Consider the following 144,179-nt stretch of genomic DNA (forward strand, 5'->3'; position numbering starts at 1 on the left):
CTATTGATTTAAGAAAAAAATGTAAACTATTGTTACTTTTTAAGAATCAGCTATAATGCAAGAATACCTGTCGACGCCTGCGGAGCTCGTCATTCATAACACTGTCTGTAATTAGTTCCATCCTTCCCTGGTAGGCTAGTAATCTCTGGCTTCACCATCGCAGGAGCCGATGCCTCCATTCCCGGACTTGGCGAATAAGACTTACTTTTCCATGATATACTTCAGTCCAAAGTTGAGGGTGTGAATGTGAATTTTATCATTGAAGAAGTTGCATATAACGAAGCCCAAGATCTACGGAGACCTTGGAATAACGGCCTTTCTGAGCCCAACATCTTATTTTATTCCTCCCGCAGCTACAGGGCGATACGGTACGAGAATTAAATGCGGGAGGAAACGTTAATAAAAGCCGTCCAATGTAGCTAACGCGCTTTCTGCTTGCGGACAGATACCAGTCCGGGCTCGGGAGGGATTTGTTCTTAATCTTTTAATGCACATGATTGTAGCCATTAACCCTTCCGATATAAAGAGAAGCATTTGGTGGCTCGTGTCCAGCGACTAAATGTGGATCGCGGAGAGATCAGATTAGAGCCGAGCATCTCGGTGACTCTTCTGCGCGATATATTTAAACTTTTCCAACTCTTGTCGGGGGGCTGCACTTGCTGGAAAGAAAGTTAATTATACAACGTGCATATAAATACATGGTGGTGTGATAATGCTGAGCACAGGAATAGATGTATCCGAGGGTCCCCTGCTAAGACAGTAATCTTCTGCATAGTGCTGGAGGTCAATAGGATGTAACTAGTTTCCACTATGTCCTTCGTATGAACTTATATTAAAGGGGCAAGTTGTCGCGAGTCCAGAAGTAATAACTCGCTGATCACTGGGTGTCCGACCATTGGGACCCATCTCAAGAACTGAGCTCTAAAAGGCCCCGTTGGAATGGAGTGGTGGTGACGCATTGCACACCACCACCCCATTCATATATGTGATCATCTCCAGCAGTTTCATAGACCATGAATGGAGTGGTGGCAAGGCATGCTGACCAAAGTCCCATTCATGTACTTATCCATCTCCATCAGTCTCATAGACATTGACTAGAGTGGCAGCTGTAGCGCCCCCACCGCCGCAGGGCCGAGGGGTACCCGGTACCGGGCCTCTGAGTCTCTGCTCTGGGGTTGTCACGGTAGTTAGGCCCGGTCCGTGACCCTGCTGAGGGGCGTACAGTGAATAATAGATATGGATGGTGGTGGTGGTGCGGTGCAGTAAATAACGAGGACACCAGGTTGCAGTCTCTTTACCTCTTTACTGAAGATCTCTGGGTCCTCAGTCCGGAATACGGTTCACCAGGCTGCGCAAGTCCGGCCGGTCCAATGGCACCTCCAGAGTTCTCTTCACAGGTGGAAATCTGTGCCTTCCCTCTAGCGCTATGTGTTGTGGTCCTTCCCTGCTGTGCTTACGGAAAGTACCCCACAACTGTTGTGTCTGTTTCTTAAGTTCCCTCACAACTCGATTAGATGATGTTCTGCTAATCCTCCGTCCCTCCCTGATGTTACGGTTAGGACGGCACCCGTTTGACGGGCAGGCTCGGAGCTCTTCCGGGACCCTAGAGTCGCCCCTCTCCACAAGTTGCCCCCCAAGACTGCATAGGTGATTTAAGTGAGACAGCCCGCCTTAGACTGACTGTCCTGCCGCTGTTTAGAGTATTGCTTGAAGCTGAATATTGTAATACTCCCTCGGCGTTCCGGCCACCGGTTTTGCGCCTCAGTAGGATGTTGCCTCGGTCTTACAGCACGACTCCTACTGGCATTCTCCTTATTGCTTGATCTCGTTTCTCACTCAGCACAATCTATCTCACTTCTGATCCTTCCTTGGGCACCGCCGCTATCCTGAGCAGGCACGGTCCCTGTCATGATCTCAATGGCAAGAGAACATAGCATAAGCATATATAGGAACTAGCTCTTGGAAGATGGGAACTGAGCTGACCATGAACTAAACCTAACGCACAACTAGCAGTGGCCGGGTAGCATGCCTACGTTGATTCTAGATGCCCAACACCAGCCGGAGGACTAAATAATGCTAGCAGAGGAAAATATCAGTCCTAGCTCACCTCTAGAGAAATACCCCGAAAGGAGACAGAGGCCCCCCACATGTATTGGCGGTGAATAAAGATGAAATAACAAACGTAGTATGAAAATAGGTTTAGCAAATTTGAGGTCCACTTACTACATAGCAGAAGACAGAAAGGACACTTTCATGGTCAGCTGAAAACCCTATCAAAACACCATCCAGAAATTACTTTAAAACTCTGGCATTAACTCATAACACCAGAGTGGCAATTCCTGTTCACAAGAGCTTTCCAGACACAGTAACGAAACTACAGCTGTGAACTGGAACAAAAAATGCAAAAACAAACATGGACAAGAGTCCAACTTATCTAGTAGTTGTCTAGGAGCAGGAACAAGCACAGAGAGGCTTCTGATAACATTGTTGACCGGCAAGCAACTAACAGAGCAGCAAGGTTATATAGCGACTCCCACATCTTGATGGGAACAGGTGAACAGAGAAGATGAAGACACCAGTTCAATTCCACCAGTAGCCACCGGGGGAGCCCAGAATCCAAATTCACAACAGTACCCCCCCCTCAAGGAGGGGGCACCGAACCCTCACCAGAACCACCAGGGCGATCAGGATGGGCCCTATGAAAGGCACGAACCAGATCAGAGGCATGAACATCAGATGCATTCACCCAAGAATTATCCTCCTGGCCGTATCCCTTCCACTTGACCAGATACTGGAGTCTCCGTCTGGAAACACGAGAGTCCAAGATTTTCTCCACAACGTACTCCAACTCACCCTCAACCAACACCGGAGCAGGAGGCTCAACGGAAGGCACAACCGGTACCTCATACCTGCGCAATAATGACCGATGAAAAACGTTATGAATAGAAAAGGATGCAGGGAGGTCCAAACGGAAGGAAACAGGGTTAAGAATCTCCAATATCTTATACGGGCCGATGAACCGAGGCTTAAACTTAGGAGAAGAGACCCTCATAGGGACAAAACGAGAAGACAACCACACCAAATCCCCAACACAAAGCCGAGGACCAACACGACGGTGGCGGTTGGCAAAAAGCTGAGTCTTCTCCTGGGACAACCTCAAATTGTCCACCACCTGCCCCCAGATCTGATGCAATCTCTCCACCACAGCATCCACTCCAGGACAATCCGAAGATTCCACCTGACCAGAGGAAAATCGAGGATGAAACCCCGAATTACAGAAAAACGGGGACACCAAAGTGGCAGAGCTGGCCCGATTATTGAGAGCGAACTCCGCCAATGGCAAAAAAGCAACCCAATCATCCTGGTCAGCAGACACAAAACACCTCAGATATGTCTCCAGGGTCTGATTAATCCGCTCGGTCTGGCCATTCGTCTGAGGATGGAAAGCGGACGAAAAAGATAAATCTATGCCCATCCTAGCACAGAATGCCCGCCAAAATCTAGACACGAATTGGGTCCCTCTGTCAGAAACGATATTCTCAGGAATACCATGCAAACGAACAACATTTTGAAAAAACAGAGGAACCAACTCGGAAGAAGAAGGCAACTTGGGCAGAGGAACCAAATGGACCATCTTAGAGAAACGGTCACACACCACCCAGATGACAGACATCTTCTGAGAAACAGGCAGATCTGAAATAAAATCCATCGAGATGTGCGTCCAAGGCCTCTTAGGAATAGGCAAGGGCAACAATAATCCACTAGCCCGAGAACAACAAGGCTTGGCCCGAGCACAAACGTCACAAGACTGCACAAAGCCTCGCACATCTCGTGACAGGGAAGGCCACCAGAAGGACCTTGCCACCAAATCCCTGGTACCAAAAATGCCAGGATGACCTGCCAACGCAGAAGAATGAACCTCAGAGATGACTCTACTGGTCCAATCATCAGGAACAAACAGTTTATCAGGTGGGCAACGATCAGGTCTATCCGCCTGAAACTCCTGCAAGGCCCGCCGCAGGTCTGGAGAAACGGCTGACAATACCACTCCATCCTTAAGGATACCTGTGGGCTCAGAGTTACCAGGCGAGTCAGGCTCAAAACTCCTAGAAAGGGCATCCGCCTTAACATTCTTAGAACCCGGTAGGTATGACACCACAAAATTAAACCGAGAGAAAAATAATGACCAGCGCGCCTGTCTAGGATTCAGGCGCCTGGCGGTCTCAAGATAAATCAAATTTTTGTGGTCAGTCAATACCACCACCTGATGTCTGGCCCCCTCAAGCCAATGGCGCCACTCCTCAAAAGCCCACTTCATGGCCAAAAGCTCCCGATTCCCAACATCATAATTCCGCTCAGCGGGCGAAAATTTACGGGAAAAGAAGGCACAAGGCCTCATCACGGAGCAGTCAGAACTTTTCTGCGACAACACTGCCCCAGCTCCGATCTCAGAAGCGTCGACCTCAACCTGAAAAGGTAGAGCAACATCAGGCTGACGCAACACAGGGGCAGAGGAAAAACGGCGCTTAAGCTCCCGAAAGGCCTCCACAGCATCAGGGGACCAATCAGCAACATCAGCACCCTTCTTAGTCAAATCGGTCAATGGCTTAGCAATATCCGAAAAACCAGCAATAAATCGACGATAAAAGTTAGCAAAGCCCAAAAATTTCTGAAGACTCTTAAGAGAAGAGGGCTGCGTCCAATCACAAATAGCTTGAACCTTGACAGGATCCATTTCAATGGAAGAGGGGGAAAAAATATATCCAAAAAAGGAAATCCTCTGTACCCCAAAAACACACTTAGAACCCTTCACACACAAAGAATTAGACCGCAAAACCTGAAAAACCCTCCTGACTTGCTGGACATGAGAGTCCCAGTCATCCGAAAAAATCAGAATATCATCCAGATACACAATCATAAATTTATCCAAATAATCACGAAAAATATCATGCATAAAGGACTGGAAAACTGACGGAGCATTTGAAAGACCAAAAGGCATCACTAAGTACTCAAAGTGGCCCTCGGGCGTATTAAATGCGGTTTTCCACTCATCCCCCTGCCTGATTCGCACCAAATTATACGCCCCACGAAGGTCAATCTTAGAGAACCACTTGGCCCCCTTTATGCGAGCAAACAAATCAGTCAGCAACGGCAATGGGTATTGGTATTTAACAGTGATTTTATTCAAAAGCCGATAATCAATACATGGTCTCAAAGAGCCGTCTTTTTTTGACACAAAGAAAAAACCGGCTCCTAAGGGAGATGACGATGGACGAATATGTCCCTTTTCCAAGGACTCCTTTATATATTCTCGCATAGCAGCATGTTCAGGCACAGACAGATTAAATAAACGACCCTTTGGGTATTTACTACCCGGTGTAACAGGCCAAAGTAACCCCGTCCCAGATTAACCCCGGGTATAATTTGGCCTAGGCCAGAGTATACCCCGGGGTATAAACTGGCCTAGGCCAAACTATACCCAGGCATAAAATGGCCTAGGCCAAACTATACCCCGGGGTGTAAAATAGCCTAGGCCAAACTATACCCCTCCAGGCCACATTATACCCCCCAGGGTTAAAGTGGCCTAGGCTACATTTAACCCTGGGTATATTTTGGCCTAGGCCAAACTATACCTAAGGATGTAAAACAGCCTAGGCCAAACTATAACAGGCCACACTATACCCTCAGGCCAGACTATAGCCTTTTACTGGTTGCTATGGGATTTTACATGGCCACTTTATCCTAGCAACGCCCTGGATACGGTTGGAAAAGGGGTTTATCTACCTTGGGGGGCACCCTCACAGCACTGCGGGGAAGCCGGGGAACCCTTTTACTGGTTGCTATGGGATTTTACATGACCAATTTATCCTAGCAACGCCTTGTATACGCTTGGAAAAGCGTATCCAAGGTGTTGCTAGGATAGAGTGATCATGCTATATCCCATAGCAACCAGTAAAGGGGTTCCCCACCCACCCCTCAGTGCTCGTCAGTGCCCCCTAGGTATACAAAGCCCTTTTCCAAGCATATCCAAGGCGCCAAGACAACGAGCTGGCACGAGCAGGGCTGAAGATTTCATGTCACATGTGACTATAGGGAGGGGGTGGGGCTTAGAAAGGGAGATCCCTGGCGTCACCAGAGGTGGAGGAGCTTGAAAAGGAGCAGTGCCCGATGGGAGGGGGAGCTGTGACCTAGAAGAATGAGCAGCTTTCCCTCAGCTTACCCTGGGGGGTATAATCTGGCCTGGAGGGGTATACTTTGGCCTAGGCTATTTTATACCCCGGGGTATAGTTTGGCCTAGGCCAAAGTATACCCGGGGTATAATCTAGCCTAGGCCACTTTAACCCCGGGTATAGTCTGGCCTGGGGGTATAATCTGGCCTGTTACACCGGGATTAAATCTATGGCACAATCGCACTCTCGGTGCGGAGGTAACGAACCAAGCTTGGATTCTTCAAAGACGTCACGATAGTCAGACAGGAACTCAGGAATTTCAGAGGGAATGGATGATGAAATGGAAACCACAGGTACATCCCCATGAGCCCCCTTACATCCCCAGCTCAACACAGACATAGCTCTCCAGTCGAGGACTGGGTTGTGAGATTGCAGCCAAGGCAATCCTAGCACTAAATCATCATGTAGATTATGCAGCACCAGAAAGCGAATAATCTCCTGGTGATCCGGATTAATACGCATAGTTACTTGTGTCCAGTATTGTGGTTTATTATTAGCCAATGGGGTGGAGTCAATCCCCTTCAGAGGAATAGGAGTCTCCAAAGGCTCTAAATCATACCCACAGCGTTTGGCAAAGGACCAATCCATAAGACTCAAAGCGGCGCCAGAGTCGACATAGGCGTCCGTGGTAATAGATGACAAAGAGCAAATCAGGGTCACAGATAGAATAAACTTAGACGGTAAGGTGCAAATGGAAACAGATTTACCAAGCTTTTTAGTGCGCTTAGAGCATGCTGATATAACATGAGTAGAATCACCACAATAGAAACACAACCCATTTTTCCGTCTAAAATTCTGCCGCTCGCTTCGGGACAGAATTCTATCACACTGCATACTCTCTGGCGACTTCTCAGTGGACACCGCCAGATGGTGCACTGGTTTGCGCTCCCGCAAACGCCTATCGATCTGAATAGCCATTGTCATGGACTCATTCAGACCCGCAGGCACAGGGAACCCCACCATAACATCCTTAATGGCATCAGAGAGACCCTCTCTGAAAGTCGCCGCCAGGGCGCACTCATTCCACTGAGTAAGCACAGACCATTTACGGAATCTTTGGCAGTAAATTTCCGCTTCATCTTGCCCCTGAGACAGGGACATCAAAGTTTTTTCTGCCTGAAGCTCCAAATGAGGTTCGTCATAAAGCAACCCCAAGGCCAGAAAAAACGCATCCACATTGAGCAACGCAGGATCCCCTGGTGTCAATGAAAAAGCCCAGTCTTGAGGGTCGCCCCGGAGCAAGGAAATCACAATCCTGACCTGCTGTGCAGGGTCTCCGGCAGAGCGAGATTTCAGGGACAAAAATAATTTGCAATTATTTCGAAAATTCTGAAACCCAGATCTATTCCCCGAGAAAAATTCCGGCAAAGGAATTCTCGGCTCAGATACAGGTGCATGACAAACAAAATCTTGCAAATTTTGTACCTTCGTGGCGAGATTATTCAAACCTGCAGTTACACTCTGAAGATCCATTACAAACAGGTGGACACAGAGCCATTCAAAGATTAGAAGGAGAGAAAAAAAAAATAAATTTCAGCAGACTACTTATTTCTCTCCTTTCTCAGCCAAGGATTTTAACCCTTTAGTGGGCCGGTCAAACTGTCATGATCTCAATGGCAAGAGAACATAGCATAAGCATATATAGGAACTAGCTCTTGGAAGATGGGAACTGAGCTGACCATGAACTAAACCTAACGCACAACTAGCAGTGGCCGGGTAGCATGCCTACGTTGATTCTAGATGCCCAGCACCAGCCGGAGGACTAAATAATGCTAGCAGAGGAAAATATCAGTCCTAGCTCACCTCTAGAGAAATACCCCGAAAGGAGACAGAGGCCCCCCACATGTATTGGCGGTGAATAAAGATGAAATAACAAACGTAGTATGAAAATAGGTTTAGCAAATTTGAGGTCCACTTACTACATAGCAGAAGACAGAAAGGACACTTTCATGGTCAGCTGAAAACCCTATCAAAACACCATCCAGAAATTACTTTAAAACTCTGGCATTAACTCATAACACCAGAGTGGCAATTCCTGTTCACAAGAGCTTTCCAGACACAGTAACGAAACTACAGCTGTGAACTGGAACAAAAAATGCAAAAACAAACATGGACAAGAGTCCAACTTATCTAGTAGTTGTCTAGGAGCAGGAACAAGCACAGAGAGGCTTCTGATAACATTGTTGACCGGCAAGCAACTAACAGAGCAGCAAGGTTATATAGCGACTCCCACATCTTGATGGGAACAGGTGAACAGAGAAGATGAAGACACCAGTTCAATTCCACCAGTAGCCACCGGGGGAGCCCAGAATCCAAATTCACAACAGGTCCCGTTACGTTCGCTCTAGTTGCCAAGCCTCTGTCAGGATCCCACCCCTGACAGAGACCCTACTGTATCTTCCCCCACAACACCCTCTGCCACAAGGTGTTGCCTGGTTCCAACCCAGTCAGCTTTCTGATCTAACTTCCTGCCTGACCCCCAGTTTACCCACTATGGTGGGGAGTGGCCTAGTGAATAGAACCCTTAGCTCCCCCCGGAGGCCCGACTGTGAAATTTATTGGTGTCTGTGATACCTGATCAGATGAACTCCTTCAGTGCCATCAGACGTTCCATAGCTCCCCTTAGTGGCGGAGCCACGGTACTGCAACGACCAGGACTCTGAGGCGCTGCACAGCCATGCATGCGCATCACTTCCCCATCCATGCACTTGACCATCTCCGGAAGTCCCATAGACAGTGAATGGAGTGGTGGCCCCACATGTGCATTACCACCCCATTCTTGCACTTATCTATCTCTGGCAGTCCCATAGACAAGGAATGAAGTGGTGGCCATGCATATGCCCCACTGCCCCACTACTGCAACTGTCCATCTCCGGCAGTACTATAGACAATGAATAGAGTGGTGGACACACATGTGCACCACTAAGCCGCTCATGTATTTGTCCATCTTTGGAAGTCCCATAGACAATTAATGGAGTGGAGGCCATGCATGCACACTACAGCCCATTCATATACTCGTCCATCTCCTGCAGTCCCTTAGATAATGAATGAAGTGGTGGCCACACATGTGCACCACTGTTCCATTCATGCACTCATCTATCTCCTGCAGTGCTATAGACAATAAATAGAGTAGTAGCCACACATGTGCACCACAGCCTCATTCATGTACTTGTCCATCTTCGGCAGTCCTATAAACAATGAGTGGAGCGGTGGTAACACATGTGCACCACTACCCCCATTCATGTACTTGCCTGTCTCTAGAATTCTCATAGACAATGAATTTCATGGTGGCCATGCATGCATACTACAGCCCATTCAAGTACTCTTCCATCTCCAGTAGTCCCATAGCCAGTGAATAGAGTGGTGGCCCCACATGTGCATTGCCACCTCATGCATGCGCTTATCTATCTCTAGCAGTCCCATAGACAATGAGTGAAGTGGTGGCCATGCATGTGCACCACCACCCCATTAATGTTATCGTCCATCTCCAGCAGTCATATAGACAATGAATGGAGTGGCGGCCACACATGTGCACCACCAAAACATTCATGTATTGTCCATCTTCGGAAGTCCCATAGACAATGAATGGAGTGGTGGCCACGCATGCACACCACAGCCCTTTCATGTACTCATCCATCTCCGGTAGTCCCATAGACAATGAATGGAGTGGTAGCCATGCATGCATACCATAGTTCAATGATGTACTTGTCCATCTCCAGTAGTCTCATAGACAATGAATAGAGTGGTGGCCATGCATGCACGCCACAGACCAATCATGTACTCGTCCATCTCCGGCAGTCTCATAGACAATGAATAGAGTGGTGGCCATGCATGCACGCTACAGACCAATCATGTACTCATCCATCTCTGGCAGTCCCATAGACAAAGAGTAGAGTGGTGGCCTTGCATGTGCACCCCCACCCCATTCATGTACTCATCCATCTACGGCAGTCACATAGACAATGAGCAGACCGGTGGCCTTGCATGTGCACCACCACCCCATTTGTGTACTCTTCTGTCTCTAGCAGTCTCATACACAATGAATGAATTAGTAGTCACACATGCGCACCACAGCCCCATTCATGTACTCGTCCATCTCCAACAGTGCCATAGACAATGAATGAGTGATGTGTGCATGGCTAGCTGCCATTCTATTTCTCATGGACATTTCAGAGCCCTGTTTTTGAATTGGGACAACTCCTTTAATACATCTATTGCCCTTAGCAAGTTGTAATCAGACATTTACAGCGCAGCGGGTGTAGTGAGTATTTTTCAAGGCTGCTGAAGTTTTTGGACTCTTGAAAATCAAACGTTATTGTGAGCCCCCTGTCCACGTCACTTTTGGCTTGACTGGCAGGAATATTTGTACCCCAAGTATGATGCGTTCTGGCATCTGTATACCCCGAGGGCAGTATGATGACACCCATCAGATACAGGTTATTATTCTCTGACACTGAATGGGCACCTGAGACAGACAATATAATGGGGGCACCTGGCTACAGATGAGATGCAGAATAGTCCGGCTTTTCAGCACAGACTTATTTGCAAATTCATTGCATCCCTAAAATATGCACAAAACGGAAGAAATGGGAGCAATAAAACATAGAAACTCCCCGGAAAATGAGTGTAAGCCACAATTACATCATGAGATCCACAAGAGGGCGCAAAAGAGAGATAGACAGCACATAACAGCAGAATGCAATGTGCAAAATCCCCCTGGCCTGGCCTGCTGTGATGATGGGTAACCGACACTGCTTCCATGATTCATAAATTACTGCGGAGATTTGGGGGGTGATTTATTGTGGGTGGGAATCAAAGGGACTTTTTAAATTAACGTCAAGACATTAAAAAATCAAATGCCAAAAACTGAATTTTCATTTACTGATATTGCACATGGCCCAGTATCATCCTGAAACATGTTGCGCTGACCTGCTACTGACAGGTAATTTCTGCCCTAAATCCTGCTCCTTCTCTGTGGGGGTGTCATGGTGATAGGAGAGATGCTGAGACAAGTGTAGTGGAGCTAATTAGATTTCTAAATTTGTATTTTAGTGATAGGTATCCATACCATGCATCAAGGGCATATATATCATTGCGGCAGTCCATTTTACCGCTATAGGGTCTTAAAAAAAGACCCTGATTTGTACAATCCCTTTTAAAGACTATGGACACCTTTGACATTGAAAAATAATTTTTACGTGTGCTAGTGGTTAGTTACCTTTAGTTAATAAAATTACACAATCTTCATTTCTTTCATTTTCATACCCTGTAATAAACAGATTGCAGTCTGGTCTATGTTTCAGGTTTTTTTTTTTTGCAGTAGTATCTCTCCCAGTAATATAGGCTGGATGTGAGCTTGGTGACTTACTCTCAGTTATACTTGATAGATGTGAGGTCTGTGTGTCCCTCCCAGTAATACAGGTTGGTTATGAGTTCTGAGTGTTCCTCCTAGTAATATAGGCTGGATGAAAGCTCTATATGTCTCTTCCAGTAATATGGGCTGCTTTGAGATGTGTGTGTCCCTTCCAAAAATATAGGCTGAATGTGAGCTTTGTGTGTTCCTGCAGCGCCCCAGAGTCCTGGTCGTTGCAGTACTATGGCTCCGCCACTACGGGGAGCTATGGTGCGTCTGATGGCACTGAAGGAGTTCATCTGATCAGGTATCACAGACACCAATACATTTCACAGTCGGGCCTCCGGGGGGAGCTAAGGGTTCTATTCATTAGGCCACTCCCCACCATAGTGGGTAAACTGGGGGTCAGGCAGGAAGTTAGATCAGAAAGCTGACTGGGTTGGAACCAAGCAACACCTTGTGGCAGAGGGTGTTGCAGGGGAAGATACAGTAGGGTCTCTGTCAGGGGTGGGATCCTGACGGAGGCTTGGCAACTAGAACGAACGTAACGGGACCGTGCCTGCTCAGGATAGCGGCGGTGCCCAAGGAAGGACGAGAAGAGAGATAGATTGTGCTGAGTGAGAAACGAGATCAAGCAAAAGGGAGAAATACCAGTAGGGGTCGTGCTGTAAGACCGGAGCAACACCCTACTGAGGCGCACTACCGGTGGCCGGAACGCCGAGGGAGTATAATAACGTTCAGCTTCAAGCAATACTCCAAACAGCGGCAGGATAGTCAGTCTAAGGCGGGCTGTCTAACCTAAATCACCTATGCAGTCTTGGGGGGCAACTTGTGGAGAGGGGCGACTCTAGGGTCCCGGAAGAGCTCCGAGCCTACCCGTCAAACGGGTGCCGTCCCAACCAGAACATCAGGGAGGGACGGAGGATTAGCAGAACATCATCTAGTCGAGTTGTGAGGGAACTTAAGAAACAGACACAACGGTTGTGGGGGACTTTCCGTAAGCACAGCAGGGAAGGACCACAACACATAGCGCTAGTAGGAAGGCACCGATTTCCACCTGTGAGGAGAACTCTGGAGGTGCCATTGGACCGGCCGGACTTGCGCAGCCTGGTGAACCGTGTTCCGGACTGAGGACTCAGAGATCTTCAGTAAAGAGGTAAAGAGACTGCAACCTGGTGTCCTCGTTATTTACTGCACCGCACCACTACAGCCTCACCCCCCATCTACATCATCCACACCTAGTAATCCCCTGTGCGCCCCACGGCAGGGTCACGGGCCGGGGCCTAGCCGCCGTGACAACCCCAGAGTAGAGACTCAGAGGCCCGGTACCGGGTACCCCTCGGCCCTGCGGCGGTGGGGGCGCTCCAACTTGGCGTCACGAACAGGATCTACTTAAGCCTGAAGAATCAGGTCATGTGTGCCTTGGAACTGTGATTTGTTGTGCTTGGATTGTACTTTATTACAAAGACTGTGCTGCGCCATTTACCGCCAAAATCCGCCGCCATTACAGCGCTGAGGAGAGCGCAGGAAGAGAAGAGGGGCGTGGAGTGGGCGTGGACAAGCTGGTGAGCGCGAAGGATAATGGCCGCCCAGTCTAAATATTTCTGCACCGTGAGGACGTGTCCGTCAGCAGCAGAGATCCGCCTCCTAATCCTCAATGGAGGGCGGAGACCGAGAAAACGACACCGCCCACGAAGGAGTGAGCGGGAAAAAGACCAGGAAGTGACCCACGTGGAGGACGCTATGGCCAGCAGCTCCGAACCCGACAGTGGGGTTGAAGTGGAAGTCTCCCCCAACTACCCGGATGAGCCCAGCAGCCCGTTCTCCATGGACAGCACTGAACTTCTGCGGGTCGAGATGGAGAGCCTGATCGGCCAACTCCTCTAACTGAACATGAAGGCCCAGGCTCCGCACCAGTCAGCGCCGGAAGAAGGCCCTCAAGCGTCGGATCCTGCACCGTTACCGGAGCAACCGCTGGGATCCTCGCCGACACCGCCGGAAGAACCCGCCGCGGAGGAGGAACCTGCATCGGCTGGTGAGTCCGCCGACCCCGTCCCGCTGACCGAGGGTTTGCTGGTGGGTCCCGTAGCAGCACCACCTCTCCCGGGAACCCATAGACTCCAGCGCCTGCTACCATGGGAGGAAGCCACGGGCATGGAACATCGTATGCGAGCCCCAATCACCCCTACTCCCTTGCTGTGTGAGGTCCACGCGGAGCGCACAGTGTGCCGCTGGGTGAACCCCGGACCCAATCTTATGGGGTTCCCCGGGGTGGAGACCCAGGAGGGGGAGATGGTACAGGCCCTAAGCTGGGAGGAATATCGGGTCCAGCTAGAACAACAGTGGAAAGAGGAGGAGAAAACACACCAGGCCGGGCGGGAGGCCCACCATCAAAAAGACTTGGCGGTCAAGGACCGGGCCCGCAAGGACCCCACCACTCACCAGGCCCCGCGCAGGCAGGGCATTGTAGTTGACTTTAAGCTCCGTGGAGGCTGGGGCTTCATTAAAGAGCCGGGATTATACGCAGAGATCTTTGTCAACCGCCGGGATGTCGAGTCTCATCTTAGAGAGGGCCACCCGGACCGGGACCTCTACCCGGGGGACAGCGTTACCTACACCAGGCACCTTGGTGAGAAGGGGTGGTTTGCTTTAAACGTTTAGAAGAGGAAGCCGACGGAATCCCCGACCAAGGTGCCAGCAAAACCGTCCCCTGTGGCCAAGGTGCTGCCTTGTGGTTGGCCCACGCCCACCACCCAGACCACCGTGGTCACTCCCGCTGGTACACTTGTGAAGACCACGACCTGCAGTATTACTACCACCACCGCTGTGGTGGCTAAGGAGGCACTTCCCCAGGTGACCAGTGTTCCTGCTGTGCCAGAGCGGAAGACGGTGGGTACGCAGACCCCCAGATGGGACAATACTCCCCCTTATGTAGTACCAGGTGGTGCGCAGTATCCTGCGGGGTTGCCTCCACCGGTGCTGCCGCCTGCGTGGTTCCAGTAAGCATGATTGCTTTATTAATATGTAAATAGTTATTGTTTCCTGATTTTTGCTGCTGAACCCGTCCAGGGTTAACTCTTAAGGGGATCCTTCTGTGGACCTGGGATCCCTATTGTTTGTTTTGTTTATTTTTCTGAAGTTTTGTTGCACAAGTTTCCAGAACTGCTGAAATCATGAACAGTGCATGATCCGAACTTCTTGTACATAGTTTGCACCTTATTAAAGGCGCTCCATACTGGTTTTACTTAAAGAAGGACTCTTTGTGAAGATACCACACTGGAACCTTTGCTGAGTATGGACTGGTAGCTTGAGAAGGCGTGCTACCTCATAGAGACTTGGTCCCCTCTTAAAGGGGATGTTCATTTGTTGCGCTTAAACCGTGGTATTGCTTTAAGATTGGAAGCAATAATGTCTTGACCAAAGAAAGTGATGATAATGTTTACATGAGCAAGTTATATGTATTTGACTAGTTAATTGTGAAGAAATACTGATGATGTTCTCTGAGAAGAAAAAGGTGAAAGATAGAAGAAGGATGCAGTGGGCCCGTAGGGATAGACGTGGTGTCCAGCATGCATGATAAAAAGAAACATAATGAGAAGGCTTAATGTTCAATAGAAAATGTTTTGATAATGATGATAGATAGTTAGGATAGAAGGTAAACCCTGAGTCCTTATAGGAGTCATGAAGAGATGGCTCAGTGCTCTTAACCCGAAAATAATGTTATGTTCTATACTGTGTATAGTAGTCGAAAAGGCAGTAGGCCCTGGCTGTACGGGGCGGTCCTGTAACTGAAAGGAGAGGCAGTAGGTCTGGTGCCGATAGGACAGGCGGTCCTGCAGATTTAAAGAAGGAGAATGAAAAAGTTAAATTACCTTATAATGTGATTATAGGAAGGTCTTTAGTGGATTTAGAGTGTATGTCCTTAAAGGCAATGTTAAAGTTAAATTGTTGCCCAATAATTTTGCACTTAGTAGAATACCCGGTTGGGTAACAGGAGTTATTTATAGCCTGTAATTTATAATGTTAACCATGTTTGTAACGTTCAAGTGTCCTCACCTCCCATAAAGGGAAGCCTGTTCAAGTATACTTATTGTTATTACACTCAACAAAATTGTATGTCTTTTTGCTGACTTGTATTGTTGTTTTCTTCCCAGTCCCGGAGTACTGTGTTTAACCAGGGGGGAGTGCAGCGCCCCAGAGTCCTGGTCGTTGCAGTACTATGGCTCCGCCACTACGGGGAGCTATGGTGCGTCTGATGGCACTGAAGGAGTTCATCTGATCAGGTATCACAGACACCAATACATTTCACAGTCGGGCCTCCGGGGGGAGCTAAGGGTTCTATTCATTAGGCCACTCCCCACCATAGTGGGTAAACTGGGGGTCAGGCAGGAAGTTAGATCAGAAAGCTGACTGGGTTGGAACCAAGCAACACCTTGTGGCAGAGGGTGTTGCAGGGGAAGATACAGTAGGGTCTCTGTCAGGGGTGGGATCCTGACGGAGGCTTGGCAACTTGAACGAACGTAACGGGACCGTGCCTGCTCAGGATAGCGGCGGTGCCCAAGGAAGGACGAGAAGAGAGATAGATTGTGCTGAGTGAGAAACGAGATCAAGCAAAAGGAGAAATACCAGTAGGGGTCGTGCTGTAAGACCGGAGCAACACCCTACTGAGGCGCACTACCGGTGGCCGGAACGCCGAGGGAGTATAATAACATTCAGCTTCAAGCAATACTCCAAACAGCGGCAGGACAGTCAGTCTAAGGCGGGCTGTCTAACCTAAATCACCTATGCAGTCTTGGGGGGCAACTTGTGGAGAGGGGCGACTCTAGGGTCCCGGAAGAGCTCCGAGCCTACCCGTCAAACGGGTGCCGTCCCAACCAGAACATCAGGGAGGGACGGAGGATTAGCAGAACATCATCTAGTCGAGTTGTGAGGGAACTTAAGAAACAGACACAACGGTTGTGGGGGACTTTCCGTAAGCACAGCAGGGAAGGACCACAACACATAGCGCTAGTAGGAAGGCACCGATTTCCACCTGTGAAGAGAACTCTGGAGGTGCCATTGGACCCGCCGGACTTGCGCAGCCTGGTGAATCGTGTTCCGGACTGAGGACTCAGAGATCTTCAGTAAAGAGGTAAAAGAGACTGCAACCTGGTGTCCTCGTTATTTACTGCACCGCACCACTGCAGCCTCACCCCCATCTACATCATCCACACCTAGTAATCCCCTGTGCGCCCCACGGCAGGGTCACGGACCGGGGCCTAGCCGGCATGACAACCCCAGAGTAGAGACTCAGAGGCCCGGTACCGGGTACCCCTCGGCCCTGCGGCGGTGGGGGCGCTCCATTCCCTCCCAGTAATATAGGCTGAATGTGAGCTTTGTGTGTTCCCTCCCAGTAATATAGGCTGGATGTGTGCTCTGTGTGTCCCTCCCAGTAATATAGGCTGGATGTGTGCTCTGTGTGTGTCTCCCAATAATATAGGCTAGATGTCAGGTATGTGTGTTCCCTCTCAGTAATATAGGCTGGATGTAAGTTCTGTGTGTGTCTCCCAATAATATAGGTTGGATGTGAGCTCTGTGTGTCCCTCCCAGTAATATAGGCTGGATGTGAAGTACGTGTGTCCCTCCCAGTAATATAGGCTGGATGTAAGTTCTGTGTGTGTCTCCCAATAATATAGGCTGGATGTGTGCTCTGTGTGTCCCTCCCAGTAATATAGGCTGGATGTGAGCTCTGTGTGTCCCTCCCAGTAATATAGGCTGGATGTGTGCTCTGTGTGTCCCTCCCAGTAATATAGGCTGGTTGTGAGGTCTATGTGTCCCTCTCAGTAATATAGGTTGGATGTGAGCTCTGTGTGTCCCTCCCAGTAATATAGGCTGGATGTGAAGTATGTGTGTCCCTCCCAGTAATTTATGCAAGATGAGAGCTCTGTGTGTCCCTCCCAGTGGTTTATGCTAAATAAGAGCTCTGTGTGTCCCTCTCAGATGCATAGGGTGAATGTGAGCTTTGGTGTGTTCACTCCCAGTAATATAGGCTGGATGTAAGGTCTGTGCATCACTGCCAATAATATAGGATGGATGTGAGCTCTTTGTGTCTCTCCCAGTAATATAGGCTAGATGTGAGGCTGGAGGTTTGTGTGCCCCTCCCAGTAATACAGGTTGTTTGTGAGATCAGTGTGTTGTCATTCCTAGTAATATAGGTCTGTTTGTCCCTACCTGTAATATATGCTGTCTGTACTTTCAGTGTGCCCCTCCCAGTTCTACAGGCTAAATATGTAATATATGCTGGACGTGAGCTCAATGTGACCTCCTCAGTAAAATAGGCTTGTTGTGAGATATGTGTGTCCCTTTCAATAATATCTTCTGGATGTGAGCTCAATGTGTCCCTCCCAGTAATATATGCTGGTTGTGAACACGGTACTTTACTCCCAGTAATCTAGACTGGATAAGAGTTTATGTGTTCTTTCCACTAATATAGGCTGGATGTGAGAATAGTGTGACCTTCCCAGTAATATAAGCTGGATGTAAGCTCGGTGTGTTCCTATAAGTAAGATAGGCTGGATGTACGTTCAGTGTGTTCCTACAAGTATTATAGGCTGGATGTAAGCTCAGTGTGTTCCTACAAGTAATATAGGCTGGATTTAAGCTCAGTGTGTTACTACAAGTAATATAGGCTGGATGTAAGCTCAGTGTGTTCCTACAAGTAATATAGGCTGGATGTAAGCTCAGTGTGTTCCTGCAAGTAATATAGGCTGGATTTAAGATCAGTGTGTTCCTACAAGTAATATAGGCTGGATGTAAGCTCAATGTGTTCTTATAAGTAATGTAGGCTGGATGTAAGCTCAGTGTGTTCCTACAAGTAATATAGGCTGGATGTAAGCTCAATGTGTTACTACAGGTAATATAGGCTGGATGTAAGCTCAATGTGTTCCTATAAGTAATATAGGCTGGATGTAAGCTCAGTGTGTTCTTACAAGTTATATAGGCTGGATGTAAGCTCAGTGTGTTCCTACAAGTAATATAGGCTGGATGTAAGCTCAAGGCGTTCCTATAAGTAACATAGGCTGGATGTAAGCTCAATGTGTTACTACAAGTAATATAGGCTGGATGTAAGCACAATGTGTTCCTACAGGTAATATAGGCTGGATGTAAGCTCAGTGTGTTCCTACAAGTAATATAGATTGGATGAAAGCTCAGTGTGTTCCTACAAGTAATGTAGGCTGGATGTAAGCTCAATGTGTTCCTATAAGTAACATAGGCTGGATGTAAGCTCAATGTGTTCTTACAAGTAATATAGGCTGGATGTAAGCTCAGTGTGTTCCTACAAGTACTATAGGCTGGATGTAAGCTCAGTGTGTTCCTACAAGTAATATAGGCTGTATGTAAGTGAGTCGCTCACCAGGGCCGTGGGGTACCCGGTACCAGGTCCGGTGTTCACAGGGGGATATCACGGTGGCGACCCGATCCTTGGCCCTGGGCGCCCATGTGAAAGGGGAAAATGAATAAAGTTTATGTTCGTGACGCCACCTGTGGTATTCAGTCAGTGGGAACTGACGCTGCTTTAAGCGGTCCTCTGGGGTGATGTTATGGCACCTAGATTGTATAACTTCCCACAGGTGAAGTATATCCCCAGGGCTCCCGGTGTGTAGATGGAAGATGGTGAATGGTGCAGCGGGTCTGAGTGCAGCTGCACATGGTTATCAGTTCAGTTTGCGTAGCCTGGGTAGGTGTAATGGCTGGTGAGGCTGCCACTGCTGTCTCAGTGGTGGTTATGGTGCACACTGTCGTCTTGGTGGTGCGAGTTGGGGTCACAGTAGAAGTAGTAGTGGTGGTGGCTACTTTGGCATTAGGTGGCGCTACTGGTGCCTTTGGTTTAGCCAGCTTTGGGGCAGTGTCTCTGTGCTTTCTCCCATTTAAAGCATACCACCCTTTTTCACCAAGATGTCTGGTGTACGCGACACAATCACCGGGGTAAAGGTCCCTGTCCGGATGTCCTTCCCAGAGGTGGGACTCCACGTCTCTCCTATTGACAAAGACCTCCGCGTACAGGCCTGGCTCTTTAATGAAACCCCAGCCTTTCTTTAGTTTGAAGGCTACCACTGTGCCCTGCTTCGGCGGGGCCTGGTTTGTCTGGCGGTCTGTCATGGTTCCCAATGGCAAGGGAACGTAAGAAACATATAAGTAACGAACGAGCTCTCGGGTGATGGAAACTCGAGTTGACCGTGAGCTAAATCTACCACACAACTAACAGTAGCCAGGGAGCATACCTACGGCTTCCTATATGCCACGCGCCAGCCGGAGGACTAACTACGCCTGGTAGAGGAAGAAACAGACCTGGCTTACCTCTAGGGAAATACCCCAAAAGATGATAGCAGCCCCCCACATGTAATAACGGTGAATTAAGAGGAAAAGACATACACAGTATGAAAGTAGATTTAGCAAAGAGAGGTCCACTTACTAGATAGCAGAAGGATACAAAAGAGGACTTCACGGTCAACTGAAAACCCTTTCAAAAACCATCCTGAAATTACTTTAAGACTCCTGTGTCAACTCATGACACAGGAGTGGCAATTTCAGCCCGCAAGAGCTTCCAGCTACAGAGAATTACAAAAACTGCAAACTGGACAAAAGGTACAAAACAAAAGGACAAAGTCCACTTAGCTGATCAGCAGACTAGTAGCAGGAACATGCAACCGAAGGCTCTGGTTACAATGATGACCGGCAAGGAAATGACTGGAGAGCAAGGCTAAATAGGAAACTCCCAAACACTGATGGAAGCAGGTGAACAGAAGCAGCAAAGTGCAAACAAGTCACCAGTACCACCAGCAACCACCAGGGGAGCCCAAAAAGCGGATACACAACAGTACCCTCCCCTTAAGGAGGGGGCACCGAACCCTCACAAGAACCGCCAGGGCGATCTGGATGAGCCCTATGAAAGGCACGAACCAAATCCGAGGCATGAACATCAGAGGCAGTTACCCAAGAATTATCTTCCTGACCATAGCCTTTCCATTTAACCAGATATTGAAGTCTCCCTCTGGAAATACGGGAGTCCAAGATCTTCTCTACGACGTACTCCAATTCACCCTCCACCAGCACAGGAGCAGGAGGTTCAGTAGAAGGAACCACCGGTACCTCATATCTCCGCAACAACGACCGATGGAACACATTATGGATAGCGAAAGATGCCGGGAGGTCCAAACGAAAGGAAACAGGGTTAAGAATCTCCAAAATCCTATAAGGACCGATGAACCGAGGCTTAAATTTGGGAGAAGAAACCCTCATAGGGACAAAACGGGAAGACAACCACACCAAGTCCCCAACGCGAAGGTGGGGACCAACACGACAATGACGGTTAGCAAACTGCTGAGTCCTCTCCTGGGACAATTCCAAATTATCCACCACTTGTCCCCAAATCCGATGCAACCGATCCACCACCGCATCCACTCCAGGACAATCCGAAGATTCAACCTGACCAGATGAAAAACGCGGATGAAACCCTGAATTGCAAAAGAAAGGAGAAACCAAAGTGGCAGAACTAGCCCGATTATTAAGAGCAAACTCCGCCAACGGCAGAAAGGCAACCCAATCATCCTGATCCGCAGACACAAAACACCTCAAATAAGTCTCCAAAGTTTGATTAGTTCGCTCCGTCTGGCCATTGGTCTGAGGATGGAATGCAGACGAAAAGGACAAATCAATGCCCAACCTGGCACAGACTGCCCGCCAAAATCTAGACACGAACTGGGTACCCCTGTCAGAAACGATGTTTTCCGGAATACCATGCAAGCGAACCACATTTTGAAAAAACAGAGGGACCAACTCAGATGAGGAAGGCAACTTAGGCAATGGCACCAAATGAACCATTTTAGAAAAACGGTCACACACCACCCAGATGACAGACATCTTCTGAGAAACAGGGAGATCCGAGATAAAGTCCATAGAGATGTGCGTCCAAGGCCTCTTCGGAATAGGCAAGGGCAACAACAACCCACTAGCCCTAGAACAACAAGGCTTGGCCCGAGCACACACATCGCAAGACTGCACAAAAACACGCACATCTCGAGACAGGGAAGGCCACCAGAAGGATCTAGCCACCAAATCTCTGGTGCCAAAAATTCCCGGATGACCTGCCAGAGTAGAAGAATGAACTTCCGAGATGACTCTAGTGGTCCACTCGTCAGGAACAAACAGTCTACCAGACGGACAACGATCAGGTCTATCCGCCTGAAATTCTTGCAAAGCACGTCGCAAATCTGGAGAGACAGCAGACAAAACCACTCCATCCTTAAGGACACCAGCAGGTTCAGAATTCCCAGGAGAGTCAGGCTCAAAACTCCTAGAAAGAGCATCTGCTTTCACATTCCTAAAACCCGGTAAGTACGAGACCACAAAATTAAACCGGGAAAAGAACAACGACCAACGAGCCTGTCTAGGATTCAGGCGCCTGGCAGACTCCAAATAAATTAAATTCTTGTGATCAGTCAAAACTACCACCTGATGTCTGGCACCCTCAAGCCAATGACGCCACTCCTCAAATGCCCACTTCATGGCCAAAAGCTCCCAATTACCAACATCATAGTTTCGCTCGGCGGCCAAAAATTTTCGCGAAAAGAACGCACAAGGTCTCATCACTGAGCAGTCGGAACTTTTCTGCGACAAAACCGCCCCCGCTCCGATCTCGGAAGCATCGACCTCAACCTGAAAGGGAAGAGAAACATCAGGCTGGCGCAACACAGGGGCAGACAAAAAGCGGCGCTTAAGCTCCCGAAAGGCCTCCACGGCAGCAGGGGACCAATTGGCAACATCAGCACCCTTTTTAGTCAAATCCGTCAGAGGTTTAGCAACGCCAGAAAAACCAGCTATAAATCGACGATAAAAATTAGCAAAGCCCAAGAATTTCTGGAGACTCTTCAGAGAAGTAGGCTGCGTCCAGTCGTAAATAGCCCGAACCTTGACAGGGTCCATCTCAATAGAAGAAGGGGAAAAAATATACCCCAAAAATGAAATTTTTTGAACCCCAAAAATACACTTTGAACCCTTTACACACAAAGAATTCTCCCGCAAAACCTGAAAAACCCTCCTGACCTGCTGAACATGAGACTCCCAGTCATCAGAAAAAATCAAAATATCATCCAAGTACACAATCATAAATTTATCCAAATATTCACGGAAAATATCATGCATTAAGGACTGAAAGACAGAAGGTGCATTAGAAAGGCCGAAAGGCATTACCAAATACTCAAAATGGCCCTCAGGCGTATTAAATGCGGTCTTCCACTCATCCCCCTGCTTAATTCGCACCAAATTATACGCCCCACGAAGATAAATCTTAGAGAACCACTTAGCCCCCCTTATGCGAGCAAACAAATCAGTCAGCAAAGGCAACGGATACTGATATTTGACTGTAATTTTATTCAGGAGACGATAGTCAATACAAGGCCTCAGAGAGCCATCCTTTTTAGAGACAAAGAAAAAACCGGCTCCTAAAGGTGATGAAGAAGGACGAATATGTCCCTTTTCCAGGGACTCCTTAATATACTCGCGCATAGCAGCATGTTCAGGTACAGATAGGTTAAACAAACGACCCTTTGGAAATTTACTGCCAGGAATCAGATCTATGGCGCAATCACAATCCCTGTGAGGAGGGAGTGAACCAATCTTAGGCTCTTCAAAAATATCACGATAATCAGACAAAAATGCCGGAATCTCAGATGGAATAGATGACGAAATGGACACCATAGGAGTGTCCCCATGAGCCCCCCGACATCCCCAGCTTAACACAGACATAGCCTTCCAGTCAAGGACTGGGTTATGAGACTGTAACCATGGTAATCCAAGCACCAAAACATCATGTAAATTGTACAACACAAGGAAGCGAATCACCTCCTGATGGTCTGGAGTCATACGCATAGTCACTTGCGTCCAGAACTGTGGTTTATTACAAGCCAAAGGTGTAGAATCAATACCCTTCAGAGGTATAGGGACTTCCAGAGGCTCTAAATCAAACCCACAGCACCTGGCAAAGGACCAGTCCATAAGACTCAGAGCGGCGCCAGAGTCCACATAGGCATCCACGGTAATAACTGATAATGAACAAATCAAGGTTACAGACAAAATAAATTTGGACTGTAAAGTGCCAATTGAAATGGACTTGTCAACCTTCCTAGTACGCTTAGAGCATGCCGATATAACATGAGCAGAATCACCACAATAGAAGCATAACCCATTTTTACGCCTATAATTCTGCCGCTCGCTTCTGGACATAACTCTGTCACATTGCATTTTCTCTGTCGTCTCTTCAGAAGATACCGCCAAATGGTGCACGGGTTTGCGCTCCCGCAAACGCCGATCAATCTGAATTGCCATTGTCATGGACTCATTCAGACCTGTAGGCGCAGGGAACCCGACCATAACATCTTTAACGGCATCAGAAAGGCCCTCTCTGAAATTTGCCGCTAAGGCGCACTCATTCCACTGAGTAAGCACAGACCACCTACGAAATTTTTGGCAGTATATCTCCGCTTCATCTTGCCCTTGAGATAGGGCTATCAAAGCTTTTTCAGCTTGAATCTCCAAATTAGGTTCCTCATAAAGCAACCCTAAAGCCAGGAAAAACGCATCCACATTGAGCAACGCAGGATCCCCTGGTGCCAATGAAAATGCCCAATTTTGAGGGTCACCTCGCAGCAAAGAGATTACAATCTTAACCTGCTGGACAGGATCTCCTGAGGAGTGAAGTCTGAGAGAAAGGAATAATTTACAATTATATTTGAAATTCAAAAACCGAGATCTATCTCCGGAAAACACCTCTGGTGTAGGGATTTTAGGTTCAGAAATAGGAGCATGTATAACAAAATCTTGTAAATTTTGAACCTTCGTAGCAAGATTATTTAAACCTGCAGCCAAACTCTGAGGATCCATCTTTAAACAGGTGAGCTCAGAGCCATTCAAGGATTATAAGGAGAGAAAGGCAAAGGCTGTAATTAAAGCTGAAATACAACTGATCCAACTATGGAGCAAGCATAGAGGAAAAAGGGCAAAAAAAAAAAAAAATTTACAGACTTCTTTTTTCTCTCCTTTCTTCTGCCAATAAGTTTAACACAGGCCGGTCATACTGTCATGGTTCCCAATGGCAAGGGAACGTAAGAAACATATAAGTAACGAACGAGCTCTCGGGTGATGGAAACTCGAGTTGACCGTGAGCTAAATCTACCACACAACTAACAGTAGCCAGGGAGCATACCTACGGCTTCCTATATGCCACGCGCCAGCCGGAGGACTAACTACGCCTGGTAGAGGAAGAAACAGACCTGGCTTACCTCTAGGGAAATACCCCAAAAGATGATAGCAGCCCCCCACATGTAATAACGGTGAATTAAGAGGAAAAGACATACACAGTATGAAAGTAGATTTAGCAAAGAGAGGTCCACTTACTAGATAGCAGAAGGATACAAAAGAGGACTTCACGGTCAACTGAAAACCCTTTCAAAAACCATCCTGAAATTACTTTAAGACTCCTGTGTCAACTCATGACACAGGAGTGGCAATTTCAGCCCGCAAGAGCTTCCAGCTACAGAGAATTACAAAAACTGCAAACTGGACAAAAGGTACAAAACAAAAGGACAAAGTCCACTTAGCTGATCAGCAGACTAGTAGCAGGAACATGCAACCGAAGGCTCTGGTTACAATGATGACCGGCAAGGAAATGACTGGAGAGCAAGGCTAAATAGGAAACTCCCAAACACTGATGGAAGCAGGTGAACAGAAGCAGCAAAGTGCAAACAAGTCACCAGTACCACCAGCAACCACCAGGGGAGCCCAAAAAGCGGATACACAACAGCGGTCCTTGTGGGCCTGGGCCTTAGCACATAGGTCCCTCTCGTCAAAGGCTTTGCGCTGAGCCTGGTACTCCTCCTCCTTAGCCTCCCATTTATGTGCAAGTTGTTGTTGGTATTCCTCCCAGCTCAGACCCTCTAGGACCTCTCCATCCTTCTTCTCTGCCCCGGGGAACCCATAAGATCGGTCCCAGGGTTCACCCAGTGGTATACAGTCTTTTCCACATAGATTTCACCCGGCAGGCTGGTGGGCTGGATCGGGGCCTTCGTAAAACTTTCCATCCCCGTGGCCTGGTCCCATTCCCCAGGATCTGAAACCACCCGGATCCTTAATGGGGTCGTGCAGCTAGCGGGCTCACTAGGAATTCCTCAGCTACCGGGGCAGGGTCAGCGTCCTCACCTGCCACTGTGGTGTCTCAGGTGCCGGTCTCCTATGCTGGTATCGGGGTCCGTTGGATAGGACACAGTTCCTGCAACTGTCCTCTCAGCACCACCTTCCGCGTGGTCTCGGCACTCAGCTGCATCCACAGGAGCTGGTCGGTGAGCTCTTCCACCTCCGCTATCAGGAACTCCAAGAACTCTGGTGATGGCTCGCTGCGACTTCCATCCTGGTGGCTGGAGGAGTCCTCAGCTTTCACCCCACGCTCCAGATCCGGGCTGCTCGCCATGTCGTCCTCCACGTTCCTCTCCACTTCCCGTTCCCGCTCTCTCCTGCGGGGCCGGAGCTTCTTCTTTCTCCCGCCATTTAGGATTAGGAGGCGGATCTCTGTTGCTGATGGGCATGTCCGCATGGTACAGTAATATTTGGAGTGGGAAGCCATTATTTTCATGCCCCACAGCTAGTTCCCTCCCACCATTGCACACTTGTCTTTTCCAGCGCTCCTCGTGGTGCTATAATGGCGGCAGTTTTGGTGGCAATTCACAATGCACAGTCTCTCAATAAATCACAGTCAGGCACAGTCTCTTAGGCGCACATGACCCGATTTACTGGGTCAGTCCAACCTGTTCGTGACGCCAAGATGAGTCACCCGCCAGTGCCGTGGGGTACCCGGTACCGAGTCCGGTGTTCACAGGGGGATGTCACGGTGGCGACGCAGTCCGTGACCCTGGGTGCCCATGTAAAAGGGGAAATTGAATAAAGTTTATGTCCATGACGCCACCTTTGGTATTCGGTCAGTGGGGACCAACGCTGCTTTAAGGGGTCCTCTGGGGTGATGGTATGGCAGGTAGATGGTATAACTTCCCACAGGTGAAGTACAGTATATCCCCAGAGCTCCCGGTGTGTAGATGGAAGATGGTGAATGGTGCAATAAAGAACGAGGACACAGGGTTGCAGTCTCTTTACCTGGTTTACTGAAGACTAGGGTTGAGCGAAACGGGTCGGCCATTTTCAGAAGTCGCCGACTTTTGGCAAAGTCGGGTTTCATGAAACCCGACCCGACCCCTGTGTGGGGTCGGCCATGAGGTCGGCGATCTTCTGAATCTGGTATCGGAATTCCGATACCGAGTTCCGATATGTTTGCGATATCGGAAATCGGTATCGGAATCCACATTTAAGTGTAAAATAAAGAATTAAAATAAAAAATATTGATATACTCACCTCTCCGGAGGCCCCTGGACATCGCCGCTGGTAACCGGCAGCCTTCTTTGCTTAAAATGAGCGCGTTCAGGGCCTTCCATGACGTCACGGCTTCTGATTGGTCACGGCCGCCCATGTGACCGCCACGCGACCAATCACAAGCCGTGACGTAATTCTCAGGTCCTAAATTCCTAGAATTTACCGCGTGGCGGTCACATGGGCGGCCGCGACCAATCAGAAGCCGTGACGTCATGGAAGGCCCTGAACGCGCTCATTTTAAGCAAGGAAGGCTGCCGGTTACCAGCGGTAAGGTCCAGGCTGCGTCGGAGAGGTGAGTATATCAATATTTTTTATTTTAATTCTTTATTTTACACATTAATATGGATCCCAGGGCCTGAAGGAGAGTTTCCTCTCCTTCAGACCCTGGGAACCATAGTATCCCATTGCACTGCATTGGGTTTCGTGTTTCGGCCGACCCCGACTTTTTTATAGGATCGGCCGATTTCACTCGACCCGACTTTTGAGAAAGTCGGGTTTCGTGAAACCCGACCCGATCCTATAAAAATAAAAGTCACTCAACCCTACTGAAGACTTCAGGCAGCCACAGTCCAGGGCCCCAGATCACAGGGTAGGCAGGGTCTGGCCGGCATGCAAGCGAATCCAGAGTCCCCCTTACCAGGTGGAGTTAAAAGCCTTCCTTAAAGCGTGGTGGTGTTGTAGTCCCTTACTGCCTATGGCTTCAGATAAGGTCCTCACAGTTCTTCTGTTCCCCATATAGGATAGGACAATACCTGCATGACAGGTAACTTGGGCTTTTTTACAGGGACTCTATCATGCCCAGGGCTCTATGTGTTACTGTTTCTCAGGTGTGTGTTGCAGACAGGTAACTTGCAGTTCAGTTGTCCTGCCGGTCTCTGCTGTAAGTCATAGCATCCCTTAAAACCTCAGTGGTCCGGCTACCGATTATCTGCGCTTCAGAGGGAGGCAGCCTGCTCGTAGCTGGTCTCCCCCTGATATCACTCTCCTGTGCTTTGCTCTCCTGCACGCTTCCCGAACAATGTCTTTTCCTTCTGTATGTCTCTTTCTTTAGGAGCTGTAGTACTTCAGACTACACGGCCCCTTCAGACCCTCTGATACTCTATGTCGGTCCGCACTCTCCTCTGTCCTCTGACAGAATCTGCCTCAAACTAAGACTCTCTTTCCCTTCAAACCACAATATATATAGGGAAGTTCACCCTAAACTAGGCTTACAGCTCCCCCTTCTGTCCTGGAGTGTGAACATGTTGTATGCATTGTGATTACCTGATAAAAGATATCCTTCATAGCTTCCAAACGTAACATCACTCTCCCCGTGAGGAAAGCAATGCTACTGTGATGACCAGGACCCTGGGGCACCACAAAAGCTCAGTGTGTTCCTATAAGTAATATAGGCTGGATGTAAGCTCAGTGTGTTCCTACAAGTTATATAGGCTGGATGTAAGCTCAGTGTGTTCCTACAAGTAATATAGGCTGGATGTAAGCTCAGTGTGTTCCTACAAGTAATATAGGTTGGATGTAAGCTCAGTGTGTTCCTACAAGTAATATAGGTTGGATGTAAGCTCAATGTGTTTCTACAAGTAATATAGGCTGGATGTAAGCTCAGTGTATTCCTACAAGTAATATAGGCTGGATGTAAGCTCAGTGCGTTCCTACAAGTAATATAGGTTGGATGTAAGCTCAGTGCGTTCCTACAAGTAATATAGGTTGGATGTAAGCTCAATGTGTTCCTACAAGTAATATAGGCTGGATGTAAGCTCAGTGTGTTCCTACAAGTAATATAGGCTGGATGTAAGCTCAGTGTGTTCCTACTAGTAATATAGGTTGGATGTAAGCTCAGTGTGTTCCTACAAGTAATATACGTTGGATGTAAGCTCAGTGTGTTTCTACAAGTAATATTGGCTGGATGTAAGCTCAGTGTATTCCTACAAGTAATATAGGCTGGATGTAAGCTCAGTGCGTTCCTACAAGTAATATGGGTTGGATGTAAACTCAGTGCGTTCCTACAAGTAATATAGGTTGGATGTAAGTTCAATGTGTTCCTACAAGTAATATAGGCTGGATGTAAGCTCAGTGTGTTCCTACAAGTAATATAGGCTGGATGTAAGCTCAGTGTGTTCCTATAAGTAATATAGGCTGGATGTAAGCTCAGTGTGTTCCTACAAGTAATATAGGCTGGATGTAAGCTCAGTGTGTTCCTACAAGTAATATAGGCTGGATGTAAGCTCAGTGTGTTCCTACAAGTAATATAGGCTGGATGTAAGCTCAGTGTGTTCCTACAAGTAATATAGGTTGGATGTAAGCTCAGTGTGTTCCTACAAGTAATATAGGTTGGATGTAAGCTCAATGTGTTTCTACAAGTAATATAGGCTGGATGTAAGCTCAGTGTGTTCCTACAAGTAATATAGGCTGGATGTAAGCTCAGTGTGTTCCTACTAGTAATATAGGTTGGATGTAAGCTCAGTGTGTTCCTACAAGTAATATACGTTGGATGTAAGCTCAGTGTGTTTCTACAAGTAATATAGGCTGGATGTAAGCTCAGTGTATTCCTACAAGTAATATAGGCTGGATGTAAGCTCAGTGCGTTCCTACAAGTAATATAGGTTGGATGTAAGCTCAGTGCGTTCCTACAAGTAATATAGGTTGGATGTAAGTTCAGTGTGTTCCTACAAGTAATATAGGTTGGATGTAAGCTCAGTGTGTTCCTACAAGTAATATAGGCTGGATGTAAGCTCAGTGTGTTCCTATAAGTAATATAGGCTGGATGTAAGCTCAGTGTGTTCCTACAAGTAATATAGGCTGGATGTAAGCTCAGTGTGTTCCTACAAGTAATATAGGCTGGATTTTAATGCCATTTTTCCTCACCGTCAACCTTTTAGATATGAGGTCTGTGAATTCAAGATACAGTTGTCTTTACTTGCTTCCATGTATCAGCACAGTTATATTGCATTTACTGTATTTCCTCTTTGTCTATATCCTGTTTTCTCTGCTCTCCGGAAGATTTCTCCCTATCCACTACAGATTGGTGTACAACACATCCCCCTCTCTGAGGCTATCTCTAAGGGTATGTTCATGGGCAAGCATGTAAAAAAATCATAGTTTTATCCTGAAAAGTAGAATGACCAAAAATACAGTTGTGTGAATGAGGCCTAACACTGAGAATAGGAAGGTTAAATAATGGACTAAATGACACTTCAGCAGCAAAGTGGTAGACATTTTTTAATTAAAGCTATTCAGAAAGTTCCTTAACTTTGCACTTAGAAAGCAAATTATTAAAAAAAATATTTATTATTGGATAACATGGCTCTATAAAGGTACCCACTCAGCAAAACAAAGCCTGCAATATTAGCAAAATGGCCAATGGGTTAGGCTCAGTTGGCCATCCTGACACCATAATAGGTTGCTTAATTAGCCACTGGTGCACAGAGACAGTAGTTGTTTTATCGTTAGTATACTTTAGCGGTGCATTTCACATATTGTTTGCAACACCAGCCCTGGAAGCAAGATTGACATCATTTCTCTGTTTCTGGAAAATGATAAGGGGCAATGCCAGCTTGACATTCCTCAAAGAGAAACTTTACCCCCTAAACTTGTGGAAAATCTGAAAAGTGTGTATGATGTTGAGACGATGAGTGTAAGGCTAGGTTCACATTGCGTTAGGGCAATCCGTTTAGCGCTAGCGCTAGCGGATTGCGCTAACGCAATGTTTATTTAGGGGCCGCGCTAGGGGTCGCGTTAACGTCCCCGCTCTCGCAGATCCCCGATCTGCGAGAGCGGGGAACGGACCTCGGGCACGCCGCGGACGCTGCAAGCAGCGTCCGAGGCGCGCCACAGAAGAACGGTACATCGCTAGCGCGAGCCGAAAAAGGCACGCGCTTGCAATGCGCTAGAGGGAAACTTCACATTGCTGTCAATGGGTGCGCTAACGGACCCGTTGCACGGCGTTAATTGCGACATTTTCACCGTGCAACGCTGTCCGTTAGCGTGCACACATTAACGCAATGTGAACCTAGCCTAAGGCACATCAGCACTGGATTTGAAGAAATTCAATTGACCATCTAGAAGTCTGATAGAAAAAATCCGGCAGATACTGGAAGAACATTTCTTGCCCAAACTTGGAAGAAGATTAAGGATCTAGGACTATCTTTCATGTTTTCGGTCCCATAGTTATCATTTTACAGAACTGTGAGCAGTTGAAGGATGATACTTTTCTGCTCTTGTGTGCAAGAAAATCTTGGCTGACTTGCTCAAAACTCAAATTCAGCTCCATTCAATGTTTAGGGATGAATGAGAACCTCCCTAAGGCAAAAGTCACATGGCTGTATAACTCAGACAAGTACCGCAGCGCACTTATGTTTCTCCAGTACAGGGGGAAAAAAAGCATTAAACCTCTGCAGAAATGGAGAGTCTCCAATAAAATACTTCTACATTACATGACCAAAACTCTGTGGACATACGAACGTCACCTCTGTAGGTGGAAATGGATCACCTCATTCAAAAACCAAGGACATCATTATAGATTTGGAAGAGTTTCTGTCATGATCCAGGTCGGGGTTTGCTTCTTGCTTTTCTTTCCCCGGCCTGGTTATGATGGGGTTCACCTTTCTTTCCTGCCTCTCTTTGGTTCGAGGGTGGCTATTTATTGGTGCCATTTCTGGTAGCATTTGTCAGTGATAGTTCCAGTCTCTGGCTTGAGCAGCTGACCCGTATGCTCTAGTGATCCTTCTACCTCTGACTACCCGTATTTGTGCCTGATCCGTTCCCTATCCCTGACTTTGTATGTGTTTGGTGGTTCCCTACAGTGTATGACTTGGCTTGAATTATGAACCCCGCCTCCTGCTTTCCTTCTCTGTTACTACTAATGATGAGCAAGTATACTCGCTGCTCGGGTGATCTCCGAGTATTTGTTAGTGTTCGGAGATATAGTTTTCATCGTCTCAGCCAGGGCCGGACTGGGACTAAAATTCAGCCCTGGCATTTGAAGTTACACAGGCCCACTTGTCACATGGTGACTGTATAATATCTTTGTACACTTGTAGGCAGGGCCGGTTTTAGGCAAAGTGGGGCCCTAGGCAAAGTTTAAAATGGGTCCCCAAATGCTAACATATTGCACATCACACAGAAGCCTTTCTGTTGTATTTACGTGCGCTGAGTTCAGGCCGCTAAACGAGTTTAATCGACAATACTGAAGTTGTTCAACGCTTGTTTCCCGGCCTCTTTCCACCAGCTGAGGAATAATGATGAGACAGAACGATCACTAATAGATCACCATACAGTATCATGTTTTCAGCAGCACATCTACAGTTTACACTGGCAATGTGCTGCTGACAACAAGGCTTTTTGTTCCAGCAAAAACAATCCGAATATGCAGCATTTTACTTGTTTAGTAAAATACACCCCATAGTCCTCCATATATTATAATGTGCTCCATAGTCCTCCATATAGTATAATACACTCCCTATAGTCCTCCATATATTAAAATACACTGCTCAGTCCTCCACATAGTATAATACACTCCTCATAGTCCTCCATATAGCATAATACAATCCTCATAGTCCTCCATATAGCATAATACAATCCTCATAGTGCTCCATATAGTATAATGCACCGCCACAGTCATCCATGTAGTACAATTCACTTCCCATAGTATAATGCACCCCATAGTTCTTCATATAGTATAACGTATTCCCCATAGTCCTCGATACAGTATAATGCAGCCCACATATAGTATAATGCAGCCACCCCAGAGTATAATGCAGCCACCCCAGAGTATAATGCAGCCACCCCAGAGTATAATGCAGCCACCCCAGAGTATAATGCAGCCACCCCACAGAGTATAATGCAGCCACCCCAGAGTATGTAACCCCCATAGAATATAATACAGCCCACCTCCCCATAATATATAATGTAGCCCCCCATAGAATATAATGCAGCCCCCCATAGTATATAACGCAGCCTCCCCCATAGAATATAATATACCCCCACAATAGTATATAACACAGCCACATAGTACATAACATGGCCTCCCCCATAGAATATAATATACTCCCCATAGTATATAGCAAAGCCCGCATATTATATAGCACAAACCGCATAGTATACAGCACAGCCTGCATACTATAGCACAGCTCGCGTAGTAGATAACACAGCCCACACAGCAGTATTCAGCACAGACCACACAGTAGTATACAGCACAGACCACACAGTAGTATACAGCACAGCCCACGTAGAAGTATACAGCACAGTCCACACAGTAGTATACAGCACAGCCCACAGAGTAATATATACAGCACAGCCCACAAAGTAATATATACAGCACAGCCCACAAAGTAATATATACAGCACAGCCCACAGAGAACTATATACAGCACAGCCCAGAGAACTATATACAGCACAGCCCACAGAGAACTATATAAAGCACAGCCCAGAGTACTATATACAGCACAGCCCAGAGTACTATATAAAGCACAGCCCAGAGAGTACTATATACAGCACAGCCCAGAGAGTACTATATACAGCACAGCCCAGAGAGTACTATATACAGCACAGCCCACAGAGTACTATATACAGCACAGCCCACAGAGTACTATATACAGCACAGCCCACAGAGTACTATACACAGCACAGCCCACAGAGCACTATATACAGCACAGCCCACAGAGTACTATATACAGCACAGCCCACAGAGTACTATATACAGCACAGCCCACAGAGTACTATATACAGCACAGCCCACAGAGAACTATATACAGCACACAGTAGTATACAGCACAGAGCACAGCCCACAGAGAACTATATACAGCCCACAGTAGTATACAGCACAGAGCACAGCCCACAGAGAACTATATACAGCACAGAGCACAGCCCACAGAGAACTATATACAGCCCACAGTAGCATACAGCACAGCCCACAGATAACTATATACAGCCCACAGTAGTATACAGCACAGAGCACAGCCCACAGAGAGCTATATACAGCCCACAGTAGTATATAGCACAGAGCACAGCCCACAGAGAACTATATACAGCCCACAGCAGTATACAGCACAGAGCACAGCCCACAGAGAACTATATACAGCCCACAGCAGTATACAGCACAGAGCACAGCCCACAGAGAACTATATACAGCCCACAGCAGTATACAGCACAGAGCACAGCCCACAGAGAACTATATATAGCATAGAGCACACAGTAGTATACAGCACAGAGCACAGCCCACAGAGAGCTATATACAGCCCACAGTAGTATACAGCACAGAGCACAGCCCACAGAGAACTATATACAGCCCACAGCAGTATACAGCACAGAGCACAGCCCACAGAGAACTATATACAGCCCACAGCAGTATACAGCACAGAGCACAGCCCACAGAGAACTATATATAGCACAGAGCACACAGTAGTATACAGCACAGAGCACAGCCCACAGAGAGCTATATACAGCCCACAGCAGTATACAGCACAGAGCACAGCCCACAGAGAACTATATACAGCCCACAGTAGTATACAGCACAGAGCACAGCCCACAGAGAACTATATACAGCCCACAGCAGTATACAGCACAGAGCACAGCCCACAGAGAACTATATACAGCCCACAGCAGTATACAGCACAGCGCACAGCCCACAGAGAACTATATATAGCACAGAGCACACAGTAGTATACAGCACAGAGCACAGCCCACAGAGAGCTATATACAGCCCACAGCAGTATACAGCACAGAGCACAGCCCACAGAGAACTATATACAGCCCACAGTAGTATACAGCACAGAGCACAGCCCACAGAGAACTATATACAGCCCACAGCAGTATACAGCACAGAGCACAGCCCACAGAGAACTATATACAGCCCACAGCAGTATACAGCACAGAGCACAGCCCACAGAGAACTATATATAGCACAGAGCACACAGTAGTATACAGCACAGAGCACAGCCCACAGAGAGCTATATACAGCCCACAGCAGTATACAGCACAGAGCACAGCCCACAGAGAACTATATACAGCCCACAGTAGTATACAGCACAGAGCACAGCCCACAGAGAACTATATACAGCCCACAGCAGTATACAGCACAGAGCACAGCCCACAGAGAACTATATACAGCCCACAGCAGTATACAGCACAGAGCACAGCCCACAGAGAACTATATATAGCAGAGCACACAGTAGTATACAGCACAGAGCACAGCCCACAGAGAGCTATATACAGCCCACAGCAGTATACAGCACAGAGCACAGCCCACAGAGAACTATATACAGCCCACAGTAGTATACAGCACAGAGCACAGCCCACAGAGAACTATATACAGCCCACAGCAGTATACAGCACAGAGCACAGCCCACAGAGAACTATATACAGCCCACAGCAGTATACAGCACAGAGCACAGCCCACAGAGAACTATATACAGCCCACAGCAGTATACAGCACAGAGCACAGCCCACAGAGAACTATATACAGCCCACAGCAGTATACAGCACAGAGCACAGCCCACAGAGAACTATATATAGCACAGAGCACACAGTAGTATACAGCACAGAGCACAGCCCACAGAGAGCTATATACAGCCCACAGCAGTATAAAGCACAGAGCACAGCCCACAGAGAACTATATACAGCCCACAGTAGTATACAGCACAGAGCACAGCCCACAGAGAGCTATATACAGCCCACAGCAGTATACAGCACAGAGCACAGCCCACAGAGAACTATATACAGCCCACAGTAGTATACAGCACAGAGCACAGCCCACAGAGAACTATATACAGCCCACAGCAGTATACAGCACAGAGCACAGCCCACAGAGAACTATATACAGCCCACAGCAGTATACAGCACAGAGCACAGCCCACAGAGAACTATATACAGCCCACAGCAGTATACAGCACAGAGCACAGCCCACAGAGAACTATATACAGCCCACAGCAGTATACAGCACAGAGCACAGCCCACAGAGAACTATATACAGCCCACAGTAGTATACAGCACAGAGCACAGCCCACAGAGAGCTATATACAGCCCACAGCAGTATACAGCACAGAGCACAGCCCACAGAGAACTATATACAGCCCACAGTAGTATACAGCACAGAGCACAGCCCACAGAGAACTATATACAGCCCACAGCAGTATACAGCACAGAGCACAGCCCACAGAGAACTATATACAGCCCACAGCAGTATACAGCACAGAGCACAGCCCACAGAGAACTATATACAGCCCACAGCAGTATACAGCACAGAGCACAGCCCACAGAGAACTATATACAGCCCACAGCAGTATACAGCACAGAGCACAGCCCACAGAGAACTATATACAGCCCACAGCAGTATACAGCACAGAGCACAGCCCACAGAGAGCTATATACAGCCCACAGCAGTATACAGCACAGAGCACAGCCCACAGAGAACTATATATAGCACAGAGCACACAGTAGTATACAGCACAGAGCACAGCCCACAGAGAGCTATATACAGCCCACAGCAGTATACAGCACAGAGCACAGCCCACAGAGAACTATATACAGCCCACAGCAGTATACAGCACAGAGCACAGCCCACAGAGAACTATATACAGCCCACAGCAGTATACAGCACATAGCACAGCCCACAGAGAACTATATACAGCCCACATCTCTTCTCTTCCTCCCCTCACCTCCTCCGAGAATGGCCCCGCAGTCCAGAAAAAAAAAAAACTCTCCTCACCTCTCCTCGTGCCCAGCGTTGCTTCCTGGTTCCTGCTCCTGTCTCAGCAGCTGCAGTCTGCCCGGGACACAGCAGGTGCGCGATGATATGACATCATCGCGCACCCGCAGTGTCAGAGGCAGAGCGGGGAATGATGGGAGAGGAGCGTCTGTAGACGCTCTCTCCTCCATCATTGCATTCAACTGTACCGGCGTCTATACGCCGGTATAGTTGAATGCGACGGCGGGGGCGGCGGATTGAGCGGCCCACTACTGGCACCGGCCCTTCTGGCATTTGCCAGAAGTGCCCTATGGCCAGTCCGGCCCTGGTCTCAGCTGAATGATTTACAGCTACTAGCCTGTCTGAGTACATGTGGGGGTTGCCTGGTTGCTAGGGAATCCCCATATGTAATCAAGCTGGCTAATAGCTGTAAATCATTCAGCTGAGATGATGAAAACTATATCTCCAAACACTAACAAATACCCGGAGATTACCCGAGCGTGCTGGGGAAAACCTGAGCAACGAGTATATTCGCTCATCACTAGTTACTATGTTTCGGTTTGGCTTTGACTCTTTGGCTCGTTCCCCGACTATGTCTTCTGTCTCAAGTTTTGGATCCCGCTCTCCCATCTGGTTCTGATTTCTGGCTTGTCTCTGACCACGTGCATTGCTGTGACCTCTGGTGCTTCGTCTTCCTGTTTGTTACTGACCGGCCTGTCTGACTACTCTGCCGCCTCCAAGTGGCGATCCGTGCTTTGCACTGTGGTGCTGCACAGTGAGTGCTACCTTTTTCCCCTTACATGCGCCCCTGGTAGAGGTTGCGTGCAGCTGCCTTGCAGTTGCATTACAGTTTCATGGTCGTATAACTCGGACTGACCGTCATCTCTCCCAGACAGAGTGTGAAATACATGCTTTCACGCTCAGGTCAGGATAGTTACTGGCCAGTCCAAGAATTGCGTTGCAATCCTCTTCCCTAATAGTCCTCCTCCGAAGAGTCTAAAGTCCTTGCAGACCCCTCCTAAAGTCTAGCAGAAGAGTCGAAGGTGTAGGAGCAGCAATAGGTTGATCAAGTCTATAATGTTTTTAGTTTTTGAATGAGATGGTACACCACCTCCTAGAGAGGTGACATTTGTATGTCCACATACTTTTGGGCACATAATGTAGAACTATTTTATTGGAGAGTCTACGTTTCTGCAGGGAGTTACTGTAAGACTTTTTTTCTTGCACTTGGGAAACATAAGTGCAAAGCCCTTGTGGATATCTCCTGAACATATCTCGTGCACAGACTGTTCAAGTCAAGTCATCGTCAGTCATTGAGTGTCTTTCAGAGCTAAATCCGGAGCAGATGCCGTCTTCACCTTCATACCTTCCAATCTCACCTTTCACACTCGCAAACATGCATTATTTTCACTGTAGAGACAATCAAAGTTTTCTTCTATATTTGATTGCCAGAAAGTTAATGGAGTCCTACCAAACTAGTTTTTTCCAGAATGAGTATCAAGTTGGCAAGATCCTCAAGAAATGAACTAGAAGAAAATGACGTTGTCTGAACATGGAGTCATATCTAGACCGAATTATAACCTTTTATATCCAATACTCCTCTTTAATTTGTCGGTCTTCTAATATTCAACGGTAAAGTTACTCAACTAGTTTTAGTGAAGGGTCACTCACCTGGATATTCGATCAGGTAAAGGTATTTTCTGGCTTGTTAACATTTCACAAATCAAGGTTGATTATTTATTGATGGGGGAACCTCATACCCCTAACACAGCCCCTTTTTAACAAACTCAGACCCCAGACCAGAACCTTAAACCCATTCAGACACCAGATCTAAAGAATCATTCAGAGCTTAGACTCTACAAAATCATTAAAGAGTAACCCTCATTTTAATTTTTATCTCATAAATCAATAGTAAATATGAAAGTACACTATATATAAATTATAAATTAAAGGAGGCATCATTAATCTGAGACATGTAATGACTAACTGTCGGCTCTTTCACTATACATGTCTCACATTGGTGACACCCCTTTCATTTAAAATAACCCCTGGAGGCAAATTCTCAGGGAGATCTATGTCCTGCCCATAGATCTTAACGGCTCATTTACATATTTAAAAAATGTGGATTTCTCAGGAATAAGACATTGGATTGCAGATATCAGGGTATCATTTAATTCAGCTTCCTATAACCTACATACACATATGGACGGCTGGGGAAAGTTGATTCTACTGACTCATTCCTTTTAAGGACACCAGACCTCTAAACTTTTTCAGACCCTCTAATTAATCCCTATTATGAATTAAACTCCACACCAGACTGCTAAAATTAATAAAGACCCCAGACCCTACTCACTTAAAAATACAGATGATGGTAAACCCTCCCATGAATCTCCCAGCAGCGGGCAAAGTGTTTGTGCTGATGCTAATACTAGCAAAGCCAGTGGTGTGTCTAAAGGTCACCAATGCAAAATTAGAATATGCCCCCCCCCACTGTAAGCTGGTCAGATGTATGAGCACTTGTAACATTCTAGAACTTAAAAAGACATATGTGTTCACCCTCATGTGATAATGTCCGCCATCCTGGTGCCATCCTATAATAAAGTCTACCATCTTGGCCCCCTTCCTGGTATAATGTTCTCCATCTACTATATAATTGTCTAAGGGTCACTTCCGTCTGTCCTTCTGTCTGTCTGTCACGGATATTCATTGGTCACGGGCCACGGCCTCTGTCTGTCATGGAATCCAAGTCGCTGATTGGTCGTGGCAAAACAGCCACGACCAATCAGCGACGGCCACAGTCCAGCGGAAAAATGGCCGCTCCTTCCTCCCCGCAGTCAGTGCCCGCTCCGTACTCCCCTCCAGTCTGCCCTCACACAGGGTTAATGGCAGCGGTAACAGACCGCGTTATGCCGCGGTGTAATGCACTCCGTTACCGCTGCTATTAACCCTGTGTGACCAACTTTTTACTATTCATGCTGCCTATGCAGCATGAATAGTAAAACGATCTAATGTTAAAAATAATAAAAAATAAATAAATCGTTATATACTCACTGTCTGTCGGCCCCCGGATTGACAACAGGCCTTTCCCGCTCCTCGCGACGCTCCGGTAACCGGTCCATGCTGCGATCTTGCGAGATGATGACGTAGTGGTCTCACGAGACCGCTACGTCATCATCTCGCGAGACCGCAATGCACTCTTGGGACCGGCGCGCACGAGCAGCGTCAGTAACCGCTTCGCTTGGATCCGGAAGGTGAGTATATAACTATTTTTTATTTTATTTCTTTTTTTAACAGGGATATGATGCCCACATTGCTGTATACTACGTAGCTGGGCAATATACTACATGGGCTGGGCAATATACTACGTGGCTGGGCAATATACTATGTAGACTGCGCAATATACTACGTGGGCTGCGCAATATACTACGTGGGCTGCGCAATGTACAACGTGGGCTGCGCACTGTACTACGTGGGGTGTGCAATGTACTACGTGGGCTGTGCAATATGCAACGTGGGCTGCGCAATGTACTGCGTGGGCTGCGCAATGTACTGCGTGGGCTGCGCAATGTACTGCGTGGGCTGCGCAATGCACTGCGTGGGCTGCGCAATATACTACGTGGGCTGTGCTATACACTACGCATACATATTCTAGAATACCCGATGCGTTAGAATCAGTCCACCATCTAGTCATGTAATAACGTCCTCTGTCCTGGGCCTTCTGTTGAATTATGTCCCTAATCCTGGGCACATCTGAGGACGCTCATCCAGGTGAAATTGATGGTGGCGTCAGCGAGTTCTTCTCTCAAACCCTGTGTGCCCGCAATCATTGCACCCCTTAGCAGAGTACTAGTGACTTTTCTGCCCCCTGCTCCTCAGCACTTAGTGACTATGTAACGTTACGCAGTCTCCACTTCATGGCTGAGTTGCTGCGATTCCTTCCACTCACAGGTGATGGGGAAGATTTAGGAGGAAGAAATGTCATGAATGGACTTGTTACCTCAGTGGCTCCTATTACAGAACCTCGCTGGTATCAGGGAACTCTCTTCTAAATAGATTCGGGACGCGTTTCAGTATTTCCAGCAAAACCTCTTTACATACACCAGATGGAATCTCTCAGATTTTCTAGTAGACACGGGCCTTACCTTGTATGACCCCGCTCTCCTGGAGAGGCGATGTCTCCTAGACTAAACTATACCCAACGGCTACTAACCTAATGCCTTGCACCTGGGCAGCGGAGCTGTATAGACATGTCCATCACACTGCTTCTTCTGCTGCCCACAGCTGAGGACTGTCCATTAACCTATGAGGGTAAGGTCTCACTGCAATGTCCATTTTTCACATACATGTTTTATTCGTGCTTTTCACAGAACAGGTATCTATTACAGTCCATGCGGCTGCTCACATTTCAGTATCTTTTTGCAAACTGTGTCAGCAAAAAAATCAAAGAGATGTGCATTTTTACTTCGATTCATAGATCAAAGTTACCCGTACAAACCTATGTAAAATTACGTGTGCTCTCCGTTTTTAACATCGTAATGGGCAGGAAAAGTTTTGCAATTTTTTTTCTTTTTCTTTTCTACGATGTGAAAAATTTACTGATTGTAAAAATGTTGTTTCATAATTTTGGGCTTAGGGGTGTCATAAAGAGAAACTTGATACATTTATACATTTAAAAAACTGGAATGACTTCTTGGGCTTTGTGCACGTGGAGTTTTTCGAGGAGGTTTTGGCGCAAAAAATTGAGTGGAATCTTTCCAAATCCTACTCAAATGTCACCAACAATGTTGCGTTTCCACTTAGTATCAGCTCTGAAAATTCAGCAAAAAGTCTCCGTTTGCACATAGCTTAAGGGTTCGCCTTATGTGTGCCATCAGAGAATATGTCCAAAATCCCCCACCAAAAAATGAGGTCCGGTTCATGTACCGATGGGGCCAATAGACTACAATGGTGACCGCAGACCGAACGGCGTGCACTTTTTTGGGAGTATATGCCTACAGGAGGCGGACACTCAGACATATCAAAAATAGCCAAGAGAATATCTTACATGCAATATAAAACATAACTTTTAATCATGATAATGTAAAAATAGTTTTATGGATAATAGACAACATAAAGTGCAAACAGTGCTCAGAATACCAGTGCTCAATAAAAATGGTTTTATCTCACCAAATAGTAGTTTTTCTTTCCAGGAGCTCTATTGTCAAAGAAGGGGGGGGGGGAAATAAGTTACTGTACTACCCAGGTCGTGCCCCTGTATTGCTCCTGCCCTGACAAGGGCAGTCCCCAAGTCAGGCTAAATAATTGTCCCCACTGAAAAATAGGTGAATATCCCTACGCGTTTCCTCTCCCATAGGGGAGATTCATCAGGGGAATGTATAGATATAAATTATGGGATATGCAGTTTTTTAGAAAAAGAGCCCCTCCATCGGGAGGTGGCTCCTATGTGTCCAATGCACCTGTTTTTTGGGGTATGGACTAATGGTAATAGTAGAGATTTTGGACATAAGCTCCATCGGGACCACCTGGCTTGTGACAAAACGCAATGTTAAACCACCTTAAGGATACCTCGACATGGACTTATCCTCCACCGACCTTTCCCTGCAGGAAAATCTGCAAAATAATAAATAGCAGCAAAGTCCTTGGATTTCACTGAGAATGTAGCTGCAGAAATGCTGCAGATTACACCTTGTGTTAGTAGCACGCGCGATGCACCACTATTTGCAGGGTGGTGGATAGAGAATGCTCCTAACTAGTGTTGAGCATTCCGATACCGCAAGTATCGGGTATCGGCCGATACTTGCGGGTATCGGAATTCCGATACCGAGATCCGATACTTTTGTGGTATCAGGAATCGGTATCGGGATTAATATCAATGTGTAAAAGAAAGAATTAAAATAAAAAATAGGGATATACTCACCTCTCCGACGCAGCCTGGACTTTACCGCCGTAACCGGGAGCCGTTGTACCTAAAAATGCGCGCTTGAAGGGCCTTAGATGACGTCACGGCGCTCTGATTGGTCCGTAGCGGTCGCGTGACCGCTACGCGACCAATCACAAAGCAGTGACGTCACCTAAGGTCTTTCAAGCGCTTGAAAGACCTTAGGTGACGTCACTGCTTTGTGATTGGTCGCGTAGCGGTCACGCGACCGCTACGTAACCAATCAGAAGCTGCGGACGTCTTCTAAGGTATTTCAAGCGCTTGAAAGACCTTAGGTGACGTCACTGCTTTGTGATTGGTCGCGTAGCGGTCACGCGACCGCTACGGACCAATCAGAGCGCCGTGACGTCATCTAAGGCCCTTCAAGCGCGCATTCTTAGGTACAACGGCTCCCGGTTACGGCGGTAAAGTCCAGGCTGCGTCGGAGAGGTGAGTATATCCCTATTTTTTATTTTAATTCTTTCTTTTACACATTGATATGGATCCCAGGGCTTGAAGGAGAGTTTCCTCTCCTTCAGACCCTGGGAACCATACAGGATACCGTCCGATACTTGGTGTCCCATTGACTTGTATTGGTATCGGGTATCGGTATCGGATTAGATCCGATACTTTGCCGGTATCGGCCGATACTTTCCGATACCGATACTTTCAAGTATCGGACGGTATCGCTCAACACTACTCCTAACACAAGCTTAATTGTGGCTGATCATCAGGATGGTGACTGATGATGATGAAAAACAGTCACTATAAGGCCTCTTTCACAGTTCAGTTGTTTGGCGTCAGTCTAAAACTGCCATTTTCATCAAATAACGGATCCGTCATTTTTTGTGACGGATCCGTTATTTTCCCCATAGACTTGCATTAGCGACGGATTGTGGCGGATGGTCGTCCGTTCCATCCGCCATGCGACGGATCCATCGAAATTTGGCGGACGTTGTCTAGACATTGACGGACATTGTAACGTTTTTTGTCTACGCCTAATTGACGGTCCGCGATTAGAATGGGTGCCTATGGGCGACGGATCCGTTGTGAACCGTCATTTGGCGGATCCGTCGCCCCAATCCGTTTTTTTCAAATGAGCATGCTCCAAAAAGTAGATACTTTGCCCAGACAACCCCAAAACTATATAAACAGGACAGGTGGGCCTCATTCCTCAATGTGCCATCAAGCAGAGAAGAAGCAGAGAGAGAACACAGTGCCAGCCAGCAAGAGAGATCCTGCCAGCAAGAGAGATCCTGCCGGCAAGAGAGATCCTGCCAGCAAGAGAGAGACCCTGCTAGCAGCCATCAAGACCCAGCCTGACACTGCTATGTGAGTACTGCCATCCAGCATGTGTGTGTGTCCGCCTTGTTTATTTTTATTTTTCATACTGTGCTGGTATTTTGAATGGCTGTGCTGTGACATGTGTGTGTATAAATGCCGTGTGATGTGTGTGTGACCGACCGCCCGCCGTGCATGTTTTTTATTTTTCATACTGTGCTGGTATTTTGAATGGCTGTGCTGTGACGTGTGTGGTGTGTATAAATGCTAAGTGATGTGTGTCCTGCATTTTTTTTTATTTTTCATACATTAACATACTGTACTGGTATTTCAAATAAAGAGCAGTGTAGCTCCTACTTTCCAACCAAAAAAAAAGAAAAAAAAAAAAAAAATTGTAATAAAAATTACACAAAACTGTCCGTAGTATGATTTCAAGATAAATGTGAAACTGGTCTATATTCAATAAAGGTGTTTGAGGTTCTATATACAAATGCGGAATGCAAACCTTTGGTATAGAAAATGCTCTGGTTATAGAAAATAGTAACTAGGGTAACCATAATTATCATTTTTGGGTATTGGTATTTTAACTTTGAATGAGGAAAATTTTTTACAATGTTGAAACTGTGCTTGGAGGAGGGGGTGGGGTAGGTTTACCAACATGCACATGGCGCATATCAAGATTGAAGTAGTTTTGGTGTTGCTTTCCAGAAATTTTTTGGGAAACAGGAGGTGGAGGGTTTATTGCTTGTACATCAAGCATATCAAGTTACCTTTTTTTTTTATTTTTTTTTTTTTTTATTTAAAGGTGTGGTTAAAAATTTTTTAAGGGGGGGGGGGGGAATGTAATTTGGCATACCAATACATAGTATAGTAGCTTAGAACTCTCTTTATACTTGCAGATTCTAGGGACCAAGGTACCAAGGGACTAGGGACCAAGATAGACGCAAGCAGGCCCCCCAAAGTTTTGAAAACATAATGTCTTCTTCTGAGAGCCCCCCCTCACATCGTCAGCCACCTGAGGTTTTTTTTTTCCCTTGATTAATTTTTTTTGGTACATCTCTGGTTACCGTATATGTTTTTGAACCCTATATGTATTTATTCTGTTTTCACAGGAAGATGAAGCAGAGGGGCTTCCAGAAGGAGACGGGCAGGGTGGAGAAATGAGAGGAGCGGGAGCGCATAGTGTAAGTTTTGCAGAGACAGATCCTCACATAAAACACACTACACCCAACACAAACATTCAGCACAGCCCACACACAGTACATATGCCTCCATCCAAGCACATAATTTATTTTTATTTATTTATTTTTTTTATTAGTCTTCACAATCCGGGGCTCGACGTAGAGTTCCTCAGAGCACCTCCCATAGTCGTCGGAATGCTAGTCGCGGCGGTCACCGAAGAGTAAGTTCCTTTTTTGGTTTGGTGTTTAGCAAACTGTAAAATTTATGTGGTATAATCTTTCCCTTTTTATTCATTTTTTTTGTTGCTTCACAGCGTGCTCCCGAACAGGATGAGGAAGAGGAGGGCATTGATGTGGACACCCTCATCCAAGCGGTCCAAAGCCGGGAGCCGTTATGGAACATGTCGGACCGCCGCCATGCTGACCAGTTCGTCACCCGACGGCTATGGGAGGAAGTGTGCAGTGTTGGTATTGATAACTGGGAGGAACTCGAAGCTGGGGCCCAGGATCTGGCGCGTAAGTATTCACACTTCATTACCTTATGTTAGCATGATTTAATTTTTGTTTTATCTTTCCAGGTAACAGGGTTATCGTGCGGTGGCGGTCACTCAGGGATCGCTTCAAGAGGGAGTTCAACAAGGAGATGCAGGCCCCGAGTGGATCTAGAGGACGCAGGAGCAGATACAAATATGCGAGAGCCCTGTCGTTCCTCCGGTCGACGCTGCTGAGCAGAAGGTAAATATTCAACACCACATGTTTTCAGTCAAACTGTTAAAATGTGTAACCTTCAATTTTTCTTGGCAGCAAGGGCAATTGTGATATCAAGATAATAATTGTTTTATTTTTTTTCTTTTTTAACAGTACTGTCTGCAGCACTCGGGAGCCTGCATCAGAGTTGCACCCCTCTGGAGCGATCTCTCAGGAGTCCGCCACCGGGGACCACGTCGACCCCTCTGTATCTGTACCTTCCCTTTTGTGTGATCCCTCGGCCCCATCCACCAGCGCTGGAGCAGCAGGGCGGACTTCGTCACTTGAAGCTGCAGGTGATGAGTTAGAGTTCCCTTTACCCCACCCCTCTGACACTGCCGCAACATCTAGACCACCTTTGGGGTCAGGACGGCAGCGCCAGAGAGGTCAGGAAAGGAGCTATGCGCCTGAGTTTTTGCATCTGAATGCAGCCTTCCAGAATGCCATCAAACTTTTGGGTGAGCAAACATCTGCAGGGTACAGTATGCTTAACAAAAGCATACTTGAACTCAGCAGTCGTCTGGATAGGATGCAATCCGATGCAAACCAGTCACCAAGACACTGTTTTTTTCAGTCGGTCCTCAGGCACATGGAAAATCTATCTCCTGACCTGCAGATGCATGTGATGCAAGGCTGCCACACTACTCTAGTGCAGGCAATGTCCCAAGCCCCTCCACCCACCCTTCATGTTTCAGCACCTTTCCCCTCTCAAGTCGCCGTCTATCCTCCCGTCCGTCCTCCTCCCGTCCATCCTCCTCCTGTCCATCCTACTTCTACTCCTTCGCCATACCTTCCCTCCCCCCTCAGTATTTCACAGTTCCTACCTTCCCCTTTCCATTCTTCCCCTTTAACGTCACCTTTCCCAATCCCACCACCTTCACCATACCTCCCACAAACCACATCTGTACCTCAACTCCCTGCCCAATCTCATGTTTTCACCACCCATTCCACTTCTGTTCCTCCCCGTGATGTCATGTCCCCCCCTATCGACGTGGCCCGCCCTGTCAGCCCCTCCGCTACTATCTCCTCCCCAAATATGAGAACCTTTAAAAACTTGTACATAAATAAAACTTTTTGTGGTTTAAAAACAAATGAGGCCCCTGAGCAGGGGGTGGGAGGCCAGGTGCCAGCAGTGGGACCCCCGCCTGTCATCTAAGGGTTAGCTGTATTGGCTACATGCCGATACAGCTGACCGCATTGATGAGAGAGGGAGCGCTATGCTCCCTCTCCCATCATCCCCCTGTCAGCGTCTGATGTCACCGACGCCAACACTGAAAGGGGTCGCAATGACGTCACTGCTCGGCGCCCGCTGTGTGGAGATGAGCGGGTGCTCAGAGCACCATGGGAACAAGGAGGAAAGGTGAGTATTGGATTTTTTTTTTAATCGGGTGCATTATACTGTACTGGCTGCCTAATGGGGGTGCATTATACTATACTGGCTTACTGGCTGCCTAATGGGGGTGCATTATACTATACTGGCTGTCTAATGGGGGTGCATTATACTATACTGGCTGCCTAATAGGGGTGCATTATACTATACTGGCTGCCTATGGGTGTGCATTATACTATACAGGCTGCCTAATAGGAGTGCATTATACTATACTGGCTGCCTATGGGGGTGCATTATACTATACAGGCTGCCTAATGGGGTGCATTATACTATCCTGGCTGCCTATGGGGGTGCATTATACTATACTGGCTGCCTAATAGGGGTGCATTATACTATACAGGCTGCCTAGTGGGGGTGCATTATACTATACTGGCTACCTAATGGGGGTGCATTATACTATACTGACTGCCAAATGGGGGTGCATTATACTATATTGGCTGCCTATGGGTGTGCATTATACTATGCAGGTTGCCTAATGGGGGTGCATTATACTATACTGGCTGCCTAATGGGGGTGCATTATACTATACAGGCTGCCTAATGGGGGTACATTATACTATATAGGCTGCCAAATGGGGGTGCATTATACTATATTGGCTGCCTATGGGTGTGCATTATACTATGCAGGTTGCCTAATGGGGGTGCATTATACTATACTGGCTGCCTAATGGGGGTGCATTATACTATACTGGCTGCCTAATAGGGGTGCATTATACTATACTGGCTGCCTATGGGTGTGCATTATACTATACAGGCTGCCTAATAGGGGTGCATTATACTATACTGGCTGCCTATGGGGGTGCATTATACTATACAGGCTGCCTAATGGGGGTGCATTATACTATCCTGGCTGCCTATGGGGGTGCATTATACTATACAGGCTGCCTAGTGGGGGTGCATTATACTATACTGGCTGCCTAATGGGGGTGCGTTATACTATACTGGCTGCCTAATGGGGGTGCATTATACTATACAGGCTGCCAAATGGGGGTGCATTATACTATATTGGCTGCCTATGGGTGTGCATTATACTATGCAGGCTGCCTAATAGGGGTGCATTATACTATACTGGCTGCCTATGGGGGTGTATTATACTATACAGGCTGCCTAATGGGGGTGCATTATACTATCCTGGCTGCCTATGGTGGTGCATTATACTATACAGGCTGCCAAATGGGGGTGCATTATACTATATTGGCTGCCTATGGGTGTGCATTATACTATGCAGGCTGCCTAATAGGGGTGCATTATACTATACTGGCTGCCTATGGGTGTGCATTATACTATACAGGCTGCCTAATAGGGGTGCATTATACTATACTGGCTGCCTATGGGGGTGCATTATACTATACAGGCTGCCTAATGGGGGTGCATTATACTATCCTGGCTGCCTATGGGGGTGCATTATACTATACAGGCTGCCTAGTGGGGGTGCATTATACTATACTGGCTGCCTAATGGGGGTGCATTATACTATACAGGCTGCCAAATGGGGGTGCATTATACTATATTGGCTGCCTATGGGTGTGCATTATACTATGCAGGCTGCCTAATAGGGGTGCATTATACTATACTGGCTGCCTATGGGGGTGTATTATACTATACAGGCTGCCTAATGGGGGTGCATTATACTATCCTGGCTGCCTATGGTGGTGCATTATACTATACAGGCTGCCAAATGGGGGTGCATTATACTATATTGGCTGCCTATGGGTGTGCATTATACTATGCAGGCTGCCTAATAGGGGTGCATTATACTATACTGGCTGCCTATGGGGGTGCATTATACTATACAGGCTGCCTAATGGGGGTGCATTATACTATACAGGCTGCCTAGTGGGGGTGCATTGTACTATACTGGCTGCCTAATGGGGGTGCATTATACTATACTGGCTGCCAAATGGGGGTGCATTATACTATTCTGGCTGCCTATGGGGGTGCATTATACTATACAGGCCTATGGGGAATGCATTATACTATGCAGGTCTATGGGGAGTGCATTATACTATACAGGGCTATGGGGGTGCATTATACTATACAGGCCTATGGGGAATGCATTATACTATACAGGCCTATGGGGAATGCATTATACTATACAGGCCTATGGGTAATGCATTATACTATACAGGCATATGGGGAGTGCATTATACTATACAGGATTATGGGGAGTGCAGTATACTATATAGATGTATCATACTATATTGAGGACTATCTGGCAGATTATACTATATGGAGGCTATCTAGGGGGCCATCATACAGTGTGGGGATTACAGTGAAGGGGCCATCACGCAGTGTTGAAGCCATCAAGTAGTTTGGGGGCTACTAAGGGGTCAGTATACTGTGTGAGGGTACATTACAGTGACGAGGCATCATATTATGTATAAGAGAGCATCATTGTGTGTATAGGGGATATGTACAGGGGGAGACTCGGGACATTATTGAATGTAAAGTGGGCACTTATTGTTATAGGGGAACTCAGGTTACTGTAACTATCAAAGGGGCACACAGGGCAATATTACTATCTAGGGAGCAAAATGTGGGCACTGTTTTGTAGGGCACCCAGCATTACCATATTCTAGAGGGTTGCTTTAGAATTTAGAGGGTACAGAGAACCACACAGCAGGTGCAGTAATAGGGACACATACGGGAGCGGCTCAGAATTGGGGTATCAGCAGGATGAGGAGTTTGTGCAGGTCGGGAATAGATGGTGACGTGCTGAAAATATGAGATGTGAAATGTGTCTTTGTTATATTCTCTGCAGACGAGTCCTGGGTGGAAGAAGTTGTGTCAGACTAGGCCAGGGGTAAAAGACCGGAAAAGTGAACGATTCCATCAGAAAGAACGTCAGCGGTAAGTCACCATCTGTAGCTGTGCTGTGATTTGTTATATGTTCTGTAGGACTGGTATCAACCACTGACCATATGGCGGTAATATCCATGTTGGTCTTTGTATAGAGATTATTTTCCGCAACAGCGCGGTCATCTGCTGAGGTTCTCCTCCACTATTAGGATGTGTCACCCAGTTGTAAACAAGGTTACCTGGTTAGGGGCCCACTCAGAAGCTTCGCCCTCTGAACCAAAACCCTAGCTACGCCTTTGAGCATAGTAGGCTCCTATAGTTGTATGATTTGCACTCTGTTTGCCTAACTGAATTCACTGGCTCCATTGGGTGAAGATCTCAATTTTTTTTTTTAGGTCACCCCTTGACAGAGTCATGAATGGGAAGCATAACGCAGTGTGAAAGCTGCCTAACACTTCTTGTGCAGTACCACAGGCAGCAACAAGGTAATTTGCTCTTGTAGGTGATCTACGAAAAATAACCCTATAAGCAATGAAATAATCCTCTGCAAAGGAAAACATGAGGTGCCGTAATCTTTATTGATGTGCACAGCAGTGAAAATACATTTCATAAAACAAGGTCACGGTCTGAAAATGATGGGTATAGTCATTGATCTAGAAGTATTGGCTCCTCTGTCAGATTTCCATATAATGATGGAGAGACACAAAATGTAATTTTTTTTCTAACACCGTGTCCTTTTAGACCATTTGTCCTTTAAGAACCCTTTCCACCCTGATGTAGTGTATGGGACCATCTGAAAAAAACCCTACAAAATTGTCAGCTTCCTGCAACTTTGTAATTTAAGGTTCATATACAAGGGCTGATTTTTATAGCAAATGTGCCCGATCTACTTCGCTCACACGGGCTGAAATATTGTGTATGGGGACAAAACAATCATTAATATGATCATTCTGTCCTTATGCCACGTGCATGTTACCGATGGCAAAGATAATGTGCTGCTGACAAAGATTTTGATGGCGGAGCAAAGCCATGATTGCATGGGTGGATTATCAGAAACAAGTGTTTTTATGAACAATAGCCTCCAGATTATCGGCCCTTTTAAATGGTCTTTTAGGCATGGAAGCAAATGTGGCAAGATGCCAGAATGAATTTTTGAAGGTTTTACACATTTCCATCCTCAGGTTTCTTAACGAATGCCAACCACTGGATGACAACCACATTAGGATCCAAATTTGGTGCCCACAAGCACTTCCCTGTCTCCAACACCGAAACCAAAGAAGAATTAATACTAACTTATTTGCTTGCAGAGCTACGTCACAGGGAAAGATATATACAGTATATGACCAAAGGTCTGGACATTCAGTAAGTTAGCTCAACATAAAGGGGTTTTCCAGTTTAACTTGGCTGAAGATTGTTTAAAAAAAAGTGTTTCTTTAGTCACCCTCCCCAGATCTAGGGCTGACTCTCCACCTCTGCTCTTGATGTCTGTTCTTGTCTTATGCTACACATCACATTACCAGCCCTGCAGACAATAACTGAGCTCAGTAGCTCCTGCTGTCAACTCGGCCTGAGCTCACTGACTGGCTGCAGCGCTGTTGATGTGACGTCAACGCGTAAGACAGTAGCAGATACCAGGAAAGCACTGTCGATAGCAAGGGTGAGTAAAGCACAGTTTGTTTGTTTTTTGAGCAAACAAGGGACAGGGGTTTTCCAAAACTGGAAAATCCCTTTAAGTCCCTATACGGTTCTGTTGTGATCTTTGTCCAGATCATTGGAAGTCAAGTTCTTTGGCCATCATACAGACTTATAATACAATGGGACATTGAGGCAGTCTGAAGATGGCACGCAGGCAATATTTGTGCAGAGATGCTGAATGGTGATGGTCATCTATTGTCCATAAAAGCGAATGTGAACATATAAATTACATGATAAGAGAGTTGTCACTGCTCTTTGCAAGGACCTCCATCATCCTCCATCATCGCTTATTGTTCCCTCACATTGCTGAAATATCTTGAATTTCTTCAAATGCTTCAGTAATTAACACTCAACCAACGAATGGAACACTTTCTTTGACCATTGCAAAGTCTTAATAGCTGATATAGTTAATAAGCTTCACTTACATAGAAAACACTATGCTTTGCATGTCTGGAGAGATGCAACACTTGGTAACTGCCCCGGAAGAAGCCAGCTAAGCATTACTACAATGTAATGATTTATGTTCTTCTATTACAAATCTAAGGACATTTTGCTCAAAGTCTTGAATACTTTTTGGTACGAAATGCCTTCTGCGTCTTCTAAAGTTGGGTCAGTGTCTACGTTTTCATAGTTGCTGTCTGTAGTATCTAGTGATGACACAGTGGTTATGCTCTGGGACATGCTGGAGATACCATTGGGCATTGAACTTGGACATGCAATGTTGAGCAAGTCATTGGAAAGTGAGGTGGCAGATGAAGCATCATGCAAGATGTTGTTCATTGAGCTGGTTGACTTTACAGTGGTCAAGACATTAGCTGTTGATCTTAGGCGTGGTCTGGTTGATAAGCCATTGGGCATGGAGCTGCTGGAAGGACTTGCGGGCATGTTATTGATGTCCAGCTGCTTTGCACTGCAGAATGGGGTATAATATTCAGTCATTTCCTCAAATTGCTCACCATCGACTTTATAATGTTTTTTCTTTGCTAACAAGATATTGTTGAATCGGAAGCCCCAAAGGATTTCACGGGGTAAGTAGGATGTTCGAGACTGATGGGACGTTCCCGTAGAATCCCCTGTGTAGATGAATGTCACCAAGATCTCAAATCTGTCTGAAGCCACAGCTTTCCGATCTAGCGCATATAAAGGACTATGTTCATCAATAACATGGACAACTGTGACTGGTGTTACCAATATGATTTGGTCATTGACCAGTTTGAGATCTTTGTATTCCATTACGATCCCTTTCTCATGATCTTCATTATAGCGGAGCAGTTGGGCCCTCACATTTCCCTCCACCACGTGGTTTGGACGGAAGTCACCGATTCGCCACATAAGGCAGAGCTGTCCATCTCTCAAGCCAACAAGAGCAAAGTAACTGAAACGTACCGTCTGGGCTCTTTTCCGGGCGGTAGCCATCTTGGCCATAGCAGCACCTATTATGAACGTGTCAATAATACAACTGAATACTGATTGCAGAGTGACCAGTATTATTGCCAAAGAGCACTCCTCCGTGACACAGCGGTAACCATAGCCAATGGTTGTCTGCGTCTCAAGTGAGAATAAAAATGCTCCCGCAAATGTGCGTACTTTGTCAATGCAAGGAGTTATGTCCATGCTACTGATATCGCCATGCTGTAAAGCAATGATCCAGAAGAGTAAGCCAAACAGAAGCCATGATAAGACATATGATAATGAAAATATGATCAGCATGTGACGCCACTTCATGTCAACTAACGTGGTGAAGATGTCAAGCACGTAACTCTCCCACTCGCCAAGGATGCTCTTGAAGTAGACGTTGCAGCTGCCATCTTTTTGCATAAAACGATGCTGGTAGGATTTCCTGTAGACCAGACTGTGTTGGTACCATGTGTGCTCTTTTACATTGACTAGCTTCCATGTATCTGTAACTTGAATCATCTTGGCTTTCAAGGTGGGCCTTCACGCAATGTTATATTCTGCCTTCATTCAACTCCTGAAAAAGAAATAGTTTTATAAGAATTATTGCATACATTTTTTTTTTCGTTTATGTGAAGACATGGTTAGTGGTAATGGTGTGGACTGATTCGCAGGATCCGGTCTAGAGGCCGGTTCGGTATTCTGTGGCTAAAAAATTTGAGTCCTAACAAACGACTCCTCATACCTGCCGGTATCCGCATCTCCTCTTTTTGCAGCGCATTGCACATCAAACATTGCGGCTGGTCAGATAATCATGAGAAGAACCATGAATGGTGGAAAACAAGAGACGGTACTTAGGGATCCTGTCCAGCAGGCACAGATTCCTGACATGATCGTTGGACCTGGGCCTTGCGAATCAATTCCCACCATCTCTAAATCTGACAATTATTATGGTGAGCTTTAGAGGACCATGCTAAAATTTCTTATTTGAGTTTCAAAACAGCTTCCTTATCCCACCCCTGACCCCTGGGGACACAAACTATGACAGTCTATTTCGTGGGTGGGAAGCCAACTTTTTTCCTAATAGAATATACACGTGCCATACGGGTTGATTTTCCATTTAGGCCATAAAAGCTATACCAAACCAAGAAAATGAACTTTCTACCACGTTTGTCCCCTTTTTTTTCCTCTTTTTTTTCTGAAGTCCATATTACTAAAACCAGACGTTCACAACCAAAGTGTGGAAAATAAAGAAACAGCAATGAGATTTCAAATGGAAAACATGCTCATGGTTTTAATTGTTTTCACGTTCACGGCTTCAAACAATAGTTATTTTAGAAATAACCACAAACATCGGGGAATAAATCCGCTTAAATCAGAAGCTACTGGTTGACTCTGCTCTGGATTACGGAGTGAATATTTTTACATCAATTGTGTCGGTTTATAAAAATGCTAGAACACCACTTTCCTGAAATAATTACAAAAAGGTTCGTTTGGTTCTTGCATGATGAAGTTTGCATGTCTCAACAAGACTAACAAAACAGCAGATGATACCGAGAACATTCTCCTAATTGTCACAATCATACAAAAAGTGCAGCTGCAAAGCGCAGCCGGGGACAGCGCCAAATATAGCAGCAAATTATTCTTCAGAACAGATCGCTTTCACAACCCAAGAAGACATAAAGAGAGCTGGATACTTTGTCTTTTACTTTATAACTTTAATTTTTTTTGAACAGCAGCTGTTTTATCTTTATAGTTGACCTGTTTTATAATCCCAGACACAATACTCAACCGTGTCCATAGAGCAAACCTCTAGCCATAAATCAAACCTTGACTGTTCTCCAGACTATTCTTGTATGAATAAAGACATTTAGTGAGTTAATCAGCTCTAAATTATGCATGACTACTATAATACCACCTTCTAGGATAAAAATATAATACTGCCCCCTATGTACAAGAATATAACTACTATAATACTGCCCTCTATGTACAAGAATATAACTACTATAATACTGCCCCCTATGTACAAGAATATAACTACTATAATACTGCTCCTATGTACAAGAATATAACTACTATAATACTGCCCTCTATGTACAGGAATATAACTACTATAATACTGCCCCTATGTACAAGAATATAACTACTATAATACTGCCCCTATGTACAAGAATATAACTACTATAATACTGCCCCTATGTACAAGAATATAACTACTATAATACTGCCCCTATGTACAAGAATATAACTACTATAATACTGCCCCCTATGTACAAGAATATAAGCACGGTGGCGCAGTGGTTAGCACTGCAGCCTTGCAGCGCTGGAGTCCTGGGTTCTAATCCCACCCAGGACAACATCTGCAAAGAGTTTGTATGTTCTCTCCGTGTTTGCGTGGGTTTCCTCCGGGTACTCCGGTTTCCTCCCACATTCCAAAGACATACTGATAGGGAATTTAGATTGTGAGCCCCATCGGGGACAGTGATGATAATGTGTGCAAACTGTAAAGCGCTGCGGAATATGTTAGCGCTATATAAAAATAAAGATTATTATTATTATTATTACTGCTCCTCTGTACAAGAATATAACTACTATAATACTGCTCCTATGTACAAGAATATAACTACTATAATACTGCCCTCTATGTACAAGAATATAACTACTATAATACTGCCTTTATGTACAAGAATATAACTACTATAATCAGTGGTGGGTTATAATGAGGTGGTGGGGGGGCCCTGGGCAACTGCTCAGATTGACCGCCGCCATCAGGGCATTACTGCCCTGACTGGCGTATGGGCCCGGTGGGCACAAGGGGCCCGCATTGGGCCCGTCTCATCTGCTCACCGGGCCCCTACCGGTGCTGTGGCAGTTTAACGCTATTGACGTGCGGGCGCGCACCCGCATGTCAATAGTTAACAGCCGCCAGCCAATTGGAGGCTGGCAGCTGAAGTCAGCCGCAGCACGCACGTCACCAGCGTCTAATGTCATTGTCAGTCGCTGGCGAGTGCGCGCTGCTGGAGGGAGCTTCCCCGAAGGAGCGAGGACAGGTGAGGAGAACTAGTTTTTTGGTTTTTTAATTGCGAACGGCAAAGCTGGACACACTGGGGGCAGAGATGCTGGACACACTGGGGGCAATATGCTGGACACACTGGGGGCAATATGCTGGACACACTGGGGGCAGGATGCTGGACACACTGGGGGGCAGAATGCTGGACACACTGGGGGCAGAATGCTGGACACACTGGGGGCTGAATGCAGGACACACTGGGGGCTGAATGCTGGACACACTGGGGGATGAATGCTGGACATACTGGGGGCTGAATGCAGGACACACTGGGGGCTGAATGCTGGACACACTGGGGGATGAATGCTGAACACACTGGGGGCAACATGCTGGACACACTGGGGGCAGAATGCTGGACACACTGGGGGCAAGATGCTGGACACACTGGGGGCAGGATGCTGGACACACTGGAGGCAGGATGCTGGACACATTGGGGGCAGAGATGCTGGACATTGGGGGCAGGATGCTGGACACATTGAGGGCAGGATGCTGGACACATTGGGGGCAGAGATGCTGGACATTGGGGGCAGAGATGCTGGACACTGGGGGCAGAGATGCTGGACACTGGGGGCAGAGATGCTGGACACACTGGGGGCAGGATGCTGGACACACTGGGGGCAAAATGCTGGACACACTGGGGCAGACATGCTGGACACTGGGGGCAGAGATGCTGGACATTGGGGCAGAGATGCTGGACGTTGGGGGCAGAGATGCTGGACATTGGGGGCAGAGATGCTGGACACTGGGGCAGAGATGCTGGACACTGGGGCAGAGATGCTGGACACTGGGGCACAGATGCTGGACACTGGGGCAGAGATGCTGGACACACTGGGGGCAGGATGCTGGACACACTGGGGGCAGGATGCTGGACACACTGGGGGCAGGATGCTGGACACATTGGTGGCAGAGATGCTGGACACCGGGGGGCATAGATGCTGGACACTGGGGGTAGAGATGCTGGACAATGGGGGCAAAGATGCTGGACACTGGGGGCATAGATGCTGGACACTGAGGGCAGAGATGCTGGACATTGGGGGCAGAGATGCTGGACACACTGGGGGCAGGACTGGAGACAGATGGGGCAGGATTGGAGACATGGGCAGAATGTAGATACGGGGCATGATTGGAGACATGGGGCAGAATGAAAGACATGGGGCAGGATTGGAGACAGATCGTGCAGGATCATGAGGCAGGATGGATACGATGGAGACTGATGGGGCAGGATGGAGAGATCATATGGGGCAGAATGGATACTCATGAGGGCAGGATGGGAGAACATATGGCTGAAGCCAGGAATGAGATACACGGGGCCAGGATGGGGGATATTATTATTACCATAGGGGCTAATTAAGGGATATTATTACTGCAGTGATGTATTTATTTTATTTTTTGAGGACACTGTTTTAAATGGGGGGGCGGTCCTGTTACTGTGTAGAGTGACACTTTGTCGCCTCTTTTTCTTCATGTGGTGTAATGCAGAAGTTGGGAAAAATTAAGTAATGTGTTCTGCAAGCGGAGCTCCGAGATAACTGTGTTATTTCCTGCAGAGACAAGTCCTGGCTGGATGAAGTGATGGCGGTCTGTGCTGGATGAAAGATGAAGGACTTCACCTAGAGACGTCACTGGTGAGTCAGTGTTACCTATACACTGACATTATACACTGTATACTATATACAGAGGTCCTGTGTATAATGTCACCGGTGATCACTGTATTACCTCTACACAGACACTGCATACAAAGTACAGATCCCATGTGAATACTGGCACTTATGGTGATAGTATTGTGGGTTTTTTTTTCTTCCTATCTGAAGGGTAAATTGACTAGATCAATGGATGTTTGACAGGTTATGGTTTCACACAGCAACTATTTTTCTGGAATAATCTGGTTCAGGTATATGATGACCCCGTTGCATGACCCCGTCGCATGACCCCGTCACATGACCGGGGGGCCCACAGTGTCTGAACAGCCCAGGGCCCTGGCTACCCTTAATCCACCCCTGACTATAATACTACTCCTATGTACAAAAATATAACTGCTATAATACTGCTCCTATGTACAAGAATACAACTACTATAATACTGCCTCCTATGTACAAGAATATAACTACTATAATACTGTTCATGTACAGGAATATAACTACTATAATACTGCCCCTCATGTACAAGAATATATCTACTATAATACTGCCTCCTATGTACAAGAATAAAACTATAATACTGCCACTATGTATAAGAATATAACTACTATAATACTGCACCTATGTACAAGAATATAACTACTATAATACTGCCTCCTATGTACAAGAATAAAACTACTATAATACTGTTTTCTATGTACAGGAATATAACTACTATAATACTGCCCCTCATGTACAAGAATATAACTACTATAATACTGCTCCTATGTAAAAGAATATAACTACTATAATACCGCCCCTATGTACAAGAATATAACTACTATAAAACTGCCCCTCATGTACAAGAATATAACTTCTATATTACTGTTCCTATATACAAGAATATAACTACTATAATACTGCCCCTATGTACAAGAATATAACTACTATAATACTGTTCCTATGTACAAGAATATAACTACTATAATACTGCTCCTATGTACTGGAATATAACTACTATAATACTGCCCTCTATGTACAAGAGTATAACTACTATAATACTGCTCTTATGTACAAGAATATAACTACTATAACACTGCTCCTATGTACAAGAATATAACTACTATAACACTGCTCCTATGTACAAGAATATGACTGCTATAAAACTGCCCATGTGTACAGAAAATAACTTTTTGGATATTTCCCCAATGAACTATGCAGAGAGTGGGAGTTTGTTATGGAGAAATTTGCTTTATTTCTTCTCATGTGAATGTAAGCAATTTACATGAATTCCGTCTTGCGTAGAGGGAGGGTCCCGAATGTTACGCGATTGGGAATTCCAAGCCTCAATAATGGTCTGGAGATGTAAAATTTCACAATAAAAGAATTTCTATTTAAACATTAAGAACTCAGACGTAAAGAGCACGGAGCGGCAGACACTTACACAAACTTAAAAGTCATGCAACGAAGCAGCAATTTGCACTCAAATATCTTGGAGAAATAAACACAATGACATTTAATTCCTCTAAGTGAAACCAGACCCCATAAAAAACGCCATGGAAGCGCTGAAGGTTGACGCTATAATAAGCACCAGAAGTCTAGAGTTCAGCCCATTCTATTTCCATGTGGATCTGCACTCAGATTCCACCGGCTTAGCACGTAATAGTGCTGTTCAACAGGCAACCGATTAACCCGTCAATGACGAAACACTAGAGGATGTGTACATGGGATTGGTGGGGGTCTCACCTCTGACAGCATTATTGTTAAGGTCATTGGAGGGTCCCAGCCCCCTTACTGAAGTACTACATCCATACCTCTGCATGTGTACTGCAGCCCAGCCTCATTCATGCGCATGCCCAAAAATGTAGCAAAAATGGCGCAGTTTTGTAAAAAGATTTACCCTTTAATTTATGCGCAATCATTATTATATGTTATGAGCATGTAGCAATGTGCATGCATGTGCATCGGTATGTATGTAGTGAGTGTATGTACAGTAAGTATGAGCGGATGTTCAAGTTGAGCATTTCCTGTACAATATGTGTGAGCATAATTGTAACTTTATCCGTGGGCGAGTGCATGTATGTAGGGTCTATTCATCATGCATGAGGGTTTGTATGTAATCTGTCTGTGAGCATATTTATTTTTTGGGGGGACTGTACATGTGGTATATATGAGTATGTATAATCTGTGTGTGTAAATATATATATATATATATATATATATATGTATATATATATATATATATATATATAAAGTGAGTGGTGTAACTAGAGTCTGATGGGTCCCCGTGCAAGATTTGGACCGGAGGCCCCCTCATTCTAATATATATGTCCTTCATCTTGGCCCCATCCTGATGTATGTCCCTTCTCCTGGGCCCCATCCTGGTATATATATCCCCCATTCTGGTATATGTCCCGCGTTCTTTGATGTATAGGAAAAAAATAAACCATTATATTCAACAGGGACGAACAAAGAAGTCATTGGACCCAATAACAAAGGTATAATGCACTTCCCATAGTCCTCCATATAGTATGATGCACAGCCCTTAGTCCTCCTTATAGTATAATGCACCCCCATAGTCCTCCATATAGTATAATGCAGAGCCCATAGTCCTCCATATAGTATAATACACATTCCATAGTTCTCCATATAGTATAATTCACAGCTATAGTTCTCCATATAGTATAATGCACCCCCATAGTCCTCCATAGTATAATACTCAGCTAATAGTCCTCCATAAAATATAATGCACAGCCCATAGTCCTCTATACAATATACTGCACAGCCCATAGTCATCCATACAGTATAATGCACAGCCCATATTCTTACATGTAGTATAATGCACAGCCCATAGTCATACATGTAGTATAATGCGCAGCCCATAGTCATCCATGCAGTAGTATGGCAACGGCCACCGTGTACTAACTGATTTAAAAAAAATACTCACCTTCCCTGCACTCCCCCGCCATAGGCAGCTGACTTCAGCATGCATGCGATGGGAGCGCATGATGGTCACGTGCATGCCGACGTCAGCTACTGGCCTCTGACTGGCCAGATGGGCCTGCACACCTCAATGCACTTCAGTTTGATGTGAGTCCAAGGACACACTTCCAGCTGAAGTATTTGCTGGCATTGGAGGGTCCCTCACTCCCCGGGCCAGGTCACAGATTGAGTTATGTATCTGTGTGTATGAGGAGGCGCATGCATGTATCTTTGTGATGAGGGGGTGCATGTATGCATCTGTGTGCATGAGGGGGTGCATGTATGTATCTGTGTATGAGGGGGTACATGTATGCATCTGTGTGCATGAGGAGGTGCATGTATGTATTCATGTGTATGAGTAGGTGCATGTGTAAAGAGTATGACACAAAAGATGAAAATCCCCAGCAATGTGCACCATTTGTGCAGGAAGAGTGCCATTTACTGTACAAACGAGACCTTGCAGAACCAACCGGAAGAAGGAGAGTTTCAGGAGGGACGAGTTCGGCTGGAACACCGGGTCTGGTGACCTTGATGGCGCTGTTACCTGGTATAAAAGTCCAGTGCACCAAAACCAGAGGAGATTTGGCTGCTAAGAGGAAGGGCAGTCTGAATGTGTACGTGAGAAGTTGCTGAGGCCGGGTGACATGCTACAGCGGGAAACGTGAGCCAGCTCTTTTTGGCGCACCTGGAAGCAGAACCCAGGCAGCACCGTTTTAACGCTGGCTGTCTTTATTTGTTCGTTTAGTGAATCTCACATACCTAGTTAACTGTTTATATGAGTGTTATTTACCACTAATCAAATAATTCATCTTTATATTTGAACCTAATATTGTATATTTTATGGGAGCATATATATGCTACCTAATCGTATGATCTGTGTGATCAGCACTATAGGTTTTGCATTCTCGCACTTTCTTAGTGTCAATGTGGGAAGTAATTTCTTCTCTTTGGAGGTTATATTGGTTTTCTATATGTATAGTATACCTATCAAATTTGAAAGAAAGGAAAGGAAAACTCTGCATTTTGTATAAGCTAAGCCACACACCATAACCCTGCAGTTCTTTTCATTGTGCCACACAGAAAAAGTGCCCATAGTAAAGCCTTTTAGTGTTTCCATATAGTAAAATACCCAATTCATGGCCCCCACACAGTATAATGACTCCCCATGCACAATAACACCCCCACAATGCCCCTCTGCTACACAGTATGATGCCTCCAGAGTGTCCCACACATTATGAAGTCCCCACAGTTCCCCTCCAACATAATCCCTCTTTTAAAATAAGGCATATCTCCAAAGAGTAAGGGTGCGTGCCCACTGTCCGGATTTACGGTCCTTTGGACGGAGCGGAAAACCCGCTCCGCCCAAAGCGTCGCCCCCTTCTGAATGCACGGTGATACCAGACGTGTTCATTGCACACATCCGGAATCTTCGCACCCCATACATAGGGACCTGTGATTTACTTTGCAGCGACGGAGCGTCGCCGCAAGGTAAACGGACATGCTGCGTTCTAAAAAGACGCCGCACATGTCCGGAAACGCAGGGCCGCCGGGTGCATATTCGCACGCATAGTGCAGACAAGATTTCATAAAATCCCCTCCACTATGCTGTAACATCTGGACGCTGCAGGTTGAACGCTGCAGTTGTATGCAGCTTTCAATCCGCAGCTAATCCGGATGTAAACCGGCCCGTGGAAACATACCCTAAAAGAACAGAAAAAAAGGATAGCAAGTAAATTTTGACCACTACCTTAGCCACAACTATTTACCATTTCTTTCTACCCTGGCAGGAGGAGATGTCAGTGGGGGTCATGGACATTCAGCAGATTGCCAGGGACTACAGAGCACAGACCCAAATCCACGACTACAATAGTGAGAGACTGATAAAGTCATATGGAAATCCATTACTGCTGTTAAAGTTGGTCCTACAAGCTATTGATTACTGGAGTGTACTTACTTTTTCACACACTACTTCTGCATTTTAGCCTAGTCTTTGGTAAATATAGAATCATTAGAATGTTAGAGTTGGAAGGGACCTCCAAGGTGATCATGTTCAATGCCCTGCTCAATGCAGGATTCACTAAACCCTCTCAGACAGATCTCTGACCAGCCTCTCTTTAAAGAATTCCATGGAAGGAGAACTCACCATCTCTCGTGGCAGCCTGTTCCACTCGTTGATCACCCTTACTGTCAAAAAGTTTTCTCTACTATCTAATCTGTATCTTCTCCCTTTCAGTTTCATCCCATTGCTTCTAGCCTTTATTTGTGCAAATAAGAATTAAGTTGATCCCTCTACAATGTGACATCCCTCGAGATATTTATAGACAGCTATTAAGTCTCCTCTCAGACTTCTTTTTTGCAAGCTAAATATTCCCAAATCCTGTAACGTTCCTCATAGGACATGGTTTGCAGACGGGTCACCATTCTGGTCGCTCTTCTCTGAAATTGCTCCAATTTGTTCTTATATTTTTTTAAATGTGGTGCCCAGAACTGGACACAGTATTCCAGATGAGGTCTGACCAAAGAGGAGTAGAGGTGGATAATTACTTCACGTTAGCGACTGTATGCTTCTGTTAATGTTAATGATACTCTGTAATTTTTCATGTGCTGTCCAGATGGACGAGGCCCACACCGATCGCTAAAAAGAAGGGGTGGACATGTTACGCTGAACGCTGTGCCTTTCATTTCTGCTCAGAAAGCAGATATATAGTCTATGGATATTTTATGGATCCTTTTTCTGCTTTCAGAGGATAGCCACGCAAAAAATCAGCACTCAGCTTAGCCCCTCTGTTTCTCCGTTTAAGAGATCGTTGTGGTTCTCATCCCTCGGTGCCCCACCAATCAAAACTTTTGACATGTCTACGCCTTTAGAAAAGTTTTTTTTTAACGATAGATTCCCTTAGGACTTTTAATTTGAGATTCTATACAAATGAGTTAATAAATTCAAGAATGCACTGCCTTCCTTGAAAAACAGGTATTTGTTGATCTTCATACAAGAGATCCCATGATAACGTGTCCTTGAATGACGCTCTACATTCGGTTGTGTCTTCAAGCGATGCCACATAATATAAATGTAATTAGGCTGTCGGATTTTACTCATGAAAAGGGAAAAGAGCTAGAAAAAGTTAATACAGTAAAGGGTCGAAAACGTTGGTAGTAATGGAGCTAAAATTATTGGAGTACCATTGGTATGTCCATTACGAATTAAGAATTTTCTGAAGGAGGTCCCCTTAAAAGGGACTTTTAGCTGGATTTTTTTAATTTAAACTGTGTACCTCCTTCAGATACCGTCGCTCTACTGATTCTGAAACAGTTTTTCTATTTCTTCTGTGCCCCTCAGTTCCATAGTTATGCCCCTCCGGTAATAATGTTGTAAACATTCCCTTATACAAACCAGGCGTATACCATATACTTCTCTGTGGGCGAGGCCGTGTTTTGATTGGTCAGCAACATAGAAGAAAGTGAAAACCCCCACCGAGAAGTTCTGTTGTATATTCCCAGTTGGTTGAAGGGAAAATTTGCACCATTTCTGTGGGACATAACTTTGGAACAGAGGGGCACAGAAGAAAAACAAGAACTATTCTAGAATCAGTGGAACAAGGGCAACCATGACAGGTTCTCGGTTTCAATATAAAATTACAGTGAAAGGTCCCTTTTAATGGGACTTGCTTCAGAAACCACAGACAATTCTTGGGCTTCCTAATTGTTTTCCACCAATTTCAGCTCCATTAATACCAGTGAAAGGTTAATAAAGCATCGCGTGACATATGGACAATGGTCTTATAATGCTCCAACCAATTAATGGTGTCTGAACTCTTCTGGTCAGGTTACCTTCTCCCAGTTTCTACTGGAACCAGTATGAGTGTTTCTGATTGGCTTGGGGGACATTGTTACAGATTGCGCATCACAAGCTAGAACCCTCAAATCATACCACTTGCCATTAGTAGGGCTAAATATAATTAAAGAGGTCATCCAACACAAAAAAACATTTCCTTTATGAGCTTCAGTTCCTAAAAGATGAAAATTGTCCACATTGCTGAAGGAGGTTGGGCTGCATTTATGCGTTGGAGTTTTTGCCACATCATTTTGCTGTTGTCCAAAATTACAGCAAAAACTTTGTAGTTTTATGGCGATTGTGGTTAAAAAACCCTTTCGGAGTCATGTATGGCCCTAATATAATATAATTTAAGAAAAATGATCCAAAAGGTGGTAAACAAAACAGTCACAGAATATAATGCGGGTTGTAAACAAGGAGCTTTGCCAAAGTGTAAAGTCCGCTGCATATCTTGGTGAAGTACAGGTCGTCCCAGACTAATCTCATTTCTACAAGCATCTGTATTTTCATTAGCCGGTAATCTGACGTAATGGCAGTAGTGCTCAGGAGTATGTTTATGTAGTCGCTCACAGGCGCTCATGCCCCAGACTGCCTGCAGCCCATAAACCACAGAGAGGAGGGTCAGCGCCTGAACCGTCTGGACAGAACAATTTTCTAATATACTTTTTGTTTCACTTCTCTGACGTTCTTTTAAGATTTCATCTAGAACAGGGACATCTCCAGAGGCAGAATATCTGTACAGACCTGAATTATATAATGCATCAGTATCATTAAAGACCATCTGTCATTTGTCATAAATATATCATTTTTGTTACCTGGTGTAATTACCGTTGTTCTCTTAAATCCGGCGATATTTTTCTTTTTTTCCTGCTCCTCTCCGTTCCTGAGATATGGCCCTCTATTTTCTGTATATAAATATAGTCTTGTTAGCCAAGTGGGTGCGGTTCTGATAAAGCAGCTTATAGAAGAGTTCATGATGACACTGACTTGGCTTAAAAGCCTATATTTGTCCACAGGAAAGAGGAGGCCATATCTTTGGAATGGAAAGGCGCAGGAACAGCAGGAAAACAATGCCGGATTCAGGAGAACAGTGGCATTTATACCAGGTTTAAAAAATTGTGATGTTGCTAGTTTTACCTCACAGGGGATTGTCTACGCTAGATATAGCAAGCATAGGCATAAAGTTAATCTAGAAACACCTTGTCTACCTACGGTGTACCATTTAAAGAACATGGAGGTTCTTCCAGCTTTGTAAAACAGTTTGAGGAAGACTCTTTTCTGGTCCGCGTGACTGTGCCCAGTGCGTAAGGTCCTTAAACACATGGTTCGGGGAGTTTGGTGGAAGAACATGACCCAGACCTCAACCCCATCCACCTTTGGGATGAACTTGACCGATGATTGTGAGCATGGCCTCTCCTCAACATCAGGGTCTGAACTCACAACTGCGCTTCTGGATGAAGGGGCAAAAATCCTCACAGACGCCTCCAAAACTTATAGAAATGCTTCCCAGAAGAGCGGAAGCTGTTATATCTGCAGAAGGACCTACTCGTTATTCATGTCTATGGATGTAAAATGGAAGGTGAGAAAAGCTCCTGGAGTGTAATGTGGAGAGGGCACATACTTTTCTACATATAATGCATCAATTTAATGAAAGCAAGCATAGGTCTTAATGAAAATTATGCAACAATTCATTACATCTTTTTTATTAAGTCATGAATCTATAGTTATATAATACTCGACTACTGCTTAAAGGTAATTTTCTAAGTGTGAAACTGCCCCAACTTTCTGTATAGACAATTCCTTTAAATGTGCTGTAATGACGGTCATGTTAGGATTTACATAGCGTCTAGAACATGTAACAGCTGACAATACAGCGCCACACAGCAGAGGCTGACAACAGCGAGTTCTAGCTGTGTTCAGTTTCTGTCCTACCTGGCTACATGGGTCAGTGCACAGTCGTGATTTGCCATCTGTCTTCGCCAGGAATGTGGAAGTCTCTGGGACTGCCACAATGTAATCAGGTTGTCCCGCAATGATAGGAGTTGCTGTCCCAGGCGCAGGTGTGGTTATTCTCAGGAAAACTTCCCATGTGTTATCATTTAAGAAACACAAGGACGTCGCTGCCAAGTTCGGGCGGTGCCACCGACGCTGCTGCTGTAGGGCACTGACACATTTCTCAATTCTAATTTCGACATTTAGTGGCCATCACAGAGGAACGAATGTTTGGCAGCGACTCGAGCACTTAGTTCCTCTTTCAGGCAACTACTTAAAGGAAATTTGCAGTTTTTGTTATCTTACAGGGGGTTTTCAGAGAAAAAAAAGAAATGAGTAATATAGTTTCTAGTGATGAGTGAACGTGCTGGGATAAGGTGTTATCGGAGCATGTCCAGGTGCTAAAAGAGTGTCTTCACCGTCTTCATGTTTGAGTCCCCGCATGTCTCGTGGCTGTTTGACACATGCAGGGATTGTCTAACAAACAGATAATCCATGCATGTGTTGTGGCTGTCGAACAGTGGTAAAACATGCAGCCGCGGGGAGTCGAATATATTTTTTTGAGCACGCCAAAGACACTATTAGCACCTTATCAGAGCCGTACATGTACTGCACATGTTGTGTCCTCCCTTTGATGCGGGCTCCGGCGCTCAGTCCACATCTTTCTCGACACAACATAGCACAGCACACAGAGAGGGATTTTCTCTTCATTTCTTTATTAGATTTTCTCTTCATTTTAGCAGAAAAAATCAGAGAAGTATGGTGTCTAGATGTGAATCTAACTCTGATGTGAGTTAAGTCATATTAGAAAGCTCAGGGCAATCTTTCTGTGTCTCCCTCTGCCTGTTTCCTCACTCTGCTCGTCACTTTTCACTCTATTCCCCTATTCATAGAGTATAATGGACTTTGTCACATTGCACCTACAATTGGCCTCATTTGAATAGAATTGAGCTGATTTTTCAGAATGGATGGCAAATTCAGGAGGTAAGGTGAAGGGAGAAGTGTCTGCTAAGTGGGGTAGAAAGTAGATTTTTCTGGTAAGATAAATTACAAAGTGTTATCACTCACCATAATGTACAAATCAGAAGAGATGCAAAACCTACACACAACAGGTCCCTGTTCAAGTTAGGAAAGTCACTGATTTGACTCTGATTTTTCCCTGCCCGATCGCAGAGGTTGGCACCCTAAGATTATGAAATGGCACCCCGACTCAACGTCGACTGACCCTGAATTTCCTTATCTGCGCCCTCACTATAGACAATGTGCAACACCAAAGCAATAATAACTATAGAAAGAAATACACAAATTAGAGGATGAGGCACAGGTCTATGAATGTGTTCACAAAGTCACACTAGAAAGACAGAGGAAAATGAGAACCAAAAAATAAACAAAAGACGTGGAAACCTCCCAGACCCAAAACGAATGAGAAGGGATAGGGTGCTAGGGAGGAAGACACACAAACAGACTGTAGGAAAACAACTGAGATTACTAAAACAAAATAATCTCTAGATAAAGACATGGAATTCAAAACAACATCAACTTTGAAGTATAGCCAGCAAAGGAAGCAGGTGTAATGTGAGTATAAATAGCCCCTCCCAAGAAGTCATAGGATAGAACCAAATCTGAAAAAAAGGAAACCAAAGAAAGGAAAGACAAAAGAATCATCAGCGGTTGGACAGAGACCAAACAGGCTGTGGCTCAGCAGAAAGGAAAACGGACCACACCGTATCGAGTCCTGAAACCGAGATATGACACAAAGTTTCTTATATTTGCTTAGGTGTTATGATCCGGTGACCTTGGAGCCGCATGAAACTTTCTCTGGGGTAGGTGGAAACTATACTGACCGCAGATCCTGAACTAACACCGCAACTAGAAGTAGCCGTGGGGTGTGCCTAACAAACCCTAGACACCTCGACACAGCCGGAGGACTAAATACCCCTATAGATGGAAATAGGAATACTACCTTGCCTCAGAGCAGAACCCCAAAGGATAGGCAGCCCCCACGAATATTGACTGTGAGTTCAGAAGAAAAGACACACGCAGGCAGAAAACAAGATTCAGCAAAAGAGGCCACTCTAGCTAAATAGGAAAGGATAGGACAGAATACTAGGCGGTCAGTATTAAAACCCTTCAAAAAATATCCACAGCAGATAATACAAAACATTCCGCAATCTAACTAAAGACGTGGAATGAATATCTGCAACCCCAGAGAATCCAACAAGACTGAGAAAAAACTGACACAATCTAAGCTGGACAAGAAAACACAAAAGAATAGCACTGAATCATGAAGCACACAGCATGTGTGCCACAGAAACAAAACCAGACACTTATCTTTGCTGATTTGGCAGAAAGGCAGGAGGAACCAGGCAGAGGTCCAACACCTCCCAACAACAATTGACAACTGGCAAGGACTAATGAATCCTGCACACCTAAATACCCCAGTCAGAACTGCAATCAGCAGAAACACCTGACCAGGACTGAAACCCAGGGACAACTGCATTACCACCTACCACCACCGGAGGGAACCCAAAAGCAGAATTCACAACACTTAGGCTATTGAGTTATACAAAATGTTTGTTGAAAGTACAGTTTCCTATTAACTTTTTTCTGTATTGTATTATATCTGTGATGTAAATTGTGCAGTGATAGCTGTACTCAATGAAACTTTTTGGAGAACCATATTAGTAAATACTTCTTAAGAGCCTTAGTTATACATTGCAGATGTCGAGGTCAAAAATTACTAAACACAGTCCTTTAAGACCACAGGGTTGGGAAACGTTAAAAACCTAGGAGCTCTCCATTCCATACAGTCCTCAGCCAGTTTTAACTTGTCCTGCTTCCAGTAGCCATAATCCATCACAATCCCTCTAATTACCTGAGCATGTTGGAAGGCATGAAACAAGAAGCGCCGAACTTTGAACTTTGGACAAACACCTCTGTGCAGCCCGTAGGCTTGTTTTCAGGTCGTGTTTTTTGTCCTGAGTCAAGGAATGTTTTCATTCCTTGTCTTAAATTTTCCAGATGTTTCCACAGATCTGTGTTTTTCAGAGATGGGCTTGTTTTTGCTCATTTGCTGTTATATATTCTGATGTTGTCAGTTTTTCCATTCTAGTAGGTCAACGGCGGAGTCTGCGATGGAAGTTAATAAAATCATGCAGGTGATCCAAACATAGGGATCCTTTACAGAAAACCTGCAAGATGTCAGACCCTTCTGTCCCATGATGGGGTGAACTGTTATGGTATGAACCAGGACTAGAAGGAGGTCGTACATCTGAATTTTAGCTGTAAAAGACACCTTTCCACCGTTGCACCCCTAATTATATATTTATGCAGTGCTGATAGCTTTCTGAAAAAAATAGGAACAACTTTTCCACAGAAATGTTTTGAGAATTTTTTTCGGAATCTATCTAGAATTATGGTGTACCACCCAATACCTTCCCTAGAGAATAAGAGTGAACCAGTCCAGGACAACAAGACCTCTCTCTCAGAAAACATGTTCCATATTTCTTTCTTTCACTGTGGCCACACGAAGACCAAGCACTGGATTTTCAGAGAGGTCTAGGAAGCCGCTTGACATTCCTACTCCCTCTGTGGCCATAGCAAGCCCCAAATAGGCAACTCAATTGAAACACCCAGAAAACTCCAAAAGAGCCCATAACTTTCTCAATAAAGCATAACTTGATAACATCACATGATACTGAATGCCAGATAACACATTTGCACTCCATGTGCCCCGTACAATTATTATAGTATGTCGTTGGATGGTTAGGTTACGTTCACATGACCGTATTTTTGGTCCGAGTGCTGTCCATGCAAAAATACTGACAGTACTTTAATGACCAGCATGCAATATTCTTCTTTTTATTTTGGAGGAAAAACGCTTTTCGAGCATATGGGTGAGCAAAAAGAATTAGATGCCATATGGATCAACCGTACAGCATCCGATTTTTAAGGGTGCATTGTCATTATTAACATAGAAAACTATGTTTGTAAATGTTTAGAACTGTAATAATGTCTGTTTTTTGGGGGGTGAAAATTGGACAATTTTGGACAATTTATTATATGCTCACATGAGCTTAGCCTTAAAGGACCAGATGAAGGTTTTATTTTGACATCAACTATTAATATTTCAGTACTTCCAGGGAGATGAACCCAACATCCATATGTTTGGGTCAGTGCACAGGCAGCCATATTATAGATCTGTAACATGGCACTCATGGAAATCTTTAATCCCACTCTGGACCTCCATATGCCTACAATTATATACAGTGGGGCAAAAAAGTATTTAGTCAGTCAGCAATAGTGCAAGTTCCACCACTTAAAAAGATGAGAGGCGTCTGTAATTTACATCATAGGTAGACCTCAACTATGGGAGACAAACTGAGAAAAAAAAATCCAGAAAATCACATTGTCTGTTTTTTTATCATTTTATTTGCATATTCTGGTGGAAAATAAGTATTTGGTCAGAAACAAACAATCAAGATTTCTGGCTCTCACAGACCTGTATCTTCTTCTTTAAGAGTCTCCTCTTTCCTCCACTCATTACCTGTAGTAATGGCACCTGTTTAAACTTGTTATCAGTATAAAAAGACACCTGTGCACACCCTCAAACAGTCTGACTCCAAACTCCACTATGGTGAAGACCAAAGAGCTGTCAAAGGACACCAGAAACAAAATTGTAGCTCTGCACCAGGCTGGGAAGACTGAATCTGCAATAGCCAACCAGCTTGGAGTGAAGAAATCAACAGTGGGAGCAATAATTAGAAAATGGAAGACATTCAAGACCACTGATAATCTCCCTCGATCTGGGGCTCCACGCAAAATCCCACCCCGTGGGGTCAGAATGATCACAAGAACGGTGAGCAAAAATCCCAGAACCACGCGGGGGGACCTAGTGAATGAACTGCAGAGAGCTGGGACCAATGTAACAAGGCCTACCATAAGTAACACACTACGCCACCATGGACTCAGATCCTGCAGTGCCAGACGTGTCCAACTGCTTAAGCCAGTACATGTCCGGGCCCATCTGAAGTTTGCTAGAGAGCATTTGGATGATCCAGAGGAGTTTTGGGAGAATGTTCTATGGTCTGATGAAACCAAACTGGAACTGTTTGGTAGAAACACAACTTGTCGTGTTTGGAGGAAAAAGAATACTGAGTTGCATCCATCAAACACCATACCTACTGTAAAGCATGGTGGTGGAAACATCATGCTTTGGGGCTGTTTCTCTGCAAAAGGGCCAGGACGACTGATCCGGGTACATGAAAGAATGAATGGGGCCATGTATCATGAGATTTTGAGTGCAAACCTCCTTCCATCAGCAAGGGCATTGAAGATGAAACGTGGCTGGGTCTTTCAACATGACAATGCTCCAAAGCACACCGCCAGGGCAATGAAGGAGTGGCTTCGTAAGAAGCATTTCAAGGTCCTGGAGTGGCCTAGCCAGTCTCCAGATCTCAACCCTATAGAAAACCTTTGGAGGGAGTTGAAAGTCCGTGTTGCCAAGCGAAAAGCCAAAAACATCACTGCTCTAGAGGAGATCTGCATGGAGGAATGGGCCAACATACCAACAACAGTGTGTGGCAACCTTGTGAAGACTTACAGAAAACATTTGACCTCTGTCATTGCCAACAAAGTATATATTACAAAGTATTGAGATGAAATTTTGTTTCTGACCAAATACTTATTTTCCACCAGAATATGCAAATAAAATGATAAAAAAACAGACAATGTGATTTTCTGGATTTTTTTTTCTCAGTTTGTCTCCCATAGTTGAGGTCTACCTATGATGTAAATTACAGATGCCTCTCATCTTTTTAAGTGGTGGAACTTGCACTATTGCTGACTGACTAAATACTTTTTTGCCCCACTGTATGTAAACCTGGATGAAGTTATATTGCTACCAAGACCAGCTCCTGCTCCTCTTCTATAATCATCATGCGGACAGCATTGGTGATAGAAAAAATGTTATGGCCAATCAGGCAGAATAGTTGTGTGTGCGGTCCCACGCCTGAGCAGGAGTAATCATCTCCTTGTTGTCAATGGGGCTGTACCACAGCCTATTTAATCTCTCTGCCCACTGCTGGGAGATGCCAGTTATAGTTTAGTTTTCTTACATCTCTGGTGCCTTTATTATGTTTTATCCCTGATTCTGACTTGGTTAAGTGACCCTGACCTTGTTTTGTTTTGTAACTTCTGTGGCTCCAACTTATCTGATTCCACTCTTGACTTACCTCCTTGTATCTGACTTTGATTTTGTCTACTGTTTCTGAACCTGGCTTGTTCCTCCTTATATTCACACAGCTTTGTTTCACCATCTTTGCTGCAGACCCGCTTTTCTGGCCAGCAGACTTTCTGCGGATGGAATCCAGGATGGCCTCATTTTAAGTCGAGATTTCTGTATTGGGAATAGAAGGTAAAGGCAGGAGTTCATCTGGGATTTTGTAGATAGAGTGGCTTGAGCCAAGTCTGTCCAAGGTAGTCTTTTTGGGCTGACAGATTCTGACAAACTTTACAGTGAAAACAAAAATGCATGGTTCATCACATGCTGTATAACCGTGCCAAAGACAGGTACCAGGCAGTGGCATATAGAGTGCCTATAGTTTACAATAAAGAACTGCAGAGGCTTTCTGGAAAAGTAGAGACTGTGCACTAACAGAGGATGACAGAGCTGTAGCAATTTTGTGTGCCACATGGACTCTGTGTACAAGTAAGGAGTATAAGGTATGTGCACACGTTGCGGATTTGGCTGCGGATCCGCAGCGGATTTGACGCTGTGGATTCCATGCGTTGTACAGTAGCATGTTAATCTATGGAAAACAAAATCCAATGTGCACATGCTGCGGAAAATTCCATGTGCTGTACATACTCTGTGCACAAGTAAGAACTCAGCTGTACAGGCTCTGTGTATGAGTAAAGACTCTGTGGGCTGTACATACTCTGTATACAAGTAAGGGCTCTGTTTTCTGTACTGGTTCTGCGTAAAAGTAAGGACTCTGTACATATGTAGGGATTTATGTTCTGCACGCCCTCTGTGCACAATTGGAGACTCTGTTGGTTTCACTGAACGAGTGCACAAGTAGGGACTCGGTGCTGCAAGGTATCTGCACCCAAGTAGGCACTCAGTGAGCCTCTCAGGCTCTGTGCACATATAGGGACAGTGTGCTTCATGAGCTTTGAGCACAAGTGGGGACTCTGCAGCACATGTAGGGACTCTGCAGCACATGTAGGGACTCTGCAGCACATGTAGGGATTCTGCTGCACATGTACGGACTCTACTGCACATGTGCGGACTCTGCTGTACATGTGCGGACTCTGCTGTACATGTTAGATTATGTTCACCACAGTTCTCTTTATACATTGTGATTGCATTACAAATTCCTGGCGAGAGAAATGTTAATCATGTAGGTACAAGATGGCAAGAAACTGGTTATCCAGCACATACATAAGACTATTTATCCGCAGGTTACTTGATACTTTCCTCATTTTAATCTACCCTTTAGCAATTACAGTCTGTTCTCCATTGGTAATGAACCGTACATTAAGGCGTTTGTATCTCACACCACCGTAATATCGTTATACAATGGAAGGTGTGACCGCGACATATTTCTACACTCATTTTATACATATATAAGTGTTTACACAAATTAAAGGTGTATTCCCGACTTATAAAGGGATTTGGGTAAGGATAGGCCACGAATGTCACCCGTGTGGCCCCTGTCAGGAGATGACAGATGCAGAATGCTCTCTCCCAGCAGCGGAGTCTCGTGCAGAGCAGCCGGCTCCAGCCATGTGCTGCCTACCAAGCTCCTTGGATAGTGCACAACATTACTACTGCCACTTGGTGCCATGTACCGCAGATATGTGCGGCAATGAATTAGTGCTGGTAACAGAAGTCTTGTGAATATTCTCCCGTTGGAGGAGGTTGTGGCTTTTGGAGACGGGCAGCATCCAGATTGTGGCACCCAATCCGGAAAGACATATTTTATGCAGATGAACTGTGGGGGATTGCTGTATATTCACATCCGGGAAATAGGATTTGTTGCAGAGATGTCCTCTATTACCTTTTTCCCCATGATAAATGATCAGTTTTAGGGCTCATACTCATCTGCCAGAAAAACTGACAAGAGCAATCTGATAAAAAATGGGATTACACTTGGACCAATGTTGATCTATGAGTCAGTGCTGATCTGTGATTTTTTTTCTCAGCTCAGATCGGGATGAGAAAACAAATTGCTGCGATTGTCCTCATATATCGGACGAGACTCAGCAATGGTAGTCAATGAGTGTGAAGAAAAAAAATCGCACCACACTCGGACCATGTGACTACCGTCCAATTTTTACACATCCATGTCCCTAAAAACCTGACATTTCATCTGCCGCATTCTTTAAAATCACAGCATGACCCAAGAAAATAGAGCAGATATATATATGTTACTGTAAAAGTCAGAAGGACGGTAAAACCTAGGATTTACCGGTCAATCTGGACATTCACCGAGGCCGTCGGTAAAAGCTAAAAATGATAAGTAAAATTGGACTTTTACCGGTGAAGTCTTGGTAAATGTTAACATTTCTCAACAGCGTTGGTCAGAAATATCTGGTGTGAAGATGGAACATCTGACTTTAACCAAGCGCAGTTGGTAAATGTGCACATTTACCACGGCTTCTTGGTAAATGTAGCTGAGAAGGGTGTAATAAAAAGTGCGTTTAGTTAACTTTTACAACCATCATCTGCTGGTCAGAGTCAGAATTCTGTGACTCAAAGTTACTTTTACCAACACATGCTGGTAAATGTAAAGATTTACCAAATCGCCCAGGTAAAAGTCCAAAATCGTTTGTTTATATGGAATACATCTGACTTTTACCAACGCTGTTGAGAAATGTTAACATTTACCAAGACTCCACCAGTAAAAGTCCAATTTTACTTTTCATTTTGAGCTTTTACCGACGCCTCGGTGAATGTCCAGATTGACCGGTAAATCCTAGGATTTACCGTCCTTCTGACTTTTACAGTAACATATACATAGAATAGATAGATATATAGATGTCAGTAACATATATAATTAGTGCAGTGTGTGTGCAAATTACTGGACATGTATTTTATTACTAAATAAATTATTTTCTGAAAAAATTACCTTTCTGGTGGCAGCATGAGAACTTTCTGACGTTCGCGGTGACGTCAGTGAGGTCAAGGAGTTAATTGGATATGAACTCTGCTCAACTTTAGCACGTCACCGCTAATTTTATATTATTCAGAAAATAATATATCTAATATATAAAGCTGAATGTGTGTATGTATGTATGTATGTATGTCCGGGATTGGCATCTGAACCGTCGCAGCTACAGCCACAACATTTTGCACAGTCACACGTCTGGACCCCGAGAGCGTCATAGGCTATGTTGTGAGGTGAAATTTTAACCCCGCGCTTTCCAATTCACCAAACAATTTTGCCCCTATCTACATAATGGGGAAAAAGTGAAAGGAAAAGTGTTGGAGGCGTCGCAGCTACAGGCACAAAATTTTGCACAGTCACACGTCTGGACCCCGAGAGCGTCAAAGCTATGTTGTGAGGTGAAATTTTAACCCCGCGCTTTCCAATTCACCAAACAATTTTGCCCCTATCTACATAATGGGGAAAAAATGAAAGGAAAAGTGTTAGAGGCAAATTAACAGCTGCCAGATGTGAACAAGGGGGACTTAAAGAATGAGAGCGATGGCGCCAAAGAGTATATACTGTACAGTTGCTAAGGTGGGGCCCCGACATGGGATAATCACCACACCACCACGGGGATATGAACACACACACAAAATGCGCCACACACTACCACGTGCTCGAACACATATACCACCCTCAGCGCACATTTCACCACACATACACCAACCTCGCCACATAAAAGTCGAAACACAAAAGTCGCCGCTCAAAACTCGCCACACGCAAAACTCTCCACATGCAAAACTCGCCACACGTGCAAAACTCACCATGGAAAACTCACCACACGCAAAACTTGCACACGCGGAAAAATTGCCACATGCACAAAAGTTGCAACACATGCAAAAGTTGCCTCACACAAAACTTGCACATACTCAAAAGGCACCACACATAAAACTCGCCATGCGCAAAACTCGCCATGCGCAAAACTTGCTGCACACAACTTGCTACACTAACCTGTCACATGCAACTCGACACACAAAAAGTTGCTACACGCATGTCGCCACACAAAACTCATCTCACAAAAGTCGCTACATGCATGTCGCCACACGCAACTCAACACACACAACTTGACACACGAAACTCGCCCTAAAACACACCCAAGTCTGGTATTATCCTTCAAAAATAAAAATCTGATTAATACGCTGAAAAACTACAAGAGCAACAAATGTACCATATAGGAATCCGGCAGCTGTCAGTCACATGACCAGTCTATTATGTGTATGTGTGAGCTAATATATACTGCTAGGGGGTGGGCTTACTGTTGGCTGGGGATTTATCAGGCTGCCAATTTAGCTTACAAATACTGAGGTAAAAATACTGACCAAATAACGTGTGAACAAGGTCTAAAGGTACCGTCACACTAGGCGATATCGCCAGCGATCCGTGACGTTGCAGCGACCTGGATAGCGATATCGCTGTATTTGACACGCAGCAGCGATCTGGATCCCGCTGTGAAATTGCTGGTCGCTGCTAGAAGGTCTGCACTTTATTTGGTCGCTAGGTCGCCGTGTATCGCCGTGTTTGACAGCAAAAGCAAGGATACCAGCGATATTTTACACTGGTAACCAGGGTAAACATCGGGTTACTAAGCGCAGGGCCGCGCTTAGTAACCCGATGTTTACCCTGGTTACCAGCGTAAAAGTTAAAAAAACAAACAGCACATACTCACCAGCGCGTCCCCCAGCCTCTGCTTCCTGACACTGACTGAGCGCCGGCCCTAAACTGAAAGTGAAAGCACAGCGGTGACGTCACCGCTCTGCTGTTAGGGCCGGAGCTCAGTCAGTGTCAGGAAGCAGAGGCTGGGGGACGCGCTGGTGAGTATGTGCTGTTTGTTTTTTTAACTTTTACGCTGGTAACCAGGGTAAACATCGGGTTACTAAGCGCGGCCCTGCGCTTAGCAACCCGATGCTTACCCTGGTTACCCGGGGACCTCGGCATCGTTGGTCGCTGGAGAGCGGTCTGTGTGACAGCTCTCCAGCGACCAAACAGCGACGCTGCAGCGATCGGCATCGCTGTCGCTATCGCTGCAGCGTCGCTTAATGTGACGGTACCTTAATACAGGAGGAGATGACATACAGATATATACTATATACAGGAGGAGATGACACACAGGTATATGCTATTTACAGGGGAGATGACACACAGGCATATACTATTTACAGGGGAGATGACACACAGGTATATACTATATACAGGAGCAGATTACCTACAGGTATATAGTATATACAGGAGGAGATGACATACAGGTATATGCTATGTATAGGAGGAGATGACATGCAGGTATATACTATATACAGGAGGAGATAACACACAGATATATACTATATATAGGTGAGATGACACACAGGTATATACTATATACAGGAGGAGATTACATACAGGTATATACTATATATAGGAGGAGATGACATACAGGTATATACTATATACAGGGGAAATGACACACAGCAGGTATATACTATATACAGGGGAGATGACATACAGGTATATACTATATACAGGAGATGACATACAGGTGTATACTATATATAAGGGAGATGACAAACATGTATATACTGAGGTGAAAATGAGAGGTGTGAGGTGAAAATGAAAAGGTGTGAGTGCAAAATGAGAGGAGTGAGGGAAAATAGTGGAGTGATCGAAAAATGACAGATGTGAGGTCGAAATGACAAGTGCTAGGGGGGAATGAGAGGAGTGAGGGGGAAAATAAGAGGAGTGAGGGGGAAAATGAGAAGTGTGAGGGAGAAAATGAGAGATGTGAGGGGGAAAATGAAAGATGTGATGGGGAAAATGAGAGGCGTGATGGGAAAATAAGAGAAGTGAGGTGCTATAACTAACCACACATATTTACTATGCCCAGGCAACGCCGGGCTCTTCAGCTAGCTTAGATTTACAATCTCCATGCTTTTCTCATGGTCAACTTTATGTGGCCTGTTCAAGAGTTGGAACAGCCAAAAATCTGTTTGTCTTTGCACCTGAAGGAAAAACTAAGAATGTTGTTTATCAAAAGGCTCTCGAATAAGTAGTAGAAGATTACTTCACATTACTTGGCCAATTTAGTTAAATCTGTGTGGAATATCTCTGGTGTTGAAATATATGTTGTAAAATGCATCTATTAGCTTAGTTTTTGCCTTTTAATAATTACATTTCTATCTATTTGTTTTGTGGTTTTTTTGTGCAGAATAAATTTTTGTTAACACATTCTATTTTGCTAACAGCAGTTATTACCCCGGGCGAAGCCGGGTAGTACAGCTAGTTTATTAATAAAATACATATACAATAAGCCACACTTATTATATCTCACTCACATATGTATATCTATCTTTATCTATCTATCTATCTATCTATCTATCTATCTGTCTGTCTGTCTGTCTGTCTGTCTATCTATCCATCCCATATCTATCTCTCTCATATCTATCTATCCCATATCTATCTATCCATCCCATATCTATCTATCTATCTCTCATCTATCTATCTATCTATCTATCTATCTATCTATCTATCTATCTATCTAACCCATATCTACAGTATCTATCCCATATCTATCTATCTATCTATCTATCTATCTATCTATCCCATATCTATCTATCTATCTATCTATCTATCTATCTGTAGCGCCCCCACTGCCGCAGGGCCGAGGGGTACCCGGTACCGGGCCTCTGAGTCTCTGCTCTGGGGTTGTCACGGTGGCTGGGCCCGATCCGTGACCCTGCCGAGGGGCGCACAGTGAATGAAGTGACGGATGTAGATGGTGATGGAGACGCTGTAGGGGTGCGGTGCAGTAAATAACGAGGACACCAGGTTGCAGTCTCTTTACCTCTTTACTGAAGATCTCTGGGTCCTCAGTCCGGAATCCGGATAACCAGGCTACGCAAGTCCGGCCGGTCCAATGGCACCTCCAGAGTTCTCTTAACAGGTGGAAATCTGTGCCTTCCTTCTAGCGCTATGCATTGCGGTTCTTCCCTGCTGTGCTTACGGAAAGTCCCCACAACTGTTGTGTCCGTTTCTTAAGTTCCCTCACAACTCAATTAGATGATGTTCTGCTAATTCTCCGTTCCTCCCTGATGTTACGGTTAGAACGGCACCCGTTTGACGGGTAGGCTAGGAGCTCTTCTGGGACCCTAGAGTCGCCCCTCTCCACAAGTTGCCCCCCAAGACTGCATAGGTGATTTAGGTGTTTAGGTGATTTAGGCAGAATACTCTGCCGCTGTTTGGAGTATTGCTTGAAGCTGAATATTGTAATACTCCCTCGGCGTTCCGGCCGCCGGTTGTGCGCCTCAGTAGAATGTTGCCTCGGTCTTACGGCACGACCCCTACTGGTATTCTCCTTGTTGCTTTGATCTCGTTTCTCACTCAGCACAATCTATCTCGCTTCCAATCCCTTCTTGGGCACCGCCGCTATACTGAGCAGGCACGGTCCCGTTACGTTCTCTCTAGTTGCCAAGTCTCTGTCAGGAACCCACTCCTGACAGAGACCCTACCGCGTCTTCTCCTGCAACACCCTCTGCCACAAGGTGTTGCCTGGTTCCAACCCAGTCAGCTTTCTGTCTAACTTCCTGCCTGACCCCCAGTTTTACCAGTGTGTGAGGAGTGGCCTAATGAATAGATCCCTTAGCTCCCCCTGGAGGCCCGGCGGTGAAATGTATTGGTGTCTGTGATACTTGATCAGATGAACTCCTTCAGTGCCATCAGACGTACCATAGCTCCCCTTAGTGGCGGAGCCACAGTACTGCAACGACCAGGACTCTGGGGCGCTGCATATCTATCTATGTATCTATCCCATATCTATCTATCTATCTATCTATCCCATATCTATCTATCTATCTATCTATCTATCTATCTATCTATCTATCACATATCTACCTATCTATCTCATATCTATCTATCTATCGATCTTTCTATCTATCCCATATCTATCTATCTATCTATCTATCTATCTATCTATCTATCTATCTATCTATCCCATATCTATCTATCTATCTATCTATCTATCTATCTATCTATCTATCTATCCCATATCTATCTATCTATCTATCTATCTATCTATCCCATATCTATCTATCTATCTATCTATCTATCTATCTATCTCATATCTATCTATCTATCTATCTATCTATCTATCTATCTATCTATCCCATATCTATCTATCTATCTATCTATCTATCTATCTATCTATCTATCTATCTATCTATCTATCACAGATCTATCTATCCCATATCTATCTATATCATATTTATCTATCTATATATATATATATATCATATCTGTCATCTATCTATCTGTATATCTATCTTTTTTATATAAAATCGCATTGCAGTCGGATCGCAATCTCATGTAAATCGGATGTCATTCGGATGCTTGGTGATAAAAAACAAAACAAAAACAATTTGCTGGCAAAAAAAAGAACTTGCAAAGAAGGATGTGCTGCTGAGAAAGTTGCCAGCATGAATGATCCAATCACTGAACAAATAAGCATTTTGCTCTTTTGTTTGGGTGATTGCCAGCATCTTTACATACCCCGATCCAATTATCAACTCATCTAAATGAGCCGTAATCTGATGGCAAACATCTCTGAATTTGGCTTTTCTTCTTTGAGAGCAAAGGACTGGATGTTAAAATCAAGCTGTCCTATCTCCCTTGACACAGTCTGGAGGATCCTAAACACATTAGTCAGCCGGACCTGCCACATAGTCAATATTCATCTATAATACTGCTGTATGGAAGACATTGTTAAGGAAAATATATATGTTATGTTTCCAATTTATTTTTTTTAGGTCCAATACATATCCATTCCTAGTAAATCATGTCTTTCCCCAGAAACTTAAAGAAATAGAAACTTGGTGACTGAAGTTTAGTCTTTCTGACATGAGTCGGTGGGTATTTATAGATGACTGGCCTGACTTCACCTCTTTCTGGGTCTTAGTCCATTACTGAAAAGATGAATACACGGAATTATCTTTACAGAAGTAAAGTTCGTAACCTCGAGCTTCCGACAGATATCGGAAGTTTGTGATGTCTACTGAGTGCTCGGTGCAGGAAGCTCTGGAGAAAACAGAAAGCAGATGGGCAACTCACTGAGGTTTTATAATAACAGGGAAATAAAAACTGAAGCATCCTCAGGAAAGCTAGGGAGAAACGGCCAAGGAACCTTCTAAACAAGAGCGGAAAAATAAAGACGAAGAGGAAATGGATTTGTTTGGACATGACCTATGATGACTATGGAGAAGCTGAGGCATCCTTGTGTAAATAACTACTGGTCACACGGAGCACATGGGTTAAAACGGATGACAGCAGGTTAGATAATGGATAGAGATGATATTTTAACCAACCAAAGCCAAACGTAGAAAGGTTATATCATTTTCTTCATTTTTTTACTTAATAATATGCTGTTAAAGTGGAATTTTCATTGGAATTTTTTATTTAAACTGTGTACCACCTCCAATTGCCACTGCTCCACCAATTTTGGCACAGTTTTTATTTTTCTTCCGTGCCCTTCCGTTCCAAAGTTATGCCCTCCTGAAATAATGGTGCAAATTTTCCCTTTGACCGTCTGGGTGTGTACCATAGAATTTCTCAGTGGGCGTTGCCGTGTTTTGATTGACCACTGTCAGAAGAGAAAAAGCACACACCCACAGAGAACTCCTGAGGTATCTGCCCAGTTGGTTGAAGGGAACATTTGCATAATTATTTCAGGAGGGCATAACTTTGGAACAGAGGGGCTCAGAACAAAAAGGAAAACTGTTCTAGAATCAGTAGAGCAGCAGCAATTAGAAGAGTTGTTCAGTTTAAATTAAAAAAATCCAGTGAAAGGTCCATTTTAAGGGGAGTCGATCAATAAGTTGCTCACATAAAGGGATGAGGGCTAAATAGAAATTGAATAATAATGAGTCATGCCAACCACAAGAGCCAAGAAGGGTCCTTTCACCATAAACATATTACAATGTGTATCTCTGTTGGGATCCTCAGATGAGATCTGTAGAGAAAGTAACTGCTGTTTAACTTCATAACAGCGCCACCACAGGGAAAGTGAAGCATTACAGTGCCTAAATACTGCATATCAATGGTTTGCCTGTGTAACTCAGGACAATATAAGTTCTCTTCTTTGTATACGCTCTCCAGTCCATAATTGAGGACACCCTTTGCACTATATGTGTTTCTACAGCAAATCTCATTAGGGACACCATTGTGCTAAGCCCATAGACATCAGAAATTAATGGATTTTGCCATCTGTTTTCTAATAACTATGGCCATCTTTTGGTCCAAGGAATCTTCTGGAAAGTACTTATCAAACGATGGTTCTGCCGACAGCTATCGAATGTCTAAGATCTAAAAAGTGCAATGCCGTCTGGACTCGGAAGAGTTCAGAGAGTTGAACGTGATAATGACACCACATAATTGCTAATTTTTTGTAACTTCTGTGAGAGTAAAGATTCGTTTCGTCCTAAAAGGTATTGTATGTCTGTAGGGTACAAATCTGCAGTCCGCACACAGTGCTCACCGTCAAGATTCTCCATAGTGACTACAGACTTGTACCCCAAGGCTGGACAACCACTTTAGGGTTGTCCTCACACTTCGTTTTCTCTGAAATTTAAAAGCAACAGTTTTTTCAACCAGCATTTTCCAGCATTTTTTGTGCATTTTTCTGACTTTTTTTTCTCCGGAAAGGAATGAAGAAAACGCTAGTGATTTCTTTTTTTCAGTGGAAATGTTGAAAAAAACACCCCCCAAAAAAGCCTCAGTGCCTTTCCATTGACTTGTATTGTAAGTATTAAGCGTTCTCCTTGTGGAAAAATGCCTGAATGATGAGCATGTCTCTTCTTTTACCCACTTAGGGTGTAAGGAACCTCCTCATGTTTCAGCTTCTTGGTCTTCCGCGAGGGCAATGTCAGGGGTGAGTGCAGTCAGCCTGGATTTTGTTTTTTTTAGGTTGTAAGTGGAGATTCGGGAAGAGCGGCCAGAACTGGTTGTCATCATCATGAATGCAAATGTAAACACATGTTTTAATGTAGAGCGGAGATTGCGAGTTGCCATATGCCAGCGATGTTATGTATGATGGTCCTGGGCTGGTGCGGAGAAGAATGTCACTTGTATATCACATGTCGGAGCCGTCTTCTCTGTCCATTTCCAGTCTGAGCGAGTTTAAACACGTTTTCTTATAATCATTATTCTACATATAAACATTTAGTCCGTTTGCGCTCATGACACACGATCAGTCTGGGTCCCATCTACAAGCTGCCGGCCCTATATTAGCAGGTGCACCTAATGAGATTAGAAATTACATATACAAAGCTCATAGAAATGAATGCACCAGAATACCAGACGTAATGGGGCCAAACAAAGAGAGGTGAAAATGGTAAAGAACTGATTCAGATTGGATCCAGCCATGGATGAATTACTGAGGCTATGGTCACCGGTCCTGTGGTTTTAATCTTTTTTTAGACCCGCCTTGGGACCTGTTTATTTGAATGGAGGCAGAAATCTCCTGAAAGATCTTCAGTTTGCGTCCTTTCCCATTGCAATCAAAAAAACGCAGTCTGTATAACTTTTTGCCCAGCCCCCCAAAAAACACAGATAGAAACCAGATCATAATGAATCCATTTTTGAGAACTGTGTATACTCAGAATACTAGAGCTGATCATACACACTTCTAATAAAAACGGATCCATTACAAACGGAGACTAAAGTGTACATCCATTTTTATTTTGGAACCATTTAAAAAAATTTTTTAATACTGGTTCCATTACAGATGGATGACAACTGGACACGTGGACACCATCTGCTCCTGTCAAAAGTTTCGACTTAGACAAAGACCATCTGAAAATGGACCAAATGTTTCCCGGTGGTGCATTTTATATGTTTTCGCCTCACATCTGTAAGGTCTCATTCAGATGTTCATATCACAGACGAGACAAAAAAAAAAGACTCTCTTCCTTCTCCTAACTATTGGTGAAAAACGAACAGTACACACATGGCATCCGAGTGGTGTCTGATTTTTTTCACTGACCCATAGATATTCACATTCGAATTGATATAGGACTTGTACCCACAATTTTGTGAGGACAACTCGGTCCACAAAAAAATCCAGGCATGTTTACCGCCCCAAAGACTATGCTTGGTATGAATTCTCTCTGTGAAAACCAATACAAAAATGGACGTCTTCACGAGTCATAACATGTAGCCCACCAGTAACCATCTCCAGGACCCCACTTTTCAACTACATGCAAATGTGACATTATTGTCAATCAGAAATTTAACGATGAACTGGATAGACTGTTGAATGAATAAAATGCTGCCTTTGTACGTAGTTATTCAAGTATATTGTGCCAATTAATGTTCATGGTGGCCCACCGGAGGATTCTCCTTTTCTCCCATGGGCCAGTCCAAGCCTTCTTACATGTATTGATTGGGTTTCTTTGCACCACTTTTTTGGCACCTAAATTTTAGTGTACAATTTTACATTTCAACCCCAGTCCTTTTCCCTGAGCCACGCTCTTTTCTCTGAGTTATGTGCATTGACAGATGATCTCCAAAAATAGAATATAAAATGTAATATGACATTATGGGCACTACCCATAATTAGCAATTTTTTAAAGTCACTTTTCTGTTTTCTTTTTTTCGCTGATGTATTGGGCTTCAAATGAAAAAAAAAATGGTGCAGGCGTTTCCGAAATTTTGCCCAGAATTAAAAAAATGCTCTTTGTTTTTGTCTCTAACTTTTTGGCGTTTGGAGAGGATATGTGATAAATTGTATCTCGTTGTGCATTTTTTTCGGTGGTTCAGACATGATAAACTCTAAATGGGGGTGGTGATGGGGAAATTGTCTCTTTGGCCATGATTTTTTCCAATATTAAGGAAAACGATGGAGGAACCTAAAGAAATAGCTGAAATGTGACGGCGTTAGCGTCTGCCGTGAGTCTGGACGTAACATGTATTCCCCCATGTGCAGACGCATTGCCGACATTCTCTGCAGCGCAGCTCTATCCCAAATATTTATGGAGAGTGTTTATTGATGTCCCGGCAAAACAGGAAATCCTGAGACTAAATTTTACATCCAGGATTTCCCTAAAAACACTGCGATGGTGACAGACGCTTTGCGCAAGTGTGTTGCTCCTCTGCCTTTAATCAAGATAGTTCTGAGGTTTCCCTCTAATTACATAACCGCCCAGACAAGATGACAGTGTTTACATGAAGTGAAAGCCGATGTTCCTGCTCCTCCGGACGGAAAATAATGCCCTTCTTGGAGGATCGCAATGTATTTAAAAAAAATACCGTAAATATCACATAACTGAGCATGCAAAATAACGTGGGATGTATGACCATTCACCTAAGGGTTAAATAATTCGGACCAAGATCAGAACGCAATGCACGGACTGGCTGGCGGCTCTCCCAACCCGAGCATAGAAATAAATGCTCGGGTCGGGAGAACCGCCAGCCAGTCCAAACTCAGTCCAATCATTGCTCCCTAATTGTGACAAATCAATCAATTAAAGAATAAAATAAATAGATTAAAAATGGTTAATAAAAACTTCATAAAACTGAGTCTGATACAAGTTCCACCAATATTCCTTAACTTACAGTACCTTGCCCCGACCCAAGGTCAAGGTCATTGACAGACGAGGTTCACTTCATAAACTAATTTTTATTTCATAAATCAGTACTCATGAAAATAAGAAACTTTGTAATATATCTTATCAGCGAAATCTGCTTCTTTCTCCTCCTGGACTGATATTTCTTCCTTAATTCACAAGTAAAATCTGTAATAAGTGAAGACACAATTTCCCATTACTGAGATAGGAGATGACAGTTGGTGCTTTTAAAATTCTATGGAAAAGGGAGGAGCTAGAGGCCGACACAGACATTCTGCTGCAGGTTCTCCTCCAACGCCAGTCACATAGAACTTTATGAGCACCAATTGTCACCTAATATCTCAAAAGTCGCATTTTACCTGTGAATTGAGAATACTGAGCATGAAAAATAAGTCCAGGAGGAGAAAGAAGTGGGTTTCTCTGATAAGATATATTTCCAAAGCTACTTATTTTCATATGTACTATTGATTCATGGGAAAAAAAAATGAAGAAGGGCAAGCACATTATTATGAACACTCTGTAGTAACTTGTGTAATGTGATTGCAGGTAGGTGCAATGATGTTGCTTGTCACCGGTTATATAAGGCTACTTTCACACTAGCGTTAACTGCATTCCGTCACAATGCGTCGTTTTGCCGAAAAAACGCATCCTGCAAAAGTGTTTGCAGGATGCGTTTTTTCGCCATTGATTAACATGAAGCGACGCATTGTGACGGATTGCCACACGTCGCACCCGTCGTGCGACGAATGCGTCGTGTAGTGGCGGACCGTCGGGAGCAAAAAACGCTACATGTAACGTTTTTTGCTCACGACGGTCCGCTTTTTCCGACCGCGCATGCGCGGCCGGAACTCCGCCCCCACCTCCCTGCACTTCCCCGCACCTCACAATGGGGCAGCGGATGCGCTGGAAAAATGCATCCGCTGCCCCCGTTGTGCGGCGGAGACCACGCTAGCGTCGGGAACGTTGGCCCGACGCACAGCGACGGGTTGTTCCCGACGCTAGTGTGAAAGTAGCCTAAGCTGCTGGATAGTTTATATAGCGTTTGTAAATAAAAGCTGTAACAGTGACCCCTACAGGATGCACACTGTAATGACGTGAAAAATAAGGACAAGCTGGAATACAAAGTTCACCTTTTGGCCATTTTTGACTTATCTGCAAAAGAACAGATATATCAGCAGTTCTCTAATATAACATCTGTAAAGAAAATACATTCCTTATATCCCATCAATGGCAAAGACAGGGAGCTGTCATACTGTGCTGATGAACATCAAAAAGGCTTTTCTCTGGTGACACAGAGCTCTAGAGACACTGCCAGTGACCCCACGTTGTGACATATTTATTATTCCCACAAAGTATTAATCTATTTCTTTTTTGAGTGCTGAGGTTCCGAACTCTGGGACCCCCAATGATCCCAAGAAGGCCCATCTTGAATGGAGCAAGAGTGTGCATGCTTGGCCTCCGCACAATTCATTGCCTATGGGACTGCTGGTAATATTGGAGAGCTGTACTCGACTTTCTTCAATTGTGCTATAAACAATGAATCCAATGGCAGTTGAGGATGCGCACCCCTGCTCCATTCAAGATGGGGCTCTGAGAAGATAATGTTCCTAGAACCCCAGCAATAAGCTGATCATTACTTCTCCAGGAACCTCTGATCATCACTGCTCCAGATCCTGGAGCCTCAGCAATCAGCTGATCATTATTGCTCCAGCTCCTGGAACCCCCAATAATCAGCTGATCCCACCGATCAGCTATTCTTCCTCCATTCATCTCCTGGAATCCCAGTAAATAGCTGATCATCTCTTCTCCAGTTTCTGGAATGCCCACCAATCAGATGATTATAAGGTCCAGCTCCTAAAACCTCAAAAGATTAGTTGGTCATCACAGGTCCAAGTCCTGAAAACCCCAGCAATCAGCTGGTCATCACCGCTGTGACTTCAGGAAACCCCAACAATCTGCTCATTATCATAAGTGCAAAGTCTGAAACTACCAATGATCAGCTGATCATCCCCATTCAGGTCTTGGAATCCTCACCAAACAGCTAATCACAGGTGCAGATCCTGGAACACCAAACATCAGCTCATCATGGCAGGTCCAGCTCTTGAAGGCCCCAAAGATCAGCTGATCCACAGATATACCTCTTGGAACCCCCAATGATCAACGGCCTCCACCATAGTTCTGGCCCGTACACCACTTTAGCAGCAGTTACTGCAAGAAAGACATCTGGAGAGTGACCCTGTCATAAATGGATGTGTAGATTTCATGGTTCCTTCCAGTAATAAATGGATGTGTAGGTTTCATGCCTCCTTCCATCTATACCTTTTGGCACATAGGGTGTGGACATCAAGCAGAGTGTAGCCTCTGGATTTGAAGTGCTTTTTCTCACCTCTCCATGGAGCACTAGGAGCAGCTCCGGAGAATTTCTGTATATGCTGGATATATACCGGGCATCCCTATTATACTTGTAGGTAAGCCAGTGGTAATTTCAATCAAGCATTATCCCTAGCCAAGTGTTGCCGTCTGTATATTTACTGACCACAAAGACACAAGGCGTCTACTTAAAAATCAAGTTTTTGTGTTTTCACCATTTAAGACAAGTTGCTCCAATCTGAAAGATGAAGAAGCTGATTAGGAAATACCTCTGTGAAACCAGCACAAGTGACTTCATCTAGATCCAGCTGGTCAGTGCTCCTCTACAAAGCTTCAGAGAGGAAAAAACGTCAACGTGTGAGTGCATGTAGGAAAAGCCTCATCAGGCGCCAGCGGAACATCAGCACATATGAAGAGGTCTCTTATCTGATGATCTCTGGCTCAAAGCAAAGGCTGAAGACACCCAAATATTTAACACCCCCATTCACCTGTATGAAATCGGAAATCTGCAGCACAACTTGCAACAAAATCTGCATGTAACATTTGCTGCGGATTCAAAGCAAATTTGCAGCAAAATCTGTAATGAAAAGTATCCATCACTACTGGTGTCCGGAGACGTTGGATCGGGTTGACCGCTGTCTCACTCATGCATATTTGAGTCAGCCTTGTAGTTAGTGAAGAAATTGACCATTGTCCACAGCTTATCCCCGGAGGGAAAAAAGGATCAGGACAGTTGTGTAACGAGAGGCTGATAGGCCCCGGAGAAAGATTTGGAACAGACCCCCCCTCATCCTGAAGTAAAAAAAAAAATTATATATATATATATATATATATATATATATATATATATATATATATATATATATATATATATATATACACACAGTTGTGTGAAAAAGTGCTTGCCCCTTCCTGATTTTCCTATTATTTTGCATGTTTGTCACACATACAGTGCTGATTTTGTAAGTTTGCCCACTGACAAAGACATGAACAGTCTATAATTTTAAGGGTAGATTAATTTTAACATTGATAGATGGAATATCAAAAATAAAATCCAGAAAATCACATTGTATAAATTATATAAATTTGTTTGCATTTTGCAGTGAGAAATAAGTATTTGATCCCCTACCAACCATTAAGGGTATGTGTCCACGTTCAGGATTGCATCAGGATTTGGTCAGGATTTTTCATCAGTATTTGTAAGCCAAAACCAGGAGTGGAACAATTAGAGGAAAAGTATAATAGAAACATATGCTCCACTTTTGCATTTATCACCCACTCCTGGTTTTGGCTTACAAATACTGAGGTCAAATCCTGACCAAATCCTGATGCAATCCTGAACGTGGACACATACCCTAAGAGTTCTGGCTCCTACAGACCAGTTAGACGCTCCTAATCAACTCATCACCTGCATTAAAGACAGCTGTCTTACATAGTCACCTTTATAAAAGACTCCTGTCCACAGACTCAATTAATCAGTCAGACTCTAACCTTTACAACATGGGCAAGAACAAAAAGCTTTATAAGGATGTCAGGGAGAAGATCATAGACCTGCACAAAGCTGGAATGGGCAACAAACCCATAAGTAAGACGCTGGGTGAGAAGGAGACAACTGTTGACGCAATAGTAAGAAAATGGAAGAAATACAAAATGACTGTCAATCGACATTGATCTATGGCACCATGCAAAGTCTGACCTCGTGGGATGGGATATCCTTGATCATGAGGAAGGTGAGAGATCAGCCTTAAACTATATAGGGGGAGCTTGATAATGATCTCAAGGCAGCTGGGACCACAGTCACCAAGAAAACCATTGCTAAAACATTGCGCCATAAAGGTTTTAAATCCTGCAGTACCTGCAAGATCCCCCTGCTCAAAGAGGCACATGTGCAGGCCCATCTGAAGTTTGCCAATGAAAACCTGGATGATTCTGTGAGTGATTGGGAGAAGGTTCTGTGGTCAGATGAGACAAAAATTAAGCTCTTTGGCATTAATTCAACTTGCCGTGTTTGGAGGAAGAGAAATGCTGCCTATGACCCAAAGAACACAGTCCCCACTGTTAAACATGGAGGTGGAAACATTATGTTTCTCACTGCAAAATGCAAATAAATTTATACAATTTATACAATGTGATTTTCTGGATTTTATTTTAAATATTTTATCTCTCAATGTTAAAATTAACCTACCTTAAAATTATAGACTGTTCATGTCTTTGTCAGTGGGTAAACTTACAAAATCAGCAAGGGATTAAATCCTTTTTTCCCCACTGCAAATGTTTCAGATCACCAAACAAATGTAAATGTTAGACAAATAGAATACAAATAAACACAAAACACAGTTTTTAAATGAAGGTCTATATTATTAAGGGAAAATGAAATCTAAACCTCCAGGGCCCTGTAGTGAAAAAGTGATTGCCCCCCCCCCCAAAAAAAAACAACAAACAAACAAAAAACACAAATTAACTTTGGTGTATCACATCTTTGGGAAGCTGAGTCCTAATTCCCTAGCCACACATAGGCCTGATTAGTGCCACACCTGGTCTTTATCAAGAAACTACTTAAATAGAACCTGCCTGACAAAGTGAAGTAGACCAGAAGATCCTCAAAAGCTAGACATCATGCCATGATTCAAAAAAATACTGTAAGAAATGAGAAACAAAGTAATTGAGATCTTTTAGTCTGGAAAAATTTATAAAGCCATTTCTCAAGCTTTGGGAGTCCAGCAAACCAAAGGGAGAGCAATTATCCACAAATAGCAAAAACATGGAACAGTAGAGAACCTTTCAAGGAGTGGCTGGCCAACTAAAATTACCCCAAGAGTGCAGCAATAACTCATCCAAGAAGTCACAAAAAACTCTACAACAACATGCAAAGAACTGCAGGCCTCATGTTCATGAATCCACCATAAGAAAAACACTGGGCGAAAAGTGCCTGCATAGCAGAGTTCCAAGATGGAAACTACTGTTGAGCAATAAAAGGCTCGTCTCAGTTTTTCCAGAAAACATCTTGATGAACCCCAAGACTTTTGGGAGAAAATTCTGTGGACGGACGAGACAAAAGTTGAACTTTTTGGAAGGTGCATGTGCCTTTATATCTGGCACAGAAGTAAGACAGCATTTCAGTAAAGCAACATCATACCAACAGTAAAATATGGTGGTGCTAGTGTTATAGTCTAGGGCTGAATGTCCGGCCATTTGTTTGTGACCTCAAGGTGAAGCGCACTTGAGTTATACAGCAGGACAATGTTCCAAAACGCATCAGTAAGTCCACCTCTGAATGACTTAAGAAAAACAAAATTACAACTTTGGAGTGGCCTAGTCAAAGTCCTGACCTTAATCCAACTAAGATGCTGTGGTATGACCTTAATAAGGAGATTCGTGTTCAGAAACCATCTAATGTGGCTGAATTACAACAATTCTACAAAGATGAGTGGGGCAAAATTCCTTTAGAGCGTCATAAAAGACTCATTGCCAGTTTTCACAAATCCTTGATTGCAGTTGTTGCTGCTAAAGGTGGCCCAACCAGTTATTAGGTTTAGGGGGCAATCACTTGTTCATACAGGGCCCTGTAGGTTTGGATTTATTTTTCCTATTATATTAAAAACCTTCATTTAAAAACTTCATTTTGTGTTTACTTGTGTTATCTTTGTCTAATATTTACATTTGTTTGGTGATCTGAAACTTTTAAGTGTGACAAACAGGCAAAAGAATAGGAAATCTGGAAGGGGGCAAACACTTTTTCACAAAACTGTATATATGCACCCTCCATCCTGCTACATACAGTGCCTTGCGAAAGTATTCGGCCCCCTGGAACTTTTCAACCTTTTCACACATATCATGCTTCAAATATAAAGATACCAAATATAAATTTTTGGTGAAGAATCAACAACAAGTGGAACACAATTGTGAAGTTGAATGAAATTCATTGGTTGTTTTAAATTTTTGTGGAAATTCCAAAACTGAAAAGTGGGGCGTGCAATATTATTCGGCCCCTTTACTTTCAGTGCAGCAAACTCACTCCAGAAGTTCATTGTGGATCTCTGAATGATCCAATGTTGTCCTAAATGCCTAATGATGATAAATATAATCCACCTGTGTGTAATCATGTCTCCGTATAAATGCACCTGCTCTGTGATAGTCTCAGGGTTCTGTTTGAAGCACAGAGAGCATCATGAAGACCAAGGAACACAACAGGCAGATCCGTGATACTGTTGTGGAGGAGTTTAAAGCCGGATTTGGATGCAAAATGATTTCCAAAACTTTAAACATCCCTAGGAGCACTGTGCAAGCGATCATATTGAAATGGAAGGAATGTCATACCACTGCAAATCTAGCAAATCAGCAGAATTTATGCTCAGGTTTTTATGCCATTTTTTTTTTATTTCAACACTTATTTTTTTCCAAAAGATAAGCACAGGTCAACTTGGCACAAGAACAAGATGAGGGGAGGATTTATACTTACAGGTGGCTTACTTACCTACAGTCTTACTTTACTACTTACTGGTAGAGATGATAACAGATAGGATAGTTACAAAGAGTCAGGTCATATAGTAAATCATTACGCATTACCCAGCACAATACCGCCATATTACGGACCTTCCCATTCTGCCTCTGTATTCTCCTGTACATGGCGTGTGACACGTGTAACAATAAACTTGCCATAAACTTACTAATAAAATCCTTGTAAAATTAGACTAAGAAGACAAAAAACACAAGAAAGTAACAGATCCAAGGTCACCCATATGCAGAGCGAATACACTGATGTAACGGTACTAAAAATGTCCAATTAAAGGGATATTCCAGGTTTTTCCAGCTGCAGATTGTTTTTAAAAACCCTATTCTCTACTCACCATCCCCGGGTCCAAGGTAGAGCCTTTGCTGTTGCTGTTGGTGACAATCATTGAGCTTAGCGGCTCACGTCTTTCAGAGCCAACTGATTGGCAACAGCGCTGTCAACATGGCATAAGTGCTACAGACAAAAACAGACACTGGAAGCAGCGAATTCAGTGCAAGACCTGGGAATGGTGAGTAAAGCACAGTTTGTTTGTTTTTAAACAAGCTGCATTAGGGGGGAAATGGAAAACCCCTTTAAGCAGTGTTTGTCATTTTCCATCAAATCCCTGTCATGGGCAGCCCAATCTCCAGACCTGAACCCTATTGAAAACCTCTGGAATGTAATCAAGAGGAAGATGGATAGTCACAAGCCATCAAGCAAAGAAGAACTGCTTACATTTTTGTACCAGGAGTGGCATAAGGTCACCCAAAAGCAGTGTGATAGACTGGTGGAAAGCATGCCAAGACGAATAAAAGCTGTGGATAAAAATCATGGTTATTCCACAAAATATTGATTTCTGAACTCTTCCTGAGTATTGTTGTTTCTAAATGATTATGAACTTGTTTTCTTAGTATTATTTGAGGTCTGCAAGCAATGCATTTTTTTGTTATTTTGACCATTTCTCATTTTCTGAAAAAAAATACAAAATTTAGTGCTTGGAAATTCGAACACATGTTGTCAGTAGTTTATAGAATAAAAGAACAATTTACATATTACTCAAAAATATACCTATAAAGAGAAAAATCTGAAAAACTGAAAATTTTGCAGTGGTCTCTTAATTTTTGCCAGAGCTGTATATTATCGTATGCTGTCCTCATAGTACTCATACAGTACTGCTGTCTAATGCCTGAATTAAACTTCTGTATAATGTGTTAATAGAACCGCCATATAACGTCTAAATAATTCTCCCACATTGGCACAACTCTCACTGCAAATTATTAGAATTGACAGTGGAAAAGAGAAAGATGTTATTCCTTCTGGTCCAGACTTCTGAGCCTTTAAACAACAGTCTAGTTTGCCTGCCCCTAAAGCTGTCTGTGCATAGAAGATGTACATAACATCCATGTTATTACGTCATGATATCCCATGTGACCAAGTCAGAGCTGGAAGCTCCAATGAGAGCGAGCGGAGGACCAGCGATGAGCAACTGCGGTAGACACAGGCGAATGTAACATATTATTATTCTTTAACCTTGTCCATATGAATCCAGCAAATGAGCAACAGACTGGCCATCATTTTCCTGGATTCGTTTAAATCTAATCTAAAAAAACTCAGATCCTCAAATTTTGGTAAATTTTTAACAAATTCAATTCATTTCAAAAAGATTTGCTCACCGGCACCGAATAGTGATTATCAAATATTCTGGATATCATATATATTGGCGCCAATAAATATCAGTTTTGCAAAGATATAGTCTATCCGGTCCTGAAAATAAGGATCTCCCCCTGCATTAAATGTTGTCACCCCAGAAAATTAATAAAAAATACAGCAACTCAAAACGTTATCGGAGACTCGATTACAAGACATTTGATTTTTGTGGTCAGACCAAATCAAGTCTGGACAATCTGCGCAGCCTTTCATGTATGGTAGCGATAACCAAAATATTATCAAACAGCGCCCACACTATCCGGCCTGGACGATCTCCAATGGAATGGAAATATCAGGAGCCACGTAGATGAAAAAGAGGCGAAAAATTATCTGCCTGAACTTTTCCTGTGCTGCAACCTCGGAATAAAGTGATTCCATCATTTGGCAGAAACATGAAGCCGGGATCAGTTTCACAATGAAGACGTTCAGGGTAGATTTTTTTCCTTGGGACGGACATAGAGATAAAAAGAGTGCTTCATAAATAGATATTTCCCACCACACAACCCTCTAATAAAAAATTGTGAGAAATATTCTGCGTTCACAAGTATAAATCGATTTTAGTAGCATAGCTTATCATCATGGTTCATGCAGGTGATGATCAGTTCTGTACAGACCCTGAGTTGTAAGGATAGGTTCACACTTTGCACATTTAGCTAAATCTGTTGCAAAAAAGTGAAAAATTTGGTGCCAAATTTTCACAAAATACGCACACATTGGTAATGACCAATATGATCTGAGCGTTCGCGACTATCTTGACTCGACCTCTGCAGTGTCACATACCAGTCCGAGAAGAGCCGGTGTAAATCCAGCCTTAAAGGGGCTCTGTCACCTGAATTTGGAGGGAACAATTTTCAGCCATAGGGGCGGGGTTTTCGGGTGTTTGATTCACCCTTTCCTTACCCGCTGGCTGCATGCTGGCTGCAATATTGGATTGAAGTTAATTCTCTGTCCTCCGTAGTACATGCCTGCACAAGGCAATCTTGCCTTACGCAAAGCATGTAATTGGATCTAAAAGTAATTTTTCAATAAAACTGTTGGCTTTTACAAGGCTCTATGTTATCCCGAACATTCAGCTTTGTTGTGGTCATAAATCAGCTGAGACAACTCTGTGAAAACTCTCCCATCAGAACGTGCTCACCAACAGATACTCAGTGAACTAATTCTGCCAGCAATAGACAGTGCAACACAGAGGGCAAAGAATGCAAACGGTGCAAAATTTAGAATAAAATTCAACTGCAAAAATTATTGTAAGCCCCAATAATATATTCATTTAAGTAGAAAAAAATTCTCAAAAAAGTAGATAACCTCTTTAAGAGTCAACTTTAGTGAGCAGCTCTGACTTTGACCCCCTATCTGCCTAAATCTCAAGAATAGAAAAAGTTCTGCAACTTTTTAACAAACTTTTGCACCAATTTCAAGATTTTCTATCATTGAAGAGAAACTTTCTAGGTTGAGAACCTGTCTAGACCCCCCCATACTTCTCACAACAGTGGATTTGTTATAGTGTATTCAGTCTAGGCAACCCTTTGTCTCGATGACTTTACCTTTGAAGTTTGATGCCACCCACCTTGTAGTCCAGAGTATGAGGCCCAGGTTTCTGCCATGAAGGACATATTCCTCCTCTAAGCCATATTTTAGGTTCTTTCTGTTGTGGAATTTACCAGTAATCAAAATGTTTTTATCTTCTCCCTGTGACTCGTACAGCAACAGTAGCAGGCCACGGGACAGGAAACATAACTTTTGACAACCTTACAGCCAAGAAAGTCAACCAACTTGTTTTCAAGAGGGAATGCAGTTACAAGGCATTGAAGGAAACAAAGCAAATATTTGTACTGCTCTCCTGAGTCCGCCCCATATTGTAAAACTTGTTTGTCGGAGTGAACACAACATTTCTTTTGCCACTTTAGAAGTAAACAAAGAAAAAAATGTTGTGAAATGGATATAAGAGGAAATTGGATCTTCAACAATGGGATCCTACTTGTCATCATCCAAGAGGTCTACTCCACAAACGAGACAGCTCTCTTTTTATTAGAATCTGGTTGTGCACTTTCGGAAATAAATGGGCATACATGGATTTACCATACCCGATTCTGTGGCATTAAAAGATTACCGATCAGTAAATATCCCATTATTAACCTGTTTATACAGGCAGACCGCTCTTAAAGATGCACACTGAGTGATTTGTAATAGAGAGTTGAGTACAAATAGGCTGCCTATGAACTTTTGTGCAGAACCAAAACATCATTTCACCCGCCTGTTTAGACTGCAAGATTGTAGTGAACTTGCAGTATAAATAGACCTAAATTGACAAGTAAGAAGAACATATAATTAAACAAATTAGCAGCATTATTCACGGGGTCCTATATGTTAGTGCCATACGCTGGCACAAAAAATTACAGAACAGTACCTTGTTATGCCTATAGACCTCCATTACAAATTAGCTAGAAGTCGGACAAACATACATTTCACCGGAGGCTGATGTGTCAGGCGAGATAAGGATGAGATAGTAGAAATTTAATTTCCAATCCTTTTTTTAACTGATAAGGAATTTAGATTATGAGCCCCAATAGAGGCAGTAATGATGATGTCTATAAAGTGCTGTGGAATATGATGGCACTATATAAACATCTTTAATAATACAGTGGCTAAGTAACAAACTCCTCCACCAAAAAGATCTAATTCCAGGTTAAAGGAATGAGAATTTTACCCCTGGACTTCCTTTTTGTAGATGGAAAAGCTGTGTAGTCTAAAGCCCCCCATACATCTGGCAAACTCGCCAATATCTACAGGTCCAGCTTACAGTCTAATGTGTATGGGGGTCCCTGAAAAATGATTGTCGTGCGAGATAAGAATCTGGAATATCCGATTTTGGATGCCGATTCTTTTTATTCTCTAAGATGTAAGCTGCCTCCATTGCTTACAAAGTAGTCTAGTAAAGACTTTTTCATAGAGAACAAGGTGAGATTTGGGTGAAATAGCTACCGGTCGAACGAACTTCGAACCATCACTCATTCAGTCATTCTCGCATGCAGAAGCTGTGTTAAAGTGTGCTGAGCCAGCCAATGTCTAAAGGATGTGCCAGGTGCTGGTGGACTGTGAAGTGTGCTAAGTTGGGTTTTTTGAGACCTGGTCCAAAATTACTCCACTGCTCTCTCATTCCACATCTATTCCGCACAATCTTCCGAAAAACTCACCACACACTTGTCCTGGCCAATCATTCACACTTTCCCAGTAGAAAAAATGGAAAAACCACTGCCAGATTCTTCTGGTGGTGGTGACTAATTTTCCTTAAGCATAAAAGATTGGGCATAGAAATTATAGCCTATAATACTCTATCCCTCTAATATATGCCACTGGGGGGGAGACATTAAACCCCCGTGAACAGTCGATCGGCAGTCAGTCCTACCAAAATTGTTGAATTTGGTTAATTTATGAGCTCATAGCAAAAGGTGAATAATGAGAAGAAATTCTGCTCTGCCAAGTCAATTACTTCTGGTCTAGTGAAACTATGAAGCCAAGGATTCTGAATTATCAGACTTTCTAGATAATTGACTGCTGCATGAAAGGTATAGCACATTCTTTCCATCTTTTTGCCTAGCATTTTACTGATTTGCAGAATTTGAAAAATAATGATGTTTGCTGTGCTGCATAACATTAAAGATGGCTTTTGATAAACTATAGAGACCTCAATACAATTGTCCATACACTTTAAATGGCTGTTGGCAGTATGATCATTTCAATGTTAGCTATCTTGGCCGACTCCCCCATGCACAGGAGCATTTGTTTGGCGAAGAGCTCCTGTGTTCTCTATGAGAAAGACGTTGATAGTCATGTCCGGTGAAGGCTTATCTCTGTGAGAACACAGCAATCGACAGTCTGAAATCAGTTGCTGGAACGCAATACACATTACCTCACAATATTGGTCTGTTCTGTCGGCGTTAATCTATTTTGTATAGGGACCTTAAGAGCTTCCAGGAGTTTCAAAAATGGACAATGCAGTAAAGTGTCACCCAAATTGTTAGAAAAGGCTTATGTATTGTGCATCCCATTTCCAAACCAGGAATATATCTAGGGGAAGGCAGGTGGGACATTTGCCCTGGCCACAGCCAGCAAGGGGTCACTCTTGAGCTACCTAATGCAATGGTTCAAGGTGTTTGCCAGGTAGCAGCATTTTACTATCCCCGTGAGGGGAATTTGGCTTTTCTCCGATTCGGTTGCTAAACTGACAGCCGGCTCGGAGAACCTGTAAAACGCCGGCTTTGTGTACTCAATTGTACACACATCTTTCAGGTATGAGTACAATTGAATCCCTGGATGCCGATACTTCCGGGGTCAGGGCCATGTCATCTGAACAATCTGCTGATGTTTCTACTGAGGAGGATGGTTCACAATAATATAAGCATTCCAATTCAGTCAAAAATGCAGATGAACTTTAATGGACACTATGGGGGAGAATTGGCAGATTGTATAGGAAATAAAACTGTGAGGACGCAGTATGATGGAGAAATGTGTGAGGAGACAGTATCGGGGGAAAGTGTGTTGGATAGTATAGGGGGGGAATAGGGTGGGTGGACAGTACAGGGGAACAAAAGTATGAGAGGATAGTAAGGGAGGAGAACAGTATGAGGGAACAGTATAGTGGTGGAAGTGTGATGAGACAGCATGGTGAAAGACTGTGTGAAGGCAGTATGAGGGTGGTTTGATGGGACATTATGGGGGTAGAAATGTGTGAGAGGACAGTATAAGGGGAGAAATGTGTGAAAAGACAGTAAGGGGGGAGTGTGAGGGGACATTATGGTGGAAGAAATGTGTGTATGGTCAGCATGAGGGGAAATGTGTGAGATGACAGTATGGGGTGGAGTGTGAGGGAACAGTATTGAGAGAGTATGAATAGACAGTATGGGGGGAAATGAGGGAAAATAGTAGTGGTTATAGTTTATAAGGGTGACAATGTGAATGCAATATTTTATAAGAGAGGGTTTTGAGGGAGGCATATACCATAAGAGGGACTTAATGAGGGTCATTTTTTATGCAGGGAGCACCCTGAGGGGCAATTATGTATTTAGTGGTAACTATTTATTCAGCTAGCTGATTAGCTGTCGTTCAGTGCTACTTGCCAGTTAAGGTACCTTCACACTAAGCGACGCTGCAGCGATATCGACAGCGATGCCGATCACTGCAGCGTCGCTGCAGCGTCGCTGTGTGGTCGCTGGAGAGCTGTCACACAGACAGCTCTCCAGCGACCAACGATGCTGAAGTCCCTGGGTAACCAGGGTAAACATCGGGTTGCTAAGCGCAGGGCCGCGCTTAGTAACCCGATGTTTACCCTTGTTACCAGTGTAAATGTAAAAAAACAAACACTACATACTTACATTCGCGTCCCCCGGCGTCCGCTTCCCTGCACTGTGTAAGCGCCGGCCCTAAAGCACAGCGGTGACGTCACCGCTGTGCTTTGCTTTACGGCCGGCACTGACACATTCAGTGCAGGAAGCTCTGAGCAGCAGCGCGGACGCCGGGGACGTGACAGACATCAGAGGGTGAGTATGTAGTGTTTTTTTTTTTACTTTTACAATGGTAACCAGGGTAAATATCGGGTTACTAAGCGCGGCCCTGCACTTAGTAACCCGATATTTACCCTGGTTACCATTGTAAAACATTGCTGGCATCGTTGCTTTTGCTGTCAAACACAACGATACACGCCAATCTGACGGCCAAATAAAGTTCTGAACTTTCAGCAACGACCAGCGATATCACAGCAGGATCCAGATCGCTGCTGCGTGTCAAACACAACGATATCGCTAGCCAGGACGCTGCAACGTCACGGATCGCCGTCGTTATCGCTGCAAAGTCGTTTAGTGTGAAGGTACCTTTAGTGATAGCAGACCTTTAGAAAATTTCTAACCATCATTAACCCCTTTCTGTCATTAGACGTACTATTCCATCCATGTGGGGTGGGCCCTACTTCCCAAGGACGGAATAGTACGTCATACGCGATCGGCCGCGCTCACGGGGGGAGCGCGGCCGATCGCGGCCGGGTGTCAGCTGCATATCACAGCTGACATCCGGCACTATGTGCCAGGAGCGGTCACGGACCGCCCCCGGCACATTAACCCCCGGCACACCGCGATCAAACATGATCGCGATGTGCCGGCGGTGCAGGGAAGCATCGCGCAGGGAGGGGGCTCCCTGCGGGCTTCCCTGAGCCCCCCGCAGCAACGCGATGTGATCGCGTTGCTGCGAGGGTCTTACCTCCCTCCCTGCCTGCTCCAGACCCGGATCCAAGATGGCCGCGGATCCGGGTCCTGCAGGGAGGGAGGTGGCTTCACAGAAGCCTGCTCAGAGCAGGCACTGTGAAGCAGCCTGCACTTCTCGCAGATCGGTGATCTGTCAGAGTGCTATGCAAACTGACAGATCACCGATCTGTATTGTCCCCCCCTGGGGCAAAGTAAAAAAGTAAAAAAAAAATTTTCCAAATGTGTAAGAAAAAAAAAAAAAAAATATTCCAAAATAATGAAAAAAAAAATATATATTATTCCCATAAATACATTTCTTTATCTAAATAAAATAAAAAAAACAATAAAAGTACACATATTTAGTATCGCCGCGTCCGTAACGACCCGACCTATAAAACTGGCCCACTAGTTAACCCCTTCAGTAAACACCGTAAGAAAAAAAAAAAAAAACGAGGCAAAAAACAACGCTTTATTATCATACCGCCGAACAAAAAGTGGAATAACACGCGATCAAAAAGACTGATATAAATAACCATGGTACCGCTGAAAACATCATCTTGTCCTGCAAAAAACAAGCCACCATACAGCATCATCAGCAAAAAAATAAAAAAGTTATAGTCCTGAGAATAAAGCGATACCAAAATAATTATTTTTTCTATAAAATAGTTTTTATCGTATAAAAGCGCCAAAACATAAAAAAAATGATATAAATGAGATATCGCTGTAATCGTACTGACCCGAAGAATAAAACTGCTTTATCAATTTTACCAAACGCGGAACGGTATAAACGCCTCCCCAAAAAGAAATTCATGAATAGCTGGTTTTTGATCACTCTGCCTCACAAAAATCGGAATAAAAAGCGATCAAAAAATGTCACGTGTCCGAAAATGTTACCAATAAAAACGTCAACGCATCCCGCAAAAAACAAGATCTCACATGACTCTGTGGACTCAAATATGGAAAAATTACAGCTCTCAAAATGTGGTAACGCAAAAAATATTTTTTGCAATGAAAAGCGTCTTTCAGTGTGTGACGGCTGCCAATCATAAAAATCCGCTAAAAAACCCGCTATAAAAGTAAATCAAACCCCCCTTCATCATCCCCTTAGTTAGGGAAAAATAAAAAAATTAAAAAATGTATTTATTTCCATTTTCCCATTAGGGTTAGGGTTAGGGCTAGAGTTAGGACTAGAGTTAGGGTTAGGGCTAGGGTTATTGCTAGGGTTAGGGCTAGGGTTGGGGCTAGGGTTGGGGCTACAGTTAGGGTTGGGGCTAAAGATAGGGTTAGGGTTTGGATTACATTTACGGTTGGGAATAGGGTTGGGTGTGTCTGGGTTAGAGGAGTGGTTAGGGTTACTGTTGGGATTAGGGTAAGGGGTGTGTTTGGATTAGGGTTTCAGTTATAATTGGGGGGTTTCCACTGTTCGGGCACATCAGGGGCTTTCCAAACGGGATATGGCATCCGATCTGAATTCCAGCCAATTCTGCGTTGAAAAAGGAAAACAGTGCTCCTTCCCTTCCGAGCTCTCCCGTGTGCCCAAACAGGGGTTTACCCCAACATATGGGGTATCAGCGTACTCAGGACAAATTGGACATCATCTTTTGGGGTCCAATTTCTCCTGCTACCCTTGGGAAAATACAAAACTGGGGGCCAAAAAATAAGTTTTGTGGGAAAAAAAAGATTTTTTATTTTCACGGCTCTGCGTTGTAAACTGTAGTGAAACACTTGGGGGTTCAAAGTTCTCACAACACATCTAGATAAGTTCCTTGGGGGGTCTAATTTCCGATATGGGGTCACTTGTGGGGGGTTTGTACTGTTTGCGTACATCAGGGGCTCTGCAAATGCAACGTGACGCCTGCAGACCAATCCATTTAAGTCTGCATTCCAAATGGCGCTCCTTCCCTTCCGAGCTCTGTCATGCGCCCAAACAGTGGTTCCTGTTATGACCCCAATGGCGAGGGTCTCAGAGGAACGTGGAAGTCTGCAGAATACAAAAATCCAGCTCATAGGGCAGTGGTAACTGGGTTGACCATATATCTACTCCTAACGCCAACACTAGAAGTAGCCGGGGATCATTCCTACGTTGATTCTAGATGACACGCGCCAGCCGGAGAATCTAGCTACCCCTAGTAGAGGAAAACAAAGACCTTTCTTGCCTCCAGAGAAGGGGACTGTTATGACCCCAATGGCGAGGGTCTCAGAGGAACGTGGAAGTCTGCAGAATACAAAAATCCAGCTCATAGGGCAGTGGTAACTGGGTTGACCATATATCTACTCCTAACGCCAACACTAGAAGTAGCCGGGGATCATTCCTACGTTGATTCTAGATGACACGCGCCAGCCGGAGAATCTAGCTACCCCTAGTAGAGGAAAACAAAGACCTTTCTTGCCTCCAGAGAAGGGGACCCCAAAGCTGGATAGAAGCCCCCCACAAATAATGACGGTGAGGTAAGAGGAAATGACAAACACAGAAATGAACCAGGTTTAGCACAGAGAGGCCCGCTTACTGATAGCAGAATAAAGAAAGGTAACTTATATGGTCAACAAAAACCCTATTAAAATCCACACTGGAAATTCAAGAACCCCCGAACCGTCTAACGGTCCGGGGGGAGAACACCAGCCCCCCTAGAGCTTCCAGCAAAGGTCAGGATATAGATTTGGAACAAGCTGGACAAAAATACAAAACCAAAACAAATAGCAAAAAGCAAAAGGCAGACTTAGCTGATATAACTGGAACCAGGATCAGTAGACAAGAGCACAGCAGACTAGCTCTGATAACTACGTTGCCAGGCATTGAACTGAAGGTCCAGGGAGCTTATATAGCAACACCCCTAACTAACGACCCAGGTGCGGATAAAAGGAATGACAGAAAAACCAGAGTCAAAAAACCAGCAACCACTAGAGGGAGCAAAAAGCAAATTCACAACAGTACCCCCCCCTTAGTGAGGGGTCACCGAACCCTCACCACGACCACCAGGGCGATCAGGATGAGCGGCATGAAAGGCACGAACTAAATCGGCCGCATGAACATCAGAGGCGACCACCCAGGAATTATCCTCCTGACCATAGCCCTTCCACTTGACCAGGTACTGAAGCCTCCGCCTGGAGAGGCGAGAATCCAAGATCTTCTCCACCACGTACTCCAACTCGCCCTCAACCAACACCGGAGCAGGAGGCTCAGCAGAAGGAACTACAGGCACAATGTACCGCCGCAACAAGGACCTATGAAATACATTGTGAATAGCAAACGACACAGGAAGATCCAGACGAAAAGATACAGGATTAAGGATTTCCAATATCTTGTAAGGCCCAATAAAACGAGGTTTAAATTTGGGAGAGGAGACCTTCATAGGAACAAAGCGGGAAGAAAGCCATACCAAATCCCCAACGCGTAGTCGGGGACCCACACCGCGGCGGCGGTTGGCAAAGCGCTGAGCCTTCTCCTGTGACAACTTCAAGTTGTCCACCACATGATTCCAGATCTGCTGCAACCTATCCACCACAGAATCCACCCCAGGACAGTCAGAAGGCTCCACATGACCCGAAGAAAAGCGAGGATGGAAACCAGAGTTGCAGAAAAAAGGCGAAACCAAGGTGGCGGAACTAGCCCGATTATTAAGGGCAAACTCAGCCAACGGCAAGAATGTCACCCAATCGTCCTGATCAGCAGAGACATAACACCTCAAATAAGCCTCCAAAGTCTGATTGGTTCGCTCCGTCTGTCCATTAGTCTGAGGATGGAAAGCAGACGAAAACGACAAATCAATGCCCATCCTACTACAAAAGGATCGCCAGAACCTGGAAACGAACTGGGATCCTCTGTCTGACACAATATTCTCAGGGATGCCGTGCAAACGAACCACGTTCTGGAAAAACACAGGAACCAGATCGGAAGAGGAAGGCAGCTTAGGCAAAGGAACCAAATGGACCATCTTGGAGAAGCGATCACATATCACCCAGATAACGGACATGCCCTGAGATAGCGGAAGATCAGAAATGAAATCCATGGAGATATGTGTCCAAGGTCTCTTCGGGACAGGCAAGGGCAAGAGCAAACCGCTGGCACGAGAACAGCAAGGCTTAGCTCGAGCACAAGTCCCACAGGACTGCACAAATGACCGCACATCCCTTGACAAGGAAGGCCACCAAAAGGACCTGGCCACCAGATCTCTGGTGCCAAAAATTCCCGGGTGACCTGCCAACACCGAGGAATGAACCTCGGAAATGACTCTGCTGGTCCACTTATCCGGGACAAACAGTCTGTCAGGTGGACAAGACTCAGGCCTATCAGCCTGAAATCTCTGCAACACACGTCGCAGATCCGGAGAAATAGCTGACAAGATAACTCCATCTTTAAGAATACCAACAGGATCAGCGACTCCAGGAGCATCAGGCACAAAGCTCCTAGAAAGAGCATCGGCCTTCACATTCTTTGAACCTGGTAAATACGAGACAACAAAATCAAAGCGGGAGAAAAACAATGACCAGCGGGCCTGTCTCGGATTAAGGCGTTTAGCAGACTCGAGATACATCAGATTTTTGTGATCAGTCAAGACCACCACACGATGCTTAGCACCCTCGAGCCAATGACGCCACTCCTCAAATGCCCATTTCATGGCCAACAACTCCCGATTGCCCACATCATAATTTCGCTCGGCAGGCGAAAACTTCCTAGAGAAAAAGGCACAAGGTTTCATAACAGAGCAACCAGGGCCTCTCTGCGACAAAACGGCCCCTGCCCCAATCTCCGAAGCATCCACCTCAACCTGAAAGGGAAGCGAGACGTCAGGCTGGCACAAAACAGGCGCCGAAGTAAACCGGCGTTTCAACTCCTGGAAAGCCTCCACGGCAGCAGGAGCCCAGTTAGCTACATCGGAGCCCTTCTTGGTCATATCCGTCAAAGGTTTCACAATGCTAGAAAAATTAGCGATAAAACGACGGTAGAAGTTAGCGAAGCCCAAGAACTTCTGAAGACTCTTAACTGACGAGGGCTGAGTCCAATCAAGAATAGCTCGGACCTTGACTGGGTCCATCTCCACAGCAGAAGGGGAAAAAATGAACCCCAAAAAGGGAACCTTCTGCACACCAAAGAGACACTTTGAGCCCTTGACAAACAAAGAATTTTCACGCAAAATTTTAAAGACCAACCTGACCTGCTCCACATGCGAATCCCAATTGTCAGAAAAAACCAAAATATCATCCAGATAAACAATCAAAAATTTATCCAGATACTTCCGGAAAATGTCATGCATAAAGGACTGAAAAACTGAAGGCGCATTGGAGAGCCCAAAAGGCATCACCAAGTACTCAAAATGACCTTCGGGCGTATTGAATGCGGTTTTCCATTCATCACCTTGCTTAATGCGCACAAGGTTGTACGCACCACGAAGGTCTATCTTGGTGAACCACTTGGCACCCTTAATCCGGGCAAACAAGTCAGACAACAGCGGTAAAGGATACTGAAATTTGACAGTGATCTTATTTAAAAGTCGATAATCAATACAAGGTCTCAAAGATCCGTCCTTTTTTGCCACAAAAAAGAATCCCGCACCAAGAGGGGAAGAAGACGGACGAATATGTCCTTTCTCCAGAGACTCCTTGATATATGAACGCATAGCGGTATGTTCAGGTACCGACAGATTAAACAGTCTTCCCTTAGGAAATTTACTGCCTGGGATCAAATCTATAGCACAGTCACAGTCCCTATGAGGAGGCAGTGCACTGGACTCAGACTCACTGAAGACATCCTGATAATCAGACAAATACTCCGGAACTTCCGAAGGCGTAGAAGAAGCAATAGACACAGGCAGGGAATCCCCATGAATACCACGACAGCCCCAACTTGAGACTGACATAGCCTTCCAGTCCAGGACTGGATTATGGGTCTGTAACCATGGCAGCCCTAAAACAACCAAATCATGCATTTTATGTAAAAGCAGGAAACGTATCACCTCGCGGTGTTCAGGAGTCATGCACATGGTAACCTGTGTCCAATACTGCGGTTTATTTGCTGCCAATGGTGTAGCATCAATACCCCTAAGAGGAATAGGATTTTCTAATGGTTCAAGAGTAAAACCACAGCGCTTAGCAAATGAGAGATCCATGAGACTCAGGGCAGCACCTGAATCTACAAACGCCATGACAGGATAAGATGACAGTGAGCAAATCAAAGTTACAGACAGAATAAATTTAGGTTGCAAATTACCAACGGTGACAGGACTAACAACCTTAGCTATACGTTTAGAGCATGCTGAGATAACATGTGTAGAATCACCACAGTAGTAGCACAAGCCATTCCGGCGTCTATGAATTTTCCGCTCATTTCTAGTCAGGATTCTATCACATTGCATTAAATCAGGTGTCTGTTCAGACAACACCATGAGGGAATTTGCGGTTTTTCTATCACATTGCACCGAATTAGGTGTCTGTTCAGACAACACCACTGTTGTGAATTTGCTTTTTGCTCTCTCTAGTGGTTGCTGGTTTTTTGACTCTGGTTTTTCTGTCATTCCTTTTATCCGCACCTGGGTCGTTAGTTAGGGGTGTTGCTATATAAGCTCCCTGGACCTTCAGTTCAAGGCCTGGCAAACTGTTATGACCCCAATGGCGAGGGTCTCAGAGGAACGTGGAAGTCTGCAGAATACAAAAATCCAGCTCATAGGGCAGTGGTAACTGGGTTGACCATATATCTACTCCTAACGCCAACACTAGAAGTAGCCGGGGATCATTCCTACGTTGATTCTAGATGACACGCGCCAGCCGGAGAATCTAGCTACCCCTAGTAGAGGAAAACAAAGACCTTTCTTGCCTCCAGAGAAGGGGACTGTTATGACCCCAATGGCGAGGGTCTCAGAGGAACGTGGAAGTCTGCAGAATACAAAAATCCAGCTCATAGGGCAGTGGTAACTGGGTTGACCATATATCTACTCCTAACGCCAACACTAGAAGTAGCCGGGGATCATTCCTACGTTGATTCTAGATGACACGCGCCAGCTGGAGAATCTAGCTACCCCTAGTAGAGGAAAACAAAGACCTTTCTTGCCTCCAGAGAAGGGGACCCCAAAGCTGGATAGAAGCCCCCCACAAATAATGACGGTGAGGTAAGAGGAAATGACAAACACAGAAATGAACCAGGTTTAGCACAGAGAGGCCCGCTTACTGATAGCAGAATAAAGAAAGGTAACTTATATGGTCAACAAAAACCCTATTAAAATCCACACTGGAAATTCAAGAACCCCCGAACCGTCTAACGGTCCGGGGGGAGAACACCAGCCCCCCTAGAGCTTCCAGCAAAGGTCAGGATATAGATTTGGAACAAGCTGGACAAAAATACAAAACCAAAACAAATAGCAAAAAGCAAAAGGCAGACTTAGCTGATATAACTGGAACCAGGATCAGTAGACAAGAGCACAGCAGACTAGCTCTGATAACTACGTTGCCAGGCATTGAACTGAAGGTCCAGGGAGCTTATATAGCAACACCCCTAACTAACGACCCAGGTGCGGATAAAAGGAATGACAGAAAAACCAGAGTCAAAAAACCAGCAACCACTAGAGGGAGCAAAAAGCAAATTCACAACAGGTTCCCCCCCACATATGGGGTATCAGCATACTCAGGACAAATTAGACAACAACTTTTTGGGTCCAATTTATCCTGATACCCTTGTGAAAATACAAAACTGGGGGCTAAAAAAATCATTTTTGTGAAAAAAAAAAAGAATTTTTATTTTCACAGCTCTGCGTTATAAACTGTAGTGAAACACTTGGGGGTTCAAAGTTCTCACAACACATCTAGATAAGTTCCTTGGGGGGTCTAGTTTCCAATATGGGGTCACTTGTGGGGGGTTTGTACTGTTTGGGTACATCAGGGGCTCTGCAAATGCAACGTGACGCCTGCAGACCAATCCATTTAAGTCTGCATTCCAAATGGCGCTCCTTCCCTTCCGAGCTCTGTCATGCGCCCAAACAGTGGTTCCCCCCCACATATCGGGTATCAGCATACTCAGGACAAATTGGACAACAAATTTTGGGGTCCAATTTATCCTGTTACCCTTGTGAAAATACAAAACTGGGGGCTAAAAAATCATTTTTGTGAAAAAAAAAAGAATTTATTTTCACGGCTCTGCGTTATAAACTGTAGTGAAACACTTGGGGGTTCAAAGTTCTCACAACACATCTAGATAAGTTCCTTGGGGGGTCTAGTTTCCAATATGGGGTCACTTGTGGGGGGTTTGTACTGTTTGGGTACATCAGGGGCTCTGCAAATGCAACGTGACGCCTGCAGACCAATCCATTTAAGTCTGCATTCCAAATGGCGCTCCTTCCCTTCCGAGCTCTGTCATGCGCCCAAACAGTGGTTCCCCCCCCACATATCGGGTATCAGCATACTCAGGACAAATTGGACAACAAATTTTGGGGTCCAATTTATCCTGTTACCCTTGTGAAAATACAAAACTGGGGGCTAAAAAATCATTTTTGTGAAAAAAAAAAAGAATTTATTTTCACGGCTCTGCGTTATAAACTGTAGTGAAACACTTGGGGGTTCAAAGCTCTCAAAACACATCTAGATAAGTTCCTTATGGGGTCTACTTTCCAAAATGGTGTCACTTGTGGGGGTTTTTAATGTTTAGGCACATCAGGGGCTCTGCAAACGCAACATGGCATCCCATCTTAATTCCAGTCAATTTTGCATTGAAAAGTAAAATAGCGCTCCTTCCCTTCCGAGCTCTGCTATTCGCCCAAACAGTGGTTTACCCCCACATATGGGGTATCGTCGTACTCAGGACAAATTGCACAACAACTGTTGTGCTCTAATTTCTTCTCTTACCCTTGGGGAAATAAAAAAATGGGGGCGAAAAGATCATTTTTGTGAAAAAATATGATTTTTTATTTTTACGGCTCTGCATTATAAACTTCTGTGAAGCACTTGTTGGGTCAAAGTGCTCACCACACATCTCGATAAGTTCCTTAGGGGGTCTACTTTCCAAAATGGTGTCACTTGTGGGGGGTTTCAATGTTTAGGCACATCAGGAGCTCTCCAAACGCAACATGACGTCCCATCTCAATTCCAGTCAATTTTGCATTGAAAAGTCAAATGGCGCTCCTTCCCTTCCGAGCTCTGCTCTGCGCCCAAACAATGGTTTACACCCACATATGGGGTATCAGCATACTCAGGACAAATTGCACAACAATTTTTGGGGTCCAATTTCTTCTCTTACCCTTGGGAAAATAAAAAATTGGGGGCGAAAAGATCATTTTTGTGAAAAAATATGATTTTTTATTTTTACGGCTCTGCATTATAAACTTCTGTGAAGCACTTGTTGGGTCAAAGTGCTCACCACACATCTAGATAAGTTCCTTAGGGGGTCTACTTTCCAAAATGGTGTCACTTGTGGGGGGTTTCAATGTTTAGGCACATCAGGGGCTCTCCAAATGCAACATGGCGTCCCATCTCAATTCCAGTCAATTTTGCATTGAAAAGTCAAATGGCGCTCCTTCCCTTCCGAGCTCTGCCCTGCGCCCAAACAATGGTTTACACCCACATATGGGGTATCAGCGTACTCAGGACAAATTGCACAACAATTTTTGGGGTCCAATTTCTTCTCTTACCCTTGGGAAAATAAAAAATTGGGGGCGAAAATATCATTTTTGTGAAAAAATATGATTTTTTATTTTTACCGCTCTGCATTATAAACTTCTGTGAAGCACTTGTTGGGTCAAAGTGCTCACCACACATCTAGATAAGTTCCTTAGGGGGTCTACTTTCCAAAATGGTGTCACTTGTGGGGGTTTCAATGTTTAGGCACATCAGGGGCTCTCCAAATGCAACATGGCGTCCCATCTCAATTCCAGTCAATTTTGCATTGAAAAGTCAAATGGCACTCCTTTCCTTCCGAGCTCTGCCATGCGCCCAAACAGTGGATTACCCCCACATATGGGGTATCAGCATACTCAGGACAAATTGTACAACAAATTTTGGGGTCTATTTTCTCCTGTTACCCTTGGTAAAATAAAACAAATTGGATCTGAAATAAATTTTGTGTGAAAAAAAGTTAAATGTTCATTTTTATTTAAACATTCCAAAAATTCCTGTGAAACACCTGAAGGGTTAATAAACTTCTTAAAAGTGGTTTTGAGTACCTTGAGGGGTGCAGTTTTTAGAATGGTGTCACACTTGGGTATTTTCTATCATATAGACCCCTCAAAATGACTTCAAATGAGATGTGGTCCCTAAAAAAAAATGGTGTTGTAAAAATGAGAAATTGCTGGTCAACTTTTAACCCTTATAACTCCGTCACAAAAAAAAATTTTGGTTCCAAAATTGTGCTGATGTAAAGTAGACATGTGGGAAATGTTACTTATTAAGTATTTTGCGTGACATATGTCTGTGATTTAAGGGCATAAAAATTAAAAGTTGGAAAATTGCGAAATTTTCAAAATTTTCGCCAAATATTCGTTTTTTTCACAAATAAACGCAACTTATATCGAAGAAATTTTACCACTATCATGAAGTACAATATGTCACGAGAAAACAATGTCAGAATCGCCAAGATCCGTTGAAGCGTTCCAGAGTTATAACCTCATAAAGGGACAGTGGTCAGAATTGTAAAAATTGGCCCGGTCATTAACGTGCAAACCACCCTTGGGGGTGAAGGGGTTAAGGCTTATTTTACAATGAGAAAACCTGGCAGCTTGCTGTGTGAATATTGTGAGGCCTCAGCTTCTTAATTCACTTTTCCACAGATAATAAACATATAAATATAACATCAAGGGTCTATTCACACTGCCCTTGCTTGTGGGGAGGACTAAAGTATATTTCACAAGGACTTAGCCCCCCATACAGTTTATATAGCTGTGATGAGATCGTTCAGCCAGGAGATATCTGAATAAACAGGAGCGCAACCTCTACCGAGTGCTCCTGTGTTCTCTATGAGAAACCCACTGCCAGACTTCTCTGGGGCAACATATCTCTTAGAAAACAAAAGGAGGGTTGACATTAGTCTAATGTGTATGGGGGCCTTTACTGTATATGTCAGGTGGACTCACACTTGTACAGTATAGGTTTTGTACTTGACATACAACTCAGCCTGGCTAGAAGGTCTCCTGACCAGAACTAATTACCTAAATTGAATCTGCAACTGTAACATCCATACTATTCTGGCTGATTTAATGGTGTCCTACAGAGGATGGTGCCTAATCGTGCCATATATTGGCCACTGAAAAATTACAGACCAATGCCAAAATAGAAGTGCCATGCAATGCTTAAAGCCAGGTGTACAAAGGTAGATTTCTGCCTACAGTGTGCGCTGACCAGTGGTATAACAAGGCAAAATATATTTCAGACCCTTTTACATGCAACCGATGCAGACTGTGTCAGTACCATTGTTCAGTCGCCATTTAGTTTGTTTATTGCTGATAGCACATCTCCTATTTAAATAAGCCCTGAAGTCATTCGAACAAGCATTAGGCTGATCAGTGTCCTGCTTGTTCCCACAATGATCAGGAATGAGACTTCTTATGAGCCCACTAAAGTTCCCATGAACGTTGAGGTTCCTCGTCAGCAACTCCAGAGAACACAGCAACAAGACTGGTCACATTTGCAATAGGAAAAGCAAACAGACTTCAGCCATCCAATGGAATGGTTTGCAAAGCAGTAAATATACACTATGTGGAAAAAAAGTATGTGCCCCCTCTTCTTTACACTACAGGAGTTTTTCTTACCTCCCATTCTACATCCATAGACATTAATATGGAGTCAGCCCCTCTGCAGCTCCCACTCTTCTGGGAAGAGTTTCTACAAGATTTTGGAGGTGTCTGTGGGAATTTTTCTCCCTTCATCCAGAAGAGCATTTGTGAGGTTAAACTCTGATATTGGGGAGAGGCCAGAATCACAATGTCAGAGATGTTGGATAGGACTGAGGTTGGAGCTCTGTGCGGCCGGTCGTGTTCTTCCATCAAACTGCCCCAACCATGTCTGTATGGAGCTTGTGCACTGGGCACCGTCATGGGGAACAGAAAAGGGCCTTCCTAAAACTGTTCCCAGAAAGTTTGAAGCTACAATTGTCCACAATGTCTTGTGCTGAAGGAGTAAAATTTCCAGTCACTGGAACTAAGAGGCTGAGGCCGACCCCAGAAAAACAGCCCATAGTATTATCCTCCTCCACTAAAACTTTACAGCAGGCACAATGCAGTAGGGGTGTAAACCAGGGGGGCGATGTTCTCGTGAAGGTCCTTCCTCTTCTCAATAATATAACTCACAGGTGATGGGAAAGATTTCGGAGGAAGAACTGTCATGAACCGACTTGTTACCCCGGTAGCTCATTTTACAGGCCCGTTTTGGTATCAGGGAGCTCTTGACCACTGGCCATTCTGTCATAGTTTGCGACGCGTAATGAAGGCAACACATTATACAACATTTTACATACAAATGGATCAGCCCCCAAAGATCTTTTTTTTATCTAAAACCTCTGTATGTTGTCAGTGAATAAAAACATTATTGTTTACAACATCCAGAAGCTGAAAACTTTTCTTCAGGTCAGGAGTCAGGACAGGTTGTCAGCACCTTTCATTTCAGGGAGTTGTGATAAAATTATGTGTGGGCCTAAATAAAGCAGGAACATATTGGGCTGTCCCTAGCCCTGGTGCCCAAGGGGGCTTAGAGGTCCCTCAAGCACATAGGAGGACACCAATGCTAAATAGACATTGTTTATTTCGACGACATTCATTCGGGACACAATTTTCAACAAGTCGTGGCCCGTGGGACAATACTGTAGAGTAGAATAGACCAACATTCCCCCCAAAATACTATAAATGATCCAATATGACTCCTACCTGGTGTTTCCTGGGGTCTCATGTGGCTCCGTCTGCTCCTGCGCTCACTTGTGCCTGTTAATCCTCAGGAATGGCTCTTCCTTGTTAGTATAGTCAGCAATCAGGAATTTGGGTTAAATATTTACTCTAGAAGAATGATCTGACCCTAATCACCTGTGCGAAGAGATTGGGATCTTGCTGAATGCTTGGGGACAACATATGTCACCTATTTATGTACCTACTGTGCAGCCTGTACACAATACACACAATAAGTTATTATATTACATGACCGAGCACTGGTCACAGTGGTAACAACCTGCAATAAACCAGACCAGACTCTGTACTGGTGTACGAGGCAATCGTGTGCACAGAAAGGATTTCATGTGAATGCTCGCTATATTACAGGTTACATATGCAATTAATCTGCAAAAAACTTCTATTTTTCTCCAGAGCTGCACTCACTATTCTGCTGGTGCAGTCTCTGTGTACATACATTACATTACTTATCTTGTACTGATCCTGAATTACATCCTGTATTATACCCCAGAGCTGCACTCACTATTCTGCTACTGCAATCACTGTGTACTTACATTACATTACTTAACCTGTACTGATCCTGAGTTACATCCTGTATTATACTCCAGAGCTGCACTCACTATTCTGCTGGTGCAGTCACTGTGCACATGCATTACTTATCCTGTACTGATCCTGAGTTACATCCTGCATTATACTCCAGAGCTGCACTCACTATTCTGCTACTGCAATCACTGTGTACTGAATATACAGAAATGAACACTACAATAATCACAAAGCCCAAGTTCGGCGCCTGCAGTCCTATATCACTGTATAATGATCAAACAAAACAAAAATCTACAGTGTCAGCAGCAGCCCACCACCAGGAAAGGAGATGACCAGACTAAGGCACACTAAAAGAAAAGCCGCTCCAGAGGAGAGCGGCCCTACGTGTGCCCAGTCTCCCATACTATAGAGAGCGCACCTTCACCAGATCACTGAGTATGGTCCTAAACACCTCGTCCACTGAGAGGATTTTCCGTTGCGTCGATACTAAACACTGTGCGTTCCATGTGTGATAACCAACCACTGTGCTAAATAGAAATAAAGTGCAATGGTCCCGACCACCAAGGTCTCCGAATGCTCCGTATGCCCATTCTGAATAGGAGAGACCGGCAAGCCGAGACCAGCCAATGGAGGCGCCCACCCTGTTGTACACTTCTGTGTTGAAGGGAGAATGAAGCAGGAAGTGGTCTATGCTTTCCAGCACGGTACCACAATGCTCCCGAGGACAGTTCCTGTCTTCAGAGCTCCTACACTTAAGATTGTTCCTCACACAGTTTCCCATGTAAGCAGCACCAAGCCAAGTCCCAAAAGTTCGAGGGGATCCTGATAGAATTCAAAAGATGCAAACCCACCCCAAGATCCTGACTTGGGCAATCCCTGAGCGCCAGAGGCCTCTGGAAATGGGTCAACAGAACCCTATTGTCAAGGAGCTTCCTGATCTCCTACATTCCCAGACCCCACCGGCGAATTACCTTCAGAACCAAGGTAGCGTAAGCTGGAAGATGTCCATACGGTGTGCGAAGATCCTTCACTTGCCCTCCTGTCTCCCATTCCTGGAAGAAAGGCTGAAACCATCCCCTACAGGAGAATATGCAGGGAGGAACCCTCTCATTCCAGAGGTTTGCAATATTGATCTCAATGAAGGTATCCACAAGAAATACCACAGGGTTGACCATACCCAACCATCCTAGTCTCCTCATACGGTAAGTAACCTCCCTCTTGACCAGGCTCAGTCTATTCCCCCATAACTGTTGGAAGAACAAACTAGACCCAAGTCCAGAGTGACTCCGGCAAGATGCACACACTGCCCAGATAAATCAGTAAAGGGAGCAGGTAAGTTTTGACCAGGTTTACCCTTTCCCTTAGGGTCAAAGACCAACCCTTCCATTGGTTCACCTTCTTAGTGGTGATCTCTAGCTTGCTGTCCCAATTTTGTTTGGGGTAATCCCCTTGGCCAAATTCGATGCCAAGGACTTTTGCAGAGACTTTGGGTCCTGGAAGGGTGTCCAGGAGATCAAAACCAGGATCTCATCCTCCCAGCCAAAGACTCTCACTCTTATCCCGGCTGATCTAGGACCCGGATGCCTCGAGAAACAATCTACCTCTGACATCAGCCACCATGCCTCGTCGTAAGAGGAAACAAAAACAGTGAAATCATCGGCATATGCCACCACCCTCAGAGTGGCTTCTGGTGGTGACCGGTACATCCCGATCCCTGCCAAAGGTCCACGACTCACCCTCCTAAGAAGTGGGTCAATCACAAACACGTACAGCAGTGGGCTCAAGGGACAACTCTGACGAACACCAGACCCAACCTCAAAAGAGCTGCCAATCCAACTGTTCACAAGCGGGAAGCTCTCTGCCCCACTGTACAAGGTCTTAAGGCAATCAACAACCCCCCCGGCAGGCCATATCTCAGAAGAACAGACCAGAGGTACCCATGATTAACCCGATCAAACGCTTTTGCCTGGTCCAGTGACAGCATGCACCCCTTCCAGTGACCAGCCCTACCCTGCTCCACTGCTTCTCGGACACAGAGCACAGTACTAAATGTGCTGTGGCCTGCAATAGAGCAATGCTGGGCCTCCGAAAGGAGTCAGGGTGCAAATTTCACCAGCCGATTAAACAGCACCTTTGCGAGAAGCTTCCTGTCTGCATTGAGAAACGCTATTGGACGCCAATTCTCAATGCAAGATGAGTCCTTACCCTTTGATAAGATGATTAGGGTAGACCTCCTCATTGACTTTGGCACTCATTAAACACCTCAGTCAAGAGGGGAACCAAAGCATCCTTAAAGGTCTTATAGAATTCAGATGTTAAGCTATCTGGACCGGGCGATTTTTTGGGGCAAGCCCTTCAATCGCCAACTTAACTTCCTCTTCCCTGATCATCTCTGACAAAACAAGAGAGTAGTCTACCCCTGGCACGGGGATGGCTTCAGCCAGGATAGCCGACATATCATCCCAATCAAGATCCCTCTTCCCCAAGAGGTGTGAGTAGAAGGATCTGACAACCTCCTGGATCCCTGATCTGGATCGCCTCAGGGACCCCGTAGTGTCGACCAGTCCTGTAACTACTTTACTATTCACTGACATCTTGCAGTTTATGTAAGGGTCAGGCGAGCGGTACTTCCCGTAATCCCTCTCAAAAACTAAAGATGCATGTCTATCGTACTGACACCTCATAAGTAGTGTTGAGCATTCCGATACCGCAAGTATCGGGTATCGCGCGCGCTTTTCCTTCCTTCCGTGACGTCACGGCTTCTGATTGGTCGCGTGCCGCCCATGTGGCCGCGACGCGACCAATCACAGCAAGCCGTGACGTAATTTTCAGGTCCTTCTAGGCATTCAGTATTTTAAAATTACGTTCCGGCTTTGTGATTGGTCGCGTCGCGGTCACATGGGCGACGCGACCAATCACAAGCCGTGACGTCACGGGAGGCAGGAGACGCGCGCATTTTAAAATGCGCGCGTGTCCAGCCTCCCGTGACGTCACGGCTTGTGATTGGTCGCGTCGCCCATGTGGCCGCGACGCAACCAATCACAGCAAGCCGTGACGTAATTTCAGGTCCTTCAGGATTTTAAAATTACGTTCTGGCTTGTTATTGGTCGCGTCGCGGTCACATGGGCGACGCGACCAATCACAAGCCGTGACGTCACGGGAGGCTGGACATGCGCGCATTTTAAAATGCGCGCGTCTCCTGCCTCCCGTGACGTCACGGCTTGTGATTGGTCGCGTCGCCCATGTGACCGCGACGCGACCAATCACAAAGCCGGAACATAATTTTAAAATACTGAATGCCTAGAAGGACCTGAAAATTACGTCACGGCTTGCTGTGATTGGTCACGTCGCGGCCACATGGGCGGCACGCGACCAATCAGAAGCCGTGACGTCACGGAAGGAAGGAAAAGCGCGCATTTTAAGCAAACAACGCTGCCGGTTCCCTCGGTGAGGTCCAGGCTGCGTCGGAGGGTGAGTATAGCAATATTTTTTATTTTAATTCTTTATTTTACACATTAATATGGTTCCCAGGGCCTGAAGGAGAGTTTCCTCTCCTTCAGACCCTGGGAACCATCAGGAATACCGTCCGATACTTGAGTCCCATTGACTTGTATTGGTATCGGGTATCGGTATCGGATTAGATCCGATACTTTGCCGGTATCGGCCGATACTTTCCGATACCGATACTTTCAAGTATCGGACGGTATCGCTCAACACTACTCATAAGCAAAGATTCCACTCTGGTGATCTCCTCGTGGCTACCTCCAGTTGAGACAAGATGCTCGAGTTTCCTCCTCAGACCCTGATACAGGTGGTACCAGCTCAGACTCCTGAGGCTCGAGAGCTGGCGGAAGAATCTCGCCACTCTTTTCTTGAACATGTCCCACCACGCTGACTTACTACTACAAAGATCCAGAAATGGTACCTGGCTCTGAAGAAAATCCTCAAAGGACTGTCTTATTTCTGCTTCTTCCAAAAGAGATGAATTGAGCCTCCAAAAGCCTTTTCCCATCCGGAGGATCTCTGTAACATTCTGAGAAAACAAAATTAAACAGTGGTTGGAGAACTCAACCTCAACAACAGATACTGCTGAAGAGACAACATCCTCCTTTAAATAAACCTATCTATTCTGGACCTACAGTTACCTATATGATAGGTGAACCCCTCATGGCCTGGGTGTGCCGAATGTGGACATCTACCAGGCGAGCCTCACTAGCTATACTATTAAGGGCGACACTGTCATAAGTCAGCTTGTCTCTGGAACCTCCTGTATCTAGAGGTCTCGTGACAGTGTGGAAGTCCCCTCCAAAGACAACCTGCCGACTTGTAAAAAGGTAGGACTTGATCCTCATAAAGAGACACTTCTGGTCCCATTTAGATTGGTGACCATAGATGTTAATGAGCTGGAGGTCTTCTCCCTTCATGAGGACATCTAAGATCAGACATCTCCCCATTTCTAACTCAATAACCCGTCTGCATTCCACCAGTGCGGTAAAAAGGACCGCCACTCCGCTACATGGCTTGGCTGCAAGAGACCTATAGGAGGGCCCAAGTCTCCACTTTCTCTTAGCTTTAAACACGTGTGCCATGTTTGGCAGCCTTGTCTCTTGCAAAAGGAAAATGTCAGCTTCAACCCGGCTGAGAAAATCAAAGGCCGCAAATTTGGCTGTATTTGACTGTTTGCTGGCGACATTAATGGACGTCAGCATTAAAGGAGTGGGTACCGCCATGATTGGTGATTGATTTAGATGGTTTCTTACCACTCCCCTTATCCTCTGCCTCAGAGGAGGAATCTTTTCCCCTCTTTAATGACATAGAGGTATCCATTCCCACATGTTTTTTCTTTTTATCGTCCTCATCTCCGGACTCTGGGCCAGTCCCTCCCTCCAAGGACCTTACATTCCCAGAAGAAGGAGACTCGGCACCCCCTGTAAGCCCCGCAGAAGCTGGAACCTCACCCTCAGCTTCTTCCTCAGAGGAAGAGATGTTCTCAAGGGCTTGGAACTGGTGAGAAAGACCAACCAGAGGGGAGTCAGTTTTTCCTTCCTTAGGTACTTTGGTCAGAGGGGGAGAAGATGTCTATCTCCTTTCTTTGTCTTATTTTTGGTGCAGAGTTTACACTTGTCCTTTAGCCACTGCCTATTATCCTCATCCATACTTTCATAATGGGAGGATTCAGAGGCAGTGGTGCTTTCCTCCCTGTGGATCCTCCTGACCTCCTCATCAAACTCATCATCCCTTGAGGCCTCAGCAGCAAGACTGGCGTCCAGGACAGGGGCCACCTCAGTAGCCCGGGGCTCACCCAGCTCCCTCTCCTGTCTGCGCTTGTCTAGATGCCTCAGCTGGGCATCCGTCTTTTTATTGCTTTTCCTCCTTGGCCACTCAGCTCCCTCACCCCCGCTAGTCCCGTCCCCAGCAGAATCAGCCTCATGGCTTTCTTCCACACAACTGCATTAGCAAAAAAGCGAGAGCAACAGCTGAATGGGTGCAGCAAGATGGCCGATATCCCCACACAATGCACATTTCTGCACAGTGCAGTTTGCACTTAAGTGTGTGGGGTCACTGAACCTGTGGCAGAGCTTCGGTTGCCCCTGGTTGAAGACTAGGATACGATCTCTACCCAGGAAGGCAGATGATGGATGTGGGCAACCGTACATCCTGAACGCTTAAGTTTTACCATAAACGTCCAGGCCCCTGACCAGATACCAAACTCATCACAGTTTTTCTTTGGCATCTCGACCACCTCTCCATACCGGCCAAGCCACATCATGATGTCATAACAAGAAAATGACTCGTTACAAGTCATCACAATCACTTTTTTTACTTTGTTTTGGCAAGACACTGCCTGAATGGCAGTCTCGTCAGCCAAGCTTATTTTTTGCCAAAACATAGTTCAACCAGAAGAGCTCAAGTCCCTCTGGCCAAACAAAGCTGACATCAAACTCAGGTGTGGAATAGGGATGTATCAAGGCATAGTTGTTGAAGCCCATCTTCAGCAGGAGCCCCACAATCTTAGAACTTGGGAAGACATGCACCACTGCCGCTCCATCGAACATGGACCACATTCCTACACACACTGCTCGACCCAGCTGTTGGGAGGAACCACACTGTATCCCTTTTTGCTCTCGGAATGTCCAAATTCCATTCCTCTCTATCCAGAAGGACAACCTCTCGACCCAATATCATTAGTGATCTCTCCCCCTTCTTTAGAGACACCAGGAGACACAGCTGCAACATGCCATACCCAGAGCCCAGAGAAGAGGAGGACATCCTATTTCCCCCAGTTGTGACATTGGGGGACATGAACTGCCACTGCTGGGGGCAAAACTAGACCAGTGACTACGTCAGCTCCAACAGCATTACTGTTACCCACCTCCATCACAATCTCACCATCCACCAAACCAGCAACCACGCCACTAGACAATGAATTTGACTCATTCACACCCACCACCACATTCACACCTGCTGGACCAGCAATGACAGTGGGTGAGATTTTAACCTCAGTATCATCAGGCATGAGGGGCTCAGTGTTGTGAATTAGACTTTTTGGCTCCCTCTTGTGGTTACTAGTGATATGACTCTGGGATTTTCTTCCCTCAGTTTGCACCCAGCTGGGTCGTTAGTTCAGGGGTGTTGCTATATAAACCTCCTGGAACCTTAGTCCAGTGCCTGGCATCGTTGTAATCAGACACATTCTGTTTGCTCCTATCTGCTGGTCCTGGTTCGTGCAAAATTAAGCTAAGTCCTGCTTCTTTGTTTTTTTTTGGGTTATTTGCTTGCTCTCATTTTTGTCCAGCTTGTACTAAATGTGATTCCTGACCTTGCTGGAAGCTCTAGGGGGCTGGTGTACTCCCCCCGGGCCGTTAGACGGTTCGGGGGTTCTTGAATTTCCAGTGTGGATATTTTTGATAGGATTTTTGCTGACCATATAAGTTATCTTTCTATATTCTGCTATTAGCTAGTGGGCCTCTCTTTGCTAAATACCTAGCTCATTCTGATGTTTGTCTTTTCCTCTTACCTCACCGTTATTATTTGTTGGGGGCTTCTATCCAACTTTTGGGGTATTTTCTCTGGAGGCAAGAAAGGTCTTCCTTTTCCCTTCTAGGGTTAGTTAGTTCTCCGGCTGGCGCGAGACGTCTAGGATCAACGTAGGAACGTTCCCCGGCTACTGGTATTTGTGGTGCTAGGATTAGATATATGGTCAGCCCAGTTACCACTGCCCTATAAGCTGGTTTTCTGTGTTTGCAGACTTAGCAATTATTCCTGAGACCCTCTGCCATTGGGGTCATAACAGCTCAGCCACCTCCATGGAACTGGAGGCAACCTCACCCCTGGTCTTACATGGGCCCTCCGCATCATCAGTTGTTAATTTCCTCTGCTTGACATTTGTAATAATGCGCCGCTGATCTTTAGCTGCTGTGAGATGATGCTGATCCTTTGCATCAAGATCTTGCTGACCAGTGGTGCCAACACAGAATAACCTTTGGTGGGATGGCCAGCATTCATACCCCCAGCAGCTTTCTCATACTGCTGCTGCTTCTCAACTAAGTGATCAGTGGCAACTGCACTCATAGGCGCCTAGGTTAATAGAGCAGCCCCCGAATCAGGGCTTCTCCCTCCTCCCACTGAGGTGAGCACCAGAGTATCATGTTTGTCCGAACTCCCGCAGCCCTCACTGTCCAACCTCTCGGCTGATGCCTTTCCTGCTACGTCACCCCTCATACATGCAGAGACTGAGCTCCTCCCCTACCTACCTCTCTTTGTGATCTAACCATGCTTTTGCACCAAATCCACATCAGAACCCGGGCTGGGCTGGGCAACAGGGCTTATACAGCAAGCTGACCCTGCGGCCAACTCAGGGAGTACAGAAAGTGGGTATATACATAGCTTACTGCTTCCTTCACTTTTGGCCTCATCTTCTTAGCCTGTTTCTTCTTGTCACCAGTTGCCTTCTCTGGTAGATCATCACCAAGGACTCAAGGAGCTTTATCTCTGCCACTAGTGACCCTTACTGGGCGCTGTTGTCACTGTCCTCCCCAGAGTCGCACGCGGCCTGTGGGTAACTTTGCAGGCTGCAAGGTGGGGCTTTCTGCTGGTCATCATCACTCATGATCCACCTGACTCTCAGGCTGCAGCTTTATCTGCATTTGTTTTCTGGTATCAGCCATGTATCTAAATCTGTCCTCATTCATCAGTTTTTCCTTGAAAGGGCAACTCTTCTCTCTTATAAAAGGTTTTCTGATTTCAAGTTCATTGATATCAATTTTCAGCCTCTTTACCTCTGCCTGGAGCTGATTTTTCTTCTTCTTGGAGGCACCTCCATCTTTGGCGCTTCTGCAGCGCAGCTCCTCCTGGAGTCTTCTGATGGTCTTAAGGTACCGTCACATTAAGCGACGCTGCAGCGATATAGGCAACGATGCCGATCGCTGCAGCGTCGCTGTTTCGTCGCTGTGTGGTCGCTGGAGAGCTGTCACACAGACAGCTCTCCAGCGACCAACGATGCCGAAGTCCCCGGGTAACCAGGGTAAACATCAGGTTACTAAGCGCAGGGCCGCGCTTAGTAACCCGATGTTTACCCTGGTTACCATTGTAAATGTAAAAAAAACAAACAGTACATACTTACATTCCGGTGTCTGTCCCCTGGCCTCAGCTTCCCTGCACTGTCTCAGCGCCGGCCGGCCGTAAAGCAGAGCGGAGACGTCACCGCTGTGCTTTACGGCCGCCCGGCGCTCACAGTCAGTGCGGGAAGCTGACGGCGAGGGGACAGACACCGGAATGTAAGTATGTACTGTTTTGGGTTTTTTTTACATTTACAATGGTAACCAGGGTAAACATCGGGTTACTAAGACCCTGCGCTGGTACCCTGGTTACCAGTGAAGACATCGCTGGATCGGTGTCACACTCACCGATCCAGCGATGTCAGCGGGTGATCCAGCGACAAAATAAGGTGCTGGCCTTCTAGCTCTGACCAGCGATGTCACAGCAGGATCCTGATCGCTGCTGCGTGTCAAACACAACGATATCGCTATCCAGGACGCTGCAACGTCACGGATCGCTAGCGATATCGTTGTTACGTCGCTCAGTGTGAAGGTACCTTAACTTGCCCCTTCATACGAAGGTGGCTCACGACCCGGAAGCCATAGGTGGAAACAGACTCTCAGGGTATCTGCAGCCACCAACCTTCCTCAGTGAGGTCAGACTCACCTCTGTGAGCACTCACCTTTCCTCCGGAAAGACTGCTATCACACATGCTTGTGACCCCGTGAGCATCTCACCCCCAAGTGCTCCAGTGTGCAGGCCGGTGGCTGGTTTCTCTAGTTCCCCCGCCGGCCTGGTTTGGGGAACAGAAGCATCAGTCTTGCTCCCTCGATCATCACAGGAAACCCACTCCCTCCCTGGGCAGGAGAGAGGAGGCTCCCAGGTGGAAAGGTCTTGGCTCTTAGAGCTCAGGAGTAGAGATGAGTGAACTTGTTCAGAAAACGTTTGCCAATTTCAAATTCAGCATGAACATATCACATTCGGATTTGTGTTCAGTTTCATGAGCATCTTTACTCAAAGTTTGCAAAATTCCGTCACAGTTCAATAAATCATTACGATTCCACTAATGCTTTTGTTATTACTTTGGCTAGGATAGTGGTGCTGTATGATGAGCAGTGGGGTCGGGGTGATATGTTTGATGAAGGGTGGGGGTGTGGAGAGGTTAGAGGAGCAGCATGCTCTTTTTTTCCCCTTAACTTTATGTGGGTTGATACCGGCAGCCAATCAGGGTGCAAAAATCATCCAAAAAGTCATGACACAAGGTCTTCTGTGATTGGCTGCCGAAGTCACATGTCCATATAAAAAGCGGACATCTTGTTTTGCTGACAATATTTTCTCAATGTCACAGTGCAGAAAAGCCGCTCCTGATAGTCCTTCAAGTGAATTTGCAAATCAGAAGGCCAGATTTCTACTTAAAATCGTGAGGCCTAATATTGGGGTGCAGCTACGAGGCCCAATTAGCTAATCAAATCATTTGTGATAAGGCTGTGTTTCAGTGACACATCAGAAGGCCAGATTTCCGCTTAAAAATCGTTAGGTATAACAGTGTTCTTCAGGCACACTATCTAAGAAAAAAAAATAGTGATCGGTCTTTGTCAGGTGACTGAAAGCTGTGGGCCTAAAGTTGTGAAACAGCAGGTTACAAGAGGGGAAAGCTTCTTACAACATGAGTGGGAAAAAGCAAGGTCGGGGTGGAAGGGGGAATATGCTTGATGTTGTTCGACGTGTATGTGGGTTAGGTGTTAATGTTAATGAAAGCTCAGCTGAGCAAACACAGTCTCATCCTCTCCACCACTGACAACATCTGTTACTGGATGGGCTACTTGACTCCCTTTCTTTGGCAACCACACAGTGGTACGCCTTGTAGATGAGGCTCAGAAAGAGCACGTGCTCCAGTTGATGGCAAGCACTGTATCAAGTGGCCTCTTCCTACACCTTAACATCACACACAGTACAATACTCAGAGGTGGCACCCCAATCACCTTGTTTCCCTCCCATCACAAATTTCCAAATGCCCTACTGACTGTGGGGAACCACAGATGGGCCATTCTTCAGCGCTGTTCACACATTTTATTCCATGGCTATCAGAGGTTTGCCCTGAAGATTCACAGAATCCAGAGGAAGAATGCCGATGCCCAAAATTTTTTCATGTTTGATCCAGAGCCAGACAAAGTAGGGTCCGAGCAGAATCTGGACCCTCATTACCAGAAATTAACTACCAGGGCATGGAGGTGATCCTGATGAGACTCAGATACCAGAGGTGCACATGGGCTGTACTGTGGTGTCAGGGCAGGAAGAGGAGGAGGGTGACTTTCAGGGTGAGGAGTGTGAGAACAGAGAGGATGATGATGAGATGGTAGATCCCACTTGGTGTGAACCAAGAGGTACACAGCAGAGTAGCTCAGCAGATGAGGTGGAGGAGGAGGAAGATGAGGTTACGTTGCAGCTTCCCACACATTCACAAAGTGATGCAACCATGACAAGCACTGCTGTGGCTGACACCGATCGTGAGTGTGCCGTTTGTAGGGGTGGCAAGGGTTGCCTAGCATGGGCCTTTTTTGAGACCACAAAGGATGACCCATCCCGTTATTTGCCAAACTTGCAAAAAAAAAAAACTCATTAGAGGCAAAAATTGCAATAATTTGACAACTACATGCACGAAACGGCATATGCACAATCAACATGCCTTAGTGTGGGAATCTCACTGTGCTAAAATGCACACTAGCAGGCCTCGCCAACCACCGGCTGTCTCATCAATCCCAACTGCTGCTTCTTCCTCCTCCCTCAGCATGCCAAGTCTTTTCACACAGGTCTCCAGCCGCAGAAACTCCACTTGTTTACCCCTAAAGTCAGGGTGAGTGAGAGCCCAACAGCTGCTACAGAACTGGACATAACTGCTTCTTTTGGGTCACAAACATCTTTCTCAATGCACCATAAAATCTCTGCCTGCACCTCACTCACAGTCCAGCAATTTGTCCTGTTCTCCGTACGCCACCCTCTTTCAGCACAGCAGCCAGTTCAAATTAATATGCCTTAGAGATCACGGTTACACAGCAGAAGAATTGTGGACAGCTATCCAGGCCGAGTTAAAGCAATAGCAGTCTCCACTGAACCAGGGAAGGTCGTTTGCGATAACGGTGCAAACCTGGTGGTGCCCTACACCGGAGCAACTTCACACACATGCCATGCATGGCTAAAGTTCTCAACATGGTGGTACAGCAATTTCTCCCCCACTATACTGGCATGGATGTGCTGATGCAGAAAGCAGGATTGCTCTGTGCTCTCTTTTGACAATCACACTCCACAGGTTATCAACTTGCATCACTACTGAGGTCTTTTAGCCTACCAGTTAACCGTTTGATATGCAATGTTCTGACATCCCACTCTGCACATGTTGCTGCGACTGTGGCAGCAGCAACAAGCCCTGGTGTAGTATGTCCTTTTGCATAGACTGGGTCACTGCAGTATGGACATGGTGCAAATAATGCTTGTGAAGTGGGCACAGATGAAGGACCTCTGCACCCTTATACACAGTTTTGAAATAGCTACTAAGATGGTTAATGGTGATGATGCCGTCATCATCATCACAAATCTGGTCATCTACATGCTGGAGCATACTTTGAATAGTCTGCGTAAGAAGGTGGTGGTCCCACCGGGCGGCGCTCATAGCAAGCCAGCAGTGACAACCATAGATGTCTCCAGGAGACCTCTGGTGGTAATGCCAATGAACCAGTGACCCACGATCACATAACGGGGGTCACCGGTGGGCAGATTTCCAGCCCGATGGCTGGAAGTGCGAGTTTAATGCTGCTGTCAGAGTTTGACAGCGGCATTTAACGGATTAATAGCCACGGGTGGATCACTGCTGGAGCCCACATCAAAGGGAGGGTGTCCAACATCGGTGTACATTTACACCCGATGTCGGAAAGGGGTTTAAGACCTTTAACCTAAGTACAGCCTTAGTGAAAACTTTACTAGGACTATACTCTTTTGGGAAAAAAAAACTGGAAACCAATAAACGCAACATCACAAAAAAAACTTAACTTTCAACTATTGAGTGACAAGGTAGTTGTGTGTTAGTTTACATTGTATATCTAGTATTATGTTCATGAAGCAGGCAGCACCAGATGAATGTTTCCAGAATAGAGTTTTTTTATGTATTTACTTTCTGATTCTGAGTACTCTTTGTGTAGCTTACAGAGAGTTAAAATGGGAGAAAATTAATGGCTAATGAAAATAAGTAAAATAAAAAAATAAAAAAAGGCGGCAGATTATGTAAGCACTCGAGCAGCCACTACACAGAACGGACAATGATTTTACATAACGCCGCTGTAAAGCACTTGATACAGGCAAGTGAAAAATTACAAAGAAGTAGCGGCTAAAAATAAACGCAAATGAGGTTTATATAAATTAGGTCAATGAGGTGAGATGAGGGGAACAAACAGTTTCTTGCCTATTATATGGACTTTTGATGGATGCATATGACGTTGTTTCATCTCTCTGAGTATTACGACATGTAGTTCTCCTCTTATGGCAAATCAATTGGTGGGCTTCTTATAACTATTAAAAAAATTTCAAAAAAACCCATACAACGTATGTATATACAGGTGAGTCTCACAAAATTAGAATATCATCAAAAAGTTACCGTAATTTATTTCAGTTCTTCAATACAACAAGTGAAACTCATACATTACATAGAGTCATTACAAACAGAGTGATCTATTCCGAGTGTTTATTTCTGTTAATGTTGATGGTTATGACTTACAGCCAATGAAAACCCAAAAGTCACAATCTCAGTAAATTAAAATTAGCAAAAACACCTGCAAAGGCTTCCTAAGCATTTAAAAAGGTCCCTTAGTCTGTTTCAGTAGGCTCAACAATCATGGGGAAGACTGCTGACTTGACAGATGTCCAAAAGACAGTCATTGACACACTCCACAAGGAGGGTAAGCCATAAAAGGTGATTGCTAAAGATGCTGGCTGTTTACAGAGTGCTGTATCCAAGCATTTTAATGGAAAGTTGAGTGGAAGGAAAAGGTGTGGTAGAAATAGGTGCACAAACAACCGGGATAACCGCAGCCTTCAAAGGATTGTTTAGAAAAGGCCATTCAAAAATTAGGGGGAGATTCACAAAGAGTGGACTGCTGCTGGAGTAATTGCTTCAAGCGCCACAACAGACAGGTATATCCAGGACATGGGCTACAGGTGTCGCATTCCTTGTGTGAAGCCACCCATGACCAATAGATAATGCCAGATGCGTCTTACCTGAGCCAAGGAGAAAAAGAGCTGGACTGTTGCTCAGTGGTCCAAGGTGTTGTTTTCAGATGAAAGTAAATTTTGCATTTAATTTGAAAATCAAGGTCCCTGAGTCGGGAGGAAGAGTGGAGAGGCACACAAGCCAATTTGCTTAAGGTCTAGTGTGAAGTTTCCACAATCAGTGTTAGTTTGGGGAGCCATGTCATCTGCTGGTGTAGGTCCACTGTGTTTTATCAAGATGAAAGTCAGTGCAGCCATCTACCAGGACATTTTGGAGCAATTCATGCTTCCCACTGCTGACAAACTTTTTGGAGATGGAAATTTCATTCTCCAGCAGGACTTGGCACCTGTCCACACTGCCAAAAGTACCAATACCTGGTTTAAAAACAACAGTATCACTGTGCTTGATTAGCCAGCAAACTTGCCTGACCTTAACCCCGTAGAGAATCTACAGGGTATTGTCATGAGGAAGCTGAGAACCACCAGACCCAACAATGCAGATGAGATGAAGGCTCCTATCAAAGCAACCTGGGCTTCCATAACACCTCAGCAGTGCCACAGGCTGATCGTCTCTATACCACGTCGCATTGATGTAGTAATTGATGCAAAAGGAGCCCTGACTAAGTAATGAGTGCATTTACTGAACATGCATTTCAGTAGCCTAACATTTTGGATTTTAAAATAATTTTTCAAGCTGGTGTTATAAAGAATTCTAATTTACTCGGATAATGACTTTTGGGTTATCATTGGCTGTAAGCCATAATCATCAACATTAGCAGAAATAAACGTTTGAAATAGATCAGTCTGTTTGTAATGACTCTATATAATATATGAGTTTCACCTTTTGTATTGAAGAACTGAAATAAATTAACTTTTTGATGATATTCTACTGTATATACTCTAGTATAAGCCTTAGGTGGGAAATGCAGCAGCTACTGTTAATTTCAAAAATAAAAATAGATACCAATAAAAGTAAAATTTATTGAGACATCAGTAGGCTAAGTGTTTTTGAATATCCATATTGAATCAGGAGCCCCATATAATGCTCCATACAGTTCATGATGGGCTCCATAAGATGCTCAAAACAAAATATGCCCCATATAATGCTCCATAAAGTTCATGATGGGACCCATAAGATGCTTCATTTTAAAATATGCCCCATATAATGCTGCATAAAAGGTTAATGATGGCCCCATAAGATGCTCCATAGAATATTATGCCCCATGTAATGCTGCACAAAGGTTGATGGCCCCATAAGATGCTCCATAGATTATTCTCGAAATAATGCTGCACAAAGGTTGATGGCTCCATAAGATGCTCCATAGATTATGCCCCATATAATGATGCACAAAGGTTGGTGGCCCCATAAGATAGTCCATAGATTATGCCCCATATAATGCTGCACAAAGGATGATGGCCCCATAAGGTGCTCCATAGGTTATGCCCCATATAACGCTGCACAAAGGTTGATGGCTCCACAAGATGCTCCATAGCATATTATGCCCAAAATGCTGCTGCTGCAAGTAAAAAAAAAAATGACATACTCACCTCTTGTCGCTCAGGCCCTTGGCACTTGCGATATTCACCTGTCCCTGTTCCACCGCCGCACGCCGCTGTGTCTTCCGGGTCTCTGTAGTGACTGTTCAGGCAGAGGGCACACACTAAACACGTCATCATGCCCTCTGACCTGAACGTCACAGCCAGAGGACACGGAAGATGGAGCCCGACGGTGGAACGGGGAAAGGTGAATATCGCATGGCTCACCCTCTCCTGTCATACTCACCCTCCTGGCGCGGTCCCTGCTTCTCCGATGCGATGGTCTCTGGCGCTGGCAGCTTGTTCCTGTGTTCAGCGATCACATGGTACTGCTCATTAACCCCTTAATCCCATATGACGTACTATCCCGTCGAGGTGACCTGGGACTTAATTCCCAGTGACGGGATTGTACATCATAGTCGATCGGCCGCGCTCATGGGGGGTGTCAGCTGATTATTACAGCTGACATCTGGCACTATGTGCCAGGAGCGGTCACGGACAGCTCCCGGCACATTAACCCCTGGAACACTGAACCCCTGGAACACTGCGATCAAACATGATCGCAGCGCTCTGGCGACATAGGGAAGCATCGCGCAGGTAGGGGCTCCCTGCGTGCTTCCCTGAGACCCTCGGAACAACACGATGTGATCGCGTTGTTCAGAGGGTCTCCTACCTCCTCCTCCCTGCAGGCCCCAGATCCAAAATGGCCGCGAGGCTCCTTCCGGGTCCTGCAGGGAGGTGGCTTGCAAGTGCCTGCTCAGAGCAGGCACCACCAAGCCTCCAGCAGTGCCTGTCAGATCGCTGATCTGACACAGTGCACTGCAAAGTGTCAGATCAGCGATCTGATAATATATAGTGATGTCCCCTGTTATGATCCGGTGACCTTGGAGCCGCATGAGACTTTCTCTGGAGTAGGTGGTACCTGTACTGACCGCAAACCCTAAACTGACACCGCAACTAGAAGTAGCTGTGGGGTGTGCCTAACACGTCCTAGACACCTCGACACAGCCGGAGGACTAAATACCCCTATAGATGGAAATGGGAATTCTATCTTGCCTCAGAGCAGAACCCCAAAGGATAGGCAGCCCCCCACAAATATTGACTGTGAATATAAGAGTAAAGACACACACAGGCAGAAAAACAGGATTTAGCAAAAGAGGCCCTTCTAGCTAAATAGAAAAGGATAGGACAGAATTCTAAGCGGTCAGTATTAAAACCCTAAAAATATCCACAGCAGATAATACAAAATTCTACATCTAGCTAAAGACATAGAATGTATATCTGCATCTCCAGCGAATCCAGCATGACTGAAAAATCCAAACAAAGTCTAAGCTGGACAAAAACACAATGAATTGCACTGAATTGCAAAGCACACTGCATGTGTGCTACAGAGACAAAAAAACAGACACTTATCTTAGCTGAATTGACAGCAGGGCATGAGGAGCCAGAGAGAGATGCAATCCCTCCAAGAACAATGGACAACTGGCAAGGACTAATGGATCCTGCACACCTAAATACATAGTAGAGCTGCAATCAGCAGAAACACCTGCCCTGGCTTACAACCCAAAGACAACTGCACTACCACCAACAACCACCGGAGGGAGCCCAAGAGCAGAATTCACAACAGTCCCCCCCTGGGGCAATGTTATAAAATAAAATAAAAAATATTTACATGTGTAAAAAAAAAAAAAAAAATTCCTAAATAAAGAAAACAAAAATATTGTTCCAATAAATACATTTCTTTATCTAAATAAAAAAAAAAACAATAAAAGTACACATATTTAGTATCGCTGGGTCCGTAACCACCTATAAAACTGTACCACTAGTTAACCCCTTCACTGAACACCGTAAAACAATAAAAAAAACAAGGCAAAAGACAACAAACTCTTTATTATTATACCGCCAAACAAAAAGTGGAATAACACGCAATCAAAAAGACGGATATAAATAAACATGGTATAGCTGAAAATGACATCTTGTCCTGTAAAAACTGAGCCACCATACGGCATCATCAGTGAAAAAAAAAAAAGTTATAGTTCTCAGAATAAAGCGATGCAAAAATAATTATTTTTTATATAACATAGCTTTTATCGTATAAAAGCGCCAAAACATAAAAAAAGATATAAATGAGGTATAGCTGTGATCGTACTCACCCGAAGAGTAAAACTGCTTTATCAATTTTACCAAACGTGAAACAGTACAAACGCCCCCCCCCCCAAAGAAATTTATGAATAGATAGTCTTTGGTCATTCTGCCTCACAAACATCGGAATAAGAAGTGATCAAAAAATATCACGCACCCAAAAATGGTACCAATAAAAACGTCAACTCGTCCCTCAAAAAGCAAGACCTAATATGACTCTGTGGACCGAAATATGGAAAAATTGTAGCTGTCAAAATGTGGAGACGCAAAAACTATTTTTTGCAATAAAAAACGTCTTTTAGTGTGTGACAGCTGCCAATCATAAAAATCCGCTAAAAAAATGCTATAAAAGAAAATCAAACCCCCCTTCATCAACCCCTTAATTAGGGAAAAATAATAAAATTAAAAAAAATGTATTTATTTCCATTTTCCCATTAGGTTAGGGTTGGGGCTAAAGTTAGGGTTAGGGCTACAGTTAGGGTTGGGGCTAAAGTTAGGGTTAGGGTTGGGGCTAAAGATAGGGTTACGGCTACAATTAGGATTGGGGCTACAGTTAGGGTTGGGGCTAAAGTTAGGGTTGGGGTTAAAGTTGGGGTTAGGGCTAAAGTTAGGGTGTGGCTTATATTTACGGTTGGGATTAGGGTTGGGATTAGGATTAGGGGTGTGGTTAGGGTTATGGTTGGGATTACGGTTAGGGGTGTGTTGGAGTTAGGGGTGTGGTTAGGGTTGAGATTAGGGTTACGGGTGTATTGGGGTTAGGGGTGTGTTGGGGTTAGAGGTGTGGTTGGGATTAGGGTTAGGGGCGTGTTTGGGTTAGGGGTGTGGTCAGGGTTATGGTTAGGGTTGGGATTAGGGTTAGGGGTGTGTTTGGGTTAGGGTTTCAGTTAGAATTGGGGGTTTCCAATGTTTAGGCATATCAGGGGCTTTCCAAATGCGACATGGCGTCCGATCTCAATTCCAGCCAATTCTGAGTTGAAAAAGTAAAACAGTGCTCCTTCCCTTCCGAGCTTTCCCGTGCACCCAAACAGGGGTTTACCCCAACATATGGGGTATCAGCGTACTCAGGACAAATTGGACAACAACTTTTAGGGTCCAATTTCTCCTGTTACCCTTTGGAAAATACAAAACCGGTTGCTAAAAAATAATTTTTGTGACAAAAAAAATAATTTTTATTTTCACGGCTCTGCGTTATAAACTGTAGTGAAGCACTTGGAGGTTCAAAGTTCTCACAACACATCTAGATAAGTTCCTTAGGGGGTCTACTTCCAAAATGGTGTCATTTGTGGGGGGTTTCAATGTTTAGGCACATCAGGGGCTCTCCAAACGCGACATGGCGTCCCATCTCAATTCCAGTAAATTTTGCATTGAAAAGTCAAATGGCGCTCCTTCCCTTCCGAGCTCTGCCATGCACCCAAACAGTGGCTTACCCCCACATAAGGGGTATTAGCATACTCAGAACAAATTGCACAACAACTTTTGCTGTCCAATTTCTTCTGTTACCCTTGGAACATAAAAAATTGGGGGCGAAAAGATCATTTTTGTGAAAAAATATGATTTTTTATTTTTACGGCTCTACATTATAATCTTCTGTGAAGCACTTGGTGGGTCAAAGTGCTCACCACACTTCTAGATAAGTTCCTTAGGGGGTCTACTTTCCAAATGGTGTCACTTGTGGGGGTTTCAGTGTTTAGGCACATCAGGGGCTCTCCAAACGCAACATGACGTCCCATCTCAATTCCAGTCAATTTTGCATTGAAAAGTCAAACGGCGCTCCTTCCATTCTGAGATCTGCCATGCGCCCAAACAGTGGTTTACCCCCACATATGGTGTATCAGCGTACTGAGGACAAATTGTACAACAACTTTTGGGGTCCAATTTCTCCTGTTACCCTTGGTAAAATAAAACAAATTGAAGCTGAAGTAAATTTTTTTGTGAAAAAAAGTTAAATGTTTATTTTTTTTTAAAAAAACATTCCAAAAATTCCTGTGAAACACCTGAAGGGTTAATAAACATCTTGAATGTGGTTTTGAGCACCTTGAGGGGTGCAATTTTTAGAATGGTGTCACACTTGGGTATTTTCTATCATATAGACCCCCAGAATCCTAGTGGGCCTCATAGAAAGATACTAGATTGTCGAGAGGTCCCTAAGGAAGCCAGGAGATGGGGCATCTCCATACTGGGGTCCTCAACACGAGCCCAAGTATCAAAAGAGGTGTAGTGCCAGAAATGCTGTGTTTTTGTTACTATTTTTGCTTTATGGTTTATGAAGCAATAAACTACGCAGACTTTAACATAAAGTGTTCCTATGTCTACCTAGGGGAGCAACTGAGTGAGCTGACCTTCCACATTATATACAGTACAGACCAAAAGTTTGGACACACCTTCTCATTTAAAGATATTTCTGTATTTTCATGACTATGAAAATTGTACATTCACACTGAAGGCATCAAAACTATGAATTAACACATGTGGAATTATATACTTAAGAAAAAGTGTGAAACAACTGAAATTATGTCTTATATTCTAGGTTCTTCAAAGTAGCCACCTTTTGCTTTGATGACTGCTTTGCACACTATTGGCATTCTCTTGATGAGCTTCAAGAGGTAGTCACCGGAAGTGGTTTTCACTTCACAGGTGTGCACTGTCAGGTTTAATAAGTGGGATTTCTTGCCTTATAAATGGGGTTGGGACCATCAGTTGTGTTATGCAGAACTCTGGTGGATACACAGCTGATAGACCTAGTGAATAGACTGTTAGAATTGGCCTGTACTTTATTGCAAAGACTGTGCTGTGTCGTTTACCGCCAAAAGTTCCCGCCAAAAACCGCCGCCATTGCTACACCAAAGAAGAAGGGGGGCGTGCCATGGGAGGGGACTACCAAAGTGGCGCCAGAAGCGGCGACCGCCCCCTGCACCTCTTGCTGCAAAGCGAAGACCTGCCCCAAAGCAGAGGGCGACCCCTTGGTTTGCAACGGCGGGAAGCGGGTGACGGAGAAGCTCGACCTCGGAGAAATGGCGGAGTCAGGTGCATGCACTGCCACCGACTATCAGGCAGCGATGATGAACAGCAAGTGCCTGAACGAGGAAGGAGCGATCCCGGCTTGTCCTCTTCCACCAGAGGCGGACCTACGTCCACTGCAGCGGAAGGATCTGAATTCCTTGGAACCGGCCGCGGAGCTGAACCTACCCATCCCGTCCTCGGAGCTAGTGGAGGAGGAACCATGGTGGGCGGAGCCACACCCGGGGACCGCAGTGGAGGAGCTGCGGTCCGGACTGCCGCCGACTCCAGCGTCCTCGTTGGGGGACCGGGACGACATCGGTGGAATCAAAGCAGGCGCAGGTATGGAAGACGCCCCTGCTCCCTCGCTCGATCCCGCTCCCGCGACCGGCCCTCACCCCAGTAAGAGCCGTCTCCGCTCGGCAGAGTTAATGGTGTTACCTCCTGATGCAATGGGGAAGCTGGTACCGCCGCTACCGACTAGGATGGGAGAACCCATAGACGTGGGGCCAGATGGGGTGATCCTCCAGTGGGACACCCCCCGGGTTGGGCCAGATGGAGTTCGGGAAGAAGGATTCACCCTTGCTGTACTTACCTGGGAACAATACAAACAATGCTTGATCTTACATTGGAAACGGCAAAAAGAGGCAGAACCGACTGACCCACCGAGGGCGCAACCATCGCCTCTTGTATGTGATGACAGGGACATGGTAAAGCGGGGCACGGTATTGACCTTCCACCCGAGGAGGGGATGGGGTTCCATACAGGAACCGGGGTTACCAACTGACGTCTTTGTTGCTAGTTGCAACGTGAAGACTCCCTGCTGCGGCCGAAGTGGTGACCCATTGAAAAAGGGGGATCAGGTGACTTACACTCGTCATCGGAATGCATGCGGATTCTGGGGGTCTCCCTGGGCAACCCAGGTCTGCACCGGCCTGGGGAGGGGGGAATAAATCTATCCATGACCACCTGCTCGACCATCTGGGCTGGAGTAGAGGACTCCGGCTGCAGCCATTTCTGGACCAAATGCAACAAGTCAAACATCTGAGAGCGGGGATGTTTGTCACCATAATACGCCCAGTAATGAACCCCTGAGCATGCCAATATCTCTGTTTTTAACTTGGCAAATTCCCGGGTATCCTGTAAGGCCAAGTCAAAATAAACTTTCTGAGGTTCACCTGTCAGATAGGGGGCCAGCACCTCTGCCCACTGCTCCGGGAGCAGCCTCTCCCGCTCTACAACCAGTTCAAACACAGTCAAAAACACCTCTATATCATCCCCTGGGGTTGTCTTTTGCTTGTCTTGTCTTACCACTTTCTGTACTTACGAAACATCACCTTGATGTGGGGAAGAGGCAGACTCTCTGCTGCGGACATCTCCCACCAGGAGTTCCATCTGTTTTTGTTGATGTTGAATCTGTTGCTTCAGGACCTTATGTGTCTCCTGCTGTACCTGCTGCTGATCACGGAAATGTTGCTCTTGGCGTTGCTGTTGCTCTTGATACAGCTGGTGTTGCTGCTGATGACCCAGGATCAGGTGCTAGTGCAGCGCCCCAGAGTCCTGGTCGTTGCAGTACTATGGCTCCGCCACTAAGGGGAGCTATGGTGCGTCCGATGGCACTGAAGGAGTTCATCTGATCAGGTATCACAGACACCAATACATTTCACAGTCGGGCCTCCGGGGGGAGCTAAGGGTTCTATTCATTAGGCCACTCCCCACCATAGTGGGTAAACTGGGGGTCAGGCAGGAAGTTAGATCAGAAAGCTGACTGGGTTGGAACCAGGCAACACCTTGTGGCAGAGGGTGTTGTGGGGGAAGATACAGTAGGGTCTCTGTCAGGGGTGGGATCCTGACAGAGGCTTGGCAACTTGAACGAACGTAACGGGACCGTGCCTGCTCCGGATAGCGGCGGTGCCCAAGGAAAGACTAGAAGAGAGATAGATTGTGCTGAGTGAGAAACGAGATCACGCAAAAGGAGAAATACCAGTAGGGGTCGTGCTGTAAGACCGAGGCAACATCCTACTGAGGCGCACTACCGGTGGCCGGAACGCCGAGGGAGTATAATAACATTCAGCTTCAAGGAATACTCCAAACAGCGGCAGGACAGTCAGTCTAAGGCGGGCTGTCTAACTTAAATCACCTATGCAGTCTTGGGGGGCAACTTGTGGAGAGGGGCGACTCTAGGGTCCCGGAAGAGCTCCGAGCCTACCCGTCAAATGGGTGCCGTCCCAACCAGAACACCAGGGAGGGACGGAGGATTAGCAGAACATCATCTAATTGAGTTGTGAGGGAACTTAAGAAACAGACACAACAGTTGTGGGGACTTTCCGTAAGCACAGCAGGGAAGGACCACAACACAAAGCGCTAGAAGGAAGGCACCGATTTCCACCTGTGAGGAGAACTCTGGAGGTGCCATTGGACCGGCCGGACTTGCGCAGCCTGGTGAACCGTATTCTGGACTGAGGACCCAGAGATCTTCAGTAAAGAGGTAAAGAGACTGCAACCTGGTGTCCTCATTATTTACTGCACTGCACCACCACAGCCTCATCACCAGCATCCGTTATATCTATTACACTGTGCGCCCCTCGGCAGGGTCACGGACCGGGCCTAGCCACCGTGACAACCCCAGAGCAGAGACTCAGAGGCCCGGCACCGGGTACCGCTCGGCCCTGCGGCAGTGGGGGCGCTACAACTTGGCGTCACGAACAGGATCTACTTAAGCCTGAAGAATCAGGTCATGTGTGCCTTGGAACTGTGATTTGTTGTGCTTGGACTGTACTTTATTGCAAAGACTGTGCTGTGTCGTTTACCGCCAAAAGTTCCCGCCAAAAACCGCCACCATTGCTACACCAAAGAAGAAGGGGGGCGTGCCATGGGAGGGGACTACCAAAGTGGCGCCAGAAGCGGCGACCGCCCCCTGCACCTCTTGCTGCAAAGCGAAGACCTGCCCCAAAGCAGAGGGCGACCCCTTGGTTTGCAACGGCGGGAAGCGGGTGACGGAGAAGCTCGACCTCGGAGAAATGGCGGAGTCAGGTGCATGCACTGCCACCGACTATCAGGCAGCGATGATGAACAGCAAGTGCCTGAACGAGGAAGGAGCGATCCCGGCTTGTCCTCTTCCACCAGAGGCGGACCTACGTCCACTGCAGCGGAAGGATCTGAATTCCTTGGAACCGGCCGCGGAGCTGAACCTACCCATCCCGTCCTCGGAGCTAGTGGAGGAGGAACCATGGTGGGCGGAGCCACACCCGGGGACCGCAGTGGAGGAGCTGCGGTCCGGACTGCCGCCGACTCCAGCGTCCTCGTTGGGGGACCGGGACGACATCGGTGGAATCAAAGCAGGCGCAGGTATGGAAGACGCCCCTGCTCCCTCGCTCGATCCCGCTCCCGCGACCGGCCCTCACCCCAGTAAGAGCCGTCTCCGCTCGGCAGAGTTAATGGTGTTACCTCCTGATGCAATGGGGAAGCTGGTACCGCCGCTACCGACTAGGATGGGAGAACCCATAGACGTGGGGCCAGATGGGGTGATCCTCCAGTGGGACACCCCCCGGGTTGGGCCAGATGGAGTTCGGGAAGAAGGATTCACCCTTGCTGTACTTACCTGGGAACAATACAAACAATGCTTGATCTTACATTGGAAACGGCAAAAAGAGGCAGAACCGACTGACCCACCGAGGGCGCAACCATCGCCTCTTGTATGTGATGACAGGGACATGGTAAAGCGGGGCACGGTATTGACCTTCCACCCGAGGAGGGGATGGGGTTCCATACAGGAACCGGGGTTACCAACTGACGTCTTTGTTGCTAGTTGCAACGTGAAGACTCCCTGCTGCGGCCAAAGTGGTGACCCATTGAAAAAGGGGGATCAGGTGACTTACACTCGTCATCGGAATGCATGCGGATGGTATGCCCGGAATGTGCGCCGCTGTGGGCCTGGGAGAGTGTCATCTGTTACTCCAACCATGATGGAACCAGACGTGACGGATCTTACCAATATTGCCGCCGTACGTCTCATTGCAGCGACTGAGCTGGCAGCTAGAGTCCGCCTGCAGGTTCAGACCTCAGGAGGTCTGACTGCCCTGGGGAAATCCGCCAGTGACACTGGTGCGGCATCAGCTGCTGGCCAAGGATCGAAGCTTGCACAGTCGGAGGGTGTCCACTTTCGGCTGATGTCTTGTGATTTGCTATAAGGATAAACCTCGATACCACGAACATGTAAATAGTTAACTGTTTCTCTGCTGTTTTGCTGCTAAAACCCGTCCAGGGTTAACTCTCAAGGGGATCCTTCTGTTGACCCGGGATCCCTATTGTTTTGTTTTTTGTTTGATTTTTCCAAGTTTTTGCACAAAGTTTCCAGAACTGCTGAAATCATGAACAGTGCATGATCCGAACTTCTTGTACATAGTTTGCACCTTATTAAAGGTGCTCCCTACTGGTTTTACTTAAAGAAGGACTCTTTGTGAAGATACCACACTGGAACCTTTGTTGAGTATGGACTGGTAGCTTGAGAAGGCGTGCTACCTCATAGAGACTTGGTCCCCTCTTAAAGGGGATGTTCAATTGTCGCACTTAAACGATGATATTGCTTTAAGATAAGTAGCAATAATGTTTGACGAAAGAAAATGATGATAATGTTTACATGAGTAAGTTATATGTGTTCGACTAGTTAATTGTGAAGAAATGCTGATGATGTTCTCTAAAAAGGAAAAGTGAAAGATAGTAGAGGGATGCAGTGGGCCCGTAGGGGTATACGTGGTGTCCAGCATGCATGTTAGTGAGAAAGATAATGAGAAGGTTTGATGTTGTGTAAAGAAAATGGTTGATAACGTTGGTAGATAATTAGGATAGAAGGTAAACCCTGAGTCCTCATAGGAGTCATGTAGAGATGGCTCAGTGCTCTTAAACTGAAAGTATGTTATGTTCTATACTGTGTATAGTAGTTGAAAAGACAGAAGGCTCGGGCTGAAAGGAGCGGTCCTGTAAGAAAGGAGAGGCAGTAGGTCTGGCGCCGTTAGGACAGGCGGTCCTGCAGATTTAAAGAAGGAGAATGAAAAAGTTAAATTGCCTTATAATGTGATTATAAGAAGGTCTTTAGTGGATGCAGAGTGTATGTCCTTAAAGGCAATGTTAAATTATTGTTCAACAATTTTGTACTTAGTAGAATACCCGGTTGGGTAAAAGGAAAGTTATTTATAGCCTGTTGCTATGATATCTAACCATGTTTGTAACGTTCAAGTGTCCTCACCTCCCATAAAGGGAAGCTCTGTTTAAGTATACTTAATGTTCTTGCACTCAACAAAACTGTATGTCTTTTTGCTAACTTGTATTGTTGTTTTCTTCCCAGTCCCGGAGTACTGTGTTTAACCAAGGGGGAGTGCAGCGCCCCAGAGTCCTGGTCGTTGCAGTACTATGTCTCCGCCACTAAGGGGAGCTATGGTGCGTCCGATGGCACTGAAGGAGTTCATCTGATCAGGTATCACAGACACCAATACATTTCACAGTCGGGCCTCCGGGGGGAGCTAAGGGTTCTATTCATTAGGCCACTCCCCACCATAGTGGGTAAACTGGGGGTCAGGCAGGAAGTTAGATCAGAAAGCTGACTGGGTTGGAACCAGGCAACACCTTGTGGCAGAGGGTGTTGTGGGGGAAGATACAGTAGGGTCTCTGTCAGGGGTGGGATCCTGACAGAGGCTTGGCAACTTGAACGAACGTAACGGGACCGTGCCTGCTCCGGGTAGCGGCGGTGCCCAAGGAAGGACTAGAAGAGAGATAGATTGTGCTGAGTGAGAAACGAGATCACGCAAAAGGAGAAATACCAGTAGGGGTCGTGCTGTAAGACCGAGGCAACATCCTACTGAGGCGCACTACCGGTGGCCGGAACGCCGAGGGAGTATAATAACATTCAGCTTCAAGCAATACTCCAAACAGCGGCAGGACAGTCAGTCTAAGGCGGGCTGTCTAACTTAAATCACCTATGCAGTCTTGGGGGGCAACTTGTGGAGAGGGGCGACTCTAGGGTCCCGGAAGAGCTCCGAGCCTACCCGTCAAACGGGTGCCGTCCCAACCAGAACACCAGGGAGGGACGGAGGATTAGCAGAACATCATCTAATTGAGTTGTGAGGGAACTTAAGAAACAGACACAACAGTTGTGGGGACTTTCCGTAAGCACAGCAGGGAAGGACCACAACACAAAGCGCTAGAAGGAAGGCACCGATTTCCACCTGTGAGGAGAACTCTGGAGGTGCCATTGGACCGGCCGGACTTGCGCAGCCTGGTGAACCGTATTCTGGACTGAGGACCCAGAGATCTTCAGTAAAGAGGTAAAGAGACTGCAACCTGGTGTCCTCATTATTTACTGCACTGCACCACCACAGCCTCATCACCAGCATCCGTTATATCTATTACACTGTGCGCCCCTCGGCAGGGTCACGGACCGGGCCTAGCCACCGTGACAACCCCAGAGCAGAGACTCAGAGGCCCGGCACCGGGTACCCCTCGGCCCTGCGGCAGTGGGGGCGCTACACTTGATCAGCTGCTCCATTTTGTCCGAACGTTGTTCCATTCCTGTAGCCTCCTTCATCCAGGACAAATGATTTGTCCATAGCTGCTACACGTGTTCCTGGAATGCTGCCCACATCCGAAACACTACTTGTGGAAGGTTGGCTCACTTAGTTGCTCCTAAGATGAGAGAGGCCTGTAATTGACATCATAGGTAGGCCACATCAATGAGAGTCAAAGTTGAGAAAACAAATCCGGAAAAATCACCTTGTCTGATTTGGCAAGATTAATTTTGCATATTATGGTGGAAAATAAGTATTTGGTCACCTAAAAACATGTAAGATTTCTGGCTCTCACAGACCTGTAACTTCTTCTTTAAGAGGCTCCTCTGTCCTCTAATCATTACCTGTAGTAATGGCACCTGTTTGAACTTGTTATCAGTATAAAAGACACCTGTCCACAACCTCAAACATTCACACTTCAAACTCCACTATGGTGAAGACCAAAGAGCTGTTGAAAGACACCAGAAACAAAATTATAGCTCTGCCCCAGGCTAGGAAGCCTGAATCTGCACTGCAATAGGCAAGCATCTTGGTGTGATGAGATCAACTGTGCGAGCAATAATAAGAAACTGGAATACATACAAGACCACTGATAATCTCCCTCGATCTGGGGCTCCACGCAAGATCTCACCCCGTGGGGTCAAAATGATCAAAAGAACAGTGAGCAAAAATCCCAGAACCACACGGGGGGGACCTAGTGAATGACCTGCATAGAGCAGGGACCACCGTAACAAAGGCTACCATCAGTAACACACTACGCCACCAGGGACTGAGGGACTCTGCAGTGCCAGACGTGTCCCCCTGCTTAAGCCATTACATGTCTAAGCCCATCTGAAGTTTGCTAGAGAGCATTTGGATTATCCAGAAGAGTATTGGGAGAATGTCATATGGTCTGATGAAACCAAAGTAGAACGGTTTGGTAGAAACCAAACTCGTCATGTTTGGAGGAGACAGAATTCTGAGTTGCATCCAAAGAACAGCATACCTACTGTGAAGCATGGGGGTGGCAACATCATGCTTTTGGGCTGTTTCTCTGCAAAGGAACCAGGACGACTAATCCGTGTACATGAAAGAATGAATGGGGCCATGTATCGTGAGATTTTGAGTGCAAACCTCCTTCCATCAGCAAGTGCATTGAAGATGAAATGTGGATGGGTCTTTCAGCATGATAATGATCCCAAGCACACCACCAGGCAACGAAGGAGTGGCTTCGTAAGAAGCACATGAAGGTCCTGGAGTGGCCTAGCCAGTCTCCAGATCTCAACCCCTTAGAAAACCTTTGGAGGGAGTTAAAAGTCTGTGTTGCCCAGCAACAGGCCCAAAACATCAAGGCTCTAGAGGAGATCTGCATGGAGGAATGGTCCAACATACCACCAACAGTGTGTGCCAACCTGATAGTTGTGGTCTACCTTTGATGTCAATTACAAGCCTCGCTCATCTTTTTAAGTGGGAGAACTTGAACAATTGGTGACTGACTAAATACTTTTTCCCCAAACTATATATACATATTCAGCTCTGGCAAAAATTAAGAGACCACTGCAAAATTTTCAGTTTGTCTGATTTTTCTCTTTATACTTGTAGGTATATTTTTGAGTAAAATGTACATTGTTCTTTTATTCTATAAAGTACTGACAGCATGTCTCCGAAGTTCCAAGCAATTAATTTTGTATTTATTTTCTGAAAATGAGAAATGGTCAAAATAACAAAAAAATGTGCAGCGCCCCAGAGTTCTGGTCATTGCAGTAATGTCATTCTTCCACCAGGGGGGAGTGATGTTACGTCTGAAGGCAATAAAGGAGATCTTCCTACCAGGTATCACAAGCCATACACCACCCTTCACACTCCAGTCCACCAGGGGGAGCCTTGCTCCTATCTACTAGGGCACTCCTCACAATTAGGTAAAACTGGTGGGCTGGATAGAAAGTTAGTCAAAAGCTGACTGGGCTTGACCCAGGCAGTATCTAGGAGTCAGATGCTGACTGGGCTTCTCCCAGGCAGTTCCTGTCAGGCAGACGGGGGGAAAGGAGGAATATCGGAGCTGTAGACAGAGGTCCCTGACAGGGGTGCGATCCTGTCAGAGGCCTAGATAGAAGGCCACGGAGCTGCGCCTGCCCCACGTGCAGCAGCATCCTAAGGAAGGACACGAAAGAGAATTGTATTGTAGAGGGTGAGAAACGAAGTCATAGCACAACGAGAGTAATCCAGAATGAGTTCTGCCCTGCAAAAGGCTGCCTCCTTCTGAGGCGCAGAATCCAGTAGCCAGTACACCGAGGGAGCAATTGTCTCCAAGCCTTGCTCCAGAGACTGGCAGGACAGGCAATTCCACGTTACCTGCCCGACCTTTTACTCAGGAGGCACGGTGGCAACTTGTGGGGGCCGGGGCATCGTAGGGTCCCTGTAAAAAAGCCTCAGGCCACCAGTCATATGGGTTTGTCCTATCTACACCATCTGGGGGACAGAAAGGAAGACATAGCATCTAGAACATCTACAACAGTTGTGAGGACCTTACCGAGAGGCTCAGCAGGGAGGTACTACAACACACAGGCGCTAGAGGAAG

The 144,179-nt window shown here is 45.3% G+C and overlaps 1 protein-coding gene across 5 annotated transcripts; it reads right to left on the minus strand.

Annotated features, from left to right (window-relative positions):
- Positions 1–50,585: 50,585 nt before the first annotated feature.
- On the minus strand, positions 50,586–114,206 carry KCNJ16 (potassium inwardly rectifying channel subfamily J member 16). Of its 5 annotated transcripts, none has more exons than XM_077253445.1 (2): positions 114,036–114,206; positions 50,586–53,693 (listed from the first exon to the last, which is right to left on the minus strand). In XM_077253445.1, exon 2 carries the CDS (start codon positions 53,636–53,638, stop codon positions 52,253–52,255), a length of 1,386 nt encoding a protein of 461 aa, XP_077109560.1. In that variant the 5' UTR covers positions 53,639–53,693; positions 114,036–114,206; the 3' UTR covers positions 50,586–52,252. The 5 variants fall into 5 exon arrangements, with proteins under 5 accessions (XP_077109560.1, XP_077109558.1, XP_077109559.1 ...); XM_077253443.1 differs by lacking the exon at positions 114,036–114,206 and adding an exon at positions 96,540–96,751; XM_077253444.1 differs by lacking the exon at positions 114,036–114,206 and adding an exon at positions 66,546–66,730.
- Between the last annotated feature and the right edge of the window lie 29,973 nt (positions 114,207–144,179).

The sequence above is a fragment of the Ranitomeya variabilis genome, chromosome 4 (assembly GCF_051348905.1).
Source record: "Ranitomeya variabilis isolate aRanVar5 chromosome 4, aRanVar5.hap1, whole genome shotgun sequence".
NCBI lineage: Eukaryota > Metazoa > Chordata > Amphibia > Anura > Dendrobatidae > Ranitomeya > Ranitomeya variabilis.

What these genes read in the sequence shown, in the direction of transcription:
- KCNJ16 (XM_077253445.1), bottom strand. Translation starts at nt 53,638, where the DNA reads ATGATTCAAGTTACAGATACATGGAAGCTAGTCAATGTAAAAGAGCAC.